Below are 128,646 nucleotides of genomic sequence, written 5' to 3'. Positions count from 1 at the left end.
CCTACATGACTTGTGGCATGATAGTCTTCACTTGATTTTCCTCTTTCATATGATTGATTTCCTCATCCACGTTGTACACGTCCACCTCTATTGCTACCTCTATATCTTCCATTGTATCCTTTATGTTTTTTTGAACTTTGTCCTGAGTTGTTGCTCGTTCTGCCTTCAATTACAGATGACTTGCTTTGCAAAGCTTGATCCAGACTTTCAGAATCATCACTTTGCTTTATCTTTTGTTCATGGGCTTGAAGAGAACCCACAAGCTTATTAAAGGATATCTGTGACAGATCCTTTAATTCTTCGATGGCGACAACCACGTAATTGAATTTGTGTGCCAATGACTGCCAAGTCTTTTCCATAATTCTAACATTATTAAGAACTTCTCTATTCCTTTTCATCTCATTTGCCACCGATTTAACTCGGTGACATAATGATCCATGCTTTCTGACATTTTTATTTTCAACATCTCAAATTTAGCTCTAAGGGTTTGCAAACGTATCCTTTTCTCCGTTTCTGTTCCTTGAAGAGATTTCTGCAAAATCTCCCATGCCTCCTTTGATTGATTTGGCTCCAAAGATTTTTTTCCAATGTTGATTCATCAATACTTTGATGAATTGCGTTCAACGTTTTGCCATCTCTTTCTCAATTTTTTCTCAGCACTCATTTTTCTTCATTTGATAGAGCCGCCTTAGTTGCTACATCTGCCGGTATATCATAACCCATTTAAACTAGATCCCAACAATCAATTGCATCAAGTAGGACTTTCATTTGGATACTTCAGTTGCCATAATTTGATTTTGTTAATTTTTGGACTTGAAACTAGAACATATTTGACATCGTGACATATATAAAACCAAAACTCTGATACCACTTGTTGAAAATGTAGTGGACCAAAATAATATTTTTATTACACAAGGAACAAAATATTACACACACAAAATAAAACTCTCACAACTTTCTCACAATGAATGCTTTGGCACTTCACTTTTTTTATAAGAGCTTTGCTCTCTATTTTTTCTTTTCTAATGCACTATTTCTTACAATATTTTCTTACAATTTCCATATATCTAAAACTTACATATTCATGACTATTTATAAGAAAGTTAAACCACCATTTGAAAGATCCTAGAATCATGGCTTGACTAATATTGCCAAAACTAGAAGTTGTGTTCAACTTGACAAGGATGATGACTTCAAGTTGATAAGAACAATCTAGAATATGTGAATGCAAGTTGGATCAAAGTTGGATAGTTTTCAAATTGAAATTGAGTTGCCATCTTTGACCATGAAGTTAATTGTCAGATTGAGTTTGAATTCTAATATATTTTAGAGATGTTCGTTCATTCATATTTAATCGAAACCTATATATAGCACCAAAAGAAAGCCCATAAATAGCTATCTTACTGCTTGTGATGGCAATGCTATATTGTATTTTTGCTCAATATTGGGTCCAAAAGCTCTTTGATTTTGAGACAAATAGACCAGGTGTACGATGTTGCAATAACGGATAAAAGAATACTAGTTGTACCATGATGATCAAAAGCAAAATAAAAGATAGATAACAGGTACAATTTGAATTTAGAATTTAAAACTAATAGATTCGGGATGAGTATGATCTTTACAAATTCAGGCATATTCTCATTCTTGGTTTACGCATTGGGCCTGCAGAGAATAGCAGAAAAAAAGTACAATTGGGGAAACCTTCTGCTAGCACAAGATCGTTAACTAAGATCGGAAGATTCAACTAAAGAAGAGGAAGCTAGAAAGGAGAAGAAAATTTTTGGAAAGGAGAACTTGGTATGGAATAAGATTCTTTATTTTGTTGGGTTGATTTTGGATTTGGTTTGGTTTATTACAAATGCCTAATGCCGCCCCTATTTATAGTTATGTAGGGATGATTCTAGATACTAACAATCTAGACTATTCTAACCTCTTCTATTATCTCCCTCAAATATATAATACTCTAGACTATCTAGATTTTTCGTAAGAACAAATATCTTGTTGTCTAGAATATCTACACTTTTCTTAGATACAACAAATACTAAAGATATTACTCTATAAATGTCACGCCCCCGGAGGGTACCCTAAACGTGACCGGCACTCGAAAGCCATTGATGGCCTTCAAGCAAACCACTTGGTCCAATCACATTTCCATTCACTCATATTCAATTAGCGGAAGACTCAACTCACAAGAATACTATTCATAATTAAGGCCAAAGGCCAACTATATGTCCAATCAAATACTAGTAAGAATAAAACTAGTAAAAATGAAACAAATCAACATTCATCTACACTCTAGTCTATGAATCCTCTATCAACAATTCAGGAGGTGCCAATGACAGGTTCATGGCTACCACAAATCAAAATAAAAGAAAACTAACTCAAAGCTAAAAAGATATATGCGGTATCCTCCAGAAACAGAGAGGACTCACCAACTAGCTGAAAGTGGATAGACCCTCAACGGTGCACCTGTTGACGATCTCTAGTACCTTTCTCTGCATCATGAAATAATGCAGGCCAAATGGTGTTAGTACGTGGAATGTACGAGTATGTAAAATGGCCGAATGAAATAAACATCAAGGTAGAATCAAATCAACTCGGAATCTCAACTCAGAAGAAGGAACAACTCAATCAAAATATCCTGAGTCTAAACAAGAATATATGATTTAGAAAAGATCAATCATATACAATTCAACCCAATCCATCCTAATCTGACTCAGAGTACTATCAAGACCTATATAGAAGTTTTTCTTATTTAACAACTATCACTTATGAGCTAGTGATAATACAACAAGCCGACGTTGTTGCCACATCTGTTCATACCTTGCTAGGGTGTGAACAAATCAACCAATCATGGATCCATAACCAATCAAGTCTTATTATGTTAGGACAATAATTTGGGAAACATTCGACTTTAATAGTCCAATCCCCTCCTATGTTTGGCGACATAGTTATTGGATTTGAGTTATTACTTACTCTTACCCAATTCAGTGCTTGATACTCCTCCCTAGACTCAATGCTCATAAAACTCTATCCAATTACCTCAATCTAGTCATATCGACAAGTCTCATTTTGGATCCTTGTTAATTCATTAATTCTATCACAATCAACATCTCAACCAATCAAACTATCCAATCAATCCCAATCACATCTTTCAAGAGTAGTTTAGATATGCATTTATGACAAATTTAATCCTATCCAATCATTCTTTCGTTTGCTTCACCAATCTTTTGGGGACCCATCAAGACTCTAAGACTCTAAATCAACAATCTAAGATACTCAAAATATTTAAGTTTTTAACAAAAATATGTTTAATCACTTATATCAATCAACTCATATCAACATGAATCATCTATCAATATATGAAATATCATATGAAAAGTAATTTATTCAACAATTCAAGTCATGAAGATTATCAATCAGTTAATAATATGTAAACATATTCTAGGGTTTTAGGAAAATTCAAGAAAATGTTCCTGGAGGGTTCAAATCTTTCACAATTTCTATCCAACACATTTATGAGCATATGGAAGAAGTCAATCCATATTTTATGTTAGCCTTACATACCTTAAGGTAGATTTTGAAGAAATCTTATTGTTAGGTCTTCAATGGAAAGCTTGAATCCTTGAATTTTGAGGGCAAATCTTGTTGGAGATGATTTGAGAGAGAAGGGGATGAAGATTAGGGTTCTTTGGAGAGGCAAAAAACTGAAAAATATGATCCAAAATGCGTCTAAGTTGTATATATAGGTATTAGGTAATTTTCCCAAAATGTCCCTCCAAAATCTAGAAATCAGGACAAGTCCGCGACAGGTCCATGACATGGACGTGTCACACACCTTTCTGGTCGACAAAAAAATAAATCTGGAAAAGAATTTGTCAAAGTTCGCTTCAGGTCCGCGATACGGACCTGTCGGGGACCCCTCTGTTCAATTAAGCATAACTTTTGACTCCAAACTCAGAAAAATGCAATCTTGGTGGAGTTGGAAAGAAGAATCAAAGACCTTTAATTTGATATGTCATGAGTCACCAATTCATTATATTTTAGGAGATATAGTCATTTGAAATTGTTCCTTATACGGACTCATCCGGAAACTTAGCCGAGAGGAATTCTTTGGACTTGACTTGGTTTTAGGGATCCCTTATGACCCTAAATAACATATAATACACTTTAAATACTTAGGAGTTGATCCTAACTCATATATACAATTTGAAGTCTTCGAGTTTAAGCCTATACACATACAAAGAATGGTCCAAATCTTAACATAGAAATTTTGAGGTGTTACAATATCCCCCCTTGGGATCATTCGTCCTCGAATGATGAGTAAACCAAGGATGAACTCGATGTATAAATAATAATCACGACTCAATCATTGAACCTATCAAATGCTCAAAATAAATTACTATTCAAACTCAAGAATGGACATACTAATTCAAATCAAGAAAATGGACATTACTTTCAACATTCTCATCGATAGGCACGAATAGATGCGAATATTTGGATTTCATATCTTCCTCATCTTCCTATGTAGCTTCATCAACAAATTGATTTCTCCACAAGACTTTGACTGAGGCAATCTCCTTGGTCCTCAATTTGCGAACCTGATGATCAAGAATTTGGACCAAAATCTCTTCATATGACAAACTATCCTTAACTCCAATACTATCAATGGGGACTACCAACAAAGGATCGCTCTAGCACTTCTTTATTATCGAGATGTGAAATACCGAATGAATGGCGGCTAGTTCAAAAGGTAACTCCAACTCATAAGCGACACTTCCAATCCTCCTCACAATCTGGTAAGGGCCAATGTATCGAGGACTAAGATTTCCTTTCCTTCCAAACCTCATGATGCCCTTCATGAGTGACACTTTCAAGTATACCCAATTATCTACCTCAAACTCTAAGTCTCTTCTTCTCACATCAGTGTAAGATATCTGGCGGCTTTGGGCTGTCTTTAGCCTATCTCGAATAACCTTCACCTTCTCCATATCTTGGTGAACAAAATCAGGCCCAATCAACTCAACTTCACCAAGTTCAAACCGCCCAATTGGTGATCTACACCTCCTCCCATATAAAGCTTCATAGGGAGCCATTTGAATACTTGCATAATAACTATTATTTTATGCAAATTCTATGAGATGTAAATGATCATCCCAATTTCCTTTGAAGTCAAGTACACACGCCCTCAACATATCCTCCAATGTCTAGATGGTGCACTCTGCTTGGCCATCTATTTGGGGATGAAAGGCTGTACTAAGATTCACCTTTGAACCCAGTCCTTTCTGAAAGGATCTCTAAAATTGAGAAGTGAATTGAGCTCCTCTGTCTGAGATGATAGACAAGAGAACCCCATGCAATCTGACAATCTCCTGAATAACCAATTTTGCATAATCTTCTGCAGTTTCACTAGTATTAACCTCCAAAAAGTAGGCTGATTTAGTCATTCTATCCACAATCACCCAAATCGAATCATGCTGTTTCCATGACCTCAGCAAACCTGTAATAAATTCCATATTGATCATATCCCACTTCCATTCTGGAATCTCTATATTTTGAGCTAACCCACATGGCCTTTGATGCTCAACTTTAACCTGTTGGCAATTTGGGCACTTAGAAACAAATTCAGCGATATTTCTCTTCATTCCACTCCACTAATAGACTTTCATCAAATCATGATACATCTTTGTAGAACCAGGATGAATAGAGTATCTGAAACAATGCGCTTCGGCCATAATCCTTTCTCGAACATCATCAACATTCAAGACACACAATCTATTTTGGTACCTCAACACACCATCTCCCTCTTTGGTGAAAACCATCACCTTTTGTTTGTGAATAGCCTCTTTCAACTGAAGGAGGATCGGATCTTGGTCTTGCTTCTCTTTCACCTCTGCCACAAGAGAGGATGCAGACCCATTCTGAACATTAAGTCCACCTTTATTATTTTCCTCAAGCTGAACTCCCAATCTAGCTAATATATGCACCTCTTTAGCCAATTCTTTCTTTCCCTCCTCTATATGTGCAATGCTACCCATATACAACCTGCTAAGAGTATCTGCAACAACGTTAGATTTACTTGGGTGGTAGAGAATGCTCATGTCATAATTCTTGAGCAACTCTAGCCATCTTCTCTACCTCAGGTTGAGTTCTTTCTGGCTGAAGACGTATTGCAAAATCTTATGATCGGTGAACATATCAACATGCACTCCATACAAGTAGTGGCACCAAATTTTAAGAGCAAATACCACAGCTGCCAATCAAGGTCATGAGTTGGGTAATTTCTCTTATGAATCTTAAGCTGTCTTGAAATATAGTCTATCACCTTTCCCCTCTGCATCAACACACAGCCCAAACCAACTCTAGATGCATCATAATAGATTACAAAATCCTCTGTTCCATCGAGCAAAGTCAAAACAGGAGCAGTGGTCAGCTTGGTCTTCAATTTATGGAAACTCTCCTCGCAAGCATCAGACTATTGGAACTTAGCTTTCTTTTGGGTCAGCTTGATCAATGGTGATGATATGGATGAGAATCCCTCTACAAACCTTCAGTAATAGCCAGCCAAACCTAAGAAGCTTCTTATATCTGTTGGAGATGTGGGTCTGGGCCTATTTTTCACTGCTTCAATCTTCTGAGTATCAACCTGAATACCATCTCCAGATATAATGTGGCCTAGGAAAGCCATTGATGTAAGCCAAAATTCACATTTGGAGAATTTTGCATACTATACCTGGTCTTTTAGAGTTTGCATGACAACTCTAAGATGATAAGCGTGCTTCTCCTCATTCTTAGAGTAAACTAAAATATCATCAATGAAGATAATTACAAACATATCAAGATATGTCTTAAATACTCGATTCATGAGATCCATAAAAGCTGTAGGGGCATTAGTCAACCCAAAGGACATAACCAAAACTCAAAATGGCCATAACGAGTTCGAAAAGCTGTCTTTGGGATATCACACTCCCTCACTTTCAACTGATGATAACCTGATCTTAGGTCTATCTTTGAGAAATAAGTGGCACCCTGAAGTTGGTCAAATAAATCATCTATTTTGGGGAGAGGGTATTTGTTCTTTATGGTGACCTTATTTAGTTGCCTGTAATCAATACACATTCTAAGGGACCCATCTTTCTTTCGTACCAATAGGACAGGAGCACCCCAAGGTGAGACTGTCACACCCAGGGAGGGTACCCTAGGCGCGACCGACACTCGAAAGCCATTTCTGGCCTTCAAGCGAACCATCTGGTCCAGTCACACTTTCATTCAATCACATTCACTCAGTGGAGGACTCAATCATAAGTACACTATTCATATTATAAGGGCCGAAGGCCAAACACTATCAACTCATCAAAACAAGTATAATAAAAGCTATTCAATATAACAGACCAACCTTCCCACACTCTGGTCTATGAAGCCTCTATCACAATATAGGAGGTGCCAATGATAAGGCCATGGCTACCAACAACAAGAATAAAGAAAGCAAACAAAACGATAAAGAAAGTTTGGCATCCTCTGGAAATTAGGAGGGCTCACCAAGTAGCTGGAGGTATGTAGATCTTCAACGGTGCGCCAGTTGATGATCTTGGGTACCTGTCTCTGCATCATGAAACGATGCAGGCCAAATGACGTTAGTACATGAAATGTACAAGTATGTAAAATAGACGAATAAAACAACATCAAAAAAGGATCAACCAACTCGGAAATCGCAACTCATAAATAAGTAACAACTCACTCAAGTATCCTAAGTCTAACAAGAAATGGTTTAGACGAGACCAAATTATATGCCACTCAACTCAACTGACTCGGAGTACTATCAAGACCTAAATGGGAGTTTCTCTTATCCAACAACCATTACTTATGAGCCAGTGACAGTACAACAAACCGACGTTGTTGCCGCGTCCGTTCATACTTTGCCAGGGTATGAACGAATCAACCAATCATGGATCCAATCCAACCAAGTCCTATAATTTCAGGACAATAATTTTGGAGAAGCATCTGACTTTAACGGTTCAATCCCCTCCTACGTTTGGCGACGTAGTTATTGGGTTAGAGTATGGACTATACTCTTACCTAATTCGGTGCTCGATACTCCTCCCAAGACTCAATGCTCATAAAACTCCATCCAATCAAATCAATCAAATTATATCGACAAGTCTCATTTAGAACCTTGTCAACTCATCAACTCTATCACAATCCAACATCTCCCAATCATACTATCCGATCAATCACAATCATATCTTTCAAGAGTAAATCTAATTATACGTTTATAGCAACATACAAACATATCCAATCATTCCTCTATTCATTCAACATATCTTTGGAACTCATTACAACTCCAAGGTTTTAAACCAACAATTCAAGATGAACAACCTATTTAAGAGAGTTAACATTTTTGTCATAATCCACATAGTTAAGGAAGTCAATAAAACATGTTTAACAACTCATCTTCATCAACTCATACTAACATGAAGGTTCGTTTTAGAAATTCCTTTACTCAACAACATCAACACAACAAGAATCAAATTAATAGATGACAAGACCCATTTGAACATAAACCTATCAAGAAACTCCATTCTTATAAACATTTAACCTCAAGAAAGTGTAGGGCACATGGGTGGACTCAACCCATATTTTGAGTAGCCTTACATACCTTAGTGAAGACTTGAAGAAAACCTTGATGTTGGGTCTTCAATGGAAAGCTTGAATCTTGAAGCTCTTGGAGGCACTTCTTGTTGGAGAAGGATTTGGAGAAGAAGAAGAAAAGAGGGAAATTTTCTAGGGCTTTTAGAGAGAGAGAAAGGCTGAAAATATGGTCCAAAAACGTCCCAAGGCTGATACATATATAATTTGGGACAATTCCCAAATTACCCTTTCTCTAAAATTCTAAAAATTAGGCTAAAACACTTTTGGCGCGATAGTGGTGCATTACGCCACTGCGGCGCCAAGTCAAATTTAGGCTTAAAAACCCTGCAGCCCAATAGTGGCGCATCCAGGGACCAAACTACTGAGGCTGTTTTGTGGCGCGATAGTGGTACGTCGCGCCCTTACAGCGCTAAGCCCAAGTTTTTTGGGTTCTGGAAAATAGGCTTGAAAACCCTCCACATCTCGCAATGGCGTGCCGCGCCAGGGACCAAACTACTGAGGCTTGTTCCTGGCGCAATAGTGGCTCATCGCGCCACTGCGGCGCCAAGCCCAGATTCCCTGCAGCTACAACCCAGGCCTGAAATTCCTACAACACCCATCCGTCTTCGAATCGTCATATCTTTTGACTCTGAACTCCAAAAATCACATTCTTGGTGGTGTTGGAGAGAAGACTCGATGACCTTTAATTTAGTAGGTCGTGGCCACCCAGATCGTCATATTTCAAATGATATGGTTGTTAGAAGTCGATCTTTATACCAACTCCTTCGACAACTTACCCAAGACAGATACTTTTGGACTTAGCTGGGTCCTAGGGGTCCTTTGTGACCCCACATCACCTCTAACACTTTTCAATTTCTCAGGAACTCATCTTAACTCATGCATATACTTCAAAATAATCAAGTTCGACCCTATATATATACAAGAAAGGTACGAATCTTAGGGAAAATTTTTAGGGGGTATTACAGAGATACTCGGCCTAATGAATCCTTTGTCTAACAAATCCTTCAACTGTTCTTTCAACTCTTTCAACTCAGCAGGAGCCATTCTATATGAAGGGATACAGATAGGTTGTGTATCAGGAAGGACATCAATCCTAAAGTCGATCTCCCTACTAGGAGGTACTCCGGGCAGATCTTTAGGAAAGACTTTAGGGAACTCATTGACAATCGGAACCGACTCAAGGGATGGAGACTCAATATTGTCATCTTTCACTTAGACGATGTGATAAATACACCTTTTCGAGATTAACTTTCTATCCCTAAGGTAGGAAATAAACTCACCCTTAGGCACAACAGGACTACCCTTCCACTCTATGATAGCCTCATTCGGGAATTTGAACTTAACAATCCGAGTCCTACAATCAATAGAGGCATAATAGACATAAAACTAGTCTATGCCAAGAATCACGTCAAAATCAACCATGTCCAACTCAACTAAGTCAGCCAAGTATCCCTATGATAGATTGACATGGTACAATCTCTATAGACTCTCTCAGCTAAGACAGAATCACCAACAAGAGTAGCTATACTAAAAGATTCTAGAAGACATTCGGGAATTTTGTCAAATTTACTAGCCACATAAGGAGACACAAAAGATAGTGTGGCACCTGGATCCATCAAAACATAACAATCAAGAGTAAAGACTCGGATCATACCCATCACAATATTTGGGGAGTTCTCTTGATCTTGGCGGCTACCCATGGTATATGGACGGTTTGTACCTCCACTCGTACATGAAGTAGTGGCCCTCTGATTACTTCTTGTTGGTGGTGCGGTGGTAGAATACTAGGCTCTTTTTCCTTATGTCGTACACTCCCAAAAATAGCCCACTTGGACACATTTATAACAACCATCCTTTCTGTGACACCCCTCAAAATTTTTCTCTAAGATTCGGACCCTTTTTGTGTTCGGGTAGGGTCAGACTCGAGTATTATGGAGCCTCCACATGAGTAAGATGAGTTTTTGAGAAATGTTGCAGCATTAGAGGTGATGTGGGGTCATGAAGGACCCCTAGGACCAAATTTAACCCAAGGATTCGTCGTGACTAAGTTCGAGAAGGAGTTCACTTGAGGGGTTGACTTCTAACGACCCTATCTTTTGATAGATGAAGATCTGGGTGGCCCACAATCTATTAAATCAAAGGTCGTCGAGTCTTCTTTCCAATGCCACCAAGAATGCGAATTTTAGAGTTCGGAGTCGAAAGATATGACGCTCCTGAGACGAACTAGCGCGGCAGGAATTTCATTTTTGGCCTGGGTTGCAACTGCTGGGGAAATGGCCTTGGCGCTGTAAGGGCGCGATGCACCACTATCGCACCAGAAACATGCCTTAGTAGTTTGTTCCTTGGCGCAACGCGCCACTAAAAGTTGTGCAGGGTTTTTCAGGCCAAATTTCCAGAACCCAAAAACTTTGGCCTTGGCGCTATAAGGGCGCGACGCGCCACTATCGCACCAGAAACATGCCTCAGTAGTTTGGTCCTTGGCGCGGCGTGCCACTACGAGGTGTGCAGGTTTTAGGCGTAATCGGCCTGGCGCTGCAATGGCGCGATGCACCACTATCGCGCCAGGTGCGCTTTTAGCCTATTTTTAAAACTTTTAAGGAGGGGCAATTTGGGAATTGTTCCAAATTATATATGTATCAGCCTTAGCACATTTTGGGATCATTTTTTAATCCCTCACTCTCTCTCTAAAATCCCTAGAAGTTCCTCTCTCCCTCTCTCTTCTTCATCTCCTTCTTCTTCTCTATTCTCAACAAGGATTTGTCCCAAGAGCTTCAAGATTTGAGTCCTCCATTGAAGACCCAACCTCAAGGTTTTCTCCAAGTCTTCCCTAAGGTATGTAAGGCTATCCAAAACATGGGTTGAGTCCACCCATGTGCCCTACTCTTGCTTTGAGGTTAGATGTTCATAAAAAAATGGAGTTTCTTGGTATGGTTTATGCTTGTATGAACTTTGTCCCCTATGTATTTGATTCTATATGTGTTGATGTTGTTGAGCCAAGAAGTTCCTAAATTGAGCCTTTATGTGAGTATAAGTCATTGAAGATGAGTTGCTAAATATGTTTTATTGATCTTCTTAATTATGTGGATTATGATGAAGGATGCTATTTTCTTAAAAATGTTGCTATAAATGTGCATTCAAATTCCTTTTGAAAGATATGACTGAGATTGACCGGGTAGTATGATTGGAAAAGATTTGATCATGATAGAGTTAATGAGTTGACAAGGTTGTAATGAGACTTGTCGATATGATTTGATTGAGTTGATTGGATGGAGTTTTATGAGCATTGAGTCTTGAGAGGAGTATCGAGCACCGAATTAGGCAAGAGTAAAGTCCATACTCAAACCCAATAACTACGTTGCCAAACGTAGAAGGGGATTGAACCATTAAAGTCGGATGTTTCCCCAAAATGTTTGTCCTGACATTATAAGACTTGGTTGGATTGGATCCATGATTGGTTGATTCGTTCATACCTTAGCAAGGTATGAACGGATGCGGCAACAACGTCGGTTTGTTGTACTTTCACTAGCTCATAAGTGATGGTTGTCGGGTAAGAGAAAATCCCAATTAGGTCTTAATAGTACTCTGAGTCGGATTGAGTTGAATTGTATGTGATTTGTCCCGTATAAATCATATTCTTGTTTAGACTTAGGGCACTTGATTGAGTTGTTATTTCCCTTGAGTTGAGATTCCGAGGTGATTTGATTTTCCTTGATTTTCGTTGTATTCGACCATTTTACATACTCGTACATTCCATGTACTGACGCTATTTGGCCTGCATCGTTTCATGATGCAGAGACAGGTACTAGAGATCATCGATCAGCGCTCCATTGAAGATCCACATACACTCCCAGCTAGTTGGTGAGTCCTCCTAGTTTCCAGAGGATGTTGAACCTTATTATATTGTTTTATTGTAGCTTCCTTTATTTTGATTATTAGTAGCCATGGACTTGTCATTGGCACCTCTTAGACTTAGATAGAGGCTTCATAGATTGGAGTGTGGGGAGGTTGAACGGTTATTTTTGAGGAGTCTTATTATATGTGTTTGTTGTGTTGATAAATGTTTGGCCTTCGGCCCCATATTGTAAATAGCATTTTATTAATTGAGTTCCCGCTAAGAGAATGTGATTGAATGAAGGTGTGACTGGACCAGGTGGTTCGCTCGGAGGTCAGAGATGACCTTCGAGTGCCAGTTACATCTAGGGTACCCTCCCGTGGTGTGACACTTTCCCTCTCTACACTTTCTTAAATAGAGCTTACCGCACGTGCCGCATGATGGCTTTCCCTTCGAACCTTGACCTATACTAGCCTGGGAGTGAGAACCCTGGGATCTAAAATTTTGATGACTCTATCCCTGTCGATCATACCTGTTATGCGGCGCAAATTCACTTGCTGTAGATGGGGCATAGTTGGAAGACCTCTTCTAAAAAAAGGACCTGTTGCCCTTGCTTTGCCTCTGCTCACTCTCATTTCCAGCTAATTTTGCCTTTTTGCTCAAATTCTCCTCCTTGTATTTACTCTTCTCATCCTCTACCTGCTGAGCATACACCTTTAATCTAAAAATATTCATGTCAGAGATCTACAATGCTGCTTTGCACTCCTTCTTCACATGTCTTTTCAATCCAGAGATAATTTCTTTTATCTTTGACCTCATATCTGGGATCATTTCTGGGGCATATATGGACAGCTGGATGAACTTCAGACTATACTCCTTAACTGCCATACCCTCTTGTTTTAAATTCACAAACTCTTCTACTTTTGCTTCTCTCAATTCTCTGGGAAAGAAGTGATCAAGGAATGCCCTCTCAAACTCATCCCAAATGGTAGGTTCTGCATCATTACCTCTACTTTTTCCCCACTGGTTATACCAGATATTTGCCACATCCTTGAGCTGATAAGACACTAATTCAACCCCTTCAATCTCTGTAGCATGCATCGCCTTCAGGATCTTCCACATCTCATCAATAAAATTCTGAGGGTCCTTATTAACCTTGGAACCCGTGAATATCAGTGGATTCATTCTTAGAAAGTTCTAATCCTTGTGGCAGTAGAGGGATCCTGATAACTAGATCTAGGAGTTGGTGAACTCTAGTTACCATTGCGGGCAGCCACTAATTGAGTGAGCATAATAATCGCTTTTGGGAAATCTGCCTCTAAAGTTAGTGCAGGCGAAGTAGTAGGCACTTGCCTCAGCATACCTTGCAGGTCGGCCCCTAGTACTCGATGGGCGCATCCCTGACTGTGGAATCTCTTTGTCATTAACATTCCTTTGGCTGACAGTATATTTTGGAGGCCTTGTCTGCAACATATAAACGCACGAATTAGAAAGAAAGTCTTATAGAGTTAAACTCTATCACACGAACTCAGATTATGAAAGAAGTGAAGTAATTCTTAATGTCTTATAGCCTCCTGATTATAAGTGTGGTGCACAACACACCCATAAGCAAGACTCTACTAGACATGGCTTTATAGACTCCCTAGGACTCTTGAACTCTGTGCTCTGATACCAAGTTTGTCACACCCCGGAGGGTATCCTAGACGTGGCCGACACTCAAAAGCCATTGCTGTCCTTCAAGCAAACTACTTAGTCCAATCATATTTCCATTCACTCATATTCAATTAGCGGAAGACTCAACTCACAAGAATACTATTTATAATTAAGGCCAAAGGCCAACTACATGTCCAATCAAATACTAGTAAGAATAAAACTAGTCAAAATGAAACAAATCAACATTCATCTACACTCTAGTCTATGAAGCCTCTATCAATAATTCAGGAGGTGCCAATGACAGGTTCATGGCTACCACAAATCAAAATAAAAAAAAACTAACTCAAAGCTAAAAAGATATCTGCGATATCCTCCGGAAACAGAGAGGACTCACCAAACTAGCTTAAAGTGGATAGACCCTCAATGGTGCACCTGTTGATGATCTCTAGTACATTTTTCTGCATCATGAAATGATGCAGGCCAAATGGTGTTAGTACGTAGAATGTACGAGTATGTAAAATGGCCGAATAAAACAAACATCAAGGTAGAATCAAATCAACTCGGAATCTCAACTCAGAAGAAGGAACAACTCAATCAAGATATGCTGAGTCTAAACAAGAATATATGATTTAGAAAAGATCAATCACATACAATTCAACCCAATCCATCCTAATCTGACTCAGAGTACTATCAAGACCTATATGGGAGTTTCTCTTATCCGACAACTATCACTTATGAGCCAGTGATAGTACAACAAGCCGACGTTGTTGCCTGTCCGTTCATACCTTGCCAGGGTGTGAACAAATCAACTAATCATGGATCCATAACCAATCAAGTCTTATTATGTCAAGATAATAATTTGGGAAACATTTGACTTTAACAGTCCAATCCCCTTGTACGTTTGGCGACATAATTATTGGATTTGAGTTATTACTTACTCTTATCCAATTCAGTGTTCGATACTCCTCCCAAGACTCAATGCTCATAAAACTCTATCCAATCACCTTAATCTAGTCATATCGACAAGTCTCATTTTGAATCCTTATTAATTCGTCAATTCTATCACAATCAACATCTCAACCAATCTAACTATCCAATCAATCCCAATCACATCTTTCAAGAGTAGTTTAGATATGTATTTATGATAACATTTAATCCTATCCAATCATTCCTTCGTTCACTTCACCAATCCTTTGGGGATTCATCAAGACTCCAAGACTCTAAATCAACAATCTAAGATACTCAAAATATTTAAGTTTTTAACAAAAATATGTTTAATCACTTATATCAATCAACTCATATCAACATGAATCATCTATCAATATATAAAATATCATATGAAAATTAATTTGTTCAACAATTCAAGTCATGAAGATCATCAATCAGTTAATAATATGGAAACATATTCTAGGGTTTTAGGAAAATTCAAGAAAATGTTCCTGGAGGGTTCAAATCTTTCACAATTTCTATCCAACACATTTATGGGCATATGGAAGAAGTCAATCCATATTTTAGGTTAGCCTTACATACCTTAAGGTAGATTTTGAAGAAATCTTGTTGTTAGGTCTTCAATGGAAAGCTTGAATCCTTGAATTTTGAGGGCAAATCTTGTTGGAGATGATTTGAGAGAGAAGGGGATGAAGATTAGGGTTCTTTAGAGAGGCAAAAAACTGAAAAATATGATTCAAAATGCGTCTAAGTCGTATATATATGTATTAGATAATTTTCCCAAAATGCCCCTCCAAAATTTTGAAATCAGGACAAGTCTGCGACAGGTCCATGACGTGGACGTGTCACACACCTTTCTGGTCGACAAAAAAATAAATCTGGAAAATAATTTGTCAAAGTTCGCTTCAGGTCCGCGACGCGGACCTGTCGGGGACCCCTCTGTTCAACTAAGCATAACTTTTGACTCCGAACTCAGAAAAATGCAATCTTGGTGGAGTTGGAAAGAAGAATCAAAGACCTTTAATTTGATATGTCATGAGTCACCAATTCATTATATTTTAGGAGATATAGTCATTTGAAATTGTTCCTTATACGGACTCATCCGGAAACTTAGCCGAGAGGAATTCTTTGGACTTGACTTGGTTTTAGGGATCCCTTATGACCCTAAATAACATATAATACACTTTAAATACTTAGGAGTGGATCCTAACTCATATATACAATTTGGAATCTTCGAGTTCAAGCTTATACACATACGAAGAACGGTCCGAATCTTAGCGTAGAAATTTTGAGGTGTTACAATAAAATTCTAGAAAGTTCCACTAAATATCTAGGATTGTTTGTACCTCCAAAAAATATATTTATTTTTCACAGGGCCCTCATGTTGTGTTCCATTGCTTGAGATACCTAATTTTAAACGTGCGGAGGGTGTTAAGTATCCGACATTAGTCGATGAACTTTTGGACAATTGTTTAACATGGTATGGTATTGGAGCAGAGAAGTACTCCTAGTTCAATACTTTCTGCCACCTATTATCCAAAAGAACTTTTATGTGCGTTTAAATGAGATGATCACATATTTCTAACACTTTTCTTTATTAATTACTTCTTTTTTAATTAGAAAGTCTTTTAACGATTTTCATTTTTTTTCCTGAAAATTTGGACAAACTGAAGTTAACTAAGAAAGAAGCACTTCATGAATTACTCTCAAATGTAATTAATTTTTCATCCATTTTTACATGTTAAGAAAGAACTTAGACTTCAAGAGGAAATCTAAACAAGATTCCATTATTCCCTTTTAACTTACACTAAACTCATTGCATATTCAAAGAACCCTCACTTTCTCAAAATTGAAAAGAGTATCTCATCTTTTTTTTTCAATAAGCCAATCATGTCTGGAGAAGGTAAGACTTTGACCAAAGGTATTTGGAGAAAAATGAAATAAAGAAAACAAAGTAGGTGAAAACAAGAAGAAAAAACAGTGTTTTGGAATGTGGACTAAAGACTAAAAGTGAAGTCTTTGTTTAAATTTCTTCTTTGGTTTTTGTTGTCACAGTTGCCTACAATTATTATTTGATTGCTCTATATATACAATATCTTCTTGCCTCAGTCAAGCCACATTCAAATCAGACTAGTTATAGATTCGTCTCATTGTTAAATAATTAATTTATGCAGCCGATGGCCTGTTTTCGTCCACTGGCTTACGCCGTGAAAATCCGTGAATGAAATAATGAAATGAAAAAAAGAGGTTTTCCCATCCTATGAGGTGTGCGATCTCACGAGTCATCAGTTACTCGAAGGATTTTATCGACCGAAACACAGCGACGAAGGACTTACTCCGAGACCTAGCATCGTCGAAGGTCAGGCTAAGGACACGAATTCTAAAGTGAGTCATAAGGGGTCTCATATATAAATCAAGCTTGTGCAAGCAAGGGACACTAATTCAAGCAAATAGTGTTGCCTCACTTTAGCTAGGCTGAGAATACAATTTCCAACATAGAACTTCAAAAGAAAGGAGGAGAAGACGATCTGCGGCACCGAGTCGTCTTATTGGGAATAACAAGATCATCTCTCAATACTCAAAGTTTCATATCTAAAATAATTTTTCAAGAAACCATTCGAGTTTTAGCAAAAGCAACTCTCCGGGGTTGTATCATCAATTGGTTGAAAGGCCTGAAAGAGAACATTGTTTGGGGGTGGGGGATGGAGGGGTGATACCTGTTGGTAACGGATACTCATTGCTAATGGAATTCTTGTATAACTTAGTTCCCACAAGCAAGTGCAACACCTCAAACTTTCGGCTTGAGCCATTCTACGAATGTAGTTGGATCAAAATGGGTGAAACTTTTATTGCTCCTAGGAGTAAAGGTCAATTTCTTAGTTTTGGAAGTGTATTGGATGTGACTTACGATCATAAGGAACATTTAGCACAAAGTCGATAAACTATCATATTAAAGGACCTTGAGTCTAGTTTCTAACGCATCTAACCACTCATCAATCCGACTTCGGAGTAAAGAGTTATGAGCATTTTACTGAGATACTACCAAAAATGGCCGTGCGCGCCGTATGGCCCGTAGCATGGATGCGCTGTGCCAAGCCAATTTTCCAGTGTCCATAATTTTAGGATGCTCAATTTATTAAGTTAAGTTGGGGGATGACTTGGACACTCATCTTGGATGACTTAGTGCTTGTTTCCTCTCAAAATATCTCCTCTCCTCCACCTCCAACACCAAGGTATGTTTCTCCCATTATCTCAATTATTTCCAAATATTCTTAATCTATAATCATGAATTTTTAACATGGTTCTAACATCAAATCCTCCTTCCATATCTAGTGAAAGTAAGAACTCCTCTCAAGGTTCAAGAACAAACTTTTGGGATTCTTATTCAATGTTAGGGTTTTAATTGGAGAAATTCAAGGTATGTAGCGAACCTTTGAGTGTGGGAATAGTTCTTCCCCAATGACCACCCTGTTTAAATCCCTAACACCTCCATGGAAAAACTAGGTTCTTGTTATAACTTTCAATTTTTTATAGTTTGATGTTTCTGTGATTCTTGATGAATCCTAGTTAAAATCTTTCATTAAAGTTATTTTGATTCTTCCATGTACTCTATGTAATTACCTCCATGAACTATCAAGTTATGTATATACGAAAAGCCATGTTTTTCATGACGAATCATTGTGAACTCATGAATCCTTCCGATATCATCCATTCTCTAAGGCAATCTTATTCCAAGAAGTTTGTCCCTTTTTCATCATGAGATTTCAAAAGCATGAATTACAATTTTATGACTCTTTTTTTCTGAAATTTATATCACTAGACAAAGACCTAGCAGCCTTTTATTAAAATAAAAATTCTCAATAGGTATAACTACAAGAAAGGGGGGCTAGGCCTTACCTTACCAATTCTAATAAGACAATGAACCTCTACTAATTATCAATCATGAAGAAAATAAGAACTAGAGAGAACTAGGTATTCTACAATCATCCTCGAGTTTGTATTACACTCTATGATGATGTTACAAATGGCGATGCTTAAATAATGCAAGAATATAAAAGCCAAGAAGAAAATTGAGTTATTAACCTCAATCTTCCTTTTACAAATGTATGAATTAAAAAAAATTGTCTGTCTAAAGTAATTTGAAGTATTTTTCTCTTGTCTTCTTCTTTAAATTTGTCTAAAAATACTTGATAGTTTATCACTTCTTCTTGGATTTATTGGATCTTGTTGAATCTATTGACATTTTCATATGATTTTGCTTTGCCAGTCGCATCGGTAGGTGCATTGGAACAAACTCACCAGTCACATTACCACCCCAGTTGTGTTGCCTACCATGTGTCTTCTTTTTGTTTTTCATGCTTCCACTTCTTTGGCGCCTAGGTGAGATATACCTATCCCTAGACACTTTATCGAAGAATACGTCCAGCATAATATCTTCTTCATCCTCATCAAAAACTGATCACCCATATCAATGTCATAAGCATTAGGGGTACTAAATCAGAACGCCAAGGCCTCTAGTTCATTCTTCTTTGCAATCACACTTTTAGGCACAAATTCTAGAGCTTGTGAAATTAATTTTCCATTAAAACGAAGAGGTGAAACATGCTTTTCTTCATCAACCAAATCAGCCCACCTCGGAGCACTCACACTTTTATGACTCTTCTTCAAAGCATGAATCCTATGAATTTCTGTTCAAAAATTTGAACCTTATGATTTATGGTATGATTTCAGATTATGATTTATGGTTTATGAGCTTCAAGAGTTTTTCCAATGATTTTACCCTATGAACTATCAAACATGCATTTCTCATGATCTCTACAAAATACGCGTATGATTCATGTTATGACTTATGGGCTTCCAAGCCAAACATGTATCTCCCATGAACTCTAAAATATATGTATATGATTCAGGTTATGACATACAGGCTTCAAAGCCAAACATGTTTCATGGGCATTATGCCAAATTATGATATATGAGCTTAAAGCTCTATTATGATAGTTTTTTGAATAATGGTTAACATCGAGAAGACATAAGTTCAGATAACAAATGACCGAAACTACGTATACAAGCTTAGGTTAAGGATCGTACTGTTGTTTAGGATGATTCTTCTATGTGCCCCTGTGTAACACCCTAAAATATTTTAAGCTGAGACCCGAATTATTATTCATGTGTGTATAGGCCCAAACCCGATGATTTATAATGGTATGTTATATGTGAGATCAATGTTCAAGTGTGGAAAGTATATTGGATGCGAACCTAAGGATTATAAGGGTCTCCTTGTATATGAAAAATGTTACGACTTAATACCAACCAATTGAAAGGCCTTAAAGCCTTCTTTCAATCGCTTTTGACTGTTCGTCAATCCAAGTTGTGTGCCAAAAGTTATGCTCAGTTTTTTAGACACTACATAGTCTGTGCGAATCATTTCGCAAAGTGGACGTCATCCACACGGCCGTTCGGCAAGGGAAGTGTTACTATTAAGGTTGCGCGAAGTGCCGCGCCAACTAGCCTTTAGTCGCACAATCGCGTACGTTACTCCAAAATTTTAATTTTCTTTTCTTTTCACACTCTAGGAGGGGTGTTTTTGTCTTTCTCTCATCCCATACCCTAAACCACAACTATTAACTTTCCCCAAAAGCCAAAGTCAATCTGTTTTAATTACTTTAACCTTCTCATTCTTAAAAAGAATTGCTACGCTTAAGAACTTCAGAAACACCAAGGTTAGGGCTTATATTCAAGGTGTTTCTTCAAGATTCGTCATTACGGTATGTAAGGCTAACTAAAATATGGATTTGAGTTCTTCCATGTTCCCTAATTAGTTGACGGGTGGAATTGAGTTGAATTGGGTCTTCAATGAGTAGTTTCGTGAAAGTTTTCCTTTAAACCTTAGTATATTCTTGCATAATATGATATTAATGATTTTGTATGTCTATAATACTTGTAACAAATGATTTGGCCTTTGTCTATATGAACCCTAACTAGAAATTTACCAATATTTGAATGTCCGTATGTAATGATTGAGTCTCTAACCATGAACTATGAATGCCTTGAATGTGAATAGGATTGAACATGAAACTAGCCTTAATGAAACTTGAAGGTCCTTTGTATTTTCACAAATTGAACCCAAATGATTGAATATAATTAAATGTTATCATAAATGCATATCTAAACTACTCTTGAAAGATGTGATTGAGATTGATTAAATGGTATGATTAGTTGAGAGGTTTGATTGTGATAGAATTGATGAATTGATAAAAGTCCAAATGAGACTTGTCGAAGGACTAGATTGAACTGATTGGATAGAGTTTTATGAGAATTAAGTTTTGGGAGGATTATCGAGTACCGAATTGAGTGAGAGTAACTAACAACTCAAACTCAATAACTAAGTAGCCAACATAGGTGAGGATTGTATCATAAATCAGATGAATTCCCTTATTATCCCTAAAGTGGACTTGATTGATTGATTGTTTGGTTGATTCGTCTCTTACCCTAGCAAAGTATTGGACAGAAGTGGACGTCGGCTCATTGTACCTCATCGGCTTAAGTGATCATTGTCGGATAAGAGAAACTCCTAGATAGGTCTTAATAGTACTCTAAATGATTGGTTTTATTGACAGAAGATTGTTCCTGTCTAAATCATGTTTACTTTAGACTTGTGATATCCTTATTGAGTTTCTTATTCTAGTTTGAGCTTATTCTATCTTGATGGTTATTTTTTTTCTTCCATTTTATATAATCGTATATTCCATATACTAACGTCATTTGGCCTGCATCATTTCATGATGTAGATACAGGTGTTAGGGATCGTCAACAGGTGTATCGTTGAGGATCATTCTACTTCCAGTTGTTGGTGAGTCCTCCCTGCATTCGGAGCATACCATTTATATTTTCCTTCTTTATAGTTTAGTAGTTTCTATTTCTTTGAGGTAGCTATGAACTTGTCATTGGCACCATCTAGTTGAATAGGATAGAGGCTTCATAGACTAGACATCGATAGATTTGGAGTTGATGTTTCTATTCTTTGGATTTGTTACCTTTAAAACTATTATCCTTTGAGTTGACTTAGACCGTGTTGCTTAAAGTTATTCTTCTGATATAGAAGGATTTAGATTGTTGATTGAGATAGCCCACTAAGATGTATTTTTCTATCAAATTAAGTCTTCCGCTGAGTAAGTGAATGTGTGATTAGGCCAAGTGGTTTGCTTGAGAGCCAGCAATGGTTTCTGAGTGTCGTCCATGTATAGGGTACCCTCCTGGAGCATGACACCCTGGTAAGGGCTTATTATGGATTCACAAGACATGTATGCTTCATACACTGGCAAGGTATGTGGTGGCTTAGCTGATTGGGCCGAGATCAGACTCCATGTGCTCCTATAGTAGTTGCCGAATAAACCTAAATAGTATGATATTTTATTACTTAAAAGATTATTCTTATGAGTTATGATTTTAATGGAATATGATTTTGGTCACCAGTTATAAAGAGTTTTGAAAAATGCATTATATATATAATATTTAGTTAGCCAATATTCAGTTCAGTTTTGGTTTCTCAGTTTCAGAAGTTTAGCTTAAGTTATTTAGTGGTACTAATTGATTAAGATAATTATAGTGTTTTTACATTTTGGTACTAAAAAATTTCATGATTTTGAGGTCTATCATATTCAGATTTAGTTGTTCAGCTTTATTAGTTATATTACTATTTCAATTTAGCTATTTTATATACCGAACATTCAATGTACTGACGTCACTCGACGCTACATCATTTTATAATGCAAATTCAGAGATTCATACCCAATGCCAGAAGATTCGTTCGATCCACTTTCCTTATCTTAAGTGAATCCTTCTTGCTCTCAGAGGACTTAGTCATATTCAGTTTAGCTCAATAGTTAGTAGTTGATTAGCCAAAGGTAGATCGAGGGCATAGTCTAGGTAGACATTACTCAGTCATGTAAAAGGGTTCATAGATAGACAGTCAGTCATGTATTCTAGTTTTGACCTTGGTGTTATTGTGCTTCGAAACTTCACTGATTTATTTATGATTTTTTTTATAGAAGACCAATTTTCTTTATTATGATAAATTTCTCAAAGAGTATATTTTTAAACTATGCATTCCGCTCATGTCTAGATGTATGCTCATATTTCATGCCATGTTATGGGTACGCTCGGGCCAGAAATGGCATCGAATATCGGCCACGTCAAGAGTGTAGGCTTGGGAGTCACACCAAGCTACTATTTCAAAGCTCCAAGCCTCGTCTGCTCAAGACTATTGCCATATGAGTTAATGTCTAACATTATCCTTTTTTATAACAGTGGTGCCTATGCCAGCTTGCTAACATGGCAATTGATTCCACGGTGTATCAAGTTAAAGTAACTTATAAAAAAATGTAACAATATCGGGTAGTATTGATTTGTACTTGCTGGTAAAATACACTGATAATGTAAAAGTTGTTTATATTGCCGATGTATACAAGTTAAATTCTTATTTGAAATGTCACTCACACGTGTAAGATTCTATCATTTCCTTCAATTTGTCTTCTGTGTGTTTGATTAATTTGCAGAAGATGCATAAACACAAGTGCAAGGAAACCGCCAAGTCCAATAGTAGAAACTAAATCAACACAAAACAATACAGTTGTTGATCAAAACAAGGACATAAAAATGACTCTGATGACAGAGGAAAAGGGGCAATTATCCTGGTCACTTTGTTGGATTCTGAAGAAATCTGGTCCTGAAATTGGTCATCGGAATTTTGTTATCGAGGCTCTTCTTCCAAGAATCTGATGTATGTTGCTTTCCCTGCTGTAAATAACCTGGCATCGAAGAAAGGAAGATAGAACCTGTTGTCGACGATTGATTTTCTTGGTGGATTACTAAAATAAATACATTAGAATTTATAGTTTTAAGTATGTCATGACACTTATGTAGACTTACTAGCTATAAGATCATGTTAAAAATAATAATTTTTTTTTTATCTCAATGAAGCAGCTATGTGGTCAGGGGCTCACTAGGAGACTAGATATTCAAACAAGAGTAGAGAAGATGAGAGGTTGTGTATGAACGAAAGAGAAAAGTATTCATAAGTCGATTCGATTATGTTGACTTGCTAAATACACAAATTTTTTGTAAGCCATGATAATTATTCAGTTAATAGATAGTTAGATACTGTAACACTCTAAATTTTTAAACTATGATCCGAATCATTCTTTAAATGCGTATAGACCCCAAACTCGATGACTTCTAATGTTGCATAAGCATTGAAAATAATTTCTTACCATGGAAAGATCTTTGTATATGAATTAAAGTCATAAGGGACTTCTAGCATATGAAGAATTTTATGGCCTAATACGAACCTAATGAAAGGTCTTAAAGTCTTTTTTCTAATGCCTTTGGCTGTTCGTCAATTCAAGTTCTGTGCTAAAGGTTATGCCAATTTTACTGGACAATATGCAGTCTGTGTGATCCGCCACATGAGGAAGAAGTCACTCGCACAACCGCATGCCAAGACCAGTGTCACTGACAAAGCTGCGCAAATAGGCCGCGCGACTTAGGCTCCAGCTGCGCAACCGCGCACATTCTCCGAAATTCTTTTAGTTTCTCTTCTTTAACATTTTAGGAGGGGTATTTTCATATTTTCTCATTCCATAACCCTAAACCATGTCTTTTAACTTCCCCCAAAACCCAAATTCAATGATATTGGATAAGTTACGACAAACTCTTCTCCTCTTCTTCTCCAACACTTCAAGAAGCAAGATCTAAAGTTAATTCTCAAGGTCTATTTCTTGAGTTCTTCATTAAAATGTATGTTTGAACATTTCCTACTTCAAACTACTCATACAAGGTTCATATTCTATTATTCGTATTTTCTAAATTATGAATTGAGGTTAGGATTGAGAGATGCTTTCATTAAAATTGATTACAAATGTTTCTCTTGTTAATTGTGTTCAAATTACTTTATTATATTTTGGAACTTGGATTTTTCGTTTCGAATGGATGAATTGCCTCATATATTTTTGAAAAGATTTTTTCGGTATAAATTACAGATTTGGAAATTTGTGAGTCTTTCAAAAGCTTTGGTTTAAAATGATGAACAAAGGGTAATTTTTCCGTCCCGGCCAAATGTTAATGATATTGTATTTTATATGTTATCTTATAACTTGGAAAGACATGGATTATGGCATTTAACGGAATGTTTTATCACAAATGAGTCTTTGATTTTCAAAGGATGGGTTAAGAGTTTTAATCGGTTAATTATACATTTTGGTATGGTTACAATGGCTTGCAAGTTTTGATATGACGATACCAATGAAAATATGTCTAATCGAATAACTCTAAACAAATGAAAACTTGAAAAGATTTAATGGGGATTAAAGAGAATTTGGTAGTATCACCGAGAAGGTGTAAGGTCCTCGTGACTCATCACTCAAAATTGCATTTACCAATGTGGGAGGTCTGGTCTTGAAATATGGCTCACCTATGTATGTTGTTAATTCGAGCTACCTCTATAATCTTTTGTTGGGAGAGTTTGGTTCACTAGATTCTTATATTTCTCAATTCATATGGTATACATGGATTGGGCCCTCGATCGGACAAATTCCGGGCCCATATAACTCGTGGGTCACTATATTGTGAACACTATCATACTCAAGATTAATAATTTTTCGAAAGGTCTATGTCTAAATGTTTTGGGTTTGCATTTATGATTTTGCCTTTCCTTTATGGCTATATTATATGTATACTACAAGAAAGTATAGAATTTGCAAGAAATCTTTAGCAACAATACTGACATTGTTGCTAAATATCAATAAATGGCAACAACATTATTTAGATGTTGGTATAGAGTAAATTTTTAGCCATGACTTTTTTTTTGTTGGTAAATATTTTAATGTTGTTGCCATTTTTTCTGGGTATTACAATAAATTTAAAATATTAAAGAAATTTGCAACAATGTATTTTCATTATTGATAAAAATAATTCTATTGTTGGTAAACCGCGGCGGGGCAAAATTTCCCGCTATACTTTTTGGCCCCAAAGCTTTCCCTCTTTTGTTCCAACTCCTAAACCGTTTCCAAATTCATCAAACACTTCGGAGCTTATTAAATTTAAAAGGGAATGTTTTTGTGGCTTTTCTCAAGCAAAAGTTAGGGTTTGAAATTGTAAGTTTCTTTCCTCTAATGTCAATTCTTTCTAGCTTAGTATTTTTATTTCTCAAGTAAACATACAGAAAATATGTTATATTTGCTATAATTTGGATACAAATACATGCAAATCTTCATTGATGGGAATTCTTTTTCATGACTATTACCCAAAATAAATCAGATTCAAAATCAAAATCCCTGCAATTCGTTTATCAATATTAAAAGGCTTAATTTTTTCAAAAGATAATTGTAGGTTGTTGTTCCGCTGTTGCTGCTAGGAATTGATGTATTTCCATGTCCTTTTGACTTTTCTCTTCCTTCACATGAGTTTTCAGAAATACATTGTTCATTTCTTATTTCATCAATACTGTTAGTATATTATTTCCACGAATAGTTATCTTGTTCAAATCAATACTTTTATTATGATAACTAGTGTTATAATTGGCTCAAAATAGTAATTAGGGCTTGAAATTCTATGCTAGTGTAGTTTATTTCTGTTCTTCATAAATGGGGCTTTGACTATAATAAAAATATTCGCAGTGTATTTTCACAAGTGAGGTTTAGAGAGGTTAGTGTGTCACGCCCCGGGAGGGTACCCTAGACGTGGCCGGCATTCGAAAACCATTGCTGGTCCTCAAACGAACCACTTGGTCCAAACACACTTCAATTCAGTCACATTCTATTAGTGGAAGACTCAAATCACAAGGATACTATTCATTATTAAGGCCAAAGGCCAACAACGTATCCAGTCAACAACTAGTAAAAATAAAACTAGTCAAAACAAAACAAATCAACAACATCCATACTACAGTCTATGAAGCCTCAATCAAAAATCTAGGAGGTGCCAATGACAGGTCCATGGCTACCACAATTCAAAATAAAAGAAAACTAATCAAAGCAAAAAAAACATAATTTCGGTATCCTCCGGAAACCGGGAGGACTCACCAACTAGCTGGAAGCGAATAGATCTTCAACGGTGCGCAGGTTGATGATCTCTAGTACTTGTCTCTGCATCATGAAACGATGCAGGCCAAATGACGTCAGTACGTGGAATGTACAAGTATGTAAAATGGCCGAATGAAACAAACATCAAGAAAGAATCAAATCAACTAGAAATCTCAGCTCAGAGGAAGGAACAACTCAACCCAAGTTTCCTAAGTCTAAACAAGAATATGTTTTAGACAAGACCAATAACATACAATTCAACCCAATCCGACTCAGAGTACTATCAAGACCTATATGAGAGTTTCTCTTATCCGACAACCATCACTTATGAGCCAGTGATAGTACAACAAGCCGGCGTTATTGCCGTGTCCGTTCATACTTTACCAAGGTATGAATGAATCAACCAATCATAGATCCATAACCAATCAAGTTCTACCATGTCAGGACAATAATTTGGGAAACATCAGACTTTAACGGTCTGATCCCCTCCTACGTTTGACGACGTAGTTATTGGATTCGATTTATTACTTACTCTTACCCAATTTGGTACTCGATACTCCTTCCAAGACTCAATGCTTATAAAACTCTATACAATCAACTCAATCTAATTATATCGACGAGTCTTATTTGGACCCTTGTCAATTTATCAATTTTATCGCAATCAACATCTCAACCAATCACATCATCCAATCAATCCCAATCACATCTTTCAAGAGTAGTTAACTATGCATTTATGGTGGAATGAAATCCTATCCAATCATTTAATATCAAAGAAGATGTAGGGAAGATGGGTGGATTCAACCCATGCTTTGAGTAGCTTTACATACCTGAGAGTAGATTTTGAAGAAACCTTATTGTTAGGTCTTCAATGGGAAGCTTGATTTTTTTGAGGGCAATTCTTGTTGGAGATGGATTGAAAGAGAAGAGGATGAAGATTAGGGCTTTTTAGAAAGGCAAAATACTGAAAAAATGGTCCAAAATGTTCCAAGTTAGTGTATATATGTTTAGGGAAAATGTCCAAATTGCCCTTCATCAAAATCTAGAAAAATGGGCTAAAACCTTTGTGGCGCTATAGTGGCACGCCGCGCCACTGCGGCGCCAAGCCTAAAATTTCTGAAATCTAGAAACTGGGCTTAAAAACCCTACAGGTGCTTTAGTGGCGCATCGCGCCAAGGTCCAAACTACAGAGGCTAGTTTCTGGCGCTATAGTGGCGCCGGGTGCCACTGGAGCGCCAGGCCTGAAATTCCTACAGTGATAGTCTGTCATAAAATAGTCATAACTTTTGATTTCGAACTCCAAAAATTGAAATCTTGGTGGCGTTGGAAAGAAGACCCAAATACTTTTAATTTGATAGGTCATAGGATACACAGTTCGTTATTTTCAAAGATATATGGTCATTGGAAGTTGACCCTTATACGAACTCATTCAAAAATTTAGCCGAAATGAATTCTTTGAACTTGGCTTGGTTTTAGAGATCCCTTGTTACCTTAAATCACATGTAATACCCTTAAATTACTTAGAAGTTTCTCCTAACTCATGCATTCACTTTAAAATCATCGAGTACGATCCTATACGTACATGGAGAATGGTCCGAATCTTAGTGACAAAAAATTTGGGGTGTTACATTATCTCCCCCTTGGGCTCATTCGTCCTCGAATAATGAGTAAACCAAGGATGGACTCGAGGTACAAATCACAATCAGAACTCAATCATTCAACCAATCAAATTCTCAAAATAATTTACTATTCAAACTCAAAAAGGGACATACTAAATCAAATCAAGAAAATGGACATTACCTTCAACATTCTCATCGACAGGCATAAATAAATGAGGATATTTAGTTTTCATATCTTCCTCAGCTTTCCATGTGTCTTCCTCAACAAATTGATTTGTCCACAAGACTTTGACCAAGGCAATCTCCTTGTTCCTCAATTTGCGAATCTGACGATCAAAAATTTGGACCGGAACCTCTTCATAAGACAAGCTATCCTTAAGTCAAATACTATCAATGGGGATTACTAATGAAGGATCGCCCAAGCACTTATTCAACATCAAAATGTGAAATACCGGATAAATGGCAGCTAGGTCAGAAGGTAACTCCAACTCATACGCTACACTCCCAATCCTTCTCATAATCTAGTAAGGGTTAATATATCGAGGACTAAGCTTTCCCTTCCTTCCAAACCTTATGATGCCTTTCATAGGTGACACTTTCAAGTACACCCAATCATCCACCTCAAACTCTAAGTCTCTCCTCCTCATATCGGTGTAAGATTTTTGGCGACTTTGGGCCATCTTTAGCCTATCTTGAATAACTCTCACCTTCTCCATAGCTTGGTGAACAAAATCAGGCCCAATCAACTCAACTTCACCGACCTCAAACCACCTAATTGGTGATCTACACCTCCTCCCATATAAAGCTTCATAGGGAGCCATTTGTATACTTGCATGATAACTATTATTATATGCAAACTCTATGAGAGGTAAATGATCATCCCAATTTCCTTTGAAGTCAAGTACACATGCCCTCAACATATCCTCCAATGTATGGATGGTGCGCTCTACTTGGCCATCTGTCTAGGGATGAAATGTTGTACTAAGATTCACCTTTGAACCCAGTCCTTTCTGAAAGGATCTCCAAAATTGGGAAGTGAATTGAGATCCTCTGTCTGAGATGATAGACAAGGGAACCCCATGCAATCTAACAATCTCCTGAAAATATAATTTTGCATAATCTTCTACGGTGTCAGTAGTCTTAACTGCCAAGAAGTGAACTGATTTTGTCAAAATCCACAATCACCCAAATTGAATCATGTTGTTTTTGGGACCTTGGCAAACCTGTAATAAAGTCCATATTGATCATCTCCCACTTCCATTATGGAATCTCTATATTTTGCGCTAACCCACATGTCCTTTGATGCTCAACTTTAACATGTTGGCAATTCGGGCACTTGGAAACAAATTCAGCAATATCTCTCTTCATTCCACTCGACCAATAGACTTCCCTCAAGTCATGATACATCTTTATAGAAACAGGATGAATAGAGTATCTGGAACTATGCGCTTCGGCCATAATCCTTTCTCGAACATCATCAATATCCAAGACACACAATCTATTCAGGTACCTCAACACACCATCTCCCCCTTTGGAGAAAACCATCACCTTTTATTTGTAAATAGCCTCTTTCAACTAAAGAAGGATGGGATCTTGGTCTTTTTTCTCTTTTACCTCTTCCATGAGTGAGGATGCAGACCCGTTCTGAACATTAATTCCACCTTCATTATTCTCTTCAAGCCGAACTCCCAATTGAGCTAATCTATGCACCTCTTTAGCTAATTCTTTCCTTCTCTCCTCTATATGGGCAGTGCTACCCATAGACAACCTTCTAAGAGCATCAGCAACAACATTAGCTTTACCTGAATGGTAGAGAATGCTCATATCATAATCCTTGAGCAGCTCGAGCCATCTCCTTTGCCTCAGGTTGAGTTCTTTCTGGCTGAAGACATATTGCAAACTTTTATGATCGGTGAACATATCAACGTGCACTCCATACAAGTAGTGGCGCCAAATTTTAAAAGCAAATACTACAACTGCCAGCTCAAGTCATGAGTTGGGTAATTTTTCTCATGAATCTTAAGTTGTCTTGAAACATAGGCTATCACTTTTCTACTCTGCATCAACACACATCCCAAACCAACCCTAGACGCATCACAATAGATTACAAAATCCTCTGTTCCATCGGGCAAGGTCAAAATAGGAGCAGTGGTCAGCTTGGTCTTTAATTTCTGGAAACTCTCCTCGCAAGCATCGGACCATTGGAACTTAGCCTTCTTTTGGGACAGCTTGGTCAATAGTGATGATATAGATGAGAATCCCTCTACAAACCTTCGATAATAGCCAGCCAAACCCAAGAAACTTCTTATATCTGTTGGGGATGTGAGTCTGGGCTAATTTTTCACTGCCTCAATCTTCTGAGTATCAACTTGAATACCATCTCCAGATATAATATGGCCTAGAAAAGCCACTGATGCAAGCCAAAATTCACATTTGGAGAACTTTGCATACAATACCTGGTCATTTAGAGTTTGCAAGACGACTCTAAGATGATAGGCTTATAGTAAACCAAAATATCATCAATGAAGACAATCACAAACATATCAAGGTATGGCTTAAATACTCAATTCATGAGATCCATAAAAGCTGCAGGGGCATTAGTCAACCCAAAGGACATAACCAAGAACTCAAAATAGCCATAACGAGTCCAAAAAGCTGTCTTTAGGATATCACACTCCCTCCCCTTCAACTGATGGTAACCTGATCTTAGGTCTATCTTTGAGAAACAAGTGGCACCCTGAAGTTGGTCAAATAAATTATCTAATCTGAGGAGAGGGTATTTGTTCTTTATGATAACCTTGTTTAGTTGCCTGTAATCAATACACATTCTAAGGGACCTATTTTTCGTTTGCACGAATAGGACAGGAGCACCCCAAGGTGAGACACTCGGCCTAATGAATCCTTTATCTAACAAGTCCTTCAATTGTTCTTTCAAATCTTTCAACTCAGCAGGAGCCATTCTATATGGAGAGATAGAGATAGGATGTATATTAGGAAGGACATCAATCCCAAAGTCGATCTCCCTATCAAGAGGGACCCCGGGCAGATCTTCAGGAAAGACTTCATAGAACTCATTGACAATCAGAACCGACTCAAGAGATAGAGACTTAACATTGTCATCTTTCACTCGGACGATGTGATAAATGCAGCCTTTCGAGATTAACTTTCTGGATTTAAGGTAGGAAATAAACTTACCCTTAGGCACGATAGGACTACCCTTCCACTCTATGACAGCCTCATTTGGGAATTTGAACTTAACAATCTAAGTTCTACAATCAATAGAGGCATAACAAACATAAAGCCAGTCCATGCCAAGGATCACATCAAAATCAACCATGTCCAACTCAACTAAGTCAACTAGAGTATCCCTATGATAGATTGACATGGTACAATCTCTATAGACTCTCTTAGCTAAGATAGAATCACCGACAGGAGTAGCTACAATGAAAGACTCAAGAAGACATTCAGGAATTTTATCAAATTTACTTGCCACGTAAGGAGACACAAAAGATAATATGGCACCCGGGTTCATCAAAACATAGAAATTAAGAGTAGAAACTCGAATCATACCCGTCGCAATATTTGGGGAGTTCTCCTGATCTTGGCGACTACCCATGGCATATAGACGGTTTGTACCTCTATTCGTACCTGAAATAGTGCCCATCTAATTACTTCTAGCTGGTGGTACGATAGTAGAATACTGGGCTCTATTTCCCCTTGTCAGACACTCCTTCTGAAAATGGTCCACTTGGCCATATTTATAACAACCAACCTTTCCCTCTCTGCACTCTCCCAAGTAGAGCTTACCGTACTTGCCGCATGGTGGTTTTCCCCTCGAACCTTGACCCACACTAATCGCGATCGGCACTCGAAAGCCATTTCTGGCCGGCACTCGAAAACCATTTCTGGCCTTCAAGCGAACCACCTAGTCCAGTCACACTTTCATTCAATCACATTCACTCAGTAGAGGACTCAATCGTAAGCACACTATTCATATTATAAGGGCTGAAGTCCAAACACTATCAACTCATCAAAATAAGTATAATAAAAGCTATTCAATATAATAGTACAACCTTCCCACACTCTGATCTATGAAGCCTCTATTACAATCTAGGAGGTGCTAATGACAAGCCCATGGCTACCAACAAGCAAGAATAAAGAAAGCAAACAAAACGATAAAGAAAGTCTGGCATCCTCCGAAACCTAGGAGGGCTCACCAAGTATCTGGAGGTGTGTAGATCTTCAATGGTGCGCCGGTTGATGATCTCGGGTACCTGTCTCTGCATCATGAAATGATGCAGGCCAAATGGCGTAAGTACATGGAATGTACGAGTATGTAAAATGGCCGAATAAAACAACATCAGAAAAGGATCAATCAACTTGGAAATCTCAACTCATAAATAAGTAACGACTCACTCAAGTGTCCTAAGTCTAACAAGAAATGGTTTAGACGGGACCAAATCACATGCCACTCAACTCAACTGACTCGGAGTACAATCAAGACCTAAATGAGAGTTTCTCTTATCCGATAACCATCACTTATGAGCCAGTGATAGTACAACAATCAGACGTTGTTGCCACGTCCGTCCATACCTTGTCAGGGCATGAACGCCTCCCTAATCATGGATTCCATCGATTAGTCAAGTTCTATCATTTCAGGACAATAAACTGGGAAACATCCGACTTTAATGGTTCGATCCCACGGGAAGCATCCAACTTTAACGATTCCATCCCTACCTATATTGGCGGCATAGTTTCTAGGGTTCAAGTATGGACTATACTCTCACCCACTTCGGTGCTCGATACTTCTCCCATGACTCCATGCTCATAAAACTCTATCCAATCATCTAAAACAAGCCCTCACGGCTAGTTTCATTTAGGACCTTGCTAACTCATCAACTCTATCCTTAATTCAACTCATTCAAGTCACAATGACAAGTCTCGTTTAGAACCTTGCCAACTCGTTAACTCTATACTCAAATCAACTCATTCAAGTCTAAATTAGATATGCATTTATAATATCTCACAACATGACAAACCATTCCTCTCCTCATTTATCACCTCCTTAGAACTCATTACAACTCTAAAAATTTTAAAGCAACAATTCAAGAGGAGTAACACATTTAAGGAAATTGACATATTCAACATAATCACATAATTAAGGAAATCAACAAAGCATATTAACAACCCATCTCCATCAACTCATGCTAACATAGAGATTTTAGGGATTTCTTAGCTCAACAACATCAACATAATAAGAATCAAACAAATAGAAGGCAAGACTCATTTGAACATAAACCTATCAAGAAACTCCATTCTTATGGACATTTAACCTCAAAGAAAGTATAGGGCACATGGGTGGACTCAACCCATGCTTTGTGTAGCCTTACATACCTTAGAATAGATTTTTGAAGAAATCTTGTTGTTGGGTCTTCAATGGCAACTTGAAGTCTTGAAGCTCTTGGAGGCAAATCTTGTTGAAGAAGGATTTGGAGAAGAAGAGAGGGGCTTCTAGGGCTTTTTAGAGAGAGAGGGAGAGGCTGAAAATGATCCAAAACGTTCAAGGCTTGATACCTATATAATTTGGGACAATTCCCAAATTACCGTTTCTTTAAAATTCTAAAAAATAAGCTAAAAATGCTCTTGGCGCGATAGTGGCGCATCGCGCCACTGCAGCGCCAAATCGATTAGGCGTAAAAACCCTACAAACCAATAGTGGCGCATTGCGCCAGGGACCAAACTACTAAGGCTGTTTTGTGGCGCGATAGCGGCGCATCGCGCCCTTACAGCACCAAGCTTAAGTTTTCTAGGTTCTAGAAAATAGGCTTGAAAACCTTGCATATCTCCCAGTGGCGCACCACGCCAGGGACCAAACTACTGAGGCTTATTCCTGGCGCGATAGTGGCGCATCGCACCACTGCGGCACCAAGCCCAAATTTCCTGCAGCTATAACCCAGGCCTGAAATTTCTGCAGTACCCGTCCATCTTAGAATCATCATATCTTTTGACTCCAAACTCCAAAAATTACATTCTTAGCGGTATTGGAAAGAAGACTCGATGACCTCTATTTTAGTAGGTCGTGGGCCACCTAGATCGTCATATTTCAAAAGGTAAGGTCTTTAGAAGTCGACCCCTTATACGAACTCATCCTAAACTTAGGCACGATGAATCTTTTGAACTTAGCTTGGTCTTAGGGGTCCTTTGTGACCCCACATCACCTCTAACTCTTTTCAATTTCTCAGGGACTTATCTTAACTCATGGATATACTTCACAATAATCGAGTTTGACCCTAGATGTATACAAGAAAGGTCCGAATCTTAGGGAAAAATTTTGGGGGGTGTTACAATATCTCTCCCTTGGGATAATTCGTCCTCGAATGACGAGTAAACCAAGAATGGAAATCGTGGTACATATCACAATCGGAGTTCAGTCAATTAACCAATCAATTTCTCAAATAAGGAAAACAAATTTACTATCAAAACTCAAAATGCACAAATGAATTCAAGTTAAGGAAATGGGCATTACCTTCAACATTCTCATTGGTAGGCACGAATAGATGGGGATATCTAGATTTCATATCTTCCTCCGCTTCTCATGTGGCTTCTTCACCAAACTGATTTCTCTACAGGACTAAGGCGATCTCTTTGTTTCTTAATTTACGAATTTGGTGATCAAAAATTTGGACCGTAACCTCTTCATAGGATAAGCTATCCTTAACTCCAATACTATCAATGGGGAATACCAACGAGGGATCACCTAAGCACTTCTTCAACATCGACATATGAAATACCAGATGAATAGAGACGCGCTCATGGGGTAACTCCAACTCATAGGCGACACTCCCAATCTGCCTCGTAATCTGGTAAGGACCAATGTATCGGAGACTAAGCTTCCCCTTCCTTCCAAACCTAATGACACCCTTCATGGGTGACACTTTCAAGTATACCCAATCACCCACCTCAAACTCTAAGTCTCTCTTCCTCACATCGGTGTAAGATTTTTGGCGGCTTTGGGCTATCTTTAGCCTATCTCGAATAACTCTCACCTTCTCCATGGCTTGGTGAACAAAATCAGGCCCAATCAACTCAGCTTCACCAACTTCAAACCACCCAATTGGCGATCTACACCTCCTCCCATATAAAGCTTTATAAGGAGCCATTTGAATGCTTGCATGATAGGTATTATTATATGCAAACTCTATGAGAGGTAAGTGATCATCCCAGTTTCCTTTGAAGTCAAGCACACGAGCTCTTAACATATCCTCCAACGTCTGAATGGTGCGCTTCGCTTGGCCATCCGTCTGGGGATGAAAGGCCGTACTCAAGTTCACCTTCGAACCCAGTCCTTTCTGAAAGGATCTCCAAATTTGGGAAGTTAATTGAGCTCCTCTATCTGAGATGATAGACAAGGGGAATCTATGCAATCTGACGATCTCCTGAATATATAATTTTGTATAATTTTCTGCAGTGTCAGTGGTCTTAACTGCCAAGAAGTGAGCTAATTTTGTCATCCTATCCATAATCTCCCAAATCGAATAATGTTGCTTCCTGGACTTTGGAAAACCTGTAATAAAGTCTATGATGATCATCTCCCACTTCCATTCCGGAATTTCTATGTTTTGAGCTAAACCACATGGCCTTTGATGCTCAACTTTCACCTGTTGGCAATTCGGGCACTTGGAAACAAATTCTGCAATATCTCTCTTCATCCCACTCCACCAATAGACTTCCCTCAAGTCATGATACATTTTTGTAGAGCCCGGATGAATAGAGTATCTGGAACTATGCACTTTGGCCATAATCCTTCCTCGAACATCATCGACATCTGGTACACACAATCTATCTTGGTACCTCAACACACCATCTCCCCCTTTGGTAAAAACCATCACCTCTTGTTTGTGAACAACTTCCTTCAACTGGACAAGGACGGGATCTTGGTCTTGATTTTCTTTTACCTCTACCACGAGTGAGGATGCAAACCCATCCTGAACATTAACTCTGCCTTTATTGTTCTCTTCAAGAGGAACTCCCAATCGGGCTAATCTGTGCACCTCTCTAGCCAATTCTTTACTTCCCTCCTTCATATGGGCAGTGCTACCCATACACAACCTGCTAAGAGCATCAGCAACAACATTAGCTTTACCTGGATGATAGAGGATGCTCATATCATAGTCCTTGAGTAGCTCGAGCCATCTCTTTTGCCTCAGGTTGAGTTCCTTCTGGTTGAAGACGTATTGTAAACTTTTGTGGTTGGTGAAAACATCAACATGCACTCCATACAAGCAGTAGCGCCAAATTTTAAGGGCAAATACCACAACTGCCAATTCAAGGTCATGAGTTGGGTAATTTCTCTCGTGAACCTTAAGCTGTCTTGAAGCATAGGCTATCACTTTTCCCTTCTGCATCAGAACACATCCCAAACCAACTTTAGATGCATCACAATAGATCACAAAACCCTCTGTTCCATTGGGCAAAGTTAGAACAGGAGTAGTGGTTAGCTTGGTCTTCAATTTCTGGAAACTTTCCTCACAAGCATGGGACCATTGGAACTTAACCTTATTTTGGGTCAGCTTGGTCAATGATGATGATATGGATAACAATCCCTCTACAAACCTTCGGTAGTAGCCATCCAAACCCAAGAAGCTCCTTATCTCTGTCGGAGATGTGGGTCTGGGCTAATTTTTCACTGCCTCAATCTTTTGAGCATCAACCTGAATACCATCTCCAGATACAATGTGGCCTAGAAAGGCCATTGATACAAGCCAAAATTCAGATTTTGAGAACTTTGCATAAAATACCTAGTCTTTCAAAGTTTGCAAGACGACTCTAAGATGACGGACGTGCTCCTCCTCATTCTTGGAGTAAACCAAAATATCATCTATGAATACAATCACAAACATATCAAGATATGGCTTAAATACTCAGTTCATGAGATCCATAAAAGCTATGGGAGCATTAGTCAACCCAAAGGACATGACCAAAAATTCAAAGTGGCCATAACGGGTCCGAAAAGCTGTCTTTGGGATATCACACTCCCTCACCTTTAACTGATGGTAGCCTGATCTTAAGTCTATCTTTGAGAAAAAAGTGGCACCCTAAAGTTGATCAAATAAATCATCTATTCTGGGGAGAGGGTATTTGTTCTTTATGATGGCCTTGTTCAGTTGCCTGTAGTCAATACACATTCTAAGGGACCCATCTCTCTTTCGCACAAATAGGACCGGAGCACCCCATGGTGAGACACTCGGCCTAATGAATCCCTTATCTAACAAGTCTTTCAAATGTTCTTTCAACTCTTTCAACTCAGCTGGAGCCATTCTATATGGAGGGATAGAGATAGGCTGGGTATTAGGAAGGACATCAATCCCAAAGTCGATCTCCCTATCAGGAGGGACTCTAGGCAGATCTTCAGGAAAGACGCCAGGAAACTCGTTGACAATCGGAATCGACTCAAGGGATAGAGACTCAATGTTGTCATCTTTCACTCGAACAAGGTGATAAAGACACCCTTTTGAGATTAGCTTTCTGGCCCTAAGGTATGAAGTAAACTTACCCTTAGGCACGACATGACTACCCTTCCACTCTATGACTGCCTCATTCGGGAATTTGAACTTGACAATCTGAGTCCTACAATCAATAGAGGCATAACAGACATAAAGTCAGTCCATGCCAAGGAGCACATCAAAATCAACCATGTCTAACACAACCAAGTTAGACAAGGTATCTTTGTGATGAATTGACACAGTGTAATCTCTATAGACTTTCTCAGCTATGACAGAATCACCGACAGGAGTAGTTACGTAGAAAGGCTTATGAAGACATTAAGGAATTTTATAATATTTACTTGCCACGTAAGGAGTCACAAAAGATAGTGAGGTAACCGGATCCATCAAAACATAACAATCAAGAGAAGAGACTCGAATCATACCCATCACGACGTTTGGAGAGTTCTCCTGATCTTGGCGACTACCCATGGCATATAGGTGGTTTGTAACTCTGCCCATACCTGAAGTAGTACCCCTCTGATTACCTCTAGCCGGTGGCGCGGTGGTAGAATACTAGGCTCTGTTTCCCCCTGTTGGACACTCCCTCTGAAAATGGTCTATTTGGCCGCATTTATAACAACCAACCCTTCTCGCTCTGTACTCTCCCAAGTGGAGTCTACCGCACTTGCCGCACAGTGGCTTCTCTCTCGAACCTTGACCCTCGCTAGCCTGGGATTGAGAACCCTAGGGTCTGACATTCTGATTACTCTGTCTCTATCGATCATACCTGGGCTGCGGTATAGGTGCACTTGCAGTCGATGAGGCATAGCTGGAAGGCCTCTTCTGAAAGAAAGACCTGTTGCTCTTATTCTGCCTCTGTTCATTCTCATATCCCGTTGATTTTGTCTTCTTGCTCAGATGCTCCTCTCTGTCTTTCCTCTTCTCATTCTCCACCTGTTGATCATACACCATCAATCTTGAAATATCCATATCAGAGATTAACAATGCTGCTTTGCACTCCTTCTTTACATGTCTTCCCAATCCGGAGACAAACTTTCTCATCTTTGATCTCATATTTGGGATCATTTCTGGAGCATACCTGGATAACTGGATGAACTTCAGGCTGTACTCCTTAACAGTCATGCCTTCTTGTTTCATATTTACAAACTCCTCCACTTTCGCTTCCCTCAATTCTCGGGGAAAGAAGTGGTCAAGAAAGGCTCCCTCAAATTCATCCTACAAAGCAGGTTCAACATCCTCACCTCTTTCTTGTTCTCATTGGTTATACCAGATATTTGCCACATCCTTGAGCTGGTAGGACACCAACTCAACCTCCTCAATCTCCATAGCATATATAGCTTTTAGGATTTTCCACATCTCATCAATAAAATTTTGAGGGTCTTCATCAACCTTAGAACCCGTGAATGCCAGTGGATTTATTCTCAGAAAGTCTCTAATTCTGGTAGCAGCAGATGGCTCTTGCGAACTAAAGCTAAGAGTTGGCGAACTCTGGGTACCATTTCGGGTAGCCACTAATTGAGTGAGCATGGCAATCGCTCTTCTAAAGTCTGCTTCCGAAGTTGGTGCAGGTGGAGTAGTAGGCATTTGAGGTGCCTCCGCATACCTCGCCGGTTGGTCTCTAGCCCTCGATGGGTGTACCTCTGATTGTGGCATCCCTGCGTTATCAGCTTTCCTCTAGCTAGCAGTACACTTAGGAGGCATTATCTGTAACGTATCAACGCATAAATTAGAAAGGAAGTTTATAGAGTTTAACTCTATCGCACGAATTTGGAGTATGAAAGAAGTGAAACAATTCTTAATGTCTTATAGCCTCCGAATTATACGTGTAGTGCACAATACACCCATAAATAAGACTCTACTAGACACGGCTTCATAGACTCCCTAGGACTCTTGAACTCTGTGCTCTGATACCATATTTGTCACGCCCCGGGAGGGTACCCTAGGCGCGACCGGCACTCAAAAGCTGTTTTTGGCCTTTAAGCGAACCACCTGGTCCAGTCATACTTTAATTCAATAACATTCACTTAGTGGAGGACTCAATCGTAAGCACACTATTCATATTATAAGGGCCGAAATCCAAACACTATCAACTCATCAAAACAAGTATAATAAAAGTTATTCAATATAACAGTCCAACCTTCCACACTCTGGTCTATGAAGCCTCTATCACAATCTAGGAGGTGCCAATGACAAGCTCATGGCTACCAACAAGCAAGAATAAAGAAAGCAAACAAAACGATAAAGAAAGTCTGGCATCCTCCGAAACCTAGGAGGGCTCACCAAGTATCTGGAGGTATGTAGATCTTCAATGGTACGCCGGTTGATGATATCGGGTACCTGTCTCTGCATCATGAAACGATGCAGGCCAAATGGCGTCAGTACATGGAATGTACGAGTATGTAAAATAGCGGAATAAAACAACATCAGAAAATGATCAATCAACTTGGAAATCTCAACTCATAAATAAGTAACAACCCACTCAAGTGTCCTAAGTCTATCAAGAAATGGTTTAGACGGGACCAAATCACATGCCACTCAACTCAACTGACTCGGAGTATTATCAAGACGTAAATGGGAGTTTCTCTTATCCAACAACCATCACTTATGAGCCAGTGATAGTACAACAATCAGAAGTTGTTGCCACGTCTGTCCATACCTTGCCAGGGCATGAACGCCTCCCTAATCATGGATTCCATCGATTAGTCAAGTCCTATCATTTCAAGACAATAAACTGGGAAACATCCGACTTTAACGGTTCGATCCCACAGGAAGCATCCGACTTTAACGGTTCCATCCCTACCTACGTTGGCGGCGTAGTTTTTGGGGTTCAAGTATAGACTATACTCTCACCCGCTTCGGTGCTAGATACTCCTCCCATGACTCCATGTTCATAAAACTCCATCCAATCATCTCAAACAAGACCTCACGGCTAGTTTTATTTAGGACCTTGCCAACACATCAACTTTATCCTCAATTCAACTCATTCAAGTCACAATGGCAAATCTCATTTAGAAACTTGCCAACTCGTCAACTCTATCCTCAAATCAACTCATTCAAGTCTAAATTAAATGTGCATTTATAACATCTCATAACATGACAAACCATTCCTCTCCTCATTTATCACCTCCTTAGAACTCATCACAACTCTAACAATTTTAAAGCAACAATTCAAAAGGAGTAACACATTTAAGGAAATTGACATATTCAACATAATCACATGATTAAGGAAATCAACAAAGCATATTAACAACCCATCTCCATCAACTCACGCTAACATGGAGATTTTAGGGATTTCTTAGCTCAACAACATCAACATAATAAGAATCAAACAAATAGAAGGCAAGACTCATTTGAACATAAACCTATCAAAAAACTCCATTCTTACGGACATTTAACCTCAAAGAAAGTATAGGGCATATGGGTGGACTCAACCCATGCTTTGTGTAGCCTTACATACCTTAGAATAGATTCTTGAAGAAACCTTATTGTTGGGTCTTCAATGGCAACTTGAAGTCTTGAAGCTCTTGGAGGCAAATCTTGTTGAAGAAGGATTTGGAGAAGAAGAGAGGGGCTTCTAGAGCTTTTTAGAGAGAGAGAGAAAGAGGCTGAAAATAATCCAAAATGTTCAAGGCTTGATACATATATAATTTGGGATAATTCCCAAATTACCCTTTCTCCAAAATTCTGAAAAATAGGCTAAAAATGCTCTTGGCGCGATAGTGGCGCGTTGCGCCACTACATCGCCAAGTCGATTAGGCATAAAAACCCTGTAACCCAATAGTGGCGTATCGCGCCAGGAACCAAACTACTGAGGCTGTTTTGTGGCACAACAGCGGTGCGTCGCGCCCTTATAGCGCCAAGCCCAAATTTTTTGGGTTCTGGAAAATAGGCTTGAAAACCCTGCACATCTTGCAGTGGCGCGCCACGCCAGGGACCAAACTACTAAGGCTTATTCCTGGCGCGATAGTGGCACATTGTGCCACTGCAGTGCCAAGCCCAGATTTCCTGCAGCTACAACCCAAGCCTGAAATTCTTATAATACCCGTCCTTCTTAGAATCGTCATATCTTTTGACTCCGAACTCCAAAAATTACATTCTTGGTGGCATTGGAAAGAAGACTCGACGACATCTAATCTAGTAGGTTGTGGGCCACTCAGATTGTCATATTTTAAAAGGTAGGGCCGTTAGAAGTCGACCTCTTATACGAACTCATCCTAAACTTATCCACGACGAATCTTTTGGACTTAGCTTGGTCCTAGGGGTCCCTTGTGACCCCACATCACCTCTAACACTTTTCAATTTCTCAGGGACTCATCTTAACTCGTACATATACTTCACAATAATCGAGTTCGACCCTACACGTATACAAGAAAGGTCCGAATCTTAGGGAAAAATTTTGGGGGGTATTATATGATTATAACTGTTATGCAGCGCAGATGCATTTGCCGCAGATGGGGCATAGTTGGAAGACTTCTTCTGAAAGAAGGACCTGTTGCCCTTGATTTACCTCTACTCACTCTCTTGTCCAACCGATTTTGCCTTCTTGCTCAAATGCTCTTCCTTGTCTTTCCTTTTTTCACCCTCTACCTGCTGAGTATACACTATTAATATGGAATTATCCATGTCAGAGATCAACAGTGCTGTTTTGCACTCCTTCTTCACATGTCTTCCAAATCTAGAGACAAATTTTCTCGTCCTTGACCTCATATCTAGGATCATCTCTGGAGCATATCTGGACAGCTGGATGAACTTCAGACTATACTCCTTATCTGTCATACCCTCTTATTTCAAATTCACAAACTCTTCTACTTTCGCTTCCCTCAATTCTCTGGGAAAGAAGTGATCAAGGAATGTCATTTCAAACTCATCTCAAATGGCAGGATCCGCATCATTACCTCTACTTTCTTCCCACTGGTTATACCAGATATTTGCCATATCTTTGAGCTGATAAGACACCAACTCAACCCCCTCGATCTCTATAGCGTGCATTACTTTCAGGATCTTCCACATCTCATTAATGAAATTTAGGGATTCTCATCAATCTTGGAACCCGTGAACACTAGCAGATTCATTCTTAGAAAATCTCTAATCCTCGTGGCAGCAGACGACTCTTGAGAACTAGAGCTAACAGTTGGCAAACTCTGGTTACCATTATGGGCAACCACTAATTGAGTGAGCATAACAATCGCTCCTTGGAAATCTGCCTCCGAAGTTGGTATAGGTTGAGTAGTAGGCATTTGAGGTGCCTCAGTATATCTTGCAGGTCGGACCCTAGTCCTTGGAGAAGGCGTCTTTATCTATGGTAGCTTTGTGCGAATAGCATTTCTCTGACTTGCGGTACATTTTGGAGGCATTGTCTACAATGTGTAAATGCACGAATTAGAAAAGAACCTTTATAGAGTTAAACTCTATCGCACGAATTCAGAGTATGAAAGAAGTGAAACAATTCTTAATATCTTATAGCATCTTGATTATAAGTGTGGTGCACAACACACCCATAAGCAAAACTCTACTAGACACGACTTCATAGACCCTCTAGGACCCTTGAACTCTGTACTCTGATACCAAGTTTGTAATGCCCCAGGAGGGTACCTTAGATGTGGCCGGTACTCAAAAATCATTGCTGGTCCTCAAGAGAACCACTTGGTCCAATCATACTTCCATTCAGTCATATTCTATTAGCGGAAGACTCAAATCACAAGGATGCTATTCATAATTAAGGCAAAGGCCAACCACGAATCCAATCAACAACTAGTAAGAATAAAACTAGTTAAAACGAAATAAATCAACAATATCCATACTACAGTCTATGAAGCTTCTATCAACAATCTAGGAGGTGCCAATAACAGGTCCATAGCTACCACAATTCAAAATAAAAGAAAACTAATCAAAGCAAAAAAACATAATTTCGGTATCCTCCGGAAATAAAGAGGACTCACCAACTAGCTGGAAGCGAATAGATCTTCAACGGTGCGCAGGTTGATAATCTCTAGTACTTGTATCTGCATCATGAAACGATGCAGGACAAATGACGTCATTATGTGGAATTTACAAGTATGTAAAATGGCCGAATAAAACAAACATCAAGAAAGAATCAAATCAACTCGAAATCTTAGCTCAGAGGAAAGAACAACTCAACCCAAGTTTCCTAAGTCTAAATAAGAATATGTTTTAGACAAGACCAATAACATACAATTCAACCCAATCCGACTTAGAGTACTATCAAGACCTATATGGGAGTTTCTCTTATCCGACAACCATCACTTATGAGCCAGTGATAGTACAATAAGCCGACGTTGTTGCCGCATCCATTCATACTTTACCAGGGTATGAACGAATCAACCAATCATGGATCCATAACCAATCAAGTTCTACCATGTCAGGACAATAATTTGGGAAACATCAGACTTTAACGGTCTGATCCCCTCCTACGTTTGACGACGTAGTTATTGGATTTGATTTATTACTTACTCTTACCCAATTTGATACTCGATACTCCTTCCAAGACTCAAGTCTTATAAAACTCTATACAATCAACTCAATCTAATTATATCGATGAGTCTTATTTGGACCCTTGTCAATTTATCAATTTTATCGCAATCAACATCTCAACCAATCACATCATCCAATCAATCCCAATCACATCTTTCAAGAGTAGTTAACTATGCATTTATAGTGTAATGAAATCATATCTAATCATTCCCTCGTTCATTTTACAAATCTTTGGGGACTTATCAAGACTCCAAGACTCTAAATCCATAATTTGAGATAATCAACATATTTAAGTTTTTAACAAAATATATTCAACAACTCATATCAACCGACTCTTAGATATAAAAATTTTGTATAACAATTCATATTAATCAACTCACATCAACATAAGCATTTATCAATTTCTTTACTCAACAACATCAACATAACAAAAATTAAGTTAATAGATGAAAAATACTCATTTGGACATAAATCCACCAAGAAACTCCATTCTTATGATCATTCAATCTCAAAGAAGATGTAGGCCACATGGGTGGATTCAACCCATGCTTTGAGTAGCCTTACATACCTGAGAGTAGATTTTGAAGAAACCTTATTGTTAGGTCTTCAATGGGAAGCTTGAATCCTTGAATTATTTTGAGGGCAGTTCTTGTTGAAGATGGATTGAGAGAGAAGAGGATGAAGATTAGAGCTTTTTAGAGAGGCAAAAGACTGAAAAAATGGTCCAAAATATTCCAAGTTAGTGTATATATGTTTAGGTAAAATGTCCAAATTGCCCTTCATCAAAATCTGAAAAAATGGGCTAAAACCTTTGTGGCGCTATAGTGGCGCGCCGCTGCGGTGCCAAGCCTGAAATTTTTGAAATCTGGAAAATGGGCTTAAAAACCCTGCAAGTGCTTTAGTGGTGTATCGCGCTAAGGGACAAACTACTGAGGCTAGTTTCTGGCGCTATAGTGGCGCTGGGCGCCACTGGAGCGCCAGGCCTGAAATTCCTGCAGTGATGGTCCAGGCCTAAAATTCCTGCAGTGATAGTCTGTTGTAAAATAGCCATAACTTTTTACTCCGAACTCCAAAAATTGAAATATTAGTGGCATTGGAAATAAGACCCAAATACCTTTAATTTGATAGGTCATGGGCCAACAGTTCGTTATATTCAAAGAGATATGGTTATTGGAAGTTGACCCTTATATGAACTCATTTGGAAACTTACCCGAAATGAATTCTTTGAACTTGACTTGGTTTTAGGGATCTCTTGTGACCCTAAATCACATGTAATACCCTTAAATTACTTAGTAGTTTCTCCTAACTCATGCATGCACTTTAAAATCGTCAATTACGATCCTATACGTACATAGAGAATGGTCCGAATCTTAGTGAAAAAAAATTCAGGGTGTTACATAGCGTCTACACAATCTTACCCCTACCTTGTAAAGGTAGAGAAACTGTTTTCAAAAATTCTGAACAGTAACAACAAAAGACAGTTTTTTGAATAACGTAAAACTATTCAAGAAACTATTTTTGCGTTGCATTAGTGTTCTTGATGTGCATATTATTTTTTTCAAAAAAGAAGAAGGTTGAAAGTAGTGGTCATAGTTTACTAATCTAACTTTTCAATTTTGGTACTTGGTTTAGAACAAAGAAGTAATATTCTAATTATAAACTATTCAAGAGGTTTTTATATAGTAGGTGAAATTCTTTCCTGTTGAATTTTAGTATTAGTTATTCCTTAAGAATTGGGTTCTATTTGGACTTGTAGTATCATAACTTGCTTATCACTTACAAACAAAGTGATAATACATACTTTCTTGTCACTAACTCTTTTATATGTCATGACAAATATGGGGTCTTCCCTATTGTCCAGTGTCCACAGAACTCTAATGAACTCATGGAGTATGCCATAAGAAAGAGAAGAAGCATAATGATTTTTTAAAATTTTGTGTATTTGTGGGGTTCATATTTGCATGGCATATAAAATATTTTGCCATATCAATTTGTTTTATTCATGTAGTTGAGTGATTTTTCAAGATAAAAGCCTTAAGGTGATTGATTTTATGATACAAAACAAAGTTTTATAACTTTACTAGAAAAATTCTCATAGTAAAATGACCTTTTAAGATATTAACTCTCCCAAAGAAATAAGAGAGAAAACTGTAGCTATCACAAATGTTCAACCTCTTAACCTCTTTTTCCACTTTGACTTCAAATGAGTAGGAGGTAGGTGGGGAATTGGAACATATAGATTTTATAAGTTCTAACAAAAGTTGCCTTCAATCACCATTTTCCACTTTACAATCAGGTTGTGATTTGTATAACTTTATTCCAAACAGAACAATTACAAACTCTCTATATATTTCACTCCCTCCGTAGTAATGTCATATACATATCTGCTTATGTGGTGTGCAATCTTGAATATGGGCAAGAGTGCTTCACACTTTTTTTTACGATTATTAGTGTCATCGCCAGCTTCTCTCATTTTGACAAAGGAGCTTTACTACTTTTTTCCACTTTTCTCGTTGCTTCATGTATTCATAATTATATTGCTAATGTTATTTTTGAGTTGGGGAATACTTTTCATGTAGCTATAAGTCTGGAATTTTTTCAACGGTAAATTAGTAAATGTTCTAATTGAGTTTTGCCTAAAAGAACATGTTCGACGAGCTAATTTACTATTGTTGTGTTATTAATTCTGTTAATTCTAAGTATTAATAGTGCCTAATGTAGACATGCGAATGTAGATGATCTGTTGCACAATTTGATAAATAGTTGATTCAAGCATATATCATGTTGACTTACTTTTTTGTAAAATTTAAGGTCTTGTTCTTGGTTAATTTGAATAAATCTAAGCCAACAGAAGTTTAAATGTTTTGTCTTTTTCTTTGATCTATGCATCAATTATCCATTGCTTCAAACTATTTACTGCTTCACTTAAACAAATTCAAGCTAAAGTTGGTAATATTGATATTAATTAACACCCCCTATTTTATATTACTTGACTCCTATACTAAAAATGAATGTTTAAATTTACTTGTCCAATATAAATAATACACTCTCTATTAATTTAGGTATTCTATTTTCTATTATTGTTGAACTGCTCTGCTTTTGGCTGGTGAAAGGAAGAAGGCAGAAAGTAACCTTTCTTCCCTCTGCTTTGTTGCTGTTGAAGGAAAAAGGTAGTAAATAATTTCTTTCTTCCCTCTGTTTTGTTATTGTTGACAGATCTTTCTTCACCTTACTTTTCTCCTGTTTGGTTTGATTTTGATTTCCCGTCATTTTTAACCTAGGATTTTTGTTCCTATTAGATTTATCTAGTTTTTTAAAAAAAAAAATTGGCATCTCTTTAGTTTGCCAGTGTTAAACTTTCACAATATATAAAAGGAGTTTCAAAATTAAATTATTAGTTGCCTAATATTATTTTCTAATATCTATAGCTTAATCTATTCTAGTCGTTTGCTTGTTTTTCTGAGCCTCTAAATAATAATTCTTTAGTTTTTCAGTACAATAGATAGCAAATAACTTAAAACAATTAATCATACAGTTTATGTCTAACATTTTATATTTTATTATAGGTAACTATATGATGGATAAGAATTGGATACTTATTAAGAATAGGGCACTATCAGAATACTTGAATGGCGTAAATCAGTTTTTAAACTTTGTTTTTTCTAATTTTGAGGTTGGTGTAAGAATTCAGTATCTGTGCATTAAATGTAACAACGTGCTTAAGAAAACATGAGAAGAAGTGAATTCGGATTTACTTAAGTGGGAAATAGATCCAACATATAATAGGTGGATTTTTCATGGTGAGTCGGATTCATCTTCAGATGATAAAATAAATTCTAATGCAAACTCATATTTAGAAAATGATGATGTTGCCACTTATGAAATGTTGCATGATATGTATCAAGGTGTTTCTACTAATAATCATGATTTTGATGTTACCAATGAGTCTAGACAGGAAGAGCCTAATACAGAAGCTAAGATTTTTTATAGGTTACTAAAGGATAAGTACTCAACTTTCTTTTGTAGTGCATCTTTTCCAAATGAAGTGTATGCACGGATGGAGTAATACTTCATTTGAATCATTGTTGAAATTATTGAGTGATGCTTTTCCCAAACAAAACGTGCTCCCTAATTCTATCTATGAAGTTCAAAAGATCATTAAAGATTTGGGTCTAGATTATGTGAAGATTGATACATCTGTTAACAATTGCATTTTATATAGAAAGGAATATGCAGACCTTGATCAATGTCCTAAATGTGGGGAGAAAAGATGGATAGTAAAGAAAGGAGAAGATATCGGTGATGAGGTTGCCTCGACAAAGTTAAATAAGAGAAGTAAAAGAATCCCTAGAAAGATTCTCAGATACTTTCATATAATACCAAGATTACAACGATTATTTATGACAAAACAAATTGCAGAAGATATGAGGTGGCATAAAACTAAGAGAGTTGATGATGGAGTATTGAGGCATCCAGCCGATTCATTGGCATGGAAAGCTTTTGATGAGGAGCATTCTACTTTTGCTTCAGATCCACGCAATGTAAGACTAGGTCTTGCTTCAGGTGGTTTTAATCCTTTTGGTTCGATGAGTAATGCCTATAGCATGTGGCCAGTAGTCTTGATTCCATATAATCTCCCTCCTTGGCTATGCATGAAACAATCTAATATGTTCCTATCTTTGCTTATTCCTGGCCCAAAAGGCCCTGGGATGGATATTGATGTGTACCTCCAACCTTTGGTTGATGATTTAAAAATTTTATGGGAGGGTGGAGTCGAGACTTATGATGCTTTTATGAAAGAAAATTTTAAATTGCGTGCTTCTTTATTATGGACAATTAATGATTTCCCAGCTTATGGTATCTTGTCCGGTTGGAGCACTAAAGGTAAATTTTCTTGTCCAGTTTGTCATGTACATACTTGTTCAATGTACTTGAAACATGGTCGAAAGCATTGTTATATGGGTCATCGTAGGTTCTTGTAGAATGATCATATTTATCGTCGAAATAAAAGTTCTTTTGATAACACGAGGGAAGAAATACATGCACCAGAAGCTTTGAATGGAGATGATGCACTTTCACAACCAAATACATCCTCACAATGGTTATCTGATGGCAACACAAGAAAAAGACGAGATACTGAAAGACGTGACAATTGGAAGAAGAAAAGCATATTTTTTGAACTCCCATATTGGAGAACTGTGTTATTGCGCCATAATTTGGATGTAATGCATATTTAAAAGAATATAAGTGAAAGTGTGCTAGGAACTTTGTTGGATATTGAAGGAAAAACAAAAGATACGTTGAAATCTCGATTGGACATACAAGAGATGAAAATTAAAAAAATCACTCCATCCAAGAAAAAATGGTCATAAATACGTACTTCCACCGGCAAGTTATACAATGTCCAAATCTGAGAAGATTCGATTCTGTCAACTCATCAAAGAAGTTAAGTTTCCTTATGCTTATGCTTCTAACATTAGTCGTTGTGTCAAAGAAAAGGAAGGTAGAACTTTTGGACTTAAAAGTCATGATCGTCATGTTCTTTTTGAACATATTTTTCCAGTTATCATCAAAGGAATTTTGCCGAAGGACGCATATGATCCATTAATTGAATTGTCGTTATTTTTTAGTGATTTGTGCGCTAAGGAATTGCGTGTGGAGAAATTAGATAAGCTAGATAAGAACATACGAACGATAATTTGTAAATTGGAACATGCGTTTTTACCAAGCTTCTTTGATGTTATGATTCATTTGGCACAAGAGGCAAAGATAGCTAGTCCCGTTTACTTTCGATGGATGTATTATATCGAAAGGTTAGATTTTTACTATTATGAATTTTTTAATTGAAAATTTATTACAAAACTGATATAGCTTTACTTTATAGATATTTGTGCACATTAAAAGGTTATGTGCGCAATAATGGTCGCCCGGAAGGATCAATTGCTGAGGGTTATATTATAGAGGAGTGCATGACAATATGTTCTAGATATTTGACTGATATGGACACAAAACAAAATCTTCCAGATAGAAACTCTGATTCTTCCAACATAGATCCTAAGGGCTTATCCATATTCAACTGTAGCGGTAAACCGCTAGCTGGGGGTGATTGGGAAACCTTGAATAGTCATGAAATTAACCAAGCTCGTTTTTACATCCTCCAAAACTGCGAGGAAGTTCGGCCTTGGATTGAGTATGATACCTTTCACCTAGTTTACATCATTTTCTTATTATGAATCTTATCAACAATTATATTTTAATAGCATTTCTACTTTTAATATCTTTGTCTTGTTTTAAAATATTTCACAATTCATAGGGAACATCTAGAAATATTATTTCAGGAGAATAACAGAAATGTTGCCAAGAGGCATAAAGAGGAATTTCCTTTGTGGTTTGAAAGAAACGTAAATTATGTCATTTGATGCTAGTATTTTTCAGAACAATCACAAAAATTTAACTTTACAGTAGTGTTAATGTTTGTGAGTTTGTATGTGAAATACTATAGGTGCTACAATTAAAACAAAATGGTGATGAATGAATTACCGAGCAATTACTAATTTTGGCAAGACTCCCAGATGCTCGTGTTTATTGCCATAATGGATATATCTTGAATGGTTTTAGATTTCGAACAATGGAATCTGAGGTACATTTAAAAACTCAAAATACTGGTGTGGTTGTAAAGAGTGATGAGCATACCGAAAATATTGATTATTATGGAAAGATACAAAAGATTTTAGAGATTCAATATATGAACAATAATTCAGTCATATTATTCCAATGTGACTGGTTTGAAGTTCTGCCACAAGGTCGAAGTCAAAATAGAGGTTACATAAGAGATGAATATGGACTCATATGTGTAGATGTGACACAACGCCGTTACACAAATGGTCCATTCATTTTAGGCTCACAAGCTCAATCGGTATATTATGTTAAACACGGAGAAAATGAAAAATGGCATGCGGTGATATGGGTAAGACCAAGAAACTTGTATGATAATACCCAAAAAAGAAGATGAAACAGAGCCGTTTCAACTAATTGACTTGGTTGAACGAGGAGAAGCAAATCTACAAGTAGAATCGGACAATGATGCCATTAAAATCCAAAGAGATGACATTGATGGAGTGAGTGTTGAAGTACTTTCTCTCAATAACGAGAAAGAAGTAGACTTAGAAGCTCTAGATGAATCTGATCATGAAAATAAAGATGACTTCAACAACTCTACAACAGAGGAAGAAAATCTTTCTGAGGATGAATCTAATGAAATTGAGGATGATGATTGGTTATGACAATCAGTCTCCAGGACAACTCTGCTTAGTTCAATCGCTTTCTTCATGCAATACATGTTTTTCCATCACCTTGCTGAAATGGTTAATCTCTACTTTTTACTTTCCTTTTTATTATCATTTTTTCCTTATAACTTTATTTGTTTCTCGTAGATTCTAGCCATTTTTTGGTCTCTTTCTTAATATTTTGCTCCTTCTTTATATATTTTACTAGTCCTCAATAGTACACTTTATTTTTAATTTGAGTTGCAATCTATTATGATGACCAACGTCTCTGGTAATGCTGAACTTGCTGGTGTAATTTCAAATCCACAACCAGGTAATTTGATTCATTCATTAAAAACTAGTCCTTTCAAAAGGATTTTCAATTCAAAAGAAGCGCAAAGAAAGTGATAATGGAAAGCTGAAGGTGATTATCCCACCAGATCGAACTGTAGCAGTAGGTCCTGGAGCAAATGATTTTGTAACTGAAATTTCTGTCAGTTTCCCAGCATGCTAAGCATGATGTCAAGAAGTGGAAGGAAGTTCCCGATCTCTCAAAAGATAGAATTGTCGCTCATATTCTGGTAATTACACTTTGTTCTCTTATATTGATAATTTTTAGGTCCTTAAATGGATAAAATTGAGCTAAAACACTTGATAAATAAAAATAAAAATCACTAGATTTTGTCATCCGTAGAAATTTAAATATTTCAGGTCATGCTGCATAAATATCACATATGGTTGTTTTGGAGTAGCTATTACATATCATTGAAATGTGTCAAGCATTTGATCTTTTTTAGCCTTTGATATTCTCCTACTCGACTGATGGATTGAAATACTTTCAAGTATGTTTCAGTGGTGCATTTGATTTTTACACTTCTTGTTAAATAATTATTTTTATGAAATTTTTTATTTTATTTTATTTTAACTATAAACCTATCTACCTTTTGAGGTTAGGATAAAGTTTGTGTACACTTTACCCTCCTTATACCACACTTTTGGAATCATAATGAATTTGTTATTGTTGTTGTATTATTTCAAAAGAGGGTTAGTTTTAGACAAATCAGGTTGAGAATATTAAAAACTTTTGGAATTGATCAATCCCTTTGCCAAGATAACCTTTGAGGTACCTCAAGATCTTTTTCAAGTTTGAATTTGTTCATTTGGAATCTGGGTTCTTCTACTTCATATTTCTTATATATGAATATTTTCCCTTAACTTTAACTAGGCAATCAATGTTTTATTTTAGCTCAATTAAGTGTTATGGATAATATCATGGTAAGTGTACTTCATCTAATTCATGTAATAGTAAAATTTTGGTTGGTTGGTTGGTGCAAGAGATGAATTTATGTTGGCGACTTGTGAATTGGTTCAAAAGCGGAGCTTTACTTGATCTCATAATTATCTTGTTATTTTGTAACGACCTATTCCCATCATTAGGAATAGGCCAATGGGGAAGGGTTTTGGGCCAGAAAACTTCGGGTAGTAACTTCGGAAAATTTGAGCCTAGGCCAGACTTGGACGAATTCTGAGTCAAGTGAAGTCTTGGTTGATCATGTGAATGATGGAAGGTCAAATCTATAATTTGATTTGACAAGCTTATAGTAAAGATTATACGGAGCATTTACAGCTTCACGGAATCGCATTCGGGCGATAAAACTCTCGGAATTGAATTTGGTGTGGAGGGTATAATTTTAATACATCTTTGGAAGGAGTGTGTTTTGAAATGGGAGCTTGGAGCACAAACTCCGAGCTCACTGTTTTGGCATATCCTGCCAGAGCGGGATGGGTCCCGCCAGAGCGGGACAGTCGTGACTTAAGTCATGAAAAAGTCCAAAAATGGTCTTTTTCTGCAAAATCAGTTTCTAAAACTTCAAGAGGCGACCTAGCGCGAATTCTACCAATTTTCCATGAATTTCCACGCTTAAGGTAAGGTTTTTACTCCCTAGATTCATACTTTGATTCATAGAAATTAGAAAGTATGGGTGGTAATTATTAGGGAGGATTTGAACTGAAAATCTATGGTGGGAATTATCCTTAGGGTAAGGTTAGGATCAAGGTTTGGCCTAGGTTGTGAAATTATGTTATATTTCATGATAGATGAGCCATTGTGTTGATCCTTTATATATATGTACTATTTTCTAAACCAAGAACGAGAAGAACGAACCTGAAAAGGGAAGACTCTTGCATTGTAAGGTTGTTGAAGCTTGAATTTGAGGTAGGTGATGAACTAATTTATCATATGTGTTTCATATACTTGTTAAATTGCTTCATGATATGCATGTATGTATATGAATAGGGAAACATGCTAGATTATGTGTGAAATAATCATTTGCTGGCCTGTTTGTATGATGGACTTGTTCTTGGTGATATAACTGCCGTAAATACTGAATGTATTTGTGATTGTGGTACCTTTGGATTGGGTGTCACGTTACGACACATAATTTAGATCGGGTGTCTCGTTCGGATACATATTTGGATAAGATGTCATGTTCCGACACAAAATTAATTATTTATAGGTCCCTTGAGAGGACCCTGGTGTGAAGTTATAGCATGTGGAAGTTATTGAGTTGTGATATTGCTGAATAATAGTTGAACTTGAGATTGGTTGACTTATTCTTTATATGTATCTGCCTATTGTGTTGAATTTACTGGTCTATAATCCGCTTATTGGCTAACTGCGTAATCCTACTAGTACACCATTGTCTTTGTGTACTAATGTTACTATTGCTTTGCCTTTTTGTTTAGTACAGGGCATATTCAGCCGGTTGCGAAGAGACCTCGGTTGGAAGATTAGAAGTTTTTTCAAAGTCCAAGGGTGAGCTATTTTGTAATGATGTCATGGACTTTTCTATTAATCTCAGTCCTTTTTTGGGACTCAGATGTTTAGACACTGTTTTAGTATTTTGACTTCTGTTTGGGAAGTATTTCCCCTTTTCTTACATTGACACTGGTTAGAGTTTTGGTACGGATGACTTTCAGTTCCTAGGATGTGTTGACATCCGTATTTTCATAGTTATTAAAATTGTTGGCTAAGTCTATGAAACTCAGTATTATTTTCTCGTTATATTTCTACTTCTACAAGGTTTTTAATATTTATTTCCTTAGTTGATAAGTTGAGTTGTAGAAATGGTTCTCCCACTGGAATAAGTATTGTGGGTGCCAGTCACGGCAGGTCAGGGTCGTGATAAAGTTGGTAATAGAGCGTAGGTTCGTTGATCTCGTCGTACCGAAATGATTCTAATAGAGTCTTGCGGAATGGTACGGAGACGTCTGTACTTTTCTTTGAGAGGCTACAGGATTTTAGGAAAAGTTTCACTATCTTCTTTCCTTCGTGCAATAATTTTTTTTCAATTGGTATCTGGTGATGCAAATTGGTATCTAATCACTTTCATTCTCTTATCCGAAGATAGTTAACATACATTACAACGGTGTCAGGCCAGTATCTCCAGTTGAGTCCAAAAAAGAGCCAGTCGTTCGAGGGCGTGACAGAGCGAGAGGCAGGAGAGGTAGGTGAGGCAGAGGTAGAGGAAGGGAAGCACCTGCCAGAGTAGAGGTCCCTATTGAGGAGGTGCTAGTAGGTGAGACCCTTCCTGCTCCCCATAATGAGTTCGAGGGAGAGGTGGAAGATGGAGGAGAACATGAGCAGGTTGAACAGAAGGAGGATAACCAAACTGAGGCTGCCGGTATTCCCCCTCTAGACCCAATTTTGGCCCAGCAAATCATGGCCTTCCTGAGTGGCTTAGCTGGCACAGGCACCATCCCACCATGCCTGTAGTACCAGCTCTTGTTGATCATCCATTTGTTGCTGCAGTTCCGCCAACAGATGGGGTGGTAGGCAGAGATGCTTTCTTCAGGCCACTAATGGGTCTGGAGATGACGGGTACTGAGCATGACATACTCATTAAGTTTCTTAAACTCAAACCTTAAGTTTTCTATGGTACTAAAAATAAGGATGCGTATGAATTTATTCTTGATTGCTATGAGAGGCTACACAAGCTGGGTATAGTATATCAGCATGGAGTGGAGTTTATGACTTTCCAACTGCAGGGTAAGGCCAGTAGTGGTGGAGAGCCAATGTGGAGTGTCGTTCACCTATGTTGCCCCCACTCACTTGGGCTCAGTTCTATGCTCTGTTTCTAGAGAAATATGTGCCCCGTACCTTGAGGGATAGAAAGAAGGACAAATTTATGTCCCTTGAGCAGGGAGGGTTATCAGTGGCTGCTTATGAGGCCAAATTTCATGCACTGTCTAGGTACGCTACTCAGCTGGTCACTACTAAGGAGGAAAAGGTCAGGTTGTTCGTGAAGGGGTTGAACCCCAAGTTGAAGGTACATTTTGTTCATATGACTTTGTCCAGCAGAAGTTTCAACGAAGTCACAGATTTTGTTAAGAAAGTTGAAGGTGTGAGGAAGGATGGTGTCACACCCCGGGAGGGTACCCTAGACGTAACCGACACCCGAAGGCCATTTCTGACCTCCGAGCGAACTACCTGGTCCAGTCACTCATTCATTCATTCACATTCTCTTACCGGAACTCAATTAATGAAATACTTTTCATACTATAAGGGCCGAAGGCTAAACATTTACAACCCAACAAGAATAGTAAATTAAGACTCCTCAAGATAACAGTTTAATCCTCCCCGCACTCCAGTCTACGAAGCCTCTATTCAAGTCTAAAAGGTGCCAATGACAAGCCCATGTCTACCAACAATCTAAATAAAAGAAGAGACAACAAAACTGTACAAGAAGGCCCAATATCCTCCGGGAACTAGGAGGACTCACCGACTGGCTGGAAGTGTATGTGGATCTTCAACGGAGCGCCGGTTGATGATCTCTAGTACCTGTCTCTGCATCATGAAATGATGCAGGCCAAATGGCGTCAGTACATGGAATGTACGGGTATGTAAAATGGCTAGATGAAACCACATTAAGAAAACATCAATATCAACTCAGGACCTCAACTCATACATGTATACATCACAACTCACTCAATGTCCTAAGTCCAACAAGAATAGTTTAGACAGGACTAACTCATAAGCCACTTAACTCAACTGACTCGAAGCACTAACAAGGCCTAAATGGGAGTTTCTCTTAACCGACAACCATCACCTATGAGCCGGTGATAGTACAACAATCCGACGTTGTTGCCACGTCCGTTTATACCTTGCCAGGGTATGAACGCCTCTCTAATCATGAGTACCATCGATTAGTCAAGTCCTATCATTTTAGGACAATACAAATGGGAAACATTCAACTTTAACGGTTCGATCCCACGGGAAGCATCCGACTTTAACGGTTCAAATCCCTCGGGAAGCATCCGACTTTAACGGTTCCATCCCTACCTACGTTGGCGGCGTAGTTTATGGGGTTCGAGTATGGACTATACTCTCACCCGCTTCGGTGCTCGATACTCCTCCCATGACTCTATGCTCATAAGACTCCTCAAATCATCTCAAACAAGCCCTCACGGCTAGTTTCATGTGGTACAATACCACCTCATCAACTCAGTTCTCATTTGCAATTAAATTGAGGCACAATGACAAGTCTCATTTAGGACCTTGTCCACTTGCCAATTCCTTCCTCATATCAACTCAATCAATCCTCCTCTATATGAACATTTATGACATCTCCTCAAGATTTAACACAACTCTATGACTTTAACTCAACCATTCAAATAGAATAGCGCATTTAAAGAAATTGACTTAAAGAACATATTCACATGGCTAAAGAGGTCAACAAAACATAACAACAATTCATCTCCATCAATTCATACTAATCATGAAGGAATTCAAGGACTTCTTGGCTCAACAACATCAACACATATAGCATTATATAAATAGGAGACAAAGTTCATATAGACATACACCATACCAAGAACTCTATTTTTCATGAATATCTAACCTCAAGCAAGAATAGGGCACATGGGTGAACTTAGCCCATGTTTTGGATAGCCTTACATACCTTGTTTGAAGACTTTGAAGAAACCTTGATGTTGGGTCTTCAATGGGGGACTCAAATCTTGAAGCTCTTGGACTCTTTTTGTTGGAAATGGAGAAGATGAAGAAGAGAGAGAGAGAGAAGCTCCTAGGGCTTTTTAGAGAGAGAGTGGGGGCTGCCAAATGGGTTCCCAAAAGACCAAGGGTTACATATATATAATTTGGGTAAGTTCCCAAATTGCCCCTCCTCAAAAGTTCTGAAAATAGGCTAAAACGCCCTTGGCGCGATAGTGGCGCGTCGCGCCCTTACAGCGCCAAAGCCAATCACGCCTAAAACCTGCACAACTTTTAGTGGCGCGTCGCGCCAGGGACCAAACTACTGAGGCATATTTCTGGCGCGATAGTGGCGCGTCGCGCCCTTAAAACGCCAAGCCCATTGTTCTGAATTCTGGGAATTTGGCCTGAAAAATCCTGCACAACTTTTAGTGGCGCGTCGCGCCAGGGACCAAACTACTGAGGCATGTTTCTGGCGCGATAGTGGCGCGTCGCGCCCTTACAGCGCCAAGGCCATTTCCCCAGCAGTTGCAACTCAAGCCAAAAAAAATGAAATTCCTGTCGTGCTAGTTCATCTTAGGATCGTCATATCGTTTGACTCCAAACTCCAAAATTTACGTTCTTGGTGGCGTTGGAAAGAAGACTCGACGACTTGTAATTTGATAGGTTATGGGCTACCCAGATTGACGCCTTTCAAAAGATAGGGTCGTTAAAAGTCGACTCTTACATGAACTCATCCTAAACTTAGCCACAACGGATCTCTTGGACTTAGCTCGGTCCTAGGGGTCCTCAATGACCCTACATCACCTCCAACGCTCCTAATTTCTCAGGGACTCATCTTAACTCAAGCACATACTTCGAAATAAATACGATGGGCCCCACACGTATACAAAGAAGGCCCGAATCTTAGGGAAAATTTTGAGAGGTGTTACATTATCTCCCCCTTGGGATTATTCGTCCTCGAATGACGGGTAACCAAGAATGGACTCGGGGTACAAATCATAATCAAAACTCAGTCATTCAATCAATCAAATTCTCAATCAATTATTAATCAAGACTCAAAATGCACAAATGAATTCAATGTCAAGAAAAGGGACATTACCTTCGACATCCTCCTCGGTAGGCACGAATAGATGTGGATATTTAGATTTCATGGCTTCCTCCGCTTCCCATGTGGCTTCCTCAACAAGTTGATTCCTCCACAGGACCTTGACTGAGGTGACTTCTTTGTTCCTCAATTTGCGGATTTGGCGATCAAGAATTTGGACTGGGACCTCTTCATAAGACAAGCTATCCTTAATTCCAACGCTGTCAATGGGGACTACCAACGAGGGATCACCCAAGCACTTTTTCAACATTGAAATGTGGAACACCGGATGAATAGAAGCTAGCTCTGAGGGTAAGTCCAACTCATAAGCAACACTCTCGATCCGCCTCAAAATTTGGTACGGACCAATGTATCGGGGACTAAGTTTCCCCTTCTTTCCAAACCTCATGACTCCCTTCATGGGTGACGCTTTCAAATACACCCAATCATCCACCTCAAACTCTAAGTCTCTCCTCCTCACATCGGTGTAAGATTTTTGGCGACTTTGGGCTGTCTTTAGCCTCTCTCGAATAATTCGTACCTTCTCCATGGCTTGGTGAACGAGGTTAGGCCCAATCAACTCGGCTTCACCAACTTCAAACCACCCAATGGGCGATCTACACCTCCTCCCATACAAGGCTTCATAAGGATCCATTTGAATGCTTGCATGATAGCTATTATTATATGCAAACTCTATGAGAGGCAAGTGATCATCCCAATTTCCCTTGAAGTCAAGCACACACACCCTCAACATATCTTCCAATGTCTGAATTGTGCGCTCTGCTTGGCCATCTGTCTGGGGATGGAAGGTTGTACTCAAATTCAGCCTTGAACCTAATCCCTTATGAAAGGATTTCCAAAATTGGGAAGTGAATTGAGCTCCTCTGTCTGAGATAATAGACAAGGGGACCCCATGCAATCTGACGATCTCCTGTATATACAACTTTGCATAATCTTCTATGGTGTCAGTAGTCTTAACCGCCAAGAAGTGAGATGATTTCGTCATTCTATCCACAATCACCCAAATGGAATCATGTTGCTTTCGGGACTTTGGCAAGCCTGTAATAAAGTCCATGTTGATCATCTCCCACTTCCATTCTGGAATTTCTATGTTTTGGGATAGACCACATGGCCTTTGATGCTCAACCTTCACCTGTTGGCAATTTGGGCACTTGGAAACAAATTCCGCAATATCCTTCTTCATCCCACTCCACCAATAGATTTCCTTCAAGTCATGATACATTTTCGTGGAGCCTGGATGAATGGAGTACCTGGAACTATGCGTTTCGGCCATAATCCTCTCTCGAACATCATCGACATCCAGCACACATAATCTATTTTGGTACCTCAACACACCATCTCCCCCTTTGGTGAAAACCATTACCTCTTGTTTGTGAACAATTCCCTTCAATTGGAGAAGGATGGGATCTTGGTCTTGCTTCTCCTTTACCTCTGCCATAAGTGAGGACGTAGACCCATCCTGAATAGTAATTCCGCCTTCATTGTTCTCTTCCAGATGAACTCCCAATCGGGCTAATCTGTGTACCTCTTTCGCCAATTCTCTCCTTCCTTCCTCCACGTGGGCAGTGCTACCCATAGACAACCTGCTAAGAGCATCAGCAACAACATTAGCTTTACCTGGGTGGTAGAGGATGCTCATATCATAGTCCTTGAGTAGTTCAAGCCATCTCTTTTGCCTCAGGTTGAGTTCCCTCTGGCTAAAGACGTATTGCAAACTCTTGTGATCGGTGAATACAACGATATGCACTCCATACAGGTAGTGGCGCCAGATTTTAAGCGCAAACACCACAGCCGCCAGCTCAAGGTCATGAGTTGGATAATTCCTCTCGTGAACCTTAAGCTGTCTTGAAGCATAGGCTATCACATTCCCCCTTTGCATCAACACACAACCCAAACCAATTCTGGATGCATCACAATAGATCACAAAACCCTCTGTACCATCGGGCAAGGTTAGAATAGGGGCAGTGGTTAGCTTAGTCTTCAATTTCTGGAAACTCTCCTCACAAGCCTCAGACCATTGGAACTTAGCCTTCTTTTGAGTCAGCTTAGTCAATGGTGATGATATGGAGGAGAATCCCTCTACGAACCTTCGATAATAGCCAGCCAAACCTAAGAAGCTCCTTATCTCTGTCGGGGATGTGGGTCTGGGCCAACTCTTCACTGCCTCAATTTTCTGAACATCAACCTGAATACCATCTCCAGATATAATGTGTCCTAGGAAGGCCACTGATGCAAGCCAAAATTCACATTTGGAGAACTTTGCATACAATACCTGGTCTCTCAAAGTTTGCAAGACGACTCTAAGATGATAGGCATGCTCCTCCTCATTCTTGGAGTAAACCAGTATATCATCTATGAACACAATCACAAACATATCAAGATATGGCTTGAATACTCGGTTCATGAGATCCATAAAAGCGGCGGGGGCATTAGTCAACCCAAAGGACATGATCAAGAATTCAAAGTGGCTATAACGAGTCCGGAAAGCAGTCTTCAGAATATTGCATTCTCTCACCTTCAACTGGTGGTAACCGGATCTCAAGTCTATCTTTGAGAAGCACGTAGCACCCTGAAGCTGATCAAATAAATCATCTATTTTGGGGAGAGGGTATTTGTTCTTTATGGTGACCTTATTCAGCTGCCTGTAGTCAATACACATTCTAAGGGACCCATCTTTCTTTCGAACAAATAGAACCGGAGCTCCCTATGGTGAGACACTCGGCCTAATAAATCCCTTATCTAATAAGTCTTTCAACTGCTCCTTCAACTCTCTCAACTCGGCTGGGGGCATTCTATAAGGAGGAATTGAGATAGGCTGGGTATCAGGAAGAACATCAATCCCGAAGTCGATCTCCCTATCAGGAGGGACTCCACACAGATCTTCAGGAAAGACATCTGGAAACTCGTTGACAATCGGAACCGACTCAAGGGATAGAGACTCAATATTGTCACCTTTCACTCGGACAATGTGATAAACACACCCTTTTGAGATTAGCTTCCTGGCCCTAAGGTATGAAATAAACTTACCCTTAGGCGCAATCGGACTACCCTTCCACTCTATGACAGCCTCATTCGGGAATTTGAATATGACAATCTGAGTTCTACAATCAATAGAGGCATAACATACATAGAGCCAGTCCATGCCAAGGATCACGTCAAAGTCAACCATGTCCAACTCAACTAGGTCGGCCAAGGTATCCCTGTGATAAATGGACACAGTGCAATCTCTATAGACTCTCTCAGCTAAGACAGAATCACCGACAAGAGTGGCCACACTAAAAGGCTCAAGAAGACGTTCAGGAATTTTATCGAATTTACTAGCCACATAAGGAGTCACAAAAGATAGGGTGGCACTCGGATCCATCAATACATAACAAACAAAAGAAGAGACTCGAATCATACCCGTCACGACGCTTGGAGAGTTCTCTTGATCTTGGCGACTGCCCATGGCATATAGGCGGTTGGTACCTCCACTGGTGCCTGAAGTAGTGCCCCTCTGATTACCTCTAGTCGGCGGTGCGGTGACAGAATGTTGGGCTATATTTCCCCCTGTTGGACACTCCCACTAAAAATGGCCCATTTGGCCGCATTTATAACAACCAACCCCTTCCCGTTCTGCATTCTCCAAAGTGGAGCCTACCACACTTACTGCATGATGGCTTCTCCCTCGCACCTTGACTTGCACTGACCTGGGATTGAGAACCCTGGGGTCTGAAACTCTGAAGACTCTGTCCCTGCCTATCATACCTGTTCTGCGGCATCGGTGCACTGGCGGTAGATGAGGCATAGTTGGAAGGCCTCTTCTAGAAGAAGGACCTGCTGCCCTTGTTTTGCCTCTGCTCATTCTTATGCCCAGATGACCTTGCCTTTTTGCTCAGGTGCTCTTCTTTGTCTTTTCTTTTCTCCTCCTCTACCTGTTGAGCATACACCATTAATCTGGAAAGATCCATATCCGAGATCAACAATGCTGCCTTGCACTCCTTCTTCACATGCCTCCCTAATCCGGAGACGAACTTCCTCATCTTTGTCCTCACATCAGGAATCATTTCTGAAGCATACCTGGACAGATGGATGAACTTTAGGCCATACTCCTTAATCGACATACCTTCCTATTTCAGATTAACAAATTCATCCACCTTCGCTTCCCTCAATTCTCGGGGAAAGAAGTGGTCAAGAAAAGCTCCCTCAAAATCATCCCACCTAGCAGGTTCAGCATCCTCACCCCTACTCTGCTCCCATTGGTTATACCAAATGTTTGCCACGTCTTTGAGTTGATAAGACACCAACTCGACCCTCTCAATTTCCGTAGCATGCATAGCTTTCAGAATCTTCCACATTTCATCAATAAAGTTCTGGGGGTCTTCATCAACCTTAGAACCCGTAAATGCCGGTAGATTCATCCTCAGAAAGTCTCTAATTCTAATGGAAGCAGATGGCTCCTGGGAACTAGAGCTGAGAGTCGGCGAACTCTGGTTACCATTTCGGGCAGCCATTAGTTGCGTGAGCATTGCAATTGCCCCTCGAAATTCAGCCTCTGATATGGGTGCAGGTGGGGTAGACGGCACTTGGGGTGCCTCCGCATATCTCGCGGGTCGGCCTCTAGCCCTTGTTGGGCGGGCCTCTGACTGTGGCATCCCTGCATTATCAACATTCCTCTGACTAGCAGTACGTTTTGGAGGCATTATCTGTAACGTATAAACGTACGAATTAGAAGGGAAGTTTCATAGAGTTTAACTCCATCGCACGAATTCAGAGTATGAAAGAAGTGAAACAATTTCTAATGTCCTATAGCCTCCTGCTTATAAGTGTAGTGCACAACACACCCATAAGCAAGACTCTACTAGACACGACTTCATAGACTCCCTAGGACACTTGAACTCTGTGCTCTGATACCATGTTTGTCACGCCCTGGGAGGGTACCCTAGACGTAACCGGCACCCGAAGGCCATTTCTGACCTCTGAGCGAACCACCTGGTTCAGTCACTCATTCATTCATTCACATTCTCTTAGCGGAACTCAATTAATGAAATACTTTTCATACTATAAGGGCCGAAGACTAAACATTTACAACCCAATAAGAATAGTAAATTAAGACTCCTCAAGATAACAGTTTAATCCTCCCTGCACTCCAGTCTACGAAGCCTCTATTCAAGTCTAAAAGGTGCCAATGACAAGCCCATGGCTACCAACAATCTAAATAAAAGAAGAGACAACAAAACTGTACAAGAAGGCCCAATATCCTCCGGGAACTAGGAGGACTCACCGACTGGCTGGAAGTGTATGTGGATCTTCAACGGAGCGCTGATTGATGATCTCTAGTACCTATCTCTACATCATGAAATGATGCAGGACAAATGGCGTCAGTACATGGAATGTACGGGTATGTAAAATGGCCGGATGAAACCACATTAAGAAAACATCAATATCAACTCAGGACCTCAACTCATACATGTATACATCACAACTCACTCAATGTCCTAAGTCCAACAAGAATAGTTTAGACAGGACTAACTCATAAGCCACTTAACTCAACTGACTCGGAGCACTAACAAGGCCTAAATGGGAGTTTCTCTTAACCGAAAACCATCACCTATAAGCCGGTGATAGTACAACAATCCGACGTTGTTGCCACATCCGTCCATACCTTGCCAGGGTATGAACACCTCTCTAATCATGAGTATCATCGATTAGTCAAGTCCTTTCATTTCAGTACAATACAAATGGGAAACATCCGACTTTAACAGTTCGATCCCACGGGAAGCATCCGACTTTAATGGTTCCAATCCCTCGGGAAGCATCCGACTTTAACGGTTCCATCCCTACCTACGTTGGCGGCGTAGTTTCTGGGGTTCGAGTATGGACTATACTCTCACCCGCTTCGGTGCTCGATACTCCTCCCATGACTCTATGCTCATAAGACTCCTCAAATCATCTCAAATAAGACCTCACGGCTAGTTTCATGTGGTACAATACCACCTCATCAACTCGGTTCTCATTTGCAATTCAATTGAGGCACAATGACAAGTCTCATTTAGGACCTTGTCCACTTGCCAATTCCTTCCTCATATCAACTCACTCAAGCCTCCTCTATATGAACATTTATGACATCTTCTCAAGATTTAACACAACTCTATGACTTTAACTCAACCATTTAAATAGAATAGAGCATTTAAAGAAATTGACTTAAAGAACATATTCACATGGCTAAAGAGGTCAACAAAACATAACAACAATTCATCTCCATCAATTCATACTAATCATGAAGGAATTTAAGGACTTCTTGGCTCAACAACATCAACACATATAGTATTATATAAATAGGAGACAAAGTTCATATAGACATACACCATACCAAGAAATCTATTTTTCATGAATATCTAACCTCAAGCAAGAATAGGGCACATGGGTGAACTTAGACCATGTTTTGGATAGCCTTACATACCTTGTTTGAAGACTTTGAAGAAACCTTGATGTTGGGTCTTCAATGGGGGACTCAAATCTTGAAGCTCTTGGACTCTTTTTGTTGGAAATGGAGAAGATGAAGAAGAGAGAGAGAGAGAAGCTCCTAGGGCTTTTTAGAGAGAGAGTGGGGGCTGCCAAATGGGTTCCCAAAAGACCAAGGGTTACATATATATAATTTGGGTAAGTTCCCAAATTGCCCCTCCTCAAAAGTTCTGAAAATAGGCTAAAACGCCCTTGGCGCAATAGTGGCGCATCGCGCCCTTACAGCGCCAAAGCCAATCACGCCTAAAACCTACACAACTTTTAGTGGCGCGTCGCGCCAGGGACCAAACTACTGAGGCATGTTTCTGGCGCGATAGTGGCGCGTCGCGCCCTTACAGCGCCAAGCCCATTGTTCTGAATTCTGGGAATTTGGCCTGAAAAACCCTGCACAACTTTTAGTGGCGCGTCGCGCCAGGGACCAAACTACTGAGGCATGTTTCTGGCGCGATAGTGGCGCGTTGCGCCCTTACAACGCCAATGCCATTTCCCCAGCAGTTGCAACTCAAGCCAAAAAAAATGAAATTCCTATCGTGTTAGTTCATCTTAGGATCGTCATATCTTTTGACTCCGAACTCCAAAATTTATGTTCTTGGTGGCGTTGGAAAGAAGACTCGACGACCTTTAATTTGATAGGGCGTGGGCCACCCAGATTGACGTCTTTCAAAAGATAGGGTCGTTAAAAGTCGACCCTTACATGAACTCGTCCTAAACTTAGCCACAACGGATCTCTTGGACTTAGCTCGGTCCTAGGGGTCCTCAATGACCCCACATCACCTCCAACGCTCCTAATTTCTCAGGGACTCATCTTAACTCAAGCACATACTTCGAAATAAATACGATGGGCCCCACACGTATACAAAGAAGGCCCGAATCTTAGGGAAAATTTTGAGGGGTGTTACAGATGGACAAGCCAAGGCTTTGGATAAAAGGCCCAAAAGTACAAGTAACTTCTAGGGATCCTATTCTAGAGGGTCAGGCAGGTCGGTGATTAATGTCCGGACAATTCAGTCAGTACTGCCTGCTTCCACTGACAGTTTTTCAAGTACTCCACAACAGCATCATGCCTATGGGGGTCAGGGAGCATCATTCCCAAGTAGCTGCCCATTTTTTAATTGCGGTTGTTTTAACTGTGGAGAGCTGGGCCACATACGAAGGGAGTGCACTCACCCCTATAGGACAGTTTTAGCACCCTAGAAGGCCCGAGCAGTGGTCCCAATAGCTGGAAGGAACAATGATAAAGGACATCCACAAAGTGGGAGAGGAGGAAATTTGAGAGGCTGTGGAGGCCAAGGCAGTAGTAGTGCAGATCAAGGAGCAATCCAGTCAGGCAGAAAGATGGGACGTCAGGATGACCGAGCTCAGTTTTATGCATTTCCAGGCAAAATCAAGGCAGAGGCGTCTTTGTGACTTGATGGCTACTGCTTTATTTGATCGGATTCCACTTATTCCTATGTGTCTGTAAGATATGCCTTGAGTTTTGATGCATTATGTGATATATTAGATGCCCATGTTCATGTTCAGGTTTCTACCCTTGTTGGAGAGTCGTTCATAGTCATCTATGTGTATCGTTCTTATTCTATTGTGTTTATGGGATACTAGACTTGGGTTGACTTAGTGATCCTAGATATGACAACTTTTGATATGATCTTAGGTATGAATTGGTTTTCCCCCTACTTTGTGGTACTTAATTTCAATGCAAAGATTGTGGCTCTAGATATCCCGGAGAGGGAAAGGTTAAAGTGGAAAGGGGTGTATAAGTCTAAGCCAACTAAGGTCATATCCTCTCTCCAGGCTAGAAAAATGGTGAGGCAGGGTTGTTTGGCCTATTTGGCCCATATTCGGAATATGGAAGTAGAGACTCCTTCTATTGAGTCTATCCAGTAGTGTGTGAGTTTCCAAAAGTTTTCCCTCCAAACTTGCCTGGTATACCTCCTGACCAAGACATAGATTTCTGCATTGACTTAGAGCGGGGTACACGTCCAATTTCCATTCCTCTCTATTGTATAGCTCCGGCGGAGTTGAGAAAGTTTAAGGCTTAGATTCTAGAGCTTCTTGACAAGGGGTTCATTCATCCTAGTGTTTCCCCTTGGGTGCTCCGGTGTTGTTTGTCAAGAAAAAAGATGGTAGCATGAGAATGTGTATTGACTACCGACATCTAAATAAGGTCACCATCAGAAATAAATATCTATTGTCTCATATTGATGACCTATTTAACCAGTTACAGGTGCTTCAGTTTTCTCAAATATTGATCTCAGGTTTGGGTATCATCAGATGAAAATTAGGCCTGAGGATGTGCCTGAAATAGTTTTTAAGACCAGGTATGGGCATTATGAATTTTTAGTAATTTCCTTTGGATTGACCAATGCACCTGCAGCTTTCATGAGTTTGATGAATGGGGTGTTCAAACCATTCCTGAATTCGTTCGTGATAGTGTTTATAGATGATCTATTGGTGTATTCAAAGAGTGAATAGGAACATACAGATCATCTTCGAATTGTGTTGGGTGTTTTGGAAAGACAAAAACTGTATGCAAAATTGTCTAAGTGTGAATTTTGGCTGCCTTCAGTTGCCTTTTTGGGCCATGTTGTTTCAAAGGAAGGGGTAATAGTGGACCCACAGAAAATTGAGGCAGTTAGGAATTAGGTTAGGCCCAGCTCTATGACAGAGGTTAGAAGTTTTATGGGGCTGGCCAGTTACTATCGTCGGTTCGTGAAAAACTTTGCTTCTATTCCTAGTCACTTGACTAGGTTAACTAAAAATTAAGTACCATTCGAGTGGACTGAAAAGTATGAAGAGAACTTCTAAAAGATCAAAACTCTCCTGACCACAGCACTAATTTTGACCCTGTCGATCGAAGGTAAAGATTTCATTATTTATTGTGATGTTTCACATTACAGTTTGGGTGCTGTGTTGATGTAGGATAAGAATGTTGTAGCATATGCTCCGCAACAATTAAAGGTGCATGAGAGAAACTACCTGACTCATGACTTAGAGTTGGCAGCGGTAGTATTTGTACTAAAAATCTAGAGACATTCTTTGTACGGTGTCAAGTGTAAGGTTTTTACTAATCATCGCAGCTTACAACACGTGTTCACCCAGAAGGACTTGAATTTAAGACAGTAAATATGGATGGAGTTGCTTAAGGAATATGATGTCACTATCCAATACCATCCAAGAAAGGCTAATATGGTAGCAGATGTATTGAGCCGAAAGACGGTGAGCATGGGCAGTTTAGCTTGTTTGGGGGCCCTTAAGAGGCCCCTGTCTAGAGAAATTCAGGCCTTGGAGGCCAGGTTCATGAGGTTAGGCATCTCAGAGAAAGGTGGGATAATGATCGGAGTTAATCTAAGGCCCACTTTCATAGAAGAGATCAAGACCAAGCAGTTTCAGGATGTATACTTAAATGAAATTAGAGGGAAGGTGTTGATGGTCAAGGCTCCAGACTCAACACCAGATGCAGGTGGGGTGCTTCATTTTAGGGGAAGAATTTGTGTTCCCTGGGTAAATGGACTAATTCAAAAGATCCTTTTTGAATCTCATGGTTTAGGATACTCTATTCACCCAGAGTGACTAAGATGTATCAAGACTTGAAACGGCTATTTTGGTGACCGGGTATGAAGAAAGACATAGCTGAATATATAGACAAGAGTCAGAACTGCCAACAGGTGAAGTATGAGCACCAAAGACCTGTAGGTTTATTACAAAGAATGTACATTCCTAAATGGAAGTGGGAGAGAATAGCCATGGATTTCGTGGTGGGACTTCCTAAGACTTTGGAAAAGTATGACTTTATTTGGGTGGTGGTTGAAAGGTTAACAAAGTCAGCACATTTTATTCATGTTAGAGTGGATTATAACGCACAACATCTAGCTAGAATTTATGTAAAGAAGAGAGTAAGACTGCACGGGGTGCCCCTTTCTATCATTTCAGATCATGGTATGCAGTTCACTTCCAAATTTGGGGGTAAGTTGCATGAAGAGTTTGGTACTTAACTCATTTTTAGCACAACTTTCCACCCACAGACAGATGGAGAGTCGGAAAGGACTATCCAGGTGCTGGAAGATATGTTGAGGGCGTGTGTTATACACTTTGGGGGATATTAGGACAAGTTTTTGCCTTTGTGTGAGTTCTCTTACAACAATAGCTATCACTCCAGTATTGATATGGCACCATTTGAAGCCCTATATGGGAGGGGATGGAGGTCTCTCATAGGGTGGTTTGAAGCTGGAGAAGTGGAGCCATTGGGGGTTGACTTAGTGGGGGATGCTCAAGTTAAGGTAAGAAGCATCCAAACTAAGCTTCTAGCAGCTCAAAGTCATCATAAGGAGTATGCTGACCAAAAATTAAGGGATATGACATTCGAGGCTGGTGAACAATACTTCTAAAAGTATCACCCATTAAAAGGGTGATGAGATTTGGTAAGAATGGCAAACTCAGTCCTCGTTACATTGGCCCTTTTGAAATTCTTGATTGTGTAGGGCCAGTGGAGTACAGGTTGTCCTTACCACCTAGCTTTTCTGGACTACACCCGATGTTCTATGCGTCTATACTGAAAAGTACCATGGGGATGGACTATATCATTAAATGAGACTCGGTGTTACTAGACAAGGAACTTCAGTATGAAAAAGAGCCAGTTGCAATTCCCAATCGTGACATCCAGAAATTGAGGACTAAGGATATCAACATAGTTAAAGTTCAGTGGAAACATCGTTTGGTAGAGAAAGCTACTTGGGAGACAGAGAAAGACATGCGAGACAAGTATCCTCAACTATTCGACGAAACAGGTACTACTCTATCTTTACTTTAGCCCTATTTTCCCTAGTTAGTCACTCGGGGATGAGTGATGGGTAAATTTATATCTATTATAATGACCGGTCCCCGTCGTTAGGAATAGGCCAATGGGGAAGGATTTCGAGCCAGAAAACTTTTGATAGTAACTTCGGAAAATTTGAGCCTAGGCCAAACTTGGACGAATTCTAAGTCAGGTGAAGTATAGGGTGATAATGTGAATTATAGAAAGTTAAATCTATAATTTGATTGGACATGCTGATAGTCAAGACGATACAGAGCATTTACGGCTTCGCAGAATCGCATTCGAGCGAGTAAAACTCTCGGAATCGAATTTGGCGTGGAGGGTATAATTTTAATACATCTTTGGAAGGGTTGTGTTGTGAAATTGGGTCTTGGAGCACAAACTCCGAGCTCACTATTTCTGCATATCCCGCCAGAGCGGGACAATCACGACTTAAGTCGTGAAAAAGTCTAAAAATAGACTTTTTCTGCAAAATTAATTTCTAAAACTTCAAGAGGCGACCTAGAGCAAATTCTACCAATTTTCCATGAATTTCCACACTTAAGGTAAGGGTTTTTACTCCTTAGAAACTAGAAAGTATGGGCGGTAATTATTGGGGGAGGGTTTGAACTGAAAATCTATGGTGGGAATTAGCTCTAGGGTAAGGTTAGGATCAAGGGTTGGCCTAGGGTGTGAAATTATGTTATATTTCCTGATAGTTGAGCCATTGTGTTGATTCTTTATATGTATTTACTTTTTTCTAGACCAAGAATGAGAAGAACGAACCCGGAAAGAGAAGGCACTTGCATTACAAGGTTGTTGAAGCTTGAATTTGAGGTAGGTGATGGTCTAATTTCCCGTATGTGTTTCATATACTTGATAAATTGCTTCGTGATATGCATGTATGTATATGAATAGGGAAACATGCTAGATTATATGTAAAATGATCACATGCTGGCCTGTTTGTATGATGAACTTGTTCTTGGTAATATAAATACTGTAAATATTGAATGTATTTGTGATTGTGGTACCTTTGGATCGGGTATCACGTTCTAACACATAATTTGGATTAGGTGTCACATTCCGACATATATTTGGATTAGGTGTCACGTTTCGACACATAATTGGATCGGATGTCACGTTCTGACACAAAATTGATTATTTGTAGGTACCTTGAGAGGACCCTGGTGTGAAGTTATAAAATGTGGAAGTTATTGAATTGTGATATTGTTGAATAATAGTTGAACTTCGAATTGGTTGACTTATTCTTTATATGTATATGCCTATTGTGTTGAATTTATTTGTGTATGATCCGCTTAATGGCTAATCGTGTGATCCTACCAGTACACTGTTGTCTTTGTGTACTGATACTACTCTTGCTCTTCCTTTTTGGTGAGTACAGGGCATATTCAATCGGTTGCGGAGAGACCTTGATTAAAAGATTAGAAGTTTGTTCAAAGTCCAAGAGTAAGCTATTTTGTCATGCTGCCATGGACTTTTCCATTAATCTCAGTCCTTCTTTCGGGACTCAGATATTTAGACACTATTTTAGTATTTTGACTTTTGTTTGGGGAGTGTTTCCTCTTTTCTTACATTGACACTGGTTAGAGTTTTGGTATGGATGACTTTCAGTTCCTATGATGTGTTGACTTCCGCATTTTCGTAGTTATTAAAATTATTGGTTGAGTTTATGGAAACTCAATATTATTTTTTAGTTATATTCCTACTTGTGCAAGGTTTTTAATATTTATTTCTTAAGTTGATAAGTTGGGCTGTAGAAATGGTACTCTCACTGGAATAAGTATTGTGGGTGCCAGTCACGGTGGATTAGGGTCGTGACATATTTTTAGCTCTCTTCAAATATTATCTCTACCGTCATGGTATAATATAGGGGTAAGGTCTGCGTATATTCACTTGTAGAACTGTATTTTGTATGTTGTTATTATTGGATCTTTAAAGCCTTGAGTGCGTAGTGAAAAGCAGAAAGTGCTAAAAAAGAGGGGAACTATGTTTCACGACCCAACCCCATAGGCCATGACTAGTGCCCGAATTTGGCACTCGTGTACATATCAGTTAGACATCGTCAAACTGAAACCAAACATAATATGGAGGCTTTGTGAAAACAGGACGTCATCTCAAGCATTACATACATGTATCATGGTAACCTGTCTCCTGAGGAATCACAATCAATTAAAACCTCATAATACACGATCCGACAAGGTTGTCACTACATATAACATCCCAAAATACAAGTCATATATGCATAATCGAACACATATACACACAACCCACATATATGTCTACAGCCTCTAAGAGTATCAACAGTATCATATGACGGTATAGGGCCCTGTTGTACCCCTGAATTAAACATATATATACATCAAAAAGGGGTCTATAAAAGTCTAGGCTCCGAGACAAAAGAGGACTCCAAGATAGCTGAATAGGAATCCTAGGCTGGCGGATCACCGAAGCTAGTACTTGTACCTGCGGGCATGAAATGCAGTCCCTCGAGGAAGGGGGCCAGTACAAGATATGTACTATGTAAAGCATGAAATACAATAGGAAAGATCATAACTGAAGTAGAGAGTCCAAGAGACAAGTATGATAATCAAGAGCTCACTATACCTGTGCCTTATGAAATAAAATCATGCATATCATTATCATATATCGTACCTGGCCCATTATGGGACTCTGTGTCATAATCGTATCATCATATCATCATATACATATACTATACCATATGGGACTCGGTGCCATAATCGTATCATCATATTATCATATCATCATATACATATACTATACTGTACCCGGCCCATTATGGAACTCGGTGAAGATGTAATAAAGTTGTGCACGATAACATACCTTGCCCAGGATCCGGTGAAAGAGGTAATAATAGTATACACGGGCTGAATATCATGAGCAACCATATACAATTAGATCATCGCCTGAGACTCAATAGAATAATAAAAATGAACCATCATTTGAAAATCAAGACACTAGTCATCTGAAGTACCTTTTGAATGTCATTATGGACCATATCAAATGGATCCTCAGGAATCATAGTCATGTATCAAGATAATGCGAAACATCTTATGGAATCAGAGACATTTGTCATCATAGAGTCTTTAGGAATAGGAGCTTATACATCTAACTACTATTCAACATATAGAAGGCTCGAGGGCAGTAGCTCAACTACTTTAAGAGTTTTAACATCCAGAAGTGAATAAGGATCATGAATCATGTTCAGAATTTATGAATGGAATTACCCTAAAGCTTATATCATTTATCACTTACATCTAAGACATGCCAAAAAAAAGAAGGGATAGGCTTTACATACCTTCAACACTTATTCGCAACACAACATGCATACGCTACCCAATAGTGTCTCAACCTAAATAAGATGTCAAGAACTATGGTTAAGCTACGGGAAGGTTTCAAAATGCACTCCAACGTTAGCAGCTCGTTTCTAAAAAATTAGGTGACATTTCCCTTATATTCAAACCAACTACATAACAACCAAGTCAGCATCAACAACCATACGTTCAAGTGCTATATTAAAGTTAGCCAAGGCAAGATTCAAGAATGTTCCGAAATAGCTTGCACACTATTCCAAATCAGCCTACATAGTACGACATTCCATAATCTTTAACATAATGACTACGACGTAATCAAGTTACTCTTAATAATCTACAGCCATAACACTTCATTAAATGACCTTACAACATTCCAAGAATTACAACAACACTATAGCTTTAACTACTCTTAGTCCTTCAATTCAACAAGAACAACAACACAACCAACCTAGATCGTTCTCAATACAATACAATTATAACTTTAAATATCAAATTTCTTCACTTTCATCATATAACCAATGGAAACAACAACTCCAACATTAATCAAAATTATTCCATCATCTTTAGATTAGAACAACCCAATAATTATAACTATATAATGTACAATCGTAATCACACTTAATTTTTCAATTCAACACAAACAGCCATACGTTACAATTACAACTCCAACTTGAAATATCAATTTCTTCCATTTTCATTATATAACTCATGACAACAACAACCAAAACGTTAATTAAAATTGATTCACCATTTCCAAATGAAATAGCCCCTACACGGCTTTAACAATATTCCAACTCCAACATACATAATTTCATACCTCCAATTCACGTTTACACATTCACAACATGTCCAAATTCATCCTAAAATATATAGAAAATGATTAATTCTTACCTTAACAACTTGGCTTCTCAACTTGGCTGAAATGTATGGATTGCACATTAGGTCTTCTTGCTGCCCCAATGATTAATTCACATTGTTAATCACCTCCAATTATTGAAAATATCTTATAAAAGTAGTGTGGAGATCGGAATTTGGGAGCTTGCTTGCTCAGCCATGGCCGTGAGTTGCCATGGCTTGAACTCTCTTTCTTTTTCTCTATATTTTCCTCAAAGAAGAATGAGCTAAAATGAGCTCTTAGCCATTAATTGTTTTATTATATATACAGCCCCTAAGAGTGACACATGTCCAGCCTTAACATATGTCCCATGGTCATCCATGGCAGCCCCTAAGAGTGACGCATGTCCATCTTTGACATGTGTCCATTGTGGACATGTATCCTACTATCATCCACCCTCCGATCACATTCTTCCACGTGTCTTGGTGGGGCCCACTTAGTGGTCCTTAACTTAATTAATCTCAATTAATCTCTAATCCCCACTTAATAATTTAGACCAAATAAAATATATAACTAATTCGTGTATTAATTAAAATCGGGAATAAAAATCTCTATCTTGCATTCTGGAATAATCTTTTCCATTACTTTAAGAAAGTAGGTGCATCACCTCCTTAATTCTTGCCACAAGTTCGTAGTTGCATCACCTACTTGCCTTTTTTTTTATTTAAATGCAGTCCACACATTCTAAGTAGGTGCATCACTTACTTGAAGTAGGTGCATCACCTACTTGTTCTTTTTAATAGGTTAGCAATTAGTCTTACCCTAAGAACCTGTGTGATCCTTGCTACTTAAGCTAGACGTGTACTCAAGTAGCTTAATTATGTAAGACTTCCAAACCAATAGCTTAAGAAAGTAGGTCGATTACTGTGACAAATTATTTGGCCTCGAACCCCTTTCAAATCCTTCCAAACTTATTTCAAACCATCACTACTTCACATAGAACTAGTCTATGCAAGATATGGGGCGTTACATTCTCTCTTCCTTAGGATCATTTGATAACTTCATGGATAACATGGATCACATGGCAGTTTTAGAGAAGCTTAAAAACGTTCTGATGTACAAAAAGTAGGGGATATAACACTATGGACGAGTTATCAAGTGCTTTATAACTCTTTGTTGAAAAATGAACGTGGAGATTTGGGGTAGAAGCTCTTAGGAGAAATATTGAAGAGGAATACGAAAAACAAAGAGGGGATGGGAGAGTACCATGTGCAAATCTTTGGAGTAGCTTTGGATAGCTTCGGTGATAGATCGTTGCATTGGCATATGCTAACAAAATTTTCGAAGATGGTGTCAGTCTTTAGGGATCAGCTGGACCTTGCTACTCTTGGAGAGGTAGCTTTTTCCTTGTTTTAAAAAGGAAAAGAAGTTGGATAGATAAGTCTTTGACAAGGTGTTGTGTGTGGAAAATGTTTAAGGAGGATAACAGGACACCCTCGTTCCTTAATCCTAAATATTGGACATTCTTTTCTTATGTATGTTTTTTAGCATGCTTCAAGGGTTTTGTCTTTGTATTGAAAACAAATTCTCTATCTTCACAAGGTAGGGGATAAGATTGGGTACACACCACCCTTTCCAAACCCTTTCCTTGCATATGTTGGTTGTTTGTACTTATCTAAAAAAGAAAGTGTGTAATTACACAATTTGAAAGTCAAGTGTTCAATCAAATTAGTACATCTTGTAGATGTGAAGGTGAACTTGTGCTGGAGTTTAACCTTTTATGGAGCTGCTATGATACACTTAATTTATCTTTTGCTGTAGCCTTGATTCTATATGTTGTGGCATAATCAAAATATAATTGTATTTTCTTTTTTGTAGGATGAAAATGCTTAGACCATTGGATGAAATGTGTGAACCAACAATGCTGGCAATATGGTTCACGTAATGCACAGGGCCAACAATAATTTATTGTTGCTTAATACTTTCATAAGTCGTAACTATATGATGCTTTACCAACAAAACATAATTTATTGCAACGATATTTTTTGTTGCATTAAATTGGCTTTTATCAACAATTTTTTTTTGTTGTTGCGAAAACTTTTTGCATCGGCTGTTATTGCCACAACGTGGAATAACTTTTTTATTGTTGCCAAAAATACTTTTTGCAACAACAGTCATTATATGACAACAAAAATTTTTGTTGGCAAATACCCTCTTTCTTGTAGTATATATATATATATATATATATATTGTTTGTTTGTCCTTTTCCCTGAGTTGCATACCAGTACTCGTCATACTGACCATCCTCGGACGCTACACATTTCATGATGAAGGATCGGAGACATTGGTTGGTGGTTTTGGGCAACAGTAGATATTTTAGGGACATCAATTAGCGTAGTGGTGAGCTTTCCATCTTCCTGAAAGTGGACTTTTCTTTTATCCGTCTCTCCTTTAGTTTTCATGGTATGTCGGGAGCCATGTCCCGATGTAGACATTGTTATCCTATTAGTAGAGGCTTCGTAGACCTATGGTTTGTTGGATTTGATTTTCCTATAAAGAGTCAAATTGATTTTCCTCTTTTGAATATTAATTGAATTGGTCTTATATTCCGCATTGGTATTTATTTATTATTTATTTTGGACTATCTGAGTTAAGCAATTTTGTTGGTGCTCTCGGGACTGATGGAATTCTGAGTGTCATTTCACGTTTAGAGTGGAGTCTCGAGACGTGACAAACTTGGTATTAGAGACTAAAGTTTAAGTGTCCTAGGGTGTCTACAAAATCATGTCAAGTAGAGTCCTTTTTATGAGTATGTAGCGCGCCACACTTATAACGAGGAGGCTATGAGACATTTAGGAAATGTTTCCCATTCTTTCATACTCCAGATCGTGCAATCGAGTCGTTTATAAACTCATCCAGACTTCCTAGTTTACTCTAATTTTGTTGTCTATGCCTTAATTTTGAGGTAAATACGTATTTAAAGGTCATATTTCTAATGGTGCGATCCTTTCAGATTTAGTCATCAAAAAGGGTACGAAATTTGCACTAGGACTTAAGAGGAGTCCATTAGTGCATCAAAATTTATTGGTTCAAGTGGATACTCTTATTATTATAAATCGTGCGGTTGAGCTAAGGTAAGATGGGTATCCAGGTACTCTCTTAATGTTGATTAAATGCCAACTAAAGGGAATATATATATGTATCTGAATATTGGGGTAGTATTTGCACCCGGAATAAAGTATAAATTAGGATTTTATGACCCATGAGCAATAAGGTGACCCCAGAGCTTGAAGTGTGGAGCCATAAGTTTAGAAGTCTAAGAGTGGGAGTAGAAATTGATCGGAGAAAATAGAGAGAGTATTGTACTCATTGATTGATTGAGTGATGGAGGTGGTATATCCTTATGGTGTTGGTTATGGTCTATCAAGATTAGATAATTTTATGATAGTCCATAGAAAAAGGGTGGTTAGTTAAGATGTTTTTATGTTTATTTGAAATAAGGAAGGAGCTCCTGAAGAACAGGCGTAGGTGGTGAATGGAAAGATAGGGTGGTTAAGATTTCACAAGTGTAAATTGTAATTGGTGATTTTGGGGAAGAACTCCTTGTTGCTTATAAGTGTTGTTTAAATGTTTGTATATGTAGATAGATGTGATGTAAAAAAGAAGAATGTATTAAGAGATTATAATTAGATAGAGTGTAAGATAATTTTTACTATTTTATCATGGGAATTAGTGCACTGGCGATCCTCAAGTTGTTCTCTAGTAATTGCAAGTCGGTCTAATAGGTGAGGAGGTGTGTAGTAAATTTTAAGATGTAGTAGTAATATTGCAAAGAAGATGTATGTGTAGGCCATATTTACGTGAAATTAAAAATTTAAGTTGATTTCCTTATCAAAATTTTGATGGACTAGTATAGTATGTGGAGGTTCCATCGTAGTCTATGATTTTTACTAGACACAAAGTTTGAACTCCATATGTTGATTGTGGTGAAAACAAATGATGATATCCAAATATAAGGATGGTAGAACAGTCTGTGGAAATGGATCTATTAGGGTGCTAGATATGGTGTGAGGAATAATTTAAGTTGGTATCTCTTGAGAATCGTTAATATTTTTTTCATGATTTATGTGAGGACTAGTGTTGAAACAGTAAATTGTGGCTAAGTCATTAGATGAATAAGAGACTTAAGTTTGTAAGAATATATTGTACCCAAGGTATAATACTGTTACATGAGATTTTAAATTTATAAGTGTTATGTACACCTAGTACTATTCTAAATTTGCTTCGTATGGAGGAGGCTGGGTGGTTAATATATGGTGCTCATTAGAATTGAATTGAGGGAATTATAGCTAGACGATGTGAGCTCTTTGTATAGTACTAAATCCCTTGAATTGGAAGGATATGCGACTAGAAGTTTCATGCTAGTAGACTAAGGAGTGGAAAAATAAATTGTTAAGTGTTAAAGAATGGGGATTTGTATCCCCATGAGAGTTAAGTTTTAGGATGATGAAAAACTTGGTATACCTAATGGATAATGTCTCTAGAAAGGATGGCCTAAAACGAAGTTGATACCTTCCAAATATAATATTCATGTGTATAGAATTAACCATCGCACCAAGTATTGTACGTATAGATCTGTTTATATAATAGGTTTGCAAACCTAGGATGGTGAGCTTGGAGTTAAGGGGAAGATTATAAGTATTGGACCATGGCAGGCCTTGAGTTTCATAGAGGGGTCTATGATGAGTTCCATAGGGATCCCTTCTTATTCTAACGTATCCCTCGTGCTTCTGTTTAAGAAGATACTCTACCTATATTTTATTCATCCTAGCCATGGTTATGTATGACATCTAGATTCGGTACGCACACTTATGTTTATGTCTGAACCATTGAACGAAAGAAATAATGGTTCTCAAATGATACAAGTTCCCCTTTATACTTTTAGATATTCAAGTATGATGATGTGATGCTCATGATCCTTAAGGTTGTGTTTGATGTTATGATCAACTCTAAACAACCTTACTCCGTAGTACGTTACCAATTTGTATTATGTTATGCCTAAGCCCAAGATGGCACGTGGTTCATGTTTTACACACTCATGCCCAACACACTCATTCCATGCCCATTTCTAAGGCCCCAAGCACTTTATGCAAATTTTGACCCATGTTTCACTCCTCCAGGAAGGAGAAAAATATCTCATATGGTAATTCTGGTTTCACTCTATTGTTCGATGGATACTAAACTTTGTGGTACCCTGCTCATGAGCTACGAAGAATGCTTGTTTTTCTAAGAACTCATCCCATGTTATATGTATGTCAAAATGATCATGTATCCATTCTCTATAATTTTTATAGATAAGGTATTTGTGTCTATTTTACTATATCTTACTCCTCTCTTAAGTAGTGCGATAAATATGAGTCATAATTAATTAGCATCACTCTTATTTCCTAAAGTTTGTACTCTAGTACCTCATGATCTCCCTTATGTTATGATGGTATATCGTGGTTTTTTAAAGCAAGGGAGCAATGATATAAATAAGAGAGTAGGTTTTTCTTATTGGGAAGGTTGTGGTGTGAAAAATTTGAGCTAAGATTATCGGTGAAGGGAGAAGAGTGAGATGAACAACCATTATGTGGAATGGTTAGAAAGGGGATATATGGGTATATCTATATGAAAATGAGCGAAGTTGCCAATTTTTGGTTAGGAGATCCGTAAAGTGGGTGTAGTAATGTTAGGCATGAATATTGTGATTGATAGATTCGCAGATTATGATACTATGAGTCTAGTACTTCTTGATTAGAGCTGCAATTCATTTGATTATAGTGATAAGATGGTGTAGTATTCTTAGAGGGATGTCGAGCATGGAGCCCTATAGATTAGGCTAGACCATTTTGACTCAAGGTTAGGATTTAACATGGAAGCGCTATGTAGTAGACTCGGGCTCTTATACTTGTGTATTTTGTAAGGGAGTTCTAAATTGGAAATGATGAAGGAAGGTAGACATAGTAGAAAGCATGGTTGAAAAGTGTTGCTAAACTTAAGGGCGTAGGTCATTGATTTTTTAGGTTGTTGGGTGGACCACTTACCCCTAATTGAGTTTGCATATAACTATAGCTACTACTCTAGTATTCAAATGGATCCATTCAAAACTTTATATGATAGGAGATGTCGAACCCCTATTGGGTGGAGGTGAGACAAGGTTGTTAGGTCTCAATTGAAATTCTAGATCACTGAGTCCAGAAGTTGAGGACTAAGGAAATAACTTCGATGAAAGTATTATAGAGGAATCATAAGGTCGAAGAAGCTATTTGGGAATCAGAAAAGGACATGAAGGATATATATCCCTTTTTGGTCACTCCTCCGAATTAGGCTAACCAAGATATCAATCATACTCTAATCTTTAATCGCTGTTATTCTTATCTTCATGCCTATCCTTAAATGTAGATCTGAAATGGTTGGGTTCATAGGTGCTATGTTGGGTTGGTGGTTTAAAGAATTGGTTTTGGTGATTAAGGTCTTAACATGGATTTCTTTGATAGTGTACATGCCTCACATCGTTCTAAACATGTCTTAACTTTTTATTCGAGGATGAATGATTCCAAGGGAGGATATTGTAACACTCCAAATTTTCAAACTATGACTTGAGCCATTCTTCAAATATGTATAAAACCCAAACTCGATGAGTTCTAATATTGCATAGGTATTGAAAACAATTTCTTACCTTAGGAAGATTTTGTATATGAATTAAAGTCATAAGGGAATCCTAGCATATGAAGAGTTTTGTGGCCTAATGCGGACCTAATGAAAGGTCTTTAAGTCTTCTTTCTAACCCATTTGACCGTTCATCAATCCAAGTTATGTGCTAAAAATTATGCATATTTTACTGGGCACTATGCTGTTTGTACGATCCGCAGCGCGAAGAAGACGTCAATCGCCCGACCGCGCGGCAAGACTAATGCTACTGACAAGGCTGCGCAATCAGACCACGGGACCTAGGGTCCAACTACGCGACCAAGCACATTCTCTATTTTTTTTTAGTTTTATCTTCATTTCACATTTTAGGAGGTGTGTTTTCGTCTTTCCTCATTCGATAACCCTAATCCATGACCATTAACTTCTCCCAAAATCCAAATTCAATGATATTGGATAAGTTATAACAAACTCTTCTCCTCTTCTTCCCCAACATTTCAAGAAGAAAGGTTAATTCTCAAGGTCCCTTTCCTAAGTTCTTCATTAAAATGTATGTTTGAACATTCCTACTTCAAACTACTCGTACAAGTTTCAGATTCTATTAATTGTATTTTCTAAATTACGCATTGAGGTTAAGGTTGAGAGATGCTTTCATGAAAATTGATTATAAATGTTTCTCTCTTGTTAATTGTGTTCAAATTACTTTATTACGATTTTGAAACTTGGATTGTTGATTTTGAATGGGTGAATTGCCTCATATATTTTTGAAAAAGCTTTTGCGGTATAAATAACGGATTTGGGAATTTGTGAGTCTTCAAAAGCTTTGGTTTAAAATGATGAACAGAGGGTAATTTTTCATCCCAGTTAAATATTACTCATATTGCATTTTATATGTTGTCTTATAACGTGGAAAGTTGGATGATAACATTGAAAGGAATGCTTTATCATAAATGAGTCTTTGATTTTCAAAGGACGGTTAAGAGTTTTAAATGGTTATTTATACATTTTTGGCATGGTTACAATTGCTTCCAAGTCTTGGTATGGAGATATCAATGGAAATATGCCTTGTTTGGGTAACTTTAAACGAATGGAAACTTGTAAAGGTTTTAATGGGGCTTAAAGAGAGTTTGTTAGTATCGCCGAATAGGTGTAAGGTCCTCATGATTCATCACCCAAAACCGCATTTGTCGATGTGGTTGGTCCTTGTCTTGAAATATGGCTGACCGTTGTATGTTGTTAATCGGAGCAGCCTCGAAAATCTTTTCTTTGGGAGAGTTTGGTTTGCCAGATTCTTATATTTCTCAATTCATGCGGCATAACCTGTACAACTTGTGGGGCACTTTATGTCGGTGAATACTACCTACTCAAGATTAATAATTTGTCAAAAGGTCTATGTCTAAATATTTTGGGTTTGCACTTATGATTTTGCCTTTTCTTTATGGTTATATTATATGTATGTAGACCGTTTGTCCCTTCCCACAGGTTGCATACTAGTACTCGCCATACTAAACGTTGACGCTACATCGTTTCATAATGTAGGATCGAAGACACAGGTTCGTGATTTCGAGCAGCAGTAGATCAACGTTATAGTGAGCTTTCCATCTTCTAGAAAGCAGGCGTTTCTTTTTATCAATCTTTCCTTTGATTTTCTTGGTATGTCCGGGGCCATGTCCCGAAATTGTTATCCAGTTAGTAGCGCTTTCGTAGACCTATGGTTAGTTGAGTTTGATTTTCTTATTAAAGAGTCGAATTGGTGTTCCTCTTTTAAATTCTTATGAATATTAATTGAAATTAGTCTTATCTTTCGCATTAGTATTTATTTTAGATTATTTGGGTTAAACAGGTTGGTTGGTGCTCTCGAGCCTAATGGGGTTCCTACTGCCATGTCACATTTAGGACGGTCTCGAAATGTGAAAGATACTAACATTCTAAATAACTTCCGGACAAAAGAACAGAAAACTCAACCACTGTTAAAAACAAGAGCTTTATCTAAGGACAAAACCAATGGACTTTCACAGTTATAAGAGATTACCGAGAACAAGTCAATGGTATTGTAGCCTGTCGATAATATTCATCTCTAAAGGTAAAAACCAACGAACTCTACTGGTTAATACCAAAATTAAGATTTGTTATGAGTCTGTGCTCAAAAACAGTAAACCAGACAATCGAAGTAAACTGAAAAGGCAAAAGTCAGAAATCATATCATATATCTCTCACACGCACACATAACAGTACTCAAAGGAGTGATTCTTTTGTGGTACAAGAAGTCTAGAACCACAAAATGGAGAAATGTTTGACAGATCTCCAAGACTAATGTGAATTGAATAATTGCTGTCTATGCAAACACCAGGTTAGAGAATACAAGGAACACAACATAAAATAGATACTCAATCCAACTTCCCTGTTTTGAGGAAAAGGAATTACAAAGGAAACATTTTTCAAAACTAGCTTTTAACCAGCAAATTATTCTCAATCTAATTTGATGTATAAACCTCATGTATACACAAGCCTCAGACAACAGCTCCATTACACTGCTTTCTTTCGAACACATAACTTACCAAGCCATAATAATTGCAATGTTATTGGAACACTGTCAAAAGCTTGTGTTAAAAACCTCACATCTACAATGGGTATCACTATAAAGGATATCCACTGCATGGCTTTTCTTCCTGTTACACGTATGTGATAACTTTGAACAGCCATGCCTTGAGCAACCTTCATTCTAACGCAACTCTTTAGATAGTTTTGGAAGAATTCAAGCAAACAGGCCAGGCATTTTACATCATTTCCACTTTTGGTAGAAAATACATAAAATCATGCTTGAACCTGTAAAGTAGCAACATTATGCTTGAGCCACGCCCTTTTTAACAAGCATCTCATACACTTTGTCCACCTTATTCGGATCAACATTGAATAGACCATGAGCATCAGATTTCTTGGTGATGTTGCCACTAAAGATCCCCATAGATATGGTTTGCTGCATGTTTAGATAATGAGTCGGCAGGATTCTCATCTCATCACAAAGCTTTTTTTCCTGCATTTCCAATTGCCACAAATGCAGCTTAAGGTTAAAAGGATACAGCCATACACTAGCAAGAAAAACTTCAAAAAATTGTTGCTTTTCTGGGGCATCAATACAGTTAGAAGACAATATCAGTTGCATGGTTAATGCTCGCAAAGAAGATTGTGGAAATAGCAACAATATGTGGCAGCAGAAACAGAAGATTCTTACAGCTTCTGAGAGCAACTCAGCCCCTGAAAAGCCACTGACATCCCAAATGTCTACAGCACTTCCAACACCATGTGGTGTGGTGGTTGATGATAAGTCCTTGCTACAAGAATCCAGCATTTCAGGGCCTCTAGCAACTCCTCTGGGGCTGCTGTCATGCTCCACTTTAAAGTGACCTGCTCTTTGCAAATATTTGCCACTTGGGCCACTCTGGGAGTTTTCCTTTAGTCTAAGTACATTTTCTTCAGATTCCCGCGTTCTCTTTTGTTCAATATATCTTTCTGCCTCAGCTGAAGTTCGACAACCAGCTAGTCGGGCATCCTGGGTGCAGGGACCAAATATTTCAATAATAACACCAACTTGAAAACGTAATAGACAAGAGACTGCAGAGTTTAAATTTGTCACATATGCCAGAGGTACGTGCTTGACCCAATCTATGGGTCTTTTTGCCAAATTTTATTTGCTTTCAGAATCTGAAATGTATTCCATGCAACAACTACCTACAGCACCCATTGGGTGTGACCAAATTGTCTACTAAGTGGGAGGAAAACCATAGGTGATGAGGGTATACTAGATGCTTCTTCCATCAGCCAAAATTTGGGTGGCCAAAGTTGCCAAATAGTACTTGATGAATAAACGTTGAGGTGTGTTCAAGTTGGTATGAACAACATCGTTATAAAAACAAAAGAAAATGGACCACTACCTATGGTTAAGGAAACTAGTTAGCATGCATGTAGACTTACACATGGAGTTAACAAAATAGGAGAAATACGTTATAAAATTTTTATACGAAATGCTTACCGAGTACAGAAACCTTTAGATTTTAAGTTCTAGTGTTAAATTTTGAAAAAAACCATAAACTTTGAATTCTTTTCATATCATTGAGTTTGTGTTTGTCACATTCCCTGTTTATGATTACTGATACCTAAAGTTTTATGTGTAACAAAACATGATTACAAGCTGATAATGTTCCAATATTTGTATAAGGATTATAATCATTCAGAAATGACTCCAAAGACCATAGAAAAGAGGATTATCAATCTGGAGTACTCTAGTAGAAAGACTTTGCATTTAACCTGAAGATCTCGTATTCGTTTCATCATCCGGTGCTCCTTGATTATGCTCCTAAGGAAATCATCATGCTCCTCTTTTGAACTAAAACGCATGAACACTCTGTAACGACGGCATATGTCCTTCTCCTCTGGGGTGAGGTCTTTCTCAAAAGGATCAGGATGAAGTAGTTTTCTTTCCAAAATAAAATCCTTCCTACGTTTCCTCTCATCAAGCCTGCAGAATATTAACAGATTGAAGATTTGCACAAATAAACACAAATTAAGAGTATCATGAGCCATTAGCACATCAAAGCAACTGGAAAGACAATTGCTGACCTCTACTATGTAATTGTCTTCAATAGCTACATTTTCTAATGATTACATAGTTCAAAAATCCATATCAACAACATGATGTACCAGAAGCACCTAGGGTTTACTCCCCTCTACAATCATGGGAAGATTATCAACCATATTTATTTGAAGACAACAGACCCAATGGGATGCCAATATGGTATTGAACTGAAAATGGATACAGGCAAGAGAAACTTGCATTGAATGGCACCTATACAGAAGCTGAGAAATGCATCGTAAAAAGGAACAGTTAAAAATTTACAAATTGCTAGGTGGCCCAAGGCAGGATAAAGTCCATTATTCATCCACAAGATCCCCGAGCAAACTAAAAATAGGTTGTTCTACCAGCATATATCAGTTGAATGTTGCATTCAATCAAACCACCTTAAAGTCAAGCAGTCAATTGACATTTTCACATGTGGCATGAAAATTAGCACTTGCAGAATCATAGCTCTCTTCTGCAATGATTCTCGCACTTGGAAGAGGGGGGAAAAAGTAAAAGAGTAACTGACAGAAATAGCATTTAACGTTCTGTTTTTTTGCATATGTTGGGGAAAAGAGGAAATAAGCACCAACATCACAGTTCGGTGAGGATTACTTGCCTTTTATTGTATATACGCAATACCCGAAGTTTCAGCTCACGTTCAGCGTTGCTGTCTGTCTCTTTAAATTCCATATCAGCCAGCATCTGCTCAGCATCATTATCGTATTCAATTTCAAACTCCTCTCTCTTGGAATTATAACCACTTAATTCTGTCATAGAAGGCCCCTCATCCACTGATGTCCTAGGCTTTTTCTCTCCGACACTCCTGTCTGCAGGACAACCTAAATGCAATAACAAAAGCCTCTTAGCATCTCTCAATCAAAAAGTTATCATGCATACTCCAAAGAAAGTATCAATAAACACTTCATCAGTTATATTCTTTAAGTATAGATAGTTGTGAATTATCAGCATTATCAAACTAAGTACTAGAGAAATGGCATGGTATCTCCTGCTCACAATCGAGTGGAAATTTGGAATAAGCATACACTTGCAAGAATTTCTTTGACATATTCATTTTTCAAAATATTTATAAATAGCGTCACCAGACAAGAATACTTTAAGATTAGTACATGGACATCTGAATCCTAAAGTGAAGATAAAGCAATGGTGCACAAACAGTAAGAATCACTATTTTCTGTGATGTAATGCTAGAGCAACTGATACCTTCCACTTTGATGCTATCATGATTCTCCTTACTATGAAGTAAGCTAGATGTCCTCTTTCCAGCTCCTGCTAATGTACCAGAAGCAGAACCTCCAACTGAAAACAAATCGAACAAGATCGAGAAAACAAGTGAACATATGCCAACACAAACCGAAGGATATAATAATTTTTCCCACAGTTACCACTATAATTGCATTCAATTCTATTGCCATCTCTCTCTCTCTCTCTCTCTCTCTCTCTCTCTCTCTCTCTCTCTCTCTCTCTCTCTCTCTCTCTCTCTCTCTCTCTCTCTCTCTCTCTCTCTCTCTCTCTCTCTCTCCCTCTCTGTATCTACACACATATATATATTTCCTTTGCAGGACACTGGGGAAAAGTTTGTTCTATTTTGTTGTATCTTTTTAGTAGGAGCCTAGTAGGGAATTGTTGAAGATATAATTGAGTTAAATAAGAGAGTGCTCTCTCTAATAGCTTAAACTTTAAGATGAGATGATCATACACTGCAAAATAGTATCAAGCAGGCAAAGGTGTTGAGTTCGAGTTTCACCGCCACCCATTATGAAAAAGAATTTCTATGTCAATTATAAGGGTAACAACTTGTGCCAGAAGCTAAACTACCTGAGGCAAGTCCAGCTGAATTTTCTTCCCGATCTTCCATCCTGAAAATAAATGTCCAAACGTATGAGAATAGAGAAGACTACGACACTTGCATTTATTTGGAACAAGCCCGAGCATACTTGATTCCTGCAGAGAATGGAGACTCTTCTGTAACATTAACTCCCCCAGGAGCAGCATATCCTAACAAGAATGAACATTCAATTAGACTAAGAGACAATGTGATTCTAAGAATGGATGTTGATCACATTGTTAATTAAATTAAAGTGTGCTCTCTCTAATAGCTTTAGATAATATGATCGCACACTTCAACATGGTATCAATCATCAATGAAGGCAGAGATCCTGAATTCGAGTCTCACTGCCACCCATTATCGAAAAGAATTTTGACATGTTTGGACTATGAAAAAGAATCAGGCTTCATGCCTACACGTGGGGGCATTGTTGAATACATAGTTAATGAAATAAAAGTGTGCTCTCTCTAATAGCTTAAACTTTTAGATGTGATACACACACACATTGTACTTCTTCCGACACCAGTATTACTCAATTATCAATATATGATGATATCTGTTAACTACTAACCAAGCATGAGCAGACAGGCCAATGAAAGAAAGCAGAAATCAGACATTTCTGGCTATTACAGTTTTTGGTTATTCTTTTGATGCATTCTGAAGAGTGTGGGGTACAAATGATTTTGGTCTGCTACATAATTTTTATTGATCCAATGAAAAAGGAAAATGAAGGGCCCAGAAAGACATGCCAAAATTCTGTTTTTAACCCAATACAGATCAATTTCTTGACTAATGGCCAAACCAGCCAATTGAAGTAAACGTCGGCCTGTCCCACATGAGGTAGGGGGAAAACACAGCCTGATTGTGTTATGCAGTGAACATAGTAAAAACTGATGCATTGAAACAAGAAAGTGTATGAAGCAGAAAACTGAGGCTAAATCATCCCAAATCAGAGTTTAAGCTCAACAGATAAAAAAGAAGAAAAAAGGTAAAATGAAAATACGATAAAGAAAAGCTCTTCAGTCACCTTGATCCTTGGCCATGGCAAGAAGTTCCTCTCTGTTCTTTCCCATAACGTGAGACATGTCCTAGAGAAATATAGTGTGCAGATTCAGCTTTTCATAATGAAGCACTTCATGCAATGCTGTACTGTGTTAGGTGGATTACTCACCGGAAGTGGAAAACAAGGAGAACTAATATATGTGGACTTATAGTGGTCAATACACTGCAATTTACTCTTTGTTCCAACATGTTCGGCAACTTCAGCCCAGTTTGCCAATCCGTACATTTCCAAACCCTGCAAAAGAAAAAGAGGACAGGCAATAAACTAAAACCAAGAGAACTCTAATCCTTCCAGAATTATGAATAAGATCTAGATCACTAGGATATATTTAAGAGAACTTGTAAACAAACTAAAGAGTAGAGAAATAACTGATGATTGAAATATTTAATCACAAGCAGAAAGATGGAAGACTACCTCTAGAAGTAACATTTCTTCATCTGCATTCCAGTCAGCACATATGAGAGGAAACGACAGGTTATCCTGTTCATAGAAGAAAACCATGAAGACATATCCCAAACATATACATCCATAAAAACTAAGAGGTTATAAAAAGGGTGAGGACATAACTAAACAAAGTAAACAGCATAAAAGAGCCAGAACTCCTCCCTCAAACGTAAGCATGTGAGAAAAATACTTTTTTAGATCATTGATCAGCTAAGATGGGAAGTGAATATCCATTGTACATATGACCACCGTCTAATCCCATCATTTGTAATTAAGCATAATTATAATTCACTCATGAGTAACAGCTTCATAAAAACCTTGTCCCCAATTTTATGTTTGACAAGTTCAACAAAGTAAACATCCCATTCTCTACTGCTTAGCATCCACATAAAGGAGCATGAACTTCAATTCTACCTCTCTAGATGTAGTATCAAATATCAACATGAGCATCCAACTTACTTGAATCACGTGAAAATCATCACCCACACATAAGCATCTCATCATTGCAATTAGAACAACCTTCTTTCATGAGCATAATCATTTCTATCTATTATCTTCCATCTCATCAGGGGTGGATTTACATTAGAAATTGTGGTTCAAGTGAACCCATGGTCTCTCCTCAAATTAGGCATCTTATGTACATATTTCCTAAAATTGATCTAATATTGTTTGCTAGCGACCATGCTCCGAAAAGGTTGGATGGTGCACTTGGTTGAATGCTACGTTATTTATTTGAAGGAATACGGATCAATTCCCACTTAATTCATTAGTAGTGCACACATTTCTAGAAATTCTAGACCCGCCTCTGCATCTCATTATGAATCCAACTTAGCTCCACATATAGGTAACTAGTAGACTGTTTGGGCCAAGATTCTCCAAGGGAAAAAAGTGTTTTATAAAAAAAAAAGTTTTTTCAAAGTTGAGTTGTTTGGCCAAGCTTTTAGAGGAATAAAAGTGATTTTGAGTAGGAGCAAAAGTTGTTTTTGAGAAGCTAAAAAAAGGTTTCCCTCCAAAAGTACTTTTGAGAAAATACACTTAGAAACACTATTTAAAAGTTTGGTCAAACACTAATTGCTACTTAAAAATGTTTCTCAAATTGATTGGCCTAACACACATAGTTTCTCTCAAAAGTACTTTTTTTGAAAGCAGTTTTGAATCAAACACTTTTCAAAATAAGCTAATTTTAGAAGTTTGATCAAACAAGTTACTGCCTCCGTTCCTTTTTAATTGTCATGTATATTACAAATATTTGTTCCCAAAATAGTTGTTAAATGAACAATCAAGAGATAATTGATTTTTTTTCAACTTTGCCCTTAGCGTAAATTATTCTAGAATTAAGAGGCACGTAAATATATAAAGATTAAGGAATTAATAAGGGATATATTAGTCAAACTATACTATAGTTACCATACTTTCATACTTTCAATTAGATGAAGTCACTAACCATAACCCTGTACAGATGATTGCTTTTGTGAGGCTGCACTTCTGCTCCAACAGAAAAGCATTCCACACAAAGATCAAAGTCAGAGCACACAACACATTTGATTCGGATCCTTCCAGATATGTCTTTATTGCAATAATTGCAATGGTACAAAGCCTTTTTCCCTTCAGTCAATATTTGGCCTTCATAAACAGAAACAAGATAAATTATAAGGTTCAATTTAAAACAGGAAAATTTTCATGATTAGCATCTGAGTAGAACACCAGACATAAATAACAACAGTTCCAAAAGTTGGAGTAGTTAGAATGCATGTCCATGTCGTAGGAGCAGACATACAAAGAGACTCATAAATTATTCTTTTTTATGTTCCGCCATGAACAAGATTAAAAAATATGAAACAAGAAATAGAAGGTAAAAATAAATTTTTGTTCCACAAACATGGTACAAGCTGTGATGAATAAAGAATTATGTACTTCCTCTTCATGTGAAATCTGACTTTGTACCATAATATGAAAGGAGTAAAGTTTAAATAGTCTTTTTTATTTATGTTAAAAAGTTAAAATTAAAATAATTCAATGTTTATAGAAGAAACATGTTTCGTCGTTTGTTGAATCTTGATCTTCTTTGAGAGAAAAATAAAGTAAAAAGTTATATTGGAAAGAGAAAAAGGGGAGTCCCCGTGAATGAAATTGTTGTGTCATACAAGATGTAGCAGAACTTCCCGTGAGAATAGAAAAAAGGGTTTCTTTTTGAGACCGACGGAGTTAATAGTTCAAATGTGCCCACTTTTACAAGTCAAATAAAAGTTTGTTTAAACTGAGGGGAGATCTCGAGGAAAAATAGCATTGCAGGGATCCTGCTTCTTGTAAATGATTTTCATTCCCAAGGGTGCTAATTACCCCTATAATCTAAAAGATCATACCAGTCGCTGCAGTATCAAAATTCTCCACATTTGGTGCTGCCTTTTTCCTCTTAGACCTACCAAAGAATTAAAGGGACAAGGAAAATATAAGTTACCAGATCAGGCCAATAAATAATGGAATCAAATTAGATACAGTTCCCCATGAAGCAATGATAAACATGGAACTATGTTTACAGACACATATCCATACAAGACTTCATTTTTTTTATAGCCATGGTGTCTGGGCAGCTTGCGCGCACCTCGACTAATTCCACGGGGTACGCAACCTCCCACTAGCACAAGTCCCGAATAACTTTGTCCACTAATGCTTGGTCAAATAGAAATAAAGCACCTGGTGTTTTTTTTTACTCCATTGAGATTTGAACCTCAGACCTTGTGGTTCTCAACCCACTTCATTGAACACTAGGCCACACCCTTGGGTACAATATCCATACAGGATATATAATGCAAGAAAATACAAACTTTGTTTATGAAGTCGTGAAAATCAATGTTCGAGATCAAAAGGTAAGGATCTATCTCTGAGTAATAGCTTCACCACTGCTACTCTTTAGTAAAAAGCCCTAAAGAAGGTGTTAACTAAAGCAGGGCTGCAGGAAAAGAAAAGGAAAATAGAAAATAAAAAAAAAAAGGAATTCACTGTACCTTGGTTAGCTTTTTAAACATAAAACCATGAGATGTTAATAACACTAATTCAAGTTGAGAATGGTCTATCTCATTAAATTCCTTTGTTCTAATGACTAGGATCGCATTGGCAAGCAAATCACGAGACTATCCTCTAAAGAACACGCAGTTCCAATAGTAGTTAATATACGCTTTTAGATCAAAAACCAACCAAAAATGGAAGGAAATCCAAAAAGTCCTCATAGAAATTACATTATTAATCAAGGAGCTTTCTATTCGATTCTTCTTGAGAAAAAGAAATTTAAGTATGATCCTAGAATGAACGGCTTTATTGGCCACCAAGACAGCATCCATGATTTGTCTTCCTTTAATGAAAGTCATTTGTTGAGAATCCATAAGTTTAGCTACCACCGCTTTTAATCTTTCTGGTAGTACGCTTGCAAACAACTTATAAACACTACCTACCAAACTGGTAGGCTTGAAATCTCTCAATTCATTGGCACCTTTCTTCTATGGAATTAAGGCTATGAAAATTGCATGAAAGCTTCTCTCAAAGATTTCCATGTTGTGGAAATTATGAAAAGCTTCCATAATATCATGCTGAAGAGTCTCCAATACTTGATTAGAAATCCCATAGTAAAACCATCTGACCCTGGAGCTTTGTCTGCAGGTCACAACTTCAGACATCTCAAAACCTCTTGTTATGAAACTTGTCTTGCATTTTCTCCCTTTCCTCTACAGTTACGATGGGACAAGTACCAAAACTACAGGAAGGTCTCTAATCCTCTGTTTTAGTGTACAATTCTGGTAAAACTCAATAATTTCCTCTTCAATCCTTGTTGGATTATCGATAGTATTACCTTGAATCATTAATGAAATAACTTGTGTTTCGATCGCCCTCCTTCAACCAAATGGCCCTGGACCTCCGTCTCTGTGAGATCTCTTCATTCTTGATGACTTCCTCATAATCCATTAGGAGAGAAGCTTTCTTTGCTATTTCTTCCTCTGTCAATTATGTTCGCCAAAACTGGATCCATATATGTTATCTGACCAAGCAAATCGTTCTTTTGGGCTTCAAGTCTCCTTGGTAGCTTTTACTCCACTCCTCACGTTTACCTTGAGATCCTTTAATTTACAAGCAAGGATGCAATCTGGTTTTCCTGTGAAAACAAAAGAATTCCACCAACCCTTGACTCTGTCTGTGAACCCATCTGTACCCAACCACCAATTTTTCAACTTGAAATAAGATTTTTCTTGCTCCCATGATCCACATAGAAGAGCAATTGAAAAACGGACAAAGATCAATCTCTATCGAAGACTTTGTTTGATGTCACTAAACTTGTCATCCCATTCTTCATAGATAAGAATCCTATTGATTCCGAATGCAACTACCTTACTATCCCTTTTAAACCAGGTATAAGGACCACCTTCCAATTGAAGATCAATTAGATTCATATCTTTAATAAAGACGAAAAATTATATCATCTCTAGAGATCTTTTTTTACAATTGCCCTTTTCTGAGGGGAGTCTAGTGATGTTGAAAACTTCGCAAACAGCCCAAGGACCATCCATAAGACCCTTGACAGCACTAATTTCCTCCAACACATTCCTCCTCTCAATGCCACAATTTGGTGCATAGACTCCTATTATGTAGCATGAAAAATTCTATAACTGAGCCTCAAATTTACAAGTCAGAATATAAGCTCCAGTTTCAAGAATTTCCTCATTCCATATCCTATTATCCCATAACATCACAATGGCGCCCCTCTAGTACCACTCGCTTCCAAACAAGCATGTTCCAACCATCTCCCACCCCAGATTTGTTGGATCAAGAATTTAATATCTCCTTCGAGTTTTGTTTTTTGGAAGCATAATATGTCAGCCTTCCGACTTTTTCCAGACCCATAACTGCCCTTTTATTCTCCCTCCCATTCAAGCCCCTCACACTCCATGAAACTAACTTGAAATTCATTGCGCAATAAAAACCATGTTTCTCCTCATTAGCATCTTCACATCGCTTTTGAATCTAACATCAAAGGTAACTTAACCTTTTAATTCATGTGCACCTTTAAATCTAGTCTTCTTGCTTTCAATTGTGTTTCCATAATCCTGGCTTATCTTGAGCTATCAATTTGTAACACGAGTTACTGGCATCTTCTCATCGCTTTTGAAGCTAACATAAAAGGTAACTTAACCTTTAAATTCTTGTGCACCTTTAAATCTAGTCTTCTTGCATTCAATTGTGTTTCCAAAATCCTGGCTTATCTTGAGCAATCAATTTGTAACATGAGTTACAAAGCCTCCTCCAAATGCCCACTTAAATTTGCGCCTAATAATTTTCTTATTTCGATCATGTTATGATGAACCCAAACAATAGCCTCCATTTTTTTCAAGTTAGGAAGTCTAATCTTGGATAAGCAGAGGTACGCCGCCTTCACCTCCCAATATATGCTTTAGTAATAGTTGTCAATTGAACTGCCCCCTCTCCCCATGATTGATGCATTGAATTCCCCCACTGTTCCTCCTTGAATACTGGTACTAGGTTCTTCAATTGGCTTCTACCAACTTGACAAGTAAATTAAGTCCTCATCGGCTACATTAAAAATTCATGTTGTTTCGAGTGGTTGGTGTATTGCATGTAGTGAGCCAGATTCCTATGATGTATTGAGGTCTAGAACTTTAAAGAAGGTCTCCATTTTTAATTTTACCTTGGGCTCTCCTTGAAAGTCGTTAAAATAAGTTTTCCAACAGAATTAGTCCCACCAAGTCTTTTTTCGGTAGACTTTGGCTTTGAACTTAAGCCTAATTTCAAAATCAGTTCATTAAACCCTGCATGTGAAGTCACATGTCTTGCCCGAATAAAAAATTTCAGTTGTGACATAAGGACACATCACGTGCTTCCCATATTGACTCCTTAAATTTTGGTTTTTTTTATGTCTTCCATAGCATAATAATGGCATCCCATCAGGTATAAGCCTGTTCAAAGTTCTTGATGTTGCAACCTCTCTGACGTGACTTTGCCTCAAAGCATGGTTTCCTCTCTGCTCATATTAAATTATAGTACTCCACTTCATCTCTTATGATTACTATCTCTCCGTGAATATTTTGGCCATCAGCGGTGATGCAAATCATGGCCTACTTCAAATGGCTCTTAAGCTTCGTTTCTTCCTTGGTCACCCTCCCCCACAGATCACCAATTTCGGGGAAGACTCTTTGTGACTAGAGGTGAAGAAGAAGCCTCAGGGCTTGAATCCAAGTTTCTAAAGGTTTGAAAGAGTTGTGGTTGCAACACGCTACCGGACTCCACCATTCCAGATACAATCTGGAGTTCTTCAAGGACAAGTTTTTCTAAAATCTTTTCTGCCATATGTCTATTAGGAAACTCAAAAAGAAACAAGTTTCCCAGCATCTATAAGATGTTAACTCAGAAAATTGTCTTCCAATTTGTTGTGGTCCACCTTCTTACAGCTACCAAAGTTAGTCTTTCAAAACTCTCCTTGTCAAAGTGCCAGTATACATCTCCTAAGTAAACCATCATCCTTAGCTTCGTGAGAGTCAATAATGTTAATACTCCTTGCTTTGCTGCTAACATCACCCTCTCAAAGGCTTTTTGTTTGCCATTTACTCTCTTTGACTACTTTGGCATAGGGGTAACTGGCTTCCGTGAGTCTGTGAGGTTCTATTTTATCCGGGTAAGAAGTTGATTGAGTGAACCTCACCTATCTTAAATGCAATGTCCAGCCACCCTACATTAATGGTTGCTTGAGGAATAATTAATGTCAATCTCCCATCTCCATTTAAAGCCGAAATGCTCATATATTTGCCTTGAGCATTAAATTTTCTAGTTTTGAAATATTTTGTGCTCGAATCTTTAGTTTTCCATCTCCTGAAAATATTCCTCTTGTCTTTAAAAGCCTCTTTGAGGGTATGACAGATCCAGTCCATGATTTTCTTGATCGTGGATACGCATCCCATCATATTCCAACTCCTCTCGACCCATTCATACCATGTTGAGCCATCTGAGTTCCACTTGGTGATGTCAAAAGACTTAAATCCCGCATTAAAATAAATTATGTTTTCCCCCGTGTCCGAGAAAGACGCCTAGGAAACACGAAGATAGAAAAGGTGGTTATGAAGCTAGCACAGATTGTGTTAGCTAAGGTGGTAGAAGAGAAAGGAATAGATTCCGATGAAGGATTCACTGGAAAAGGTGCTCTACAATCCTAGAAAGTAGAAGAGAGAAATGTCTTGGGATGTGCCTGGGAGCATTCTTTTCTCGTTGCATGACATAACAGATCTCCAACTCTTCTCTTTTATAATCTAACAAGATTCAATTTCTTCCTTAGTTTTTTTCCTTAATTTATACTCTTACCATAAATAATGGTGTTGCTTTCTAAGGCTATAACTTGACAGTTCAAACATCGCGCGAAAAAGCTGAACTAGGGTAAATTTATATTTTACCCTTCAAATATTTGAAAATACCTAAATAATTATGCTTCCCCTTAATTCATACTCCTTTTATACCTTTTTCACATATAACTTTCTCCCATACCCCTTAATTCATCCGCAACTGCTGAATTTCAACTAATTAAAGCAACCCCATCAGTGTTTTCAACTCTAAATTAACAACAACAACAACAACAAAAAGTATATATATATGTGCAGAACCCAAACACTTGGAAACAATAAAAAAATCACGAATAAAGTAAAAAAAATAAAACTGTTAATGAAATGTAGTAAGCATCGAATAGCTTAACTGACCTCTGGGTTGGATCATCATCGGTGGATTGATGAACAGCCCGAGAACGACCCATCTTTTCCGAATTGGAGCTCCGAATTTGAAAGTACAAAGCTTCGTTCTCTAGAGTGTCTCACAACTCTTCGGCTGCCGCAGACAAAAGTACCGCTTCCTAGATTTGAGGAATAAAGTATTAAGTCATTTTATACTATACTTAATTAGGCTTTATTTTTAATATATCGGACAAGTAAGCAAAAAAAAATGTTATTATTCTCTTCGTTTAAAAACAAAGACCTAATTTGACTTGATACGAAATTTTAAAAAATAAAAAATATTTTTCACTCTTATAGTCCTAAATTAAAATTATGTCAAATACATTAAAATGTCTTTTAATCTTATAGTTTTAAATATGCTACGTGGAAAGCTAAAATTGAAGTGTTACCAAAACAGAAAAAGGGTCATTTTTTTTGAAATAGACTAAAAAGGAAAATGGGTCATTCTGTTTTAAACGTATGGAGTATTTATTTTTTTCCTGTTTGAACGTGTGAAGTTATTTATATCATCTTTTATTTAGTTTATATCACTTTTCATTTAGTTTGTATCACATATGCCTTAAGTATATATAGGATAAAAAAAAATTACCTTTTTTGTCTAATGGTGCATGAGGATAAACCAAGGTCATCGTAAATGATGCGTAATTTCCGTAAATATTTCATTACATTTTTTGGGGGGTGCAGGTGGGTGTCAATGATACGGTTCGGACGATTATTTTATATAATTTCTAGACATTTTTGTTGTTTAAACGATGATGATCAAGAAAACAAGAATAGAGATGCACCCCATTATATTATGGTAGTGTAAAATATTAACCAAAGACAAAAAATATATAATTTATATCACACGAGCGGAAAAAACTCAATCAAGATGAAACTCAAAAACTGAGTTTACTTAATTTAATTATCCAATAAGAGAAATTTAAACTATAAGAGAGGAAAAATATCTAATAACTTGTAGCTTATTTCCAAGATCGTCGGAATACCTTGTAGTTTAATTTCAATCGGAGTAAGGAATTTTAGTGATATGATTTAGGGATCGTTTGGTGTGAAGGATAACATCAAATAATCTGAGGATTAAATTATAGTGTCACTTAATTTGTTGTTTGGTTGGCAAGTCCGAAATAATTTATCTCAGGATTAACAATTAATACCAGAATAAATTATCCCTCCTCTTAGATGGTATAGTAATCTCGGGATAGCTTATCCCGAGATAAAATAGAGAAAATGACAAAAATATCCCTTTAAATTCTTTTTAGACATCACTTTTCACATTTATGTATATTCACATTATTTTTAATACCATATATAATAACATTCACAATCTTCACTACTCCTTATTTTTATGATAATTCATTATTCTTTATATTTTTTATTAAAAATTAGACTATAAAAATATAATTTTTATTTATTAATTGATTTGACTAATTCTTATGTTTATTTATGTTTTGATTTCTCTTCTACTAAATTACATATTTTTAATTATATATTTTTTTAGTCACTTGAAAGTTTGTATTTTATATATCAACTAAAATGCAAACTTTAGTATTTTATAATTTAAAAGTAGTATGTGCTTAAATGAAGTGATATAAATAATAAATCATCTTTTACTTTAACAAATTTAAGATAAAAGTTTTATTTTTAAGCTAAATAAGATAAAAGTTATATTTTTAATACATATGGTATCATCATGGGAATGCACACACAAAAATATTTAAAATAAATAATATGAAAGTTTTATTTTTAAGAAAGAATAACTAAAGCTTGTAAAGAAAATATAAAAGACTAAATAAAGTTAAGGGTATTTTTGTAAACAAACAAATTGTTCTTAAAATTTATACCATACATATTATTTTGAATACAACAAATCAAACAATCAATAAAAAATAATTTCAGCATCACTTATTCCATCATAACTTGTATTCAAACCAAACGACCCCTTAGAGTGTTAATTATATTGTCTCTTATAGTCACTTCCAATATCCTGGATCTAAAGCAACAATTTTAGTGTTTTATTATTTTTAAACTTAATATATAAAATATATTTTACACATATATTACTCAGTATGGTTTGATATTTTTTGATTAATTTTTATTAAATAAATGATCTACCCAATCATTCAGTAGGATTATAAATTTATACTAAAACAGTCGATTTTATTATACAGGGCAAACTGGTTGTGCTTATAATTTTACGCAGAATGGAAAAGATTATATTGTATCAATGCAAAAGAGGGTTCATCAATTGTAAACTAAATTCTTAATTAGCCTCTCTAATAAGAGCAATTGTTCAGTTCTTGCTTCTTCTCATTTATTCTCTAAAGTGATCAATAACTTTGTGATAACATTTATTTATCAAAATTTTGTTTAAAGCTAATTATGGCAACTTTAGTACAACATTTGTACGTGGATTTGATGGTATAGTCATATTCTTTTTCCAAGTATTTCTTAAGAGGCAATTTCTATTCAATTAGTAACACATCCAACTTATTCTTGCAATAGTAAATTCCTTACCAGATAAAAAATTGATTTTTGCTTATAGATTTTGTGAACTTTATTAGTGCGCTATATATAGATTTATCAACTTTATTCTAACACGTTATGTTAGTAATTTGCTTTTTGTTTTTGCCCATTATTTAGATTTTTCAGACTTGATAAAAGTTATATCTAAATGGTCCAAGTATCTTGTCATGAATATTCCTTTTGATGATTGAAAAATCTAGGATCCCTCTTCAACTAGTTTTTCTGTCTCAAAATATTTGTTGAGTACGGCTTCTCGAGAGTTAAACTTCTTGAACTTTGATTAATATTTTAAAATGTATTATTTTTAACTATTGATATGAGAAGAATTGTAATTTCTATTATTTTTCTTGTAATTTTTTTATATTTAAATTTAAAATATTTAACTAATCTAATCAAATTTAATTTCAAGAATTAATCAAATTGACTTTCGGAAAGTAAAATATGACAACTATTTTAAAAAGAGTGAAAACTATATAATATATTGCTTAAATCATCACAGAATTTACAAAAAGAAATGATTTGTTTAAAATTTTGTTACTTAAAACATTATAGTATGATTGTGACTATAAATAATTGAAATTTATGTTGCTAAGCATAAAATCTGTGTAGTTATTTTTTTTATTGAGGATAAGATGAGAAGCATAAAGTTAATTATTTTATATACAAAAATATTTCGCTCTTTTCTTAATGGAATTTGATTGTGTCATCCCTAATGCAACTCTAAAGTATTTAAGATTTCTCAATAAAATGATGATTTTGGATAGCAATTTAGGAACTTTTTCAGTTCTCTTTACATAAAACGTTTACTGAATGATCTATTTTCATCAAAAATTATAAATTATAAGATTGCCTTAGGAAATTATAAATAAACTAATGTGGAGTATTAGTAGCTTGTTTAGTTAAGCTTCTAGAAAAAATCAAAAAGTTTTTTTTATATTTATTTTAGAATGTTAAGGTATTTTGTCCTGGAATAGATTCTTTTTCTAAACTAAAGAATTTACTTACCTTCAACTAATATCATTTTGTTTGAGTCAAAAATTCATGTTTACCTTACGATAAGTATTATTTATTATAGATATCATTGAAAAAGTGGAAAATCAAGAGGACTTTTCTTTGCCTCGTCCACACCCAAGAAAGAAAAGATTGATTGAAAATGCCCAACAACTCAATTTATTTTTTAAATTGTTATGTAGCTCATGCTGGATTAATCGAAAGTGTTTTTGATGATAATAAAATTTATTATTCAAAAGCTGAAAATATAACTTTTTTTCCAAAAATACTTTTAGAACTTTGGTCACAATGGTGGAAGTAGAATTTTTATTGAGAGGTATTAACATAGGCGAACTCATGTGGTAGGTTGGGATGCACGTGTTAACTTCGAAAAAAACTTATATACCTTGAAGAACTGCCATATATTTTAAAAGGACCCTTTAAACTTATCTGTCAAATTGGTTCATTTGGTCAGGGTGTCCCTTAGGCCCGTGAACATCGATGTGTGACTCGAGTTCGAGTTTAGGTTTTTTCTCATTTTCATTTTTAGCTGACAATTAATAAAAAATACATAAAATATGTAGGAGGTAGGTTTCAAAACATGCGACTTAACGTATGCAAAATGATGCCCAAACCACAGTCCACAAAGCGAGCTTCATTTACTTATGTCATTTACTTCTATCTATACGTTAGAATATCAAATGAGACGGTGTTGCATGATATCACTTCCGCTAACCTGCATCTATCCTGAGTTTGCCACTGAATGTCCAAATTTGATAAAGTAAATGCACAAAAAAATAAAAGAAATTCAATACATAATATAAACATACATAGAAAAGTTCCTTGTATGTTATTTACACGATATAATTTTTCTATAAATTAACACCTCTTGAATACATGCAACTCCGAGACATTACTTGATCAAGCGCATATTAATATTGTAATAACTAGCTAAATCCAAATGGTTAAATACTTGTGATAACAAACACTTTTCAAAATAAGCAAGATTGTCGGAGTTTGACCACACAATGTATAAGAAATTATGAGTAAAGATTAATTTTATATAGAATGAGAAAAAAGTAAAAAAATAAATAAAAGGAGGGGGGGGGGGGGTTATAATGGCAAAAAGTGTCAACAATTTATTTTATATTGGATTAGAGAAGTATTAATTAAATAGAGGTTGTTTCATATTATCAAACAAGATTCATTTTTTTATGGAAAAAAGTCAAATTGTGCCTGAACTATGCGAAATAGATCATTTATACCCTCCGTTATATTTTGGAATCAAAAATGCCCCCACCGTTATTTCAAGAAATCACAAATACCCTTAAGAGTTAACAACCCAAATTTTTAGTGATGTGGCAAGCCATGTGAGACTAGTCCCTCAACCTAAGTGTTGCCAACTAGAATTCACTACTAGAAATTGAACCTTTAGCGGCGATAAAATCCGCCACAAAATCTAGCATATATCGCCATTAAAGGTTATCACAGATTTTTAAAAGGCTGCAAAAGCCACTAATTTTGTAATGACTCTCTAGGCCATTTCTATGTTAATGCCCCTTTTTCATCGGTTGGTTACCCTTTTCTTTCAAATATTAAAAAGCAGAAATACTTGAGTAATATGAAAATTTCATTAGTTTCTAAAATTATTCATTCAAAAATTATACATCTATCTATTTTTATCTATCATTCTAGTGCTAGAATTACTACACAACTAGATACGATTGCCTCTACTCCTACGCACCTCCCCTCCCCCCACCCAAACCCAACACACACAGGGTGTTTGGGGTTTGAGACTATGGAGGCCCCAAACACTGTTATAATTTCTTCCTTGGATCAATGATAGGTGCACATTAAACACTGTTATTTAGTGTTATTCAAATACTAAATATTCTTTGTAAAAAGTAAGGTCAAACACAACTCCAACTCCAACTCTATTAATTTTAAATAAAATGAATAATATTGGGTTTTCACGACCAAACGTTGACTTAGTTTGCCTAAATATAATGGGAAGTGCTTGTAGGAAACAAACATCCACAAATTGTCGTGTGAGCATTTGTGAAATTACACCCTAAATAGCTCTTACATATGTTTCTTATGAAATGTGAAACTATAACAGTTCAATCTGCTCAATTTTCAGTTAAGTAGACTGATTATCTTAAAGTCCACAGTCTTAAGGGAAAAAAAGAAAGAAGGAAGAACAATTATGTGTATTCATTCTATTCAACATTTTGTACAGGGTAAGGTAATCAACAATCAGTATTTCGTTTGCCAAGAAATATTTAAAGCAGTTTGCTTTAAACCAAGGAATTCCAAATTCAATCAGTAGAATGTAAGACACAAAGGAATATTTGTTCCTCATTTACAGTAAGGTGCACCAGCTTTAATTGTGTTCATGTTGCTCACCCTGAAGGTATAGTCTTGTAGCATGGATCACTATGCCAGGTAAATGGAAGAAGACGGTGAATGTGCAGTTGACGAAGTTAATCTCCCCAAAGTTAGCATAGTACAGTATTTCTTGGCTATATATCACAAGGTACCCCATGAACAATATCAGCACAGTGTGTATCTAGAACAAGCAGTATTCAACAAGTCAGTCATAGTATTCATTCAAACTAGAGTCAGCGAGTTCAACATGACTACAGTGTATGCATACAACTGCTTACCTTTATCATCCAGAGAGTTGTGTCTCTTTCCAAAAGAAAGAAAGCAATTATGGAGAACACTAAAACACCGCAATATTTCAGGCAACCGGTGTAGATTTCTCTCCTATCCGTTGTTTTGATGGCTCTATACAATAAATTTCCAATGCCAATTGTTATACCTGCCAAAAGTCTGTGAACATAGCTGGAGAACAAGCATAGAATGTTAAGATTATCAGAATATTGTTCAAATAAGGAACAGAGAACAAGAGAGCAAAGGAGTAACAGAGCAAGTTAGTAATGTTTAGTTTATCTAAACAATGTTTATTATCTCTTCAGTCTTACTGTTGCTCGATTTTGAAGAGATAATTGGTAAAAATGCCAACAGAGGAACCCAATGAATAGGCAGCCCACATCGAGATTAAGATCCTCGTGTTCTACATAAGACAGAAAATTTACATTATAAGAAGTGACTTCAAGAACAATTCAACAAAATCTACGAGTCATTGATCACATACATACCAGTCTCTCTGGTGGAGTATGGTAAAGCAAGATTAAATTTGCTATATAAGAAAGGACTGTGTATTTCCCCCCAGCTATCGAGGTCCATTGCAAATAGGTTCCAAAAGTAATGCTCAACATGGCACAGAAGAGACTAAGATACACCTATATTTTCAGCAAAACCTAATCAATCACAGGAAAAGGGAGAATCCAATATTCAGACGCAGAAGCAAAAATGCATGTTTTCTGAGAATTTAAGTTCATTAAACTGTTCATATTTTCTTGCATAAATCAAGATAAGTGAAATTAATATCTTAGCAAAGAAGAAGGAAAAAATGGCAAACATCAAAATCTTCTGAGAATCGAAATTCAACAATCCTGAAGATTAAATAAAATCAAGTAGAATGTTTCCTTATTTCTTATTGAACAGTAAGAAACTTAAATTCATTATCGGCAATACCTAAATATCTTCTGAGAATCGAAATTGATGAACGATGAGGATTTAAGGATTGGGGATTTAACATCATCATATTGTGATAGGCTATTACGTACTACTAACCAGATTACAATAAAGAAAAATCTGACAATAATTTCAAGAATTACAACATCTTTATTCTTACGTTCGTGATCAAGTAGAAGGAAAGAAAAAAAATGAAAGAATGTATGTACCATCTTCAAGGTTGTGTGAACTTCATCGGGAATTTCATCCATATTCATCACGTCGTCTCTGTTCCAATTCCTATTGAAGTACCATTTCACACCATTAATGACCTGCTCTTTCATCTCTGAGAAATTCATCTTCTTAGTTTTTTCTTTTTTCTTTTTTGCAGAGAGAACCAAAATGAGCTCTGTTTATACAGACAAGTGTTTTTGCTAAGTTTGTTACAAACCGTTATTCCATTTCCGATTTTACAATTTTACCCTTCAGTTATACGCTGAGTCTTGAGAATAAACACCTTCTCTACGCTCAGAATGTTGGCGGGAAGTTTTAGAAATACTATGGGGAATTTGTATTTTCTTTTCCTCTTTTGATTTTTACTCCCGCTATTTCATATTAACTGATTTTATCAGACAATGCACATATATTCAGTGATAAAATGCACGAGGTAGGGGTGGAAGTAAGGCTCACCACACGAAATATCCCCAAGAGTGACAGATTTAAGTATCTTGGGTCTATAATTCAGGGGAGTGGGACATCGATAATGATATCACACATCGTATTGATGTGTCATGGATTAAGTGGAGTCTAGCCTCTGGAATTTTGTGTGCTAAAAAGGTACCATCGAAACTCAAGGGTAAGTTCTATATAGTGGTGGTTAGACCAACATTATTATATGGTACAGAGTGCTGGCCAGTCAAAAACTCTCATGTCCGAAAAATGCATGTTGCGGAAATGAGGATGTTGAGGTGGATGCATGCGTGGTCATAGTAATGATAAGATTTGGAATGAAGATATTCGGAATAATGTGGGAGTGGCCTCTGTGATGGATAAGTTGAGGGAAGTGCGATTGAGATGGTTTTGACATGTCAAGAGGAGATGCGTAGACACACTAGTGAAAAGGTGTGTGAGGTTGGTTATAAAAGGTGTGAGGAGAGGGTGTTGAAATGTATGCAGCAATCGAACGCTCAACCGAAGTTGAAGGACAAACTGACAATGAGTTTGATGGTGGAGGTACTATGTAAAGTCCCAATGGTTTAATTATTTAATATAAGCTCACCTACACCATGGTTGCATTGCAAATTGTTCAAGTACTATTGTTATAATTATCGTAAAGTATAAAAGCTTGTGTCTTGAAACTTTATAATAATTGAATGGAAATAGCTATTAACAAAATCTCTAAATATTATTCCTCATTTATTAGATCTTTGATCTAAATTTGGAAAGGTTTTATATTGATTTTGTTCAAATGATTTAATTGATTATGAACATCATGATGTGCTTTAAATAGAAATTTTGGGGGCCATACAACCATACTATATGCTAATAATATTAGCATGACTGAGTCAATTCGTATATGATGCTTGCCGCGAGTAATCACCTAGTTGTCCTTGAATTAGTGTAGGTGAGCTTATATTAATCAGATTAAAGTATGACCTTATGTGTTTATGGTTTGAAACAATTAAGGTGAAGATAACTTTGAAATGTGTTTTGCATTATTATTTCATTTCAAATGTCGAATTAATAAATTGCTATAAAAGTTTCTTTCTTAAATTGATGAGACTCCTATCTTTCTTAAATTGCGGTTAAGACAAATCCATATCTCCTGTCATTACATTTGATGAGATTCCACATTGTGTTCATGGAGAACTAATTATTTATATTGTGTGATCGGGATCTGTTTCAGTTGACTATTTTATTACGTGTTAGAAGGGTTCTCAAGACAGTAGTCGTTCTTTTGGGTTCTAATCGATCGATATTTACTCATATATGGTATGCATGAATGACATATTATTTACATTTACATATATTCTTTTTTCCGATCAAGTTGTTAAAAAAAATTATAATGTATTAACCGACAAACTTCATTGATGTTTGCCATCTAAGATGCATATTATCGACATGCTACAATTCATCGACTTGTTCTCAATAACCTCTTATAACCCTTGAAAGTCCATCGATTTTGTCCTTCAATAATTTTTAGCAGTGGTTGAGTTTTCTATTCTTTTATCTTGGATGTTATTTAGAATGCTATATCGAACTATATATTAACTGAATAATTATCATGGCTTATAAAAAATACCTGTATTTAGCAAATCAACATACTCTATCATACACAAGCTCTCATCTTCTCTACTCTTGTTTGTACCTGTTTTGTCTCCAGTGGACCCCTGACCACATAGCCCATTCATTGTGAAAAAAAATACTTTTTTTTATTCACATGATTTTATAGCTACACAAGTATCAAGACAAGCTTAAAATTACAATTTTAAAAATACTTCTTTTAATAATCATCATATTCAATTAAATATAATCGTATAAATATAACAGCAGAAGGCAATAAGTGCTCCAACTCAAATATCCTTCGTAAAATTTCGTTCCATAATTTGTTGAAACTCAACTTAATTACATCTTATAAGAGGGAGTTTGAGATGCCTAAGGCAGCATATTAACATGTCTGCTATGACATTTAAGGGCAGTTTGGTAATTTCCTTGTGGTTTCTCTATTTTAATTCGTTTATTTTATTTTTCTTAATTTTTTATATATTTGAAAATTGCGTAAAAAGTACTACAAATTACAATAATTAAAAACTTAAAATATTTAAAAGACATAAAAAAATTAATTGGCTCTTGAAATTATATAGATGCCACATAAGTTGAGAAAGAGGAAGTAACATGTATTATTTGAAAACGACGTAAAAAGTGTTAGAAATCCCAATAATTAACAACCAGAAGTATTTTTAAAAAAATCGATTGACTCTTGAAATTTGTTTGTGCCACATAAATTAGGAAAAAGGGAGTAATATATATTATTTGAAAATTACGTAAAAAATACTATAAATCATAATAATTAGCAACTTAAAATATTTAAAAGACATAAAAAGTTCAATGAAATCACTAAAGACCACACTTTTTAGTTTTCTAGATTTAAACTTTTGAAATTCATAATTCAATTTTTTTTTCTTTCTTATGGCACATATTGCAAAATAGTCTCTAAAATAATAAATATTATTTATCGATAAATAAATATTTTATGCATTTATCGATAAACTAATAATCTCGATAAATGAATTATTTTTTTCCGTTCCCAAGCATATGCATTTACATAGGTTTTACTATATATATATATATATATATAACAGTACTCAAAGGAGTATGATTCTATCGTGGTACAAGAAGTCTAGAACCACAAAATGGAGAAAGTTTGACAGATCTCCAAGGTAAATGTGAAAGGAATAATTGTTGTCTATGCAAACACCAGGGTTAGAGAATGCAACGAACACAACATAAAATAGATAATTCAACTTCCCAGCTTTGACGAAAAAGAATTACAAAGGAAACATTTTTCAAAACTAGCTTTTAACCAGCAAATTATTCTCAATCTAATTTGATGTATAAACCTCATGTATACACAAGCCTCAGACAACAGCTCCATTACACTGCTTTCTTTCGAACACATAACTTACCAAGCCATAATAATTGCAATGTTATTGGAACACTGTCAAAAGCTTGTGTTAAAAACCTCACATCTACAATGGGTATCACTATAAAGGTTATCCACTGCATGGCTTTTCTTCCTGTTACACGTATGTGATAACTTTGAACAGCCATGCCTTGAGCAACCTTCATTCTAACGCAACTCTTTAGATAGTTTTGGAAGAATTCAAGCAAACAGGCCAGGCATTTTACATCATTTCCACTTTTGGTAGAAAATACGTAAAATCATGCTTGAACCTGTAAAGTAGCAACATTATGCTTGAGCCAGGCCCTTTTTAACAAGCATCTCATACACTTTGTCCACCTTATTCGGATCAACATTGAATAGACCATGAGCATCAGATTTCTTGGTGATGTTGCCACTAAAGATCCCCATAGATATGGTTTGCTGCATGTTTAGATAATGAGTCGGCAGGATTCTCATCTCATCACAAAGCTTTTTTTCCTGCATTTGCAATTGCCACAAATAAGATTAAAACAATACAGCCACACACTAATAACAAAAAGTTCAAAAAATTGTCACTTTTCTGGAGTATCAATACTATTAGAATTGCCACATCAATAAAAGTCGGATAATATCAATCGCATGGTTAATACTCGCAAAGAAAATTGTGGAAATGGCAACTATATGTGGCAGCAGAAACAGAAGATTCTTACAGCTTCTGAGAGCAACTCAGCCCCTGAAAAGCCACTGACATCCCAAATGTCTACAGCACTTCCAACACCATGTGGTGCGGTGGTTGATGATAAGTCGTTGCAACAAGAATCCATCATTTCAGGGCCTCTAGCAACTCCACTGGGGCTGCTGTCATGCTCCACTTTAAAGTGACCTGCTCTTTGCAAATATTTGCCACTTGGGCCACTCTGGGAGTTCTCCTTTAGTCTACGTACATTTTCATCAGATTCCAGCATTCTCTTTTGATCAATATATCTTTCTGCCTCAGCTAAAGTTCGGCAACCAGCTACTCGGGCATCCTGGGTGCAAGGACTGAATATTTCAATAATAACTCTAACATGAAAACTTAATAGACGAGACTGCAGAATTTAAATTTGTCACATATGCCAGAGGTACTTGCTTGACCCAATCTCTGGGTCTTTTTGCCAAATTTTATTTGCTTATAGAATCTGAAATGTATCCCATGCAACAACCACTACCTACAGCACCCATTGGGTGTGACCAAATTATCTACTAGGTGGGATGAAAACCATAGGAGATCAGGGTTCAAACACCAGCATACATAAAATACACTAGATGCTTCTTACATCTGCCAAAATTTTGGTGGCCAAAGTTGCCAATAGTTATGCTGGTAGGAGGAGCAGGTAGCCAGGTACTTGATGAATAAAAGTTGAGGTGTGTTCAAGTTGGTAACAACACCATGATAAAAACAAAAGAAAATGGACCACTACCTATGGTTAAGGAAACTAGTTAGCATGCATGTAGACTTACACATGGTAGTAACAAAATAAGAGAAAATACGTCATAAAAGTATTATACGAAATGCTTACAGAGTACAGAAACCTTTAGATTATAAATTCTAGTGTTGGAATTTTTTTTTAAAAAAAAAACATAAAACTTTAAATTCTTTTCATATTATTGAGTTTGTATTTTACACTCCCTGTATATGATTACTGAAACCTAAAGTTTTATGTGTAACAAAACATGATTACAAGCTGATAATGTTCCAATATTTATGTAAGGATTATAATCACTCAGAAATGATTCCAAAGAGCCTATAAAAGAGGATTATCATTCTGGAGGTATTATAGTAGAAAGACTTTGCATTTAACCTGAAGATCTCGTATTCGTTTCATCATCCGGTGCTCCTTGATTATGCTCCTAAGGAAATCATCATGCTCCTCTTTTGAACTAAAACGCATGAACACTCTGTAACGACGGCATATGTCCTTCTCCTCTGGGGTGAGGTCTTTCTCAAAAGGATCAGGGTGAAGTAGTTTTCTTTCCATAATAAAATCCTTCCTACGTTTCCTCTCATCAAGCCTGAAGAATATTAACAGATTCAAGATTTGCACAAACAAACATTAATTAAGAGTATCATGAGCCATTAGCACATCAAAGCAACTAGCATAGACAATTGTGACCTCTACTATGTAATTGTCTTCAATAGCTACATTTTCTCATGATTACAGAGTTCAAAAATCCATTTTCGACAACATGATGTACCAGAAGCACCTAACTGGGATTACTCCCCTCTACAATAATGGGAAGATTATCAACCATATTTATTTGAAGACAACAGACCCAGTGGGATGTCAATATGGTGTTGAACTGAAAATGGATACATGCAAGAGAAACTTGCATTAAATGGCATCTATACAGAAGCTTAGAAATGCATCATAAAAAGGAACAGTTAAAATTTTACAAATTGCTAGGTGGCTCAAGGCAGGATAAAGTCCATTATTCATTGGCAAGATCCCCTAGAAAACTAAAAATAGGTGGTTCTACTTCTACCACCATACATCAGCTGAATGTTGCATTCAATATAACCACCTTAAAGTCAAGCAGTCAATTGACATTTTTACATGTGGCAAGAAAATTAGCACTTGCAGAATCATAGCTCTCTTCTGCAATGATTCTAGCACTTGGAAGAGAGGGAAAAAGTAAAAGAGTAACTGACAGAAATAGCATTTAACGTTCTATTTTTTTGCATATGTTTGGAAAAGAGGAAATAAGTACCAACATCACAGTTCGGTGAGGATTACTTACCTTTTATTGTATATACGCAATACCCGAAGTTTCAGTTCACGTTCAGCATTGGTATCTGTCTCTTTAAATTCCATATCAGCCAGCATCTGTTCAGCATCATTATCATATTCAATTTCAAACTCCTCTCTCTTGGAATTATAACCACTTAATTCTGTCATAGAAGGCCCCTCATCCACTGATGTCCTAGGCTTTTTCTCTCCGATACTCCTGTCTGCAGGACAACCTAAATGCAAAAACAAAAGCCTCTTAGCATTTCTCTCAATCAAAAAGTTACCATGCATACTCTAAAGAAAGTATCAATAAAAACTTCATCAGCTATATTATCAGCATGACTTATTAATCTAAGTACTACAGAAATGGCATGGTATCTCCTGCTCACAATCGAGTAGAAATTTGGAATAAGCATACCCTTGCAAGAATTTCTTTGACATATTCGTTTTTCAAAAAATTTATAAACAGCATCACCAGACAAGAATACTTTAAGATCAGTACATGGATATCCGAATCCTAAGTGAAGATAAAGCAATGGTGCACAAACAGTAAGCATCACTATTTTCTGTGATTTAATGCTAGAGCAACTGATACCTTCCACTTTGATGCTATCGGGATTCTCCTTACTATGAAGTAAGCTAGATGACTTCTTTCCAGCTCCTTCTAATGTACCAGAAGCAGAACCTCCAACTGAAACCAAATCGAACATGATCGAGAAAACAAGTGAACATATGCCAACACAAACCGAAGGATATAATAATTTTTCCCACAGTTACCACTATAATTGCCTTCAATTCTATTGTCATCTCTCCCTCTCTGTATCTACACACAGATATACATATTGCCTTTGCAGGACACAGGAAAATTTTGTTCTATTTTGTTGTCTCTTTTTAGTAGGATCCTAGTAGGGAATTGTTGAAGATACAATTAAGTTAAATAAGAGAGTGCTCTCTCTAATAGCTTAAACTTTAAGATGAGATGATCATACACTGCAAAATAGTATCAAGCAGGCAAAGGTGTTGAGTTCGAGTCTCACCGCCACCCATTACGAAAAAGAATTTCTATGTCAATTATAAGGGTCGCAACTTGTGCCAGAAGCTAAACTACCTGAGGCAAGTTCAGCTGAATTATCTTCCCGTTGATCTTCCATCCTGAAAATACATGTCAAAACGTATGAGAATAGAAAAGACTATGACACTTGCATTTATTTGGAACAACCCGAGCATACTTGATTCCTGCAGAGAATGGAGACTCTTCTGTAACATTAACTCCCCCGGGAGCAGCATATCCTAACAAGAATGAACATTCAATTAGACTAAGAAACAAATGTGATTCTGAGAATGGATGTTGATGACATTGTTAATTAAATAAAATTGTGCTTTCTCTATTAGCTTTAGATGAGATGATCGAGCACTTAAACATGGTATCGATCATCAATGAAGGCAGAGATCCTGAATTCGAGTCTCACCGCCACCCATTATCGAAAAGAATTTCCACACGTTTGGCCTATGAAAAAGAATCAGGCTTCATGCCTACACATGGGGGCATTGTTGAATACATAGTTAATGAAATAAAAGTGTGCTCTCTCTACTAGCTTAATCTTTTAGATGTGATATTCACATACTTCAACATGGTGGATATGCTTATACTTCTCCCGACACCAGTATTACTCAATTATCAAGATATGATGATATCTGTTAATTACTAACCAAGCATGAGCAGACAGGCCAATGAAAGAAAGCAGAAACCAGACATTTCTAGCTATTACAGTTTTGGGTTATTCTTTTGATGCTTTCCGAAGAGTGTGGGGTACAAATGATTTTGGTCGGCTACATAATTTTTATTGATCCAATGAAAAAGGAAAATGCAGGGGTCCCAGAAAGATATGAAAAAAATCTGTTTTTAACCCAATACAGATCAATTTCTTGACTAATGGCCAAACCAGCCAATTGAAGTAAACATCGGCCTGTCCTACATGAGGTAGGGGAAAACATAGCTTGATTGTGTTATGCAGTGAACACAGTAAAAACTGATGCATTAAAACAAGAAAGTGTATGAAGCAGAAAACTGAGGCAAAACCATCCCAAATCAGAGTTTAAGCTCAAGAGATTAAAAACATATGGAAATACGATAAAGAAAAGCTCTTCAATCACCTTGATCCTTGGCCATGGCAAGAAGTTCTTCTCTGTTCTTTCCCATAACGTGAGACATGTCCTAGAGAAATATAGTGTGCCGATTCAGCTTTTCATAATAAAGCACTTGATGTAATGCTGTACTGTGTTAGGCTGTTACGCAGATTACTCACCGGAAGCGGAAAACAAGGAGAACTAATATATGTGGACTTATAGTGGTCAATACACTGCAATTTACTCTTTGTTCCAACATGTTCAGCAACTTCAGCCCAGTTCGCCAATCCGTACATTCCCAAACCCTGCAAAAGAAAAAGAGGACAGGCAATAAACTAAAATCAAGAGAACTCTAATCCTCCCAGAATTATGAATAAGATCTAGATAACTAGGATATATTTAAGAGAACTTGTAAACAAACTAAAGAGTAGAGAAATAACTGATGATTGAAATATTTAAGCACAAGAAGAAAGATGGAAGACTACCTCTAGAAGTAACATTTCCTCATCTGCATTCCAATCAGCACATATGAGAGGAAATGACAGGTTATCCTGTTCATAGAAGAAAACCGTGAAGACATATCCCAGACAGATATATCCATCAAAAGTAAGAGGTTATAAAAAGGGTGAGGACATAACTAAACAAAGTAAACAGCATAAAAGAGCCAGAACTCCTCCCTCAAATGTAAACATTTGAGAAAAATGCTTTATTATATCATTGATCAGCTAAGATGGGAAGTGAATATCCATTGTACATACGATCACCGTCTAATCCCATGGTCTCTCCTCAAATTAGGCATCTTATGTACATAAAAAGGCAGCCCGGTGCACTAAAGCTCCCGCTATGCGCGGGGTCCAGGGAAGGACCTGACCACAAAGGGTCTATTGTACGCAGCTTTATCTTATGTATATATTTCCTAAAATTGATCTAATATTGTTTGCTAGCACCCATGCTCCAAGAGGGTTGGATGGTGCACTTGGTTGAATGCTATGTTATTTATTTGAAGGAATACGGATCAATTCCCACTTACTACATTGAATACGGATCAATTCCCACTTAATACATTCGTTTTTCTCCTTTCATTAGTGGTGCACCCATGTTCTAGAAATTCTAAATCCGCCTCTGCGTCTCATTATGAATCCAACTTAGCTCCACTATAGGTAACTAGTAGACTGTTTGGCCAAGATTCTCCAAGGAAAAACGTGCTTTCTAAAAAAAAGTGTTTTTCAAAATTGAGTTGTTTGGCCAAGCTTTTAGAGGAATAAAAAGTGATTTTGAGTAGAAGCAAAAGTTGTTTTTGAGAAGCTGAAAAAAAGGTTTCCCTCCAGAAGTGCTTTAAAAAAAACACTTTTTTGAGAAAATACACTTAGGAACACTATTTATAAGTTTGGTCAAACACTAACTGCTACTTAAAAGTGTTTCTCCAATTGATTGATCTAACACACATAGCTTATCACAAAAGTACTTTTTTTGAAAGCAGTTTTGAAACAAACACTTCTCAAAATAAGCTAATTTTAGAAGTTTGACCAAACAAGCTACTCCTTCCATTCCCTTTTAATTGTCATGTATATTAAAAATACTTATTCCAAAATAGTTGTCAAATAAACAATCAAGAGAGAATTGATTTTTTTCCTACTTTGCCCTTAGCATAAATTATTCTAGAATTAAGATGCACGTAAATAGATAAAGATTAAGGAATTAATAAGGGATATATTAGTCAAACTACACTACAGTTACCATACTTTCATATTTCAATTAGATGAAGTCACTAACCATAACCCTGTACAGATGATTGCTTTTGTGAGGCTGCACTTCTGCTCCAACAGAAAAGCATTCCACACAAAGATCAAAGTCAGAGCACACAGCACATTTTATTCGGATCCTTCCAGATATGTCTTTATTGCAATAATTGCAATGGTACAAAGCCTTTTTCCCTTCAGTCAATATTTGGCCTTCATAAACAGAAACAAGACAAATTATAAGGTTCAATTAAAACAAGAAAATTTTCATGATTAGCATCTGAGTAAAACACCAGACATAAATAACAAAGTTCCAAAAGTTGGAGTAGTTACAATGCATGTCCATGTCGTAGGAGCACACATACAATGAGACTCATAAATTATTCTTTTTTCTGTTCCGCCATGAACAAGACTAAAAAATATGAAATAAGAAATAGAAAGTAAGAATAGATTTTTGTTCCACAAACATGGTACAAGCTGTGATGAATAAAGAATTATGTACTTCCTCTTCATGTGAAATCTGACTCTGTACCATAATATGAGAGGAGTTAAGTTTAAATAGTCTTTTTATTTATGATAAACAGTTAAAATTAAATAATTTAATGTTTATAGGAGAAATATGTCTGGTCGTATGTTGAATCTTGATCTTCTTTGAGAGAAAAATAAAGTAAAAAGTTATAATGGAAAGAGAAAGAGGGGAGTCCCCATCAATGAAAATGTTGCATCGTACAAGATGTAGCCGAACTTCCTGTGAGAATAGAAAAAAGGGTTTCTTTTTGAGACCTATGGAATTAATAGTTCAAATGTGTCCACATTTACAAGTCAAATAAAAGTTTGTTTAATGAGGGGAGATCTCAAGGGAAAATAGCATTGCAGGGATCCTGCTTATTGTAAATGATTTTCATTCCCAAAGGTGCTAATTACCCCATGTGTAATCTAAAAGATCATACCAGTCGCTGCAGTATCAAGATTCTCCACATTTGGTGCTGCCTTTTTTCTCTTAGACCTACCAAAGAATTAAAGGGACAAGGAAAATATAAGTTTTCCAGATCAGGCGGCCAACAAATAATGGAATCAAATTAGATAGAGTTCCACATGAAGCAATAATAAATATGGAACTATGATTACAGACTCATATCCATACAAGACTTCATTTTATTTTTTTAAAACCATGGTATCTGGGCAGCTTGCGCACACCTCGATTAATTGCACAGAGTACACAACCTCCCACTAGCACAAGTTCCGGGTAACTCTGTCCACCAATGCTTGGATAAATGGAAATAAAGCACCTAGTGTGTTTTTTTACTCCATTGAGATTCGAACCTCAGACCTTGTGGCTCTCAACTCACTTCATTGAACACTAGGCCACGCCCTTGGGTGCAATATCCATACAGGATATAAAATGCAAGAAAATACAAACTTTGTCTATAAAGTCGTGAAAATCAATGTTCAAGATCAAACAGTAAGGATCTATCTCTGAGTAATAGCTTCACCACTGCTGCTCTTTAATAAAAAACCCTAAAGGTGTTAACTAAAGCAGGGCTGCAGGAGAAGAAAAGGAAAACAGAAAATAAAAAATAAAAAATAAAAAAAGGGAATTCACTGTAGCTTGGGTTTAACTTTTAAAACATAAAAACATGAGATGTTAATAACACTAATTCAAGTTGAAAACGGCATGTCTATCTCATTAAATTCCTCTGTTCTAACAACTCGGATCGCATTGGCCAGCAAATCAAGAGACTATCCTCTCAAGAACACGAAGTTCCAATAGCAGTTAATATACGCTTTTAGTTTCAAAAAAAAACAAAAATGGAAGGAAATCCAAAAAGTCCTCATACAAATTACATTATTAATCAATGAGCTTTCTATTCGATTCTTCTGGAGATAAAGAAATTTATACTTGATTCTTCTGTTGAGTTGAAACATCCTATGGAGTTTTAGTAAGATACTTCCTCATTACAGAGATAAAGAAAAAAAAATCACCTTCTTCCATCGTATTCTCTTCTCTTTTTATTAGATCGCCTTCCTTTGTATTCCATATCAAAACTTGCAACTCAACATCTCTTTTCTCTCAATATAATCAGTATCTAATATTTACTACAATGGCAAAATTAGCTCATGAAACCCTAACCAGCCAAAGTATGACTTTGCCCATTTATTAGCTCAGCCCATTTTAGCCCAACACATATCAACCCAAATTGACCCATGAGAAACTTTGTCAAAATATGTTCAAAGAGTCGTTTTTTATTTGATATGTTATATATAGACATAATAAAGAAAAAAGATTAATTAGGTACTTAAATAAACAAAGAAACTAAAACTTCATAAGAACTAATGAGTTCGGGTTATGAACCACTTTTTAGCCCACTCATCTCAGCCCAAGTAACAATAACCTGCTCATTTATTAACTCATCCCACTTTAATCCGCCGCCTAAATTCAGCTCAACCCACCCATTTGACACCCCTAAATATTACTACTATTCAATAATGGTCTGTCATAAGTGATTGATTGAGCAAATTCAAATTAGGACTCTTGAATCTCAGCTCATTTTCCATTGTATCTCCAACTCTTCTCTTCTTCTTCTTTTTAAAGGGTAACTTGTGTGTATTAATAGACAAAACAATACATAGTCTTGAAACCATATTTACAGAAGTGCTTCAGGTATACATAAACAGCCATCCTAAATGCTACTCAGAACATCAATTATATCAACAGAATCTTCTGAGTAGGTTTGTTTAGCCAAAAACAGTGAAGCAAAAGACAATTCAACTTTATCTTCTACAAAGAGTTTTCCACATTCTCAAAACATCTGGATTTTCTTTCTTTCCAAATTGTCCACAAAATTCTTGTTGGAATAGTTCTCCATATATCCATGTCTATTGCCTGAGAACCTCATTCCTCCTAACTATGTAGAACGTCAATAATCCTTCCAGGCATTATCCAAGATATTCCTCCAAGGTTGATGAATATTCTCCAGAGTCGTTCTGTGATTTTGCAATGTAGAAACAGATGATTAACTGTCTCTGTTATCTCAGCACAGAGAAAACATCTTGAGCATAAGGTGAACTTTCTTTTTATCAGATTTAAAAACAGCCTCTCTAGCCAGAAGCCAAGCAAAACAAGAAACTTTATATAGAATTTTAATCTTCCAAATGTGCTTCCATGACTGGTTCATAACCTGCTGGTTGGTCTGATTTAGTACCTTGTAGGCACTACCCACCCTAAAAGAGCCACATCCATGTCCCAACCACCTTAATCTATCAGATCCCCCTTGTAGGTCACTGAAGAGTTCCTATGCCTGGTAAAACTCTGTTAGCCTCTGAATCTCCCAATCATAGGACAATCTTCTAAAGATAAGATCCCGTCATTGGTCTGTTTTAAGTTCTGCAATAGTCTTGTGTTGAAGAAGTACCACTCCCACGCCAGTTGTCACTCCAAATGTTAACTCTATAAGGTGTGTTTACTTCTTTGGTCCTCCATTTATCTCCCTCCCATACTTTGCATTGACTCTTCCCCATAGATGTTGATTTTCTTCAGTAAATCTCCATAGCCACTTCATTTTATGAGCTTTCTTCTGAAATTTCAGCTTTCTTAAACCTAGTCCTCCTTGCTTTTTGCTAGTGATTAAGGCACCACATAACCAAGTGAAAACTTCTCTTTTTCTTGTTTCCTTGCCACAAAAATGACCTAATTTTATCAAGTTTGTTGATAACCCCTATCAATATTTGAAAACAATGGCATCATGTATGTTGAAGTGCATCTAACACTACGTTAATAAGAGTGAGTCTACCACCCAAAGATATGTAAGTGACTTTCATCTAGTCAGCTTCTTTTCACATTTTTCGATAACACTGTTCCAGATCACCTTTGACTTTGATTTAGCTCCCAATGGCATTCCCAAATATATAGTAGGTAAAGAACCAACATCACCACCTAGGATTGTGGACAGTTGAGCCATATCAGGCACTCCAATGATAGGATATAGTAGATAACTTTACCTCCAATTAATGTGAAGCCTAGGTATACCTTCAAATAACACCAAAATCACTCTTAAATGCTTTAGTTGCTCCCCATTAGCATCACTAAGATTAGGGTGTCATCAACATATTGCAGGTAAGTGATTTCCAGGCTGCTATTGCCATTCGTGCCGAACTCAAAGCCTTTTATCCAACCACGAGTGCTTGTTCTCTTAATCATATTTCTAAGACCTTCCATAGCAAAAATAAACAGAAAGGGAGACAAGGGGTCATCTTGTCTAAGACCTCTATGAGCACCGACAAATCCCGCAGGGGAACCATTGATGAGGACAGAAAAAGTCACAGTTGAAATGAAATGTTTGACCTAATTAATTCATTTAGAACCAAAACCTATCCTTTGAAGCATACTCACCAGGAAATTCCAACTGACATGATCATATACCTTTGCAATATCAAGTTTGCAAAGGACTCTGGGTTTTTTAAGTATAATCCTAGAGCGAATGGCTTTATTGGCCACCAAGATAGCATCCATGATTTGTCTTCCTTTAATGAAAGCCATTTGTTGAGAATTCACAAGTTTAGCTACCGCCACTTTTAATCTTTCTGGTAGTGCCTTTGCAAACAACCTTTAAACACTGCCTACCAAACTGATAGGCCTGAAATGTCTCAATTCATTGGCATCTTTCTTCTTTGGAATTAAGGCTATGAAAATTGCATGAAAGCTTCTCTCAAAGATTTCCATGTTGTGGAAATTATGAAAAGCTTCCATAATATCATGCTGAAGAGTCTCCAATGCTTGATTAGAAATCCCATAATAAAACCATCCGACCTGGAGCTTTGTCTACAACTCACAACTTCAGACATCTCAAAACCTCTTGTTCATGAAACTTGTCTTGCATTTTCTCCCTTTCCTTTTCAGTTATGACGGGACAAGAACCAAAACTACAGGAAAGTCCGTAATTCTCTATTTTAGTGTACAATTTTGGTAAAACTAAATAATTCCTCTTTGACCACCTTGTTGGATTCTCGATAATATCACCTTGAATCATAAGATGATCAATGTTGTTGTATCTTTTATGAGTGTTGGCCATATAATGAAAAAACTTGTGTTTCTATAGCCCTCCTTTAACCAAATGCCCCTGGACCTCTGTCTCCATGAGATCTCTTCGTTCTTGATGACTTCCTCATGATCCATTAGGAGAGAAGTTTTCTTTGCTATTTCTTCCTCGGTCAATTATGCTCGCCAAAACTGGATCAATATATATTATCTGACCAAGCAAATCGTTCTTTTGGGCCTTCAAGTTTCCTTGGTAGTTTTTATTCCACTCCTTATGTTTACCTTGAGAACCTTTAATTTACCAGCAAGGATGCAATCTGGTTTTCCTGAGGAAAAAAAAAAGAATTCCACCAACCCTTGACTCTGTCTGTGAACCCACCTGTACCCACCCAACCATCAGCTTCGAACTTGAAATAAGATTTGTTTTGCTCACATGATCCACATAGAAGAGCAATTGGAAAACAGACAGAGATCATCTTTGTTGAAGACTTTGTTTGATGTCACTAAATAGGGACGGATCTAAGTGGGAGGCAGAGGGTTCATCCGAACCCCCTCGGTCAGAAAATTACATCGTATTTATAAGGTCAAATCTAAATATTATAACTATATAAACTTAAATGAACCCCCTCAACATAACTAAAAGGTGTAGCTCCATGGTTCAAGGGGTTCAACTTGTCTTTGAGGTTGCGTGTTCAATTCCCCCCTAACACCATATTTTTGAAGTTTTTTTAAGTTTGATCTTTTCTCACTCCTTTTTCATTTTTAATAAGTAATGAGCTTTATTTTGTCCTTTTTTACTCCTTTTGCATTTTTAATATACAACAAAGTGCTTTCTCCTTTTTTTAGTAGCGTACATTTGTATGTATTTATTATTTGATTAGCTAATTTTTTTTCTATTTTGCTCAAGTATAAATATTAGATCTAAAATATTTATGTGAGGATTTTTTCACATAAATGACAACAACAACATACCCAGTGAAATCCCACAAGTGGGGCCTAGGGAGGGTAGAGTGTATGCAGAGCAGACCTTACCACTACCTCATGGAGATAGAGGGGTTGTTTCCGAAAGACCCTCGACTCAAAAGTATCAGCCCCAAATAAGAGAGAAAAACAATATATATAGCATAGCGTCTAAAACGAAAAGCAATGCAAATTCTACAAGACAAGAACAACAATAGTTGCAAAATAATATGATAATCAAAAGGCAATAACAACACAACTATAATGGCATGACTAGACCTAAGACCAACCCTAAATCATCACAAAGCAAGACAACATTCTACTCCTACTAGCCTTCTACCCTTATACGTGACCTCCACTCTTTTTTATCTAAAGTCATATCTTTAGTGATATGAAGTTCCATCATATCCTGTCTAATCATTTCTCCCCAAAAAATTTCCGGTCTACCCCTACCCCTCCCCATAACCCCCAAATCCAACCGTTCACACCTCCTAATTGGAGCGTCAACACACCTCCTCTACACATGCCCAAACCATCTCAATCTCGCTTCTCTCATCTTGTCTGTCACAGAGGTCACTCTCACCTTCTCTCGAATAACCTCGTTCCTAATATTATCACTCCTAGTATATCCACACATTCATCTCAACATCCTCATCGCCGCAACATGCATCTTCTAAACATGAGAGTTCATGACTGATCAGCACTCCACCCCATATAACAAAGACGGTCTAACCATCATTTTATAGAACTTACCTTTAAGTTTAGGTAGTACCTTCCTATCACACAGGACTCCAGAGGCAAGCCTCCATTTTATCCATTCTGCCCTAATGCGATGCGTGACATCATCGTCGATGTCCCCATTACTCTGGATGACGGATCCAAGGATATTTAAAGCTTTCTATCTTAGGGATAGGTCGAGTAGCAAGCCTCACCTCCATGCCCTCTTCATCCATTGCAACACTGAATTTGCACTCCAAGTATTCTGTTTTGGTCCTACTTAATTTGAACCCTTTGGACTCCAGAGTTTGTCTCCAAACCTCCAACCTATCATTAACTCTGTCTCGAATCTTATCAATCAATACTATGTCATCCGCAAATAGCATACAGCATGAAACCTCCTCCTGAATAAACCGTATGAATTCATCCATCACCAAGGCAAAAAGAAAAGGACTCAGCACGGATCCTTGATGTAGTCCCATCTCAACAGGAAAGTTCTCTCAATATTATGACTCAAAAATATTTCAATTCTCTCTCTTTCGATGCTCTCAATATTAGTTTAAAGCCCTAGCTATATTTCTATAATGTTAATTGGTTTTCAATATTAACATACTTATCAGCTAAGAAACAAAATCACAATATGTATATATCTTTTTATATGTTTTATATTTTATGCCACTCTTGTTTAAAATATTTTTATATTTTACTAGTTTTACATATACAAGATTTTTGTGTTTTGTCAACTTTTAAAGTTTATGTTATCGAGTTATGTAGCTCGTTCTTTTCAGCTATATTTTTTATCATTCAACCTATAAATATTGATGTTGCTCAACACTTTTTGATTTTATTTTTATCGTTATTGACCACTAAATATGTATTATAGTATTAATAATTCAATTCGTACATCTTCTTTTTAAAAAGATTGGTTTTTTGGGGTATTAATTTGAAAGAAAAAAAAAAGTTTGCAATAAAGTAGGACACTGCAAAGTGAGAATCAAAAAAAGGCACAATATTTTTTTAAAAAGGGCTCGATGGTAGAGAGCAAAAATGGGAAAAAGTATTAAAAAGACAAGGTGGGATAAAATTTAGCGAACAACTCACTTTATTTTCATCCTGTAATTTTTGCGTATTTACTTCTTCATATTTTGAACCCCCTAAATGAAATTTCTGGCTTCGCCACGGCACTACTATCACTAAACTTGTCGTCCCATTCTTCATAGATAAGAATCCTATTGATTCCAAATGCAACTACCTTATTATCCCTTTTAAACCAGGTATAAGGACAACCTTCCAGTTGAAGATCAGTTAAATTTATATCTTCAATAAAGACGAAAAATTCTATCATCTCTCTAGATCTTTTTTTACTATTGCCCTTTTCTGAGAAGAATCTAGTGATGTTGAAATCTTCACAAACAGTCCAAGGACCATCCATAAGAGACCCTTGACAACACTGATTTCCTCCCACACATTCCTCCTCTCAATGCCACAATTTTGTGCGTAGACTCCTATTATATAGCATTAAAAATCCTATAGCCAGCATCAAATTTACAAGTCAGAGTATAAGCTCCAATTTCAAGAATTTCTCAATTCCATACCCTATTATCCCATAACATCACAATGCCCCCTCTAGTACCACTAGCTTCCACACAAGCATGTCCCACCCCAGATTTATTGGATCAAGAGTTTAATATCTCCTTCGAGTTTGTTTCTTGAAAGCATAATATGTATGCCTTCTGACTTTTTCCAGACTCATAACCACCCTTCTTTTCTCCCTCCTATTCAAGCTCCTCACACTCCATGAAACTATATTGAAATTCATTGATCAATAAAAATCATGTTTCGTTTTCTTGGCATCTTCCCATCACTTTTGAATTCAACATCAAAGGTGACTAAACCTTTTAATTCTTGTACACCTTTAAATCTAATCTTCTTGCATCCAAATTGTGTTTCCATATACTTGACTTGTCTGGAGCTATCAATTTGTAACACGAGTTCCAAAGCCTCCTCCTAATGCCCACTTAAATATGCGCCTAATAATTTGCTTATTTCGATCATGTTATGATGAACCCAAACAATAACCTCCATTTTTTTCAAGCAAGGAAGTTTGATCTTAGATACACAGAGATACTGCCTTCTCCACCTCTCAATATATGCTTTTGTAATAGTTGTAAGTTGAACTGCCCCCTCTCCCCATGATTGATGCATTGAATTCCCCCATTGTTCCTCCTTAGATACTAGAACTGGATTCTTCAATTGGCTTGTACCAACTTTACAAGGAAATTAGCCACCCATCAGTTACATTGAAAATTCCCATTGTTTCGAGTGGTTATATTACATGTAGTGAGTCAGATTCGTATGATGTATTGAGGTCTAGAACTTTAAAGGTCTCCATTTTTAATTCTACCTTGGGCTCTCCTTGAAAGTCGCTAAATAAGTTGCCCAGCAGGATCAGTCCTACCAAGTCCCTTTTCGGCAGACTATGGCTCTGTACTTAAGCCTAATTTCGAAATCAGTTCTTTAAAACCCTGCATGTAGAAGTCATGTGTCTTCCCCCAATGAGAAATTCCCATTGTGACAGAAGGACACATCACGTGCTTCCCATCTTGACTCCTTAAATTTAGGGGTTTTTAATGTCTTCTATAGCATAACAATGGCTTACCCATCAAGTATTAGCCTGTTCAAAGTCCTTGATGTTGCAACCTCTCCGACGAGTTCCCTAAGCTCTGACTTTGCCTCAAAGCATGGTTTTCTATCTACTCATTTTGAATTATAGTACTCCACTTCATCTCTTATGATTTATAGTACTCCACTTCATCTCTTATGATTACTACCTCTCCAGGAATATTTTGGCCATCACCGGTGATGCAAATCATGGCCCACTTCAAATGGCTTTTAAGCTTCGTTTCTTTCTTGGTGGCTATTTACCCTCCCCACAGATCGATAATTTCACGGAAGATTCTTTGTGACCAGAGGTGAAGAGGAAGCCCCAGGGCTCGAATCCAAGCTTCTAAAGGTTTGAAAGAGTTGTGGTTGCAACCCGCTATCAAACTCCACCATTCCAGATACAATCTGAAATTCTTCAAGGACAAGTTTTTCTAAAATCTTTTCCTCAATATTTCTATTAGGAAACTCAAAAAGAAACGAGTTTCCCAGCATCTCAAAGATGGTAACTCAGAAAATTGTCTTCCAATTTGTTGTGGTCCACCTTCTTATAACTCCCAAAGTTGGTCTTTCAAAACTCCCTATGTCAAAGTGCCAAGTATACATCTCCTGAGTAAACCATCATCCTTAGCTTCGTGAGTGTCAGTAATGCTAATATTAGCTTCTTAAGTGTCAGTATTAGCATTCCTTGCTCTGCTGCTAGCATCAGCCTCTCAAAGGCTTTTTGTTTGCCATTTACTCTCTTCGACTACTTTGGCATAGGGGTAACCGGCTTCCGTGAGTCTGGGAGGTTCTGCTTTATCCAAGTGAGAGGTTGATTGAGTGAACCTCACCAATCTTAAATGCAACGTCCCGCCACCCTGCATTAATAGTTGATTGAGGAATAATTAATGTCAATCTCCCATCTCCATTTAAAGCCTAAATGCTCATACATTCGCCTTGAGCATTAAATTTCTAGTATTGAAATATTTTGTACTCGAATCTTTAGTTTTCCATCTCCTGAAAATATTTCTCGTCGTTAGAAGCCTCTTTGAGGGTATGACAGATCCATTCCATGATTTTCTTTCTCATGGGTACGCGTCTTATCATATTACAACTCCTCTCGACCCATTCATACCATGTTGAGCCATCTGAGTTCCACTTGGTGATGTCAAAAGACTTGAATCCCGCATTAAAATAAATTATGTTTTCCCCCGTGACTGAGAAAGACGCCTAGGAAACACGAAGATAAAAAAGGTGGTTATGAAGCTAGCACAGAAGGTGTTAGCTAAGGGGATAGAAGAGAAAGGAATAGATTCCGATGAAGGATTCACCAGAAAAGGTGCTCTACAATACTAGAAAGTAGGAGAGAGAAACGTCTTGGGATGTGCCTGGTAGCATTCTTTTCTGGTTGCATGACATAACAGATCTCCAACCTTCTCTTGTTGTATAATCTAACAAGATTCACTTTCTTCCTTCGTTTTTTCGCTGCGTCAATGCACTTCATTTAGGTTGCTTAATTTATACTCTTACCAGAAATAATGGTGTTGCTTTCTAAGGTTATAACTTGACAGTACAGACAAGTAGCACCATGTTCAAATATCACGTGAAAAAGCTGAACTAGGGTAAATTTAAATTTTACCCTTCAAATACCTAAATAATTATGCAGAACCCAAACACTTGGGAACAGTGAAATAATCAGGAATAAAGTAAAAAACTATAAAATCAGGCATAAAAAAATTCAAAAAAAATGTTACTGGAATAGAGTAAGCATCTGATAGTTTAACTATCATTTCAACTAATTAAAGCAACCCCATCAGTGTTTTCAACTCTAAATTAACAACAACAAAAAAAAGTATATATATATGTGCAGAACCCAAACACTTTGGAACAATGAAAAGATCACGAATAAAGGAAATCCTCAAAAATCGTTAATGAAATGGAGTAAGCATCTGATAGTTTAACTATCATTTCAACTAATTAAAGCAACCCCATCAGTGTTTTCAACTCTAAATTAACAACAACAACAAAAAGTATATATATATGTGCAGAACCCAAACACTTGGAAACAATAAAAAAATCACGAATAAAGCAAATCCTCAAAAATCGTTAATGAAATGGAGTAAGCATCTGATAGTTTAACTGACCTCTGGGTTGGATCATCATCGGTGGATTGATGAACAGCCCGAGACCGACCCATCTTTTACGAATTGGAGCTCCGAATTTGAGAGTACAAAGCTTCGTTCTCTAGAGTGTCTCACACCTCTTCGGCTGCCGCAAAGACAAAACTCAAAAGTGCCGCTTCCTAGATTTGAGGAAATTAAAAACTATTAAGCCATTTTATACTATCCAATTAGGCTTTAAAAAATATTACTCCAGTACTTAATTAGGTTTACTATAAAAGCTTAAATTTAAATATCACTAGTACACTATGATAGAATGCATAAGAATAATATTAAATAGAGTTTATTAATAATATCAAAATTGCCCTGAACTATATGAAATAAAATACTTATATCCTCCATTACATTTTGGAATAAAAAATGTCCACGTCGTTATTCCAAAGGACCACAAATACCCTCAAGAGTTAACAATCCAAATTTTTAGTAATGTGGTAAGCCACGTGGGACTAATTCCACCACCTAAGTATTGCCAACTAGGATTCACTACAAGAAACTAGACCTTTAAAAGCGATAAAAGTCGTCATACAATTCTAGAATATTGTCACTAAAGGTTTTCACTGGTTTTTAGCGGCGATTCTGCAATAGCCACTAATTTTTTAGTGGCAACTAAAATCGCCAGTAAAACCTATTTTTCAACCAAAAAAAATGGTAATTAACTTTTGGTTACGACCTAATTTTCTAAAACTTCAATATACATGTTCTATCAATATTAAAATCATTCTCCAACAATCTATCTATCTTTTATCTATATTATATCAAAAGCATGAAGACCTTTAAAATATTGATTGAACTTTTTGCTCTTCATTAAAAGACTTCGCTTTAGATAAAATCGTCTTTTCACCAATTTCTTTTAATTATTATATTATTATTTTAATAATATTATATATTGACTATAATTTAAATTCCTTCTCTAAGAATTTTTTTCCAACTAAAATAGACTTGATTCAAAACAAAAGATCAAAAAACTTTCAAAATAATCAGCAAAAAAGATAATGTCCAAAAAAAATAGGCAAAAAAGGCCCCCAAAAAAGGTATAAAAAACGTCAAAAAAAAAGAAGTCCAAGAAAGTCAAAAAAAATAGTTTTATACATAATTAACAAAAAAAGGTAAACTTAATTAGAAAAACGTCAAAAAAAATGTCCAAAAAGTCAAAACAAATAGTTTTATACATAATTAATAAAAAAAGGTAAAGAAAAAACAATATTTAATATATAGTAGTTGATACATGTGCATATGCGGCAACTTTGATTAAAGAAAAATTTGGTTATTTTTTAAATTAATTTTTAATGTAATTAGTATATCTCCTAAATTTGTGATAACTGCTTATAACTCCTAAAATGTAGCTAAAAATTATAATATTTAACTGTTCTTAATCAATTAGAATTTTATCTTATATAAATAAAAATTTCTACAATTGTATTTAAATAATTTTTTGGATCAAACTTTACGAAAAGTTACACTTCTACTCTACTCTTCTTCTTCTTATTTTGATTTTGATTCTAGTCATCTTCTTGCATTCATATTATCAGCATTTTTTCATCTTTCATTATTTCTTTTAATCAATTAATAGCTTTAGAAATTATTTATGAGATATACATACTCAACAATTGATAATAGATTCTCCCCTTTTAATAGTTTCTCATGTTTCTTTTTCAGTTGAAGTTTTTAATTTGATCAAAAAATGAACGAAACAAGCATGTTGCCACCAAATGAAATAGTCGTTGAATGTTATGAAGATTTTATTTAATGGACTAAAATCAGAATATTTACTAAGAAAATTTGTGCTCAACAAAGAGATTTTTCACGTAACAATTCTTATATTTATATGTTTATTGTTATTGAATCTTCAAGTCTACTACATTTGTTGTTGAAGAAGACTATTCAATAAGTCCAAAAATTATTGTATTTGCTTTTCTTTCTTGATTGTGTTAATATTATATCTACATCAAATTTTATTTTTGTAATAAATTGTGATTTGATTCTAATAATTGGATGCATATAATTAGAAAATTTGTTGCGAAAGCCATAAGGTTAAACAAAAATTAACATCAATACAATATCACATTGACTTTTTCAGATAAAATTTAAGTCTAAATTATTTGATGTCAAAGTTATTTGTGAACTACGTTTGTGCTTATATGAAGTTTTAGATTGATCATAATTTTGGCTTAAAAGTATATTCTAACTTATGTTTTGCATATTATCTCTTTCAATTTTTATGATATCGATATTTGTATTTTATTTTGTGTATATGCTTAAAGAAAAGTTTATTTATATTAATTATATTGTTGATTTTTTGGTAATTTCAATTAATAGAAACGAAAATAACTATAACAAGTCTTCGTTAACTTAAGAATTGTATTAAATTTCTAACACCCGAAGAAAAAAAAAGATCAGGAAAATATTAATTTAAAGAAAAAGAAAGAAAAAACCTACATACCTAACATGCAAGATGGATGAATAAACGAAAATTTCTGACAAAGAAACCTACGGAAAAAAATTATAGATTGGCATTTGGAGTTCTTATTTTCTTTTGATTTCATCTAGAGGAATACTTTTAAATTTTACTACATAATTTGATTTTTTGAGGTAGATCAATTATATTATAGAAAAGAAAAAATAATGAAGAAAATAGAAAAAATAATAGAAAAAAACTCTATGTT

At 37.0% G+C, this 128,646-nt stretch overlaps 3 protein-coding genes and 1 pseudogene across 4 annotated transcripts; 1 reads left to right on the top strand and 3 right to left on the bottom strand.

Moving 5' to 3' along the window:
- The first annotated feature begins 52,314 nt into the window (after nt 1-52,314).
- LOC129892702 (uncharacterized) lies at nt 52,315-71,865 on the top strand (annotated as a pseudogene).
- An 11,864-nt stretch (nt 71,866-83,729) lies between these two features.
- Nucleotides 83,730-97,187, bottom strand: LOC129892209 (transcriptional adapter ADA2-like). Its single transcript, XM_055967765.1, has 13 exons — nt 97,026-97,187; nt 91,644-91,699; nt 90,725-90,903; nt 89,251-89,316; nt 88,945-89,070; nt 88,801-88,861; nt 87,883-87,943; nt 87,764-87,804; nt 87,149-87,244; nt 86,544-86,766; nt 85,615-85,825; nt 84,542-84,859; nt 83,730-84,343 (listed from the first exon to the last, which is right to left on the bottom strand). The coding sequence occupies exons 1-13, from the start codon at nt 97,076-97,078 to the stop codon at nt 84,152-84,154; spliced, it is 1,683 nt and encodes a 560-aa protein (XP_055823740.1). The 5' UTR covers nt 97,079-97,187; the 3' UTR covers nt 83,730-84,151.
- Nucleotides 97,188-102,760: 5,573 nt separating this feature from the next.
- On the bottom strand, nt 102,761-104,618 carry LOC129892583 (bax inhibitor 1-like). The gene is made up of 5 exons (XM_055968160.1): nt 104,381-104,618; nt 103,733-103,876; nt 103,556-103,647; nt 103,235-103,415; nt 102,761-103,137 (listed from the first exon to the last, which is right to left on the bottom strand). Exons 1-5 carry the CDS (start codon nt 104,507-104,509, stop codon nt 102,952-102,954), a joined length of 732 nt encoding a protein of 243 aa, XP_055824135.1. The 5' UTR covers nt 104,510-104,618; the 3' UTR covers nt 102,761-102,951.
- A 3,015-nt stretch (nt 104,619-107,633) lies between these two features.
- On the bottom strand, nt 107,634-126,124 carry LOC129891982 (transcriptional adapter ADA2-like). 2 transcript variants are annotated; one of them, XM_055967491.1, is made up of 13 exons: nt 125,948-126,124; nt 115,399-115,454; nt 114,483-114,661; nt 113,195-113,260; nt 112,889-113,014; nt 112,737-112,797; nt 111,812-111,872; nt 111,691-111,734; nt 111,178-111,273; nt 110,593-110,815; nt 109,656-109,866; nt 108,525-108,842; nt 107,634-108,312 (listed from the first exon to the last, which is right to left on the bottom strand). In XM_055967491.1, the coding sequence occupies exons 1-13, from the start codon at nt 125,998-126,000 to the stop codon at nt 108,121-108,123; spliced, it is 1,686 nt and encodes a 561-aa protein (XP_055823466.1). In that variant the 5' UTR covers nt 126,001-126,124; the 3' UTR covers nt 107,634-108,120. The 2 variants fall into 2 exon arrangements, with proteins under 2 accessions (XP_055823466.1, XP_055823465.1); XM_055967490.1 differs by lacking the exon at nt 125,948-126,124 and adding an exon at nt 116,432-116,684.
- Nucleotides 126,125-128,646: the final 2,522 nt, after the last annotated feature.

The sequence above is a fragment of the Solanum dulcamara genome, chromosome 6, assembly GCF_947179165.1.
Source record: "Solanum dulcamara chromosome 6, daSolDulc1.2, whole genome shotgun sequence".
In the NCBI taxonomy this organism is placed as follows: domain Eukaryota; kingdom Viridiplantae; phylum Streptophyta; class Magnoliopsida; order Solanales; family Solanaceae; genus Solanum; species Solanum dulcamara.
Note: the sequence above shows the minus strand (reverse complement) of the source record. Positions and strands in the feature narration are given on the sequence as shown.

Excerpts from the sequence above, each read along its gene's own strand:
- LOC129892209 (XM_055967765.1), bottom strand. The coding sequence starts at position 97,078 with ATGGGTCGTTCTCGGGCTGTTCATCAATCCACCGATGATGATCCAACC. Across the intron at positions 91,700-97,025 it reads GATGATGATCCAACCCAGAG|GTCTAAGAGGAAAAAGGCAG; the intron begins GTCAGTTAAGCT and ends ATTCTTTGGTAG. Across the intron at positions 84,860-85,614 it reads AACGAATACGAGATCTTCAG|GATGCCCGACTAGCTGGTTG; the intron begins GTTAAATGCAAA and ends CCCTGCACCCAG.
- LOC129892583 (XM_055968160.1), bottom strand. The coding sequence starts at position 104,509 with ATGAATTTCTCAGAGATGAAAGAGCAGGTCATTAATGGTGTGAAATGG. Across the intron at positions 103,877-104,380 it reads TTCACACAACCTTGAAGATG|GTGTATCTTAGTCTCTTCTG; the intron begins GTACATACATTC and ends CTGAAAATATAG. Across the intron at positions 103,416-103,555 it reads CTCTTCAAAATCGAGCAACA|CTATGTTCACAGACTTTTGG; the intron begins GTAAGACTGAAG and ends CTTGTTCTCCAG.
- LOC129891982 (XM_055967490.1), bottom strand. The coding sequence starts at position 116,487 with ATGGAATACAAAGGAAGGCGATCTAATAAAAAGAGAAGAGAATACGAT. Across the intron at positions 115,455-116,431 it reads AGAGAATACGATGGAAGAAG|GTCTAAGAGAAAAAAGGCAG; the intron begins GTGATTTTTTTT and ends ATTCTTTGGTAG. Across the intron at positions 112,798-112,888 it reads CTCCTTGTTTTCCGCTTCCG|GACATGTCTCACGTTATGGG; the intron begins GTGAGTAATCTG and ends ATATTTCTCTAG.